The sequence below is a fragment of the Eupeodes corollae genome, chromosome 3 (genome assembly GCF_945859685.1).
Source record: "Eupeodes corollae chromosome 3, idEupCoro1.1, whole genome shotgun sequence".
Taxonomy (NCBI): Eukaryota; Metazoa; Arthropoda; class Insecta; order Diptera; family Syrphidae; genus Eupeodes; species Eupeodes corollae.
The window spans coordinates 118287874-118432052 of NC_079149.1; the positions used below are offsets into that span (position 1 = coordinate 118287874).

General features: G+C 30.2%; 2 protein-coding genes across 5 annotated transcripts in view; both read left to right on the top strand.

Moving 5' to 3' along the window:
- Positions 1–25318: 25318 nt before the first annotated feature.
- LOC129949073 (zinc finger protein chinmo) lies at positions 25319–118731 on the top strand. 4 transcript variants are annotated; one of them, XM_056060299.1, is made up of 7 exons: positions 25319–27535; positions 101908–102521; positions 114762–114979; positions 115049–115566; positions 115655–115862; positions 116187–116403; positions 117503–118731. In XM_056060299.1, the coding sequence occupies exons 2-7, from the start codon at positions 102404–102406 to the stop codon at positions 117760–117762; spliced, it is 1539 nt and encodes a 512-aa protein (XP_055916274.1). In that variant the 5' UTR covers positions 25319–27535; positions 101908–102403; the 3' UTR covers positions 117763–118731. The 4 variants fall into 4 exon arrangements, with proteins under 4 accessions (XP_055916274.1, XP_055916276.1, XP_055916275.1 ...); XM_056060301.1 differs by having other exon boundaries at positions 25322–27535; positions 115655–115811; XM_056060300.1 differs by having other exon boundaries at positions 25323–27535; positions 117548–118731.
- Positions 118732–132251: 13520 nt separating this feature from the next.
- Positions 132252–144179, top strand: part of LOC129949494 (abhydrolase domain-containing protein 2) — a 28543-nt gene continuing 16615 nt past the window's right edge. Inside the window, exon 1 of the mRNA XM_056060992.1 lies at positions 132252–133035. Within this exon, the coding sequence (XP_055916967.1) occupies positions 132749–133035 (287 nt within the window). The 5' untranslated portion in view covers positions 132252–132748. The remainder of the gene's footprint in view (positions 133036–144179) is intronic.

Consider the following 144179-nt stretch of genomic DNA (forward strand, 5'->3'; position numbering starts at 1 on the left):
TAATGTTTAGAATAGCAAGTCATTTAAAAAAAACGGTGGTATTATCAGGGGTGCTGTAATTCTTCCAAGTCTGATTGTACCTCTATACCTTCATACAAACATGAATTGTATGCGTATTTCGTATATACATTTTAAATGTGTATTCTCTAACATATTATAATGTTATATACGCAGCACCATAGGCATCAGACAAAAAATAAAACTAGGTCACGAATATAAAATCTAGGTCGCGACAAAATCAAATTTGTTAGGTTTTCCGTTTGTTGTGTACCTATGCACTTTTGGGCTATATTTCTGTGTTATTATCAGCTGAGTAGCATTTTAGACACAAGGGGACCATAGACTGACGAATTGAGGTCAACGCATTTGAGTATTCGTTTTATGATAGAATTGTGCGTTGTATGCGTATATAGCTTTTGTATAGGTATAGATAATACACAAATGTAGGTGGAATTTAAAATGCGTGAGATGCGTTTTACACATTAGGCTAAAGAGAAAAATAGTTCTAGTTATGCTCTAGAAAAATTAGTTATCTTCTGTTAATTAATTAAAGTATTAAAGGGTGTATTTTTGAAGTTATTATGTCTATCAATTGAATTGTCTTTTTTTGAATTGCAGATGTAAGGAATAGACATTCATCTTTTTGAAAACTTCTAGAAGCACAATAAATTAAGTCTGATGGGAAAGTACGACACAATAATCACTACAGCTAGTTATTAAAATGCACTATTTGTTGAAGGTGTAAGATCACCTTAGAATTTTTGAAAAATCAATTTCCTTTGTTATATAGTAAACAATTCTATATGACCCCAAAAATGATTTTCCGAAAGATGATAGCTGGAAAAACCTTAAAGTACACGGTTTTTCTATTTTTTTTAAATAAAAGTATTGACAAATTATTTGGTAATTTGCTACAGGACTTAAAATTTCAAACGAGTTTATCTTAATACTGCGTTCTTTAAGTTGGACTACTTATTTTTAACTGGATAGAAAAAAAATTTTGAAAATCCATTTAATTTGCCCATCAGCTTTTGAGTTGTACTGGTATCTTTTAACATTTATGGAAAATTGGTACAACCATCGTTTTTGTAAAAAATTAATAAGAAATACAAAATTTAGCACTTCTATATGCAAAGCAAACAAAAACCTCGTTCAAAGTCAATTGGCATTTTAGAAGAAAGGCTTTCTTCTTAATTTTTTTTTAAATACCAGCTTTTCTTTACGACTAATTTCTGCATACTGTACTGCCAAATTTAAGCTGAAGGAGCAGATGGCTTGAAGGCTGAGCTCTTCAAAGCAGCTGAAGATAATTTGGTTAGCATGCACCAACTTATCTGTAAAATATGCTCAGAAGAAAGCATTCCTGATGAATGGAATTGTATTGTTTGCCCAATTCTGCACCAACTATAGAGACATCAGTCTACTTAACATCGCTTGCCAGATCTTCACTCCCGCAATATGTGAACGTGTAAAGCCCATCGTCAATAACCTGATAGGTTCTTATCAGTGTGGTTTTAGACCAGGAAAGTCTACAATCGATCAAATATTCACATTACGGCAAATCCTGGAAAAACTCAAGAATCTCAGATAAACACCCACCGTCTTTTCTTCGATTTCAAGGTCGCATATGACAGCATTTACAGGGACGAGCTGTATAAAACCATGTCTAGTTTTGGGATCCCTACCAAGCCCGTGCGTTTGTGCAAGATGACCATGGAGAATTCAGGTTTTTCCAAAAAGGTTGAAAATAGCTTAACAGAACCTTTCGATGTCAAAAAAGGCTTCAGACAAGGTGATGCCGTGAGATTTGATTTCTTTAACATCGTACTTGAAAGAATAGTTTCAAAAATGGGATTAACGGTTAATTAGAACACAAAATACATGCTATCATCAAGAAAGGACCTATAACACCGACTGACGTCTCGGTCAAAACGTCACCATTGACAGACTTAACTTTGAGGTAGTTAAGGACTTCGTCTACCTAGGCTCCTGTAAACCGCTGTTTCTTTGGGCTAAGAGCTCAATTAAGACGCAAAACCATCTTTCGAGGGACCAAAGTATCGCTTTATTAGATCCTGAACATCACCATCCTATTATACGGTGCAGAAGCATGTACTATGACAAAAGCAAATGAAAGCATTTTGGATGTCGTTTCGAGAGAAAAGTTCCTCACGCGATCTACTGTCCCATATGCATTTAAGGGAAAAAGCGCATGAAAACCAATGCTCCGGCCCGGAAAGTCTTCACCCAACCACAGGACAGTGCAACAGAGGAAGACCGCGAATCAGGTGGCGCGCACAAGTGGAAAGTGACTAGAGACATCTAGCAAGGGACCGAGTAGGATATGTAGAAATTTGTTGGGTGATGCCCTATTTCACACAGGACTATAGCGCCACCTTAAGTAAGTAAGTAAGCTTTTCTTAACTCAAAAGTTGAACATTGATTTTTTTGTAAAGTTTCAAAATAACCAAGTTCTGTGATTTAATTACCAATTTTCAAAGATTAGGTGCAAAATATTTGTATTCCATAAATAAATTAAAAATGTATCACCAACAAATCTTGCTCAAACCAAAGCAACATGCTATCACGATTTCAAAATGGTTGACCCTCCCCTTCTATTAATTTAAATTGGTCATTCATTTTTTAATTGTGATCGACATCTGACGCAGCATTCAGGGCAGATCACTAGATCTTATCCCAAGGATTTATTTTAACTATGTTCATTGAATTGTTTTATAGAGTAGAATTATATGAATATTTAATCCGAAATAAAATCATCAAGTGGAGCAACCATTTTTTCGTTTTAAAATGCATTTCGATCTGCCCCACCTATGTTGTAGGTACGTTGTATCTACGTGTGTGGTTTGATTTCGCTTTGCTTTTCATTCGTCAGTTAAAAATAAGTTTGCAAAAAAATAAAAAATAAATCAAAAAAGAACAAAATGAACAGAACCAGCATATTGAGTTAAGATATGTATATTTTGTATGGATACCGCCTTCGGAGTGCACACTCAGTGAGCGGTGCAGTTGATAAAAAAAAACATATACACCATGCGCCATTTTCGCGGTAAAATTCACGTATGTTGGATGTTTGGTTTGGTTCAAATATTTATATTGACAGGTACATGTGTATATATTCTTAAGTTATGACGAATGCAGTCTGTGTTTTTAGACGCAAATTCATACATACGTTCAGGTAAATTTCGATAAGTTAGTAATGTAAAAATACGAAGTTTAAATTTAAAAGAATTTTGTGTTAAGGAATGGAGAGTTCCTAATTGGTTCTTCCATTTTTGACGTAAAGACGTAAAGTGAAATTTCTAACTTGAAATTTTGTTTCGGAACTTGTCAAGAACTCTTATACAATGAACATTTAAATACATTTTCTTTTTTCAATTTAAAGATTTTCTCGAAAACGGCTAAAACGAACAACAATTGTGGAAAATTCTTTTGAAACATTATAAAAATTCCGAGATATAAATATTTTTTGTATGTGTTCTTTATAATTTGGACATATAATTTTTGAGCTGGATACTTTTCAAAGCTAAAGAGTACTGTTTTAGTAAAATCTTTACTTATTAGAAGTTACCATAAATACCGATATTTCCTGTTCTATATTCCATATCATTTTTCTGATAATTTTTAAGGGTTGGGGTCGAAATACTCTATGAATCAAAAAACTGTGTTTAAAATACTGTATCTTGAAATTCTGTATTTCAAAATTCTGTATATCAAAATGCTGTAAATAAGGCTCAAAAATAAAAAATTGCGCACTTTTTTACATTGTCAAAACGATTTTTATTTTTTGAGCCTTATTTATTATTAATTAAGTACTTCAATTTCGACTTCTGGCAATGAAATCAAAAAATTAATATGAAAAGTGCGTATACGCCTGAGTGTATATCTCTTTGTTCTAAAATAAAACAAATGCAATTAAGTAGTTTTCTTATTATTTAATGTTATAATATCTGCGCTTAATTAATGTTAATGTTTTTTTAATTATGGTTCAAATATTTAACTTCCCATAGCAAGTTATTGTAATCGGTCCCATTTGTCGAATTACAAATTTCGCGAAGTTTTTTTCGTCGTCCATAGCTCAAGAACCAGTAGAGATATCGACTTCAAATAAATTTCTTCATAATGATAATAAAGCAGAAAAATGAAAAATTGAGTTCCTAGTTTTTTAAAATAGCATTTAAGAAAAGGGTAACCCAAGGTATGAATGAAATTTTATATTATATATTGTAACGTGATAAAAAACAAATATATTTTTGGAACAAAATCCATCGAAGGTTTTTTTCTTATAAATCAAAAAACTGAACAAAATTGTATCCCCAAAGTAATTTTATGCGACGAATAATAACGTTTTTGATATCTAGTAAAATTTTGAGAAAAATCGAATTGACAGTTTTGTTTTATACCAAATAAAAACCTGAAAATAACATTACCAAAAGTTGTAAAAATTGATTTTCGACTTAAATATCTTTTCAAAAATCTGAGATATTAGCTTCAAAGTAATTCTATCTTATAAGATATATTGTTCTTAACATTTGGTATAGTTTTGAAAAAAAAATCGAATAGACAGCTTTTTTTCAAAACATAAAAAAATAGTTACTCTTACTAAAAAATTACTTTCGATTCAAATATCCTTTCAAAAATTTAAAATAATGGCTTCACACAAATGTTAAAAATAAGCTGTTAACAATAAAACACAACATTCACTTTCAAGCGTCCAACACCAACTGGCATTTTCAGCATTTATCTTTATTTCTCTTTCCATTAGATATGGTCAACCCATTTCAGGGTTAACAGGATTAAAAGAAACAAATTTTATTTTACAGAAAAAATTATTTTTTTTAGATTCAGTATTTTTTCATAAATACCAACAATGGTGTACGACTAAAAATCTTATTAACAAACGACTAAAAACGGAAGCTCTAGTTCAAATTTGCTGAAAATTTGCTTTGTCTGACAGCTCAATAGCTTTAAAAAAATAAACAAAACAAAATACATTTGCTTTTGGAGAGACTCCCATTGGTTATTAGGAAAAGTTAAAAAGTAAGTTATTGTACATAGAATTACAATTTTTTCTTAAAACGTTTTATTTTTGTTGAACAGAAAATGAGTTTTCAAGAGCTCCTCACAGATTGAGCTCCCGGACCCATCAACTTCTCTCAGTCTGCGCTTCTTCTTGCTCCATGTGCTGAACATACCCATGATAGACTGTGTAAGCTACTTCCGCGATAAATTTATATTTTTCGATTATAAAATTCATATTTTCACTTCACCAAAAATTAAAACAAACTTTTGAGGAAAAGTTTTTAGAAATGTCATTCAAAGCAACCTCTAAGCAGGCCCATCGTAACGCAGACGAAGCCGAAGCTGAAGCGTGTAAGTGTTTAAGCCATTAGTTTCCAACTTCACCTTTGTACCAAATTTTTAAAAGAATGTGATTGTGATTTTCAAAACCTGATTCAACAGAAAGAAAGCTGCTGTACGGATACTTTTTTAACTATGTGTATATTTTGTTCAAAAATTATAAAATAACACCGATCGAAAAAATTAAAGCAGTCTTGTAAAGACTGTTGCGATGCAATCATAAAATGGGTTCTATGTGTGGCTTGGATAGTTTTAAACTAAACACCAAATTTTAAAACAATATTCAAGACTGGATTGGAATTGGAAAAACAAGAACTGTAACCTAAAAATAGTTTATAATCTACTGCCCAGGAATTATTTAAAGAAATAATTTTTACAACTATTTCAGGAAAAAAAATATGACCAAGTGTAAAAATGCCGAGTTTATCTGTGAAAACACAGTTTATTCATAACGATGTGATTAATTTAAAAGGATTAGTTGGTTTACCCGGCTTCACTCAGGAGTTATTTAACTATTTTATATAAAAAAAAAAATGAGAATGAAATAACTACTATTTTCTTATTTTGTACATTTTTTTTTATTAATTTATATATTATCTCTGTACATATTTCTATTACGGTTATAATACTTTTTTGCGAACAATATGTTTGGTCTTTGGTGAGGCGCATACACATATAGATTTTTTGCCGAGCTGACACGGGAGCAAGCAACATAAAATTGTGGGTGAATAAAACAGGGATTTGTGATGTCAAGGCCTGTAACTTTCAGTGCCTGTCCTTGTGCCTTATTGATAGACATAGCAAAACCAAGGTTTAATAGGAAATTGTTTAAATTCGAACGGGTATTCTCTCAAAAATAAACGATTTAAATAAACTAGTTCTAAAGTTGGCAAGTGATTTTGATTTAATGCAAGTTAATGTTGCAAAAAATGCACCATTGAAACAACCTAAGCAAAACAAAGGTAAAAACAATTCAAAAAGTGATGTCGAACAAAATTCCACTGGTTTAACCGTTGGTCATTTTACTGAGTCTGTTGAAGTTAATAACTCTGGCTGTAGTCATATAAAGTCATCTGTACAACAAATTGAACCCCTGTCATGCCCCCGAAACAATAAAAGGCAAAAGAGCAGAAAAGATCGTCATATAGTTGGCATTGATGGCTCCATACCAGCACTGGAGGTGATACCAGCTTTGAAATGGATACATTTGTCTCGCTTCTCACCAACAACAAAAAAGGAGGACATCATTGCATATGCATCAAAGAAGTTGAGTGTTCCTGTAAATAAACTTTCTTGTTTTCCATTGTGTAAACAAAATTCTGATATGAGCAAATTAACTCTTATAAACTTTCGTCTTGGCATACCATCAGAAGCTCTTGATAATGCATTAACAGAGGAGAGCTGGCCACAGAGCGTGCATGTTAAATTGTTCCGTTTTTTCCAAAAAAAGAGAATGCAGTGTTAGAGGACATGAACAAATAAATGAAATTTTGTCTAATCAAGTCATCAATCTACCTCAACATCAACATCTTAAATTTCCCTCTCACTCTCATTCTTCGCCTTCGTCTTCGTCATCATTTTCTTCATCATCATCATCATCATCGTCATCATCATCGTCATCATCAACTAATTCTAACTCGCTCTCTGTTTATTACCAAAATGTTGGTGGTATTAGAACGAAAACAAAAGATGTGTTTCTTGCTGCATCATTGCATGAATATGAAGTCATTGTTCTCACTGAAACATGGCTTCATGTGCACATACAATCAGCTGAACTTTTTGATGACTCTTACAACGTTTACCGTTCGGATCGGTATCAAAATTCAACTCAGCGTGGAGGAGGAGTGCTTATTGCTGTTCTTTCAAAGTTCTCAAGTCAGCGTTTTGAACTTCGAATAAAAAATGACAACATTTAACAGCTGTGTGTTATTGTAAGTTTATGTAAAGGTCTAGGCTTGCATGATGAAATTGTTTTTGTTGTTAGCTATATACCTCCTAAAAGTCCTACTTATATTTATGAAACGCATGCAATTAATATTGAATATTTAATAGAAAACCTTTTTGATTATCAAATACCTAGTATTCTTGGTGATTTTAATTTATGTGATATTCATTGGAATTATTCTGAAGAGGAAAAGTCTATGATTCCTTATAATGTTAAAAAAGAACATGAAATTATATTTGTTGATTCTTTGTTGTCACAAAATCTTATTCAGATAAATACTGTTTGTAATTCTATGCAAAGATTTCTTGATTTAATTTTAACTTATAATAATTTAGCTTATGAAGTAAGTGAAGTAATTTTCCCAATAGTGGCAAATTCTGTATTTCATAAAGCTATTTGTATTATGTTTAGAGTTTATAATAATCCTGTGTGCAATACAATTAATGTTTTTAATAACGAATTTAATTTTGCAAGAGGGAATTACATTGAACTAAATTACATAAACTAAATAAAATTAGACTGGTCATATATTCTTTCTGGAACACAAATTGATCTTATTTATGAAAACTTTTTACAATTCATGTACGATGGTTTTTTGAAATTCGTTCCACAATTTCGTAAGAAATCTGTTTTTAAATTACCTTGGGATAACCATAGACTAAGAAATCTCAAAAATGTAAAAAATAAATCTTTTAAAAAATTTAAAACAACGAAATCTGAAATTGATAGACATCGATACTGTCAGTTACGTCGTGAATATGATTTTCTTAATAGATTTCTGTATAAACAATATATGATTAATATTCAATCGCAAATTACAAGAAATCCAAAGGCATTTTGGGCTTTTATAAATTCAAAAAAACAAAATTCTGGAGTATTTACTAATATGGAATATAGTAACCAAATCTCTTCTAATTTAGCTTCTACATGTGACTTATTTGCTTCCTTTTTTGAGACTGTATATGAAGATCATTCTACAGTATTTATTCCGGATACTGAAGATGAAGAAATATCGTTTTCAAATATGAATTTGGGTAATCTGTTCTTGTCTTTTGAAGATATAATGGAAGGAATTTTAAAACTAAATCCAAGTTTGAATGCGGGTCCGGATGGTATTCCTTCTTTTGTAATCAAAAAATGTTTATCGTTAGCTAGGCCACTTCAAATAATTTTTAATATATCTCTTTCTCTTAGAATTTTTCTGGATGATTGGAAAATTTCATATATAACACCCATTTTTAAAGCTGGACAGAAACATAAAATTGAAAATTATCGTGCTATCTCTAAACTTTCTGCTATACCAAAACTTTTCGAGCTCATTGTTAAAAACAAAATTTATTTTTATATAAAAGAATCTATATCTCCTTGTCAGCATGGATTTGTAAGTGGTAGGTCAACAACTACAAATTTGTCGTTGTTTAACAAATATGTGTCCGATGCTTTAGAATCCGGTTCTCAGGTTGACGTTATCTTCATGGATTTTCAGAAAGCATTTGATAGCCTTTGTATCATGCAGCTTTTAAAAAAATTAAAATATTTTGGATTTCATTCAACCCTTCTGCAGTGGATCTCCAGTTACTTAGTCAATAGGAGACAAATAGTAAAAATTTCAGACTATTCATCGAGAATAATAAAGGTTTCATCGGGTGTTCCTCAAGGAAGCCATCTTGGACCTTTGTTGTTTTTAGTTTATGTGAATGATTTACCGTTATTGTTGCAATATGCAACAGGTTTGTTATTTGCTGATGATTTCAAACTTTTTTCTACAGTGAAATCCATAAATGATTGCCTTAATATCCAAAGCGATCTAAATAAAATCGTAGATTGGTGCAAACAAAATTTTCTTGTACTTAATACTAAAAAATGTACTATTTTTTTTATTTTCTAGGTTAAGAACATCTATTTTTTATGACTATGACATTTCAAACACTGCATTGGAAAGACGATCTGAAGTAAAAGATCTTGGTGTTGTTTTTGATGAAAAGCTTAATTTTTCCCTTCATGTAGATTTTATAGTGGCAAAGGCAAACTCAATGCTAGGTTTTCTAAAAAGAAATTGCTTAGAGTTTTCTAATCCTTACGCAATTAAAGCAGTATATACTTCTCTCGTCCGCCCACACTTGGAATACGCTTCAGTGGTATGGGATCCTTTTTACACAGTTTCAAAAGATCGAATTAAAAAAGTTCAAAAATCTTTCACTAGATTTATGGTTCGACAATTAAAATGGAATTTACCCGAAATGCCAACTTACTCCACCAGATGTGCGCTGATTAGTCTAACTACGCTGAGAAATCGGCGCCTTGTAAATTGTGTGATGTTTGTATATGATATATTGTCTTACCATATAAAATGCCCTATTTTGCTAAATCTCTTAAATATCTATGTTCCAGGAAGAAATATCCGATCAAGACATTTGTTTTATATCCCCTTGCATAGATATAATTACGGTTGTAATGAACCATTCACAAGATGTATGAAATTATTTAATGAACTTAAATTTAATTTAGATATAAGTCTTGAAAGAAATGTATTTAAATTGCAATTAAGTGAAAATGTAAATATGAATTAAGTTTATATTAGTTTTAAGCAATCTGTAAGATTGAGAATCGATAGATGAATGAATAAATAAATAAATATGTAAATATGTAATCATCGATATCCTGGAAATTAAAACGGCTTGGCTGAGCCAGAAAGAATTTTAGCTTCAATCACGTTCCTCGGCATAGTTATCTTATCCGTTATCCGTAATCTAGTACCCTTGCATAATTTCGGTGCATTTAAATTCCATATGAGTATTATTGGAGCCACAATTTTCAGGTCCAGTTTATGCGGAGGAAGTCCGGATGTATTCAAAGAATTCAATTGGAATATCAATAGCATTATCTTGATCAGTTAGATTATCAATAGAAAGATAAGTTTGTTGATGGGCCTGAAGCATTGAAAGATTTTTATTATTTGTGCTAAAATTTTTAGGTGCTAAAATCGCTCGTTAGCGTAACCAATCATCCGTTTTCTCTGATATTTGGGCGACTTGCGGGTAAAAATTAGCTATTAATTCGACTTGTCCAGTGCCGCTAGTTGCAAATGTTGGTTCTTTTAGTACTTCACCATCATCATTTAAAATATGTTCATTTCCTATATCCAAAAGAGTTCTTGAAAATTGTGCTGCATTATTATCACCACCCAAATGTACGCGCATATTTGTGGGTAATCTTAAAAGTTTGACAGAAGCCCACAGAAACGACGATTTTAGGCGAGCATTTATTTCATCTCTTTTTGTACCTCTTGACTCAACTGGCAATTTTTTTCCGAAAACCATCAGCGAACAGTATCACAACACCTCCCATCGGACGTTCATCAGCTCTAAAATCTCTAAGTGTACCATCCAGAGCTTCAGGCCTACCTTTATTTACCATAGGCGATTCGTCCCACACAATAAACGTCGTTTCTTTAAGCACTTTAGATAGTGAGCTTTGTTTCGAGATACTACAAAATGGATGCTCTTGGTTTTGACATAATTTTTCCCGATATTTTTAGAAGTTGATCTTCAATCAATATTAATGCCTCATTCAAAATTTGTGGCGTGATTGCTAATTCCCGGTTGTTCAAATTATGCCTGTGTTGTTGCAATTATGTCAGATGCCATATTATCTCCTGAACAGCAGAGACCTGGTGGTTTTTTAGGCTATTGGACTGCACACCAAAAATTGCACTTAGTATTCATATTTCCTATCGAAGCGTGAGATCAGTGAGTCAATGATATTTGAATTTTATATGTATAGATAACAAATTATTGACTAACATTATAGGATTTTATTTATGCCTAAGACCTGCTCCGTGATATCATCATTCAATTAATAAAATTGCATGACAATTGGATAAGACGTTTCGAAGCCAAACCGTAACAAAGATTTTCTCTTTTGCTTGATTTCAGTTTCATATACATATATAGATAACAAGATCAATTAAAATATGATCATCGAAAATCACAAACCCTAAAAAAAACTTTTTAAAACTTTTCTTTAACAAGAATAGCTTTCAAAAGGTTTATAAGTATCAAAACTAGCAAATGCCTTGAAAACAAGTTGATCACTTTATAACTAAGTGAAAAACATGATATTAAAATAATTCAGACTTTTCAATCGTATAAAGCTGAGATCTGTGTATATATCATTTTGTAATAAGTTATTTTTTTTAATATGCAACGAATTAGATAGGCCAAATGTTATATGCTTCCGAGCTTAATATGACTCATATTATCTCTAAGTTTGAGTTTAATTATTAGTTGCATCGCACAAAAAATTCCCATATCAACTCAAGATATTGAATTGAAAGTTGACAGGACGAATAGGTTTAAACTGAACTAAACTACATATATAGAACATCAAAACACTTTTCATTTTCTTATTCTTTTAAGAAGGTTCCTTTACCTAAACATTTGAACAATTTGCTTTTCTAAGAAGTCCTCTAAGTAGGGCATTGGGACGTATATTCCGGAAATAACCATCCAGAGAGATTAAAATCACTTTTTGTTTCTTTGGAAAGTTTATACACACATACATGCATATATAGAAACAAATCATAGAAAAACAGTCCTATGTTATAATAGGAAGAGGTAAGGTAGTTAAGTTATACACCTACTTATACCTATCTATAAATCTAGTAACTATAGCAAACAACACATTCAAAAATGTGTTCACATCAAAACATCCACTTGACATTCTGTGAAGGCTAACGAAGTATAGGTAGGTTCTAGGTACCTTATACTTATACTTACTAAAAAGGAACGAATAAACGAAAAAAATGAAGCAAAAAAACAATTCTTCTTTGATAGATATACGATCTAGCAAAAACTTCAACCCCTATCCTTTTTTACGTATATAGTGATGTTTTCTTTTTTTCTTTTTGGATACCTACTTTACTATCTATGTCAATAGATATAGATACATTCTATAGATACAGAGATAGACCTAGCTCCCTATAGCTCTGCTCGTGCACATGATGGTTGACTACCTATATCCCTTGTGTTGCTTTTGCTTTTGCTTATTTGTTGGAGCCTATCCTCAATTTTTTTTTGTAAGAAAAGAAATCGAAAATGCTGTTTAGCTGCAGGGTGAAATATGGAGAAGTAGGTATCTTTTGTGTATAAGAGAGGGGTTTAGGTGGGCAACAAAGAAGTGTGTACTTTTGGTATCTTTTTGTATGCGCCAAAATAAAATAAATCAGCCACCCTCGTTGTGTGTCACCAGCTCACCATCAGACCATCCCCCTTACCTCCCCCACGACTTCAACGACAGCAGTGACAAGAAACAAAACACAAGTGCAGCCTCATGCTAAATAAGCTGCCTTACTTTAATATACTTACAAATAAAAACAACAACAATACAAAAACACAATACCCCTCACCGTCATATAGTGCGTTTTTATTATTGTTGTTGTTTTTATTTCCTTCTTTTTTTGAGTATATTCTCATCAGTACTTTTATGTTTGTATGCATGCATGCGTATCTATGTACATATATAACAGAACAGATACACAATCCCCAAAAAATTAAATGGACTCTTTTCATGCACACAGTATGTTTCCTCTTTTCCCCTTGGACCTGAAGCTTACGTGTTTTGTCTATATACTTTGTTTGGAGGGGAAAGTGTAAAAAGTGCGTTTCATGATTAGCAAAACAAAAATATACCGTCCTATGAATTTGTTTTTTTTTGTTTTGCTTGGTTCTCATAATAATGAGAGCAGCAGCGACTTCCTTTTCTCGGATCCCAGGACCTTTAAAGCATGTTGTCAGGTTGACAAGGATCGAAGTGGCTTCGATTTCGATAAGTTTCTGTGCGGGAAGGTACATATGTATATACATATTATGTAGGTTGATGCATGTTTTTAATGATTTTATTAAAGAAAATTTATGGGGTTGGATTTTTAAGTAAGTAGGTTCAAACTTCAAATAATATCTACAATAGAAACCTTTGCCTTTAAGTAAAAAGTAGTTTACAATGTTTAATCATGAGCATTTGTAGGCGAAAATTCTTTATTTCTTACCGTTATTTGTTATCAAGTTTGAGTCTTGTCTAAGAATTCCGAATTTTATTTTTTGAACTATTTGGTTAGAAATGTGACTTTTTAGGAGTCCCTGAAATCTTTGGGTTTTGTAAAGATGGATGAAATGAGTGCCCCATTTGAGTTCAGTAAATGGAAAGACTTGTTGACAAATACCAGATCAAACAATCTAGACCTGAAGGTTGTGCCGGGGATGATGATGTTCAACGATGAGAACACGTCAATATCGTATGTCATTTTCTACTTTTATTCATCCTAGATCTGTCATTTGTCAAGTTAGTTCGTGGATTGTTAAGCCTTTTTCTACGCAAATGAAGGTAAATTTAGATCTCGGGAGACAGTTTTCTCCGAATAAATTATAGATCCGAAAGATATCATTCAAACTTCGTACTCTTTATTTGAAATGAGCATTATACACATAGTCAAAAAAGTCTCCGTACAGCAGCCTAATTTTAGTTTTTTTTTTTTTCAAAAAAACCACTAGGAATAAATGTAAAAACCAAAGTGGTAACATTGAAAAAAAGTTAGTTTCTACCTTCATATTTTTATCAAATTTAAAAAAATGTGATTGTGATTTTGAAAATATGTACTTGCTTTTAATATATTAATAAATATTTTATCTCAGAATCAACGAAAAGAAAGCTGCTGTGTGGAGACTTTTTGGACTAAGTTTATTAATAAGGAACATTGTTCAAACGTCAGTCCCGTCATTTGTTTTCTGTGTGCAACGCATCCGCAATGCTTAATTTCCAATGACTAACTAGATTTTGACGATGCCATGCCATGGGTTGTATTGCCTTTGTGCGTCGATCTGTATTGTGACTTTTTACAGATCTGAAATTTCAGAAAAACTGTGTAACACGAAGGACCATCACCACACAACCTTCCCGTTGAAACCTCAAGAATGATGATGAAGTCCAAAATTCACACCAAAAGCGACTATATCTCAGCAGATTTGTATTGTCAAAAATTGGACAATTTTTTTTTCTGACGTACCCTTTTATCAAAAAATAGGCCTCATCTAAGATGATTTTTTAATCATAATTAGGGTAAGTCTAATGCGTCAAACAAACGTCATTTAACTTCAGTTACAGGGTAGGCTGATCTTTTAACAACAACTGCGGTATATTGCGAAATGCCAAGTTGTCGGGGGTGACTTCCATTCGATTATATCAAATTTGTCTACACGTCTTTACCAAATGTAGAATCAACAATATGGTCACTATCAATTGCTACAATTAACTTTAATGTTCCTATTGGAATGAAAAATTCTTTAGGTATCTCCTGAAAAATTGGACTTAAGGGACCAGTTACAGCTATCATTGATTTTCACAATTGCAACTAATCAATGAAATTTTGTTGAAAATTTCTTTCGATTAAAAAATGCTCTGATAGAAATCAAGCATCTAAAGGTTACGGTTGATTATTTAAGGAAAAAGTAAAAGTTGGGTCACAGAAAGAAATTCGAATACTTCATTGAAACGATTTTGTTCCGAATTATATAATCAAAAAAAAAATCTTAATTTAAAAAGGATTTCATCATTAAAAAAGTAAAAATATAAGTAAGTACCAAACTCTTAAGCTGCAACTAAACATAAACAGTATTATTTAAAAACGCTGTGCAGAGCCTACATAAAGTTATGTTATCTCTTTAATGCCTCTAAACGCAAAAATGCTATTTATAAAACTAATTCAAGGTTGCATTAATTAGAATTATCCGTTCGGACCTCAGCAGTAACAGTAGATGACTTTTAGGAAAAGCAGAACTAACAAAAATTTGATGATGGGGAGTTCATTGGTCGCCTGCTTGGGGATGGTGTGTAACCTTGTATAAGATACAATATATCTCATATAGCTACACGGTGGAAAGATGCTATGGCGTCTGGAAGTAAACATTCTGCATTTTGTTATCAGGTATGAGGTGCTCCTTACAAAATACCAAAACAACTACTATAGCCTTAGCAGTTCTTCATAACTTGGTAATTGATTTCCAGGATGTTCTTCCACCAACAACACAAATTTTTATATTTTATTGGTAATGACAATCATGACAGGTAAATGGAATAGATTTCTCAATTTTGGTACTTTTGTTGACATAAGCATTGTAAAACTAAAATGTATAGCAGAATTACATAGAGCCTACATAAATCCCTATGCACTGTATATCATCTGTTTAGCGAATTTTATTAAATAAGACATAATCGTTTTTAAATCTTGAAAAAAAGAATGTTTTAAATAATGAAAACCAATGATAGCTATAGTAAGAACCCAAATGTAAATAGCATGTAATTTAATATGGTTCCATAACAACTATCCAAAGATGCTGTTAAAAATATCTCAAAAAGACCTAAAAACCTTTAAACATCTTAAACTGATAGTTTTGGTCCAAAGGACAACTGTTCAGCTATTTATTCAAACAGAGGTTGAAAAGGTACCTATATAATTAACAAAACTGTAAGTGCATATATTGTAAAGATTGTAGGCATTGTCGATATTGTATTTATGTAGGTATAGGTAGTTAATACATGATTCAAGCTCAATTTAGGATGGTAGGTAAATAAGGTAACGTATGATGATGTACCTGATTACCTATACTGCCTACTCCTCATTCTGGTAATAATTAGTTTTAAAGTTCACGTTTCCTTCTATGCATTACATAATTTTCACAAAAAATGTACCTATACATAGTATGGCATGTACCTAGCTACCTATAACTACTATTATGTTAGTTGGTGAGTAGGTACCTAAGTACTGATGTACATACATATACCTTACAACTACAATAATTTAAAATGAGGTAAGCACCTACAAAACTATAGCTAGAGGTATATACAGTGCAAACCTCCCTATTGTAGGTAGATATTAGTAAATTTTGTCGGTCCTAGCAAAATTTACAAAAGCCTATAGGAAAGGTAAATAAAATACCTACCTAACCTACCTATACTCCCCTATCAATCTATTCACAGGTCTATGTTGTATTGGTGCCTACATATAAATCTGTTTCTATGGCATAAACATGCTGTAGATAAATATGTATGTACATAAGTATATCTATGAACTTATCTATGTTTAAAACAATAACATTCAGATCTTCTACTCGATCAGAACAAGTTTTTATTCTATGCCTATTTCTTTGAAGGTAGGTTTTGTTTTATTTTTTTTAATTATTTTTCAATTTTTATTTTTGTTTCTAAGCACTAAGGTAAACTCAAAAATAACACACCAACAAAATTCATCTAAATTTTACATATATAACTACTATACTAACACTAACGCCAAAAAATTCCCACACAACAATATTTAATACATTCCCCATTTTACATAGTGCGTTGATAAAGTTGCTTTTTTGGTTCCTCTCTTTAAAAAAAATTTTGGCAGCAAACGAATTCTGCAATGGCGCTTGGGCTTTTCCAATAGGAAGCTACGCAATACACGCATCACGCAGCCATACAAAAACCTAACCGCATAGAGGAGTGAGCGAGATGACACATCGAATTCATATTCGAAATCCAAAAAAGAGTGAGCCCCAAAAATAGTGCGTGCCATTTTACACAAATCCACACATACACACATCTACATCCAAAAGTAGTATAGATGTGCGGTGCGTCGTGCGTGGGCTTTTTTTTACCACCAGAGCAGAGTAGGTATAAAATTCTTCATCCATCCGATATGAAGCTATAGAAATTCAAATCATGATAAAGTGTAAACAAATACACACACCACACATTCTCCAAAACAAAAGGAACAACATTTCAAAACCTTTTATGCTTCCATCTTCTCTTCATAACGCTATACAACGCACCCTCTAAACTCTATAAATGTAAAAAATGTTAAATTTTTAAGAGAAAACTTGCGTAAGTATTTCTCTGTGGGTTTGAGAGTTCAGTTTGAGATATTGTAGGCGGCGAAAAGCTTTCGTTACTCACCAAAAACCCAAAACGCAAAGAATGACCAAATGTACATACATTTCGAAAGTTTGGTGGTGTTGGTATGCAGGCTAGAGAATAAGTACCCGAAAAATTGCAAAAATAGTGGAAGTGTATTGGTGTCCAGGCCTGCCCTGCATGCTGATATCTCTACCGCGAGAACAAGCGACCGACCAACCGACCGACCAAACCGTACCGTTGAGCATAGGAGCTTATAAACTCAACAACTTTAAACGACAACGTATGAGTAGGTAAGGTATATGCCTACATTTTTAGTTAGATGGATGGATGTACATGATAGAGATGGAAACTTACTCGTTTATTGACTCTCTTGTATGGGGGATAGTTTCTATGAGTTCCGGTTGCAAGACGAAGATAGAAATATTTATATAGAAACATACATTGGCATGATTTGGTGCAAGGGCGTATTTAGGACGGTTATAGGATTTGACCGGCTAGGCTTAATAAAAGTTGCTTATTTTATTATCCTGCTTAGGGTATGCCAAGGTAGCTTTTTGAAAAATTCCAAATTCTAGGATGACTGAGGTGGGATTGACGTAAAATAACCACGAATAACGCAACGATGAGAAAAGAAAACAAATGAGTGGCTGATGGTACATAGTACAAATTTTCCCACGCTCTCTCGTTGCAAATTTCATACACATATTTCTACCTCTATGTACCTATACCTACCTTTGATATACTTATGCTTTTGTTTATGCTGTTTTTTTTAGTGAGTAGGCAATACCTAGACCTACTATAGATAAAAAGGGTACCTATACCTACATACAGACAAATTTCAAGAGCCCAATTTATATAAAGGACAAGGTCTAGGACAGGGATGCCATTGAATAATATAAATGACGTATAATTTTGTCAAACTTTAGCGTCCCAAGTTATAAGCTTTGCACTAAATTATAGAACTTGCTAGGGTTGCTAGTTGAGTACCCAGATGGGAAATAAGGTCTTTTTCAGATCTGAAAGTTTTTCAATGAGAGATTTCAATTTTGATATTTAAAAAAAAAGGATTGTCAAAATAAACTAAAATATCAATTAGTATTTCATTTTAAATAAGAAAATATGCCGTAAACAATGAAAATTTCAAACAATCGGCAACCACGGCAGCGGTTCTAGTGCCATATCCTTTTGATGAAATTTTCATAGCCCATTGGACCACTGTCATGCCAAAGGTCTTGGGTTATATACCCAACTATGCCATCTAAGGTTTTTTTTTCACTGGTATTGCCTATTGCCTGAAACTGTCAAAAATTGTCCAAGATGGATTCTTGTCATGGAAAGTGCTTTCTCAGATTAGCCGTTCGGATTCGGCTTAAAACTGTATGTCCCTTTCATTCCTGACAACATTACTCGCACGAAGGTTGTAAATCTCTAGGCCCTAGTTGTTAACGGACTGTTACATTACCATTTTTTCGTCTTTTTTAATTTACAAATTTGTGGCTGTTTGTCCTCGATAACTTTAAGAATTCTCTCTTTAAGAAATAACGCGATCAGAAAACATCTTTTGCAAAACTGCGAACTGTGCACTATGATTGCTAAATGTTTGTCATTTCTGAAGTGTATTTGAAAAAATTTAATGTGCTGTGCAATAGTGTATTGTTTATTTTTCAGTAATGGCATAATTCTTACTTGTGATCTTTAAAAAAGAGATATCTTCAGAAACTAAAGCAGACCATATAGGAGGCTATTCAATATGAAACCTCTTTTTGAAAAGAACCTTATAGTATTAGCAGTTCTGAGCAATTTGACCTATACATGAAACGCTACAAAAACACCATTCATTTTTCGAATGTTTTTCATAATTTCAAATAGAGTAATTTTTATGTAGGCCAAAAGTGACTTTAATTTTCAGCTTACGGCAACTCTTATCCGAATTCAGGATATAAAATAATATTTATGTAGTTGTAGGTGCCAACACACTCAATGTGCCTACAAATTTACTCTCTTCATTTCTTTTTTCCAAGCAATGCTTCTTTTCTTATGTCATCACAAAACTTCTACTCGAAAACAAATCATAAAAGAAAAACGCAATTGCCCCAGCACAGCAGCGCAATGCGCCCGGCCCAACCAAACCATGGCCTACACGCCGAAAAAGCAAAATACCTACTCACACATTCAAATTTAGGAGGCAAATTCTCTTCTGTACCAAAAAGTAGGTATTTTTATAAGAAGGGGTTTGTTATTCTTCATTTCACAGATTTCTCTCTTTCGCGTTCTTAAGCTCAAATCTTTTAAGACTAAAAAACAATCATGGATTACCCCTTTTTCAACTTCAACTATTTATTCATCTCTCAAATTATGCTCTCAATATTGCATTTTACTCACAGGAAATTGTTAGGTGTGTTTGAGTGTGTGTGTGTTAAGAGTAAGCTTGATATGCAAAACACTCAATAAAATGAACTCAGGATAGGAATTAAGGATAGGACGTTAACCACCAAAAGAATTTGTTTTTTAAATTAAATATTTTAATGTTTGCAGGTTTAAATGATTTTGTCACAAGAGAAAAAGTGGCAACGCCGGATGGCCTATCAAAAGAGAAGAGCGAAAAAATAAACTTTTCCATTCGAATGCCATGCTAAACATTCTAGGTACACCACTAACACATTTAAATGAATTGCAAACAAACATTTACCCGCACTACACACTTCTCAACCCACATTCGACAATTTGTTTCTGCACTTGCTTTGGAGAAAGCAAAAACAAAGAAGAGATGAAAAAATATGTTTAGGACAAAAACAAAACATAGAGTGAGCAAACGGTCGAAGGTTTATGGGTGTGTGTGTCTAATTTTTGAGAATAAAATATATAAGCTTCTCACTACTACTTAAATAGTTTATGCAAACAATACATGGATACGCATGCAGCTTTCTGTTCATTTTGTTTAGATGGATGGTTCGCGTTTGGTAGGTCTTTATTTTCTGTTGATAGTTTTTTTTTCATTCTTATGGGCATTTTGATTAAAGTCTATTCTGTTTTGTTTAGGGGGTTATTAAAGTACATTTCAGAGTTGCCTTTGTGTTGGCATTACATACCTTAGAAAATGGTAGTTTGTATTTATTTCGTTACTATTTTATTTATTTTATATATTTTACCTACATTATTGAATTGTGTTTTTAGGTTTTTTTAAATTTATTTTGTTTTATCATATTTTTCGCATTTTTATATGTAAATACATAGGAACCTATTCTATTTTGTTTTAAGGAATTATGTTTGGATGTTAGGATTTTATTTTATTGCACTTTTTGTACTTATATTATTTTTTTAACCTATCTATTTTTTTTAATGTTGGTTACCTATATTTTAATTTATATAAAGTTGTGGAGAGTTATTTAATACATTTATTTTGTATTTACAATATTTTATTGTTTACTCCATGGCATATGTATGTAACTGCTAATAACAAACATGTTTACCTAAAAATGTAGTTCTTATTTTTCTTTTGTAAAGCAGTTTTTTAGCATGAAGATGCATTTTGTAGTAGACACCTATGCATAGAAACAACATGCAAACTTGTATCTACTCCTAATAGCATTTAGTTTTTAGATATCATTACCTGAAAAAAGGTTCAGTATTTTGTTGGGAAATCTCTGTACTTAAAAATTTCTAGCCATTTTCACTCTTCGGATCCGAGAACATCAAAAGTAAAGCCTCAATAAAATCAAAGTTGGTAGTAATAGTAAAATTAAATAGTGCAACAGACCGTTTTGAAGTAGGGTATAGTGACATACTGCTTTCAACCATTCCTGTGTGCGAGTAATGTTGCCAGGAATGGAAGAGACTTACAGTTTTAAGCCGAATCCGAACGGCTTACTTCAGGAAGCACTTTCCATGACAAGAATTACTCTTGAAAAATTTGTCAATTCCTCACAAGAGGCAGTACGTGTAAAAAATAAACTTGAGAAAAATAAACTTGTCGTTCCCCTAGAATACATAGCTATTTTATAACTGTCAGCGCCTCCTTGACTTGAGGCACTATATGAGCTTAATGCAAACACAAACGATTAATAAATTACTAAACAAAGAAGTTCTAAAGGTAGAGTTCAAGGCCTTACAACCATATACGTATAAGTTTATAATTTATTTTTAAAGTCGTGTACGTTTACTTTTAAAAGTTATTTAATTAACTGTCACCAAAATATCGACTTAAATTAATTAATTAATACACATTGTGACTTCACACGCGTATTTTGGCAAAAAGTAATGCTTTATTAAATCAAAAAAATCAATATAAAATTTGCCCAATATTTTCTTGAAAACAAATTATTATTTTGTTATACCTATAACGAAAAATTTCATTTTCGAAATGTGTTTTTGTAATTAAAATTCAATCGATAGTTATTTTGTACAAAAAATAAAACCCCACACTTTAATTTATTCAACTTGTTGTTTGACTTTGATTGCATACATTTTGAAATTCCTCAGAATTAAAATTTTGTTTTTAAAAATATAGCATAATTATGTAAATATTTAATATCTATCACTATCGACCAATGTAGTATTCATCATAAATTTAGGTATGTGTCTATACTAATACATACTAATTCTTTATATGATCCTTAAATGTCAAAAAACTTACGCACATATGTACATAGTATATCAATCATTTAGCCTAATTTTTTTATTGATCTTAAAAGTGTCAATTTGTTTAAAATTTGTTTTTAAAAAATTGGACGGATGCTTTTCTTCTGCAATTGCATTGTTTTAGTAGTTAGCAGAACCTACTCAATGTAAATAATTATAAGTTCCTACCTTCCTCACATAATGAATTAATTTAGATATAACTCCTTTCTAATTTGCTACCTTCAAAAAAAAAATTGAATAATATCGACAACACTCTTTATATCAAAAGTTTCTTCTTTTCAATGCTTTTAACTTTCCAACCCTCCCCAAACCCTTTCAAATCAAACAGTTCACCATTATCAAACAACATCAATCTACAGAGATCTCTAACAAAACAGCAGCAGCAGCAGCAGAGCAAGAGCAGCAGCACTCATCTCAGCTCAAGTTCTAGGCATTAGGTAGTTTTAGTTTTGAATGCTACAAAACATTATAGGAACAGAAAACCGAAAACAAAATTCGAAAAATTACCTAACACATCTCACTACTTCTTTTGGGTTCGCATTCGCACTCAGTGTTCTTCTCATCTGTTCTCTGTTCTTCTTTCTTTTTCTTCTATGCCTCCTTTTTTTGGTTTATCGTATTTTTCTCTGGTTCTTCAAATCCACTCTCTATTCTACACACACTTCGTAAATCGCAACTCTTCCTTCTTCCCAAAAGCCAAATCCAAAGCCCAAAAACAACTCACATTCATTTCTATCGAAAATTCGCGGCAGCCTTAACAGCACAACTACAGAACACACTCAGAAGCAGAACTGAAAAGAAAAAAATGCACTCTTTCTGTGTGCGTGCGTAGAATGTACCGTGTGCTCGTGCAATTTCTCATTCATTTCTATTCATCACACATTACACACTCGTTGTTCATTCATTCTTTCGCACGCATTTCGCGCCATCGCCCCATCTTGGTCTATCGCATTTTTCGGCAATCTAAAATCTACAAAACCGAATTAGAAAAAAAAGAAGAAATCCAAAAATTGCCGGAGGCAGAGCACAGAGGGTTGATTAACGAACGAACGTAAAGGAACGTGTAGTGTAAAGAATAACGAACGACAACGAAAAAGAGCGAAGTGGCAGTAGCAGCAGTGGATGAAAATGAAAACCAGCACAACCCATACATTTGCAACATAATATTCGCTGCTGAGCGTAAAGCATAACCAAAAGCACAAAACAAAACACAACTCGCAACTCGCAATCGCACACCACCAAAAGAAAAATAAGCAGCAAGCAGCAGCAGCATTATTTTTCGTCGTTAGAAGCAAAACCAAAAGCAAAAGCAGCAGCGGCAATGGAAATAGGAATCGGAATCGGAGGAATACGAAAAGCAGAATAGCACCATAACCAAAATACCAAATACCAAACCAGCAGCAGCACCAGCACTCAAGACTCAAGAGAAGAGCATTCGTTCGACGCAGGCAAGGCAAGGCACACTCAGTGGTAACTCTGGTTAGTGGGCCCCCAAAAACGCAATTCACGGAATTCATGTTTGTCTATTCGGCCCTAGGTTTCGGAGGTGCTCGCAGCGCAGTAGTGTGCACTCGTCGTCGTCGTCAATAAAACGTTTTACTTCTTCCCAATTAAAAAATTAAATTAAAAAAAAAAAACAAAAATTGTTATATTCTAAAACACAAATAAAAAAGTTACAACAAAAAATTCACATGAATCATCGCTCGCGCAAAAATGATATCGAATAAACAAAAATTTAGTGTTTAAAAAATAAAAGATACAAATTGCATTTATTTGTTTTTTAATTCAAATTCAAAAAATAATCCTCTACCAAAAAATCCCCCAATGAATTTTATATTTTGTAATATGAGTGAAATTATATAAAAGAAAATATCAGTGGATTGTTGTTAGGTGTGGATGTGGATGCATTTTCACCCTTATTTTTATCATTATTATCAGTTCTCTTTATGGGGTACGTTTTTCGGTGGTTATTTTTTGTTGTTGTTGCTGCTGCTACCGCCGCAGTCGTGCTTACTGCAAGTGCGTGTGAATAAAATTACGCATAAAGAAAAAGAAAAAAATCGATAAATCTCGAAATAAGATATAAATTAACAACTCCTTTGCGTTTTGCACCACCACTGCATTTGCATACCTTCTATACCCAAGTGAATAACAAAAATAAAAGAAGAAAGAAAGAAACAAAAAATAAAAATAATTATGGTGAGAACGAGATTTTAATTAAAGTTTAAAAAATAATAATAATAAGAGACTGACAATATATGTAGTTGGTTTTTTTGGGACTCGGGGGAATTGTTTACCCCAAAGTGTTTGCAATTTTAACTTTTTTTTGTGTACAAAACCAGCAACAAACAAAAAACAATTTTAAAAAATATTATTAAGTGGATTTAAAGTGATTTTTGTGAAAAAAAAATAAATTAAACAAAATATTTGACAACCGACTTTGGTAGTGAATGTTTTAATTGGATTACGATTTTTGTTTGGATTACTCAATACGGTTTGTTTTAACTTAATTTTTGTTGTATGCAATCCAGGATATACCTATGATCAAAGGATAACTAGATAGAACTCAATAAAACTAGGTATAGATACATACTCCCATCGTAGTTCCATTATTTGTAGTATAGTTCATCTGCAATGAAGGTACTCTACGCTCTCTCTATTCTACTCTATTCTTTTCGTAAATTTTGCTATGTCTTTCCTATATATTCCCAAAAGAAGACCATGCCAAAGCTTAAGCACTTTTTATTCATGTACCTACCAAACTACAAATTTTCCATGACTATGATTACATAGTTGTGTAATTAAATTTGGAAGCTTTTGCCGTTTCGTTATTGTTGTTTAATTATTTATTTTTGCACATTCGTCATGTTCATGTGCAGCGCAATTAGCAGGTACATACATTTTATTGGAAGGGGGGGGGGGCGTCCTTTTTATTTTATAGTTTTTAGTTTTATAAAAAACGGAAGATAATCTATTTTCTAATACGGCAGTTAATTCTTATAAGAATCGAAAAGCTATGAATAATAATTGGCGGCATGTTGCTTAGCCTCTTAAATTTCAAATATTATTTATTTAATTATATTTAGCTATCAGAAAATTTGGTGGATTTTTTTAATTTTTAAAAATAAATTGAGGTTTTTAGTTATTTTCTAAAGATATTTAGTTTAAAATAAGAAAAATTATTATTCTACGTTGATCTATACAAATGTTTGTATACATTTGGGCAGTTATATGAATTAAGTAAAAGTTATTTATTCACTTTTATATATTTTAAGCCATTTTATAAATATTTAGATGTTATTTTTTTTAAATAATTGTTAAAAATACATTTAGAAAAAGTGTGTTTTTAATTTTTCACAGCAGCAGGTTTTCGAGCTTCTTTTACCAAGAATTTTAATAACTGCTTAAATGTTAAAGCTTTTCTAAAAAGTTAAAAAGACAAATTTTAAACGATTTTAACATGCTACTATCTTTTATCATTTTACTTAAAGGAAAATTATAAAATTTCCCAAATCCATATAAAACTTGAGTTTCTGACATTTCATATTAAAACCTACATAGATCCATTTTAAAGATTTAGGCTTGTTTGCTTTTGTTTAATTTTTTGTATGAACTGTCACTTTTTTGTCATTATTAACATTTTTGAATAGCTACAAAATTGATTAGTACCTATTAGGAAAATAATTAACCAGTAAAATGCAAAGCTTTAATAATGGATTAAAATGATGCATTATTTGTTCTAATTATTCGACGATACTAATAAAGAAATTTGACCAGTATTTCATTCCTCAATTATTTTATTCATGGAACACATTAATACTCATGAAAAGCATTGTTTTGACTTCAATCATTAGCTTATGTAGTAAGATCGAAGAAATTTAAGTGTTCTTGACAAAAAAACATATTATTACGCTGTATGCAGTTACTTCCTGATTTGGGTTTCGGATTTTAGGTCAATGCTATTTAGATCTTTTCACATTTATTTTGCACTTAAAATTGTCTGCTCGTGAATTTACAATATACTAATTTGACAACTACCTCTTGTTTTTAAATCACGGTTTAAAAAATGGATCCCTAATTATCGTTGAAATTCAAGAGCTTTTACTGATACCTTAACTGCAGAAAAGTTTTCAAATTGAAGTTTTTCGAAATATGTTCACTTCTACTGGTTTTTTGAAATATGCTTAACTCTGTATTATTTATTTTTATTTTCATAATACCGAAAAATGTTTATCAGTTTATCCTTCAGCTCTATTCCGGAAGCACAATAGATCATTTTTTTCAGCCGCACATCAAGAATTTGTTATGCTTTACTAAACTCTATTTTCCAATTTAATTCTAATATTAAAAACTTAAATCGTATCCTTTTCTTTTTAACACTTTAAACATGTTAAGGCTTTTAACTGCCTTTTGTGTTATAAACCTACAAAATTGAGAATATCTCATTTTAATAAGCTTTAATTGAATGTAGAGGATCAAACAAAAGTTAAACTCACAGTTTTTCCAAGACTTTAAAAACTAAAAAGGTTAAAACAATCACTCAAAGGTTATAAATAAAGATCAAACATTTTCACAAAAGTCACTTTAACTTCGTAAAATATGTGCTTTTAATAAAAAATATTCCTATTTCATTCTTACAGATTTCACAAAAATGATCGTATTAAAAAAAACAGAAACAAAATTTTTCGATATTGTGATGAGTTAATTTGTTTTCAAAATAAAAAAAGAAAAAGATAAATGCTCAAAAAAAGAACTCAAAATCTAACAAAAACAAAGGTTGTATAAATTTAATATTTTAACAAAAATAAATAAATTATAAACTTATTTAAATAAAAATTATGCAACAAATAAATAGTTCTACGAAACAAAGAAAATTATCTAAATATTTTATTTAACAACAAAACAAAAATTATGTAATTTAAATTAAATTAACAACAAAAATAAAAATTAAAATAATCAATTTCTTCTAGACTACTCTTATTCAAACTTAATTATATAACAAAATTTAAAACTTTGTAACTTATAAATTTAAAACTAAACAAGACAAACAAACAAACAAAAACAACAAAAAAAAAAACGAAGAAGAAAAATACAAAATAAAAATTTAATCCTTCAAAAAATAAAATTTTCAAAATTAATGGTTTGGAATCAAATATATAACACACCACACAAAAAATAAAAAATAAAATTTTTAATAAAATAAAAATAAAATTATTATAATAACTGTGTGTGGGTATATCAAAAATTACGTTTCGGTTTTATTTATTCGCAAAGTAAAGTGTATTATCGAAACCCTATAAATATAAATAAATATACATATATAATATATTTGACTAAAAAAGTGTATGTATATTCATAACAAAATTAAAAAATTAAAGTAGGCTTAGCTGAATGAATAAAAAAATTATTTAAAATAAATAAAAATTCAAATGAGTGAAAACAACATTGTAATCCTACAGAAAGTAACAAAAAAAGTTGTGACTGAGTGAAGTTTATTTAAGAAAAAATATAAACAAATAAAATTAACTAAATCGACATAAATGAATATTCAACTAAAATTTACATCAAAATTTAACTTATGGATCAAGGATTTGTCATACTTTTAAAAGTAGTAAATAAAAGGTAAGTGAACATTTCTGTTTTATTTTAAAGCTTAGCATTATTATAATTTTAACAGATTAAAATAAATATTATTTACAAATAAACTAAATTAAGTATTAAAGCCCAGTTTGTTAGTTCCACATGCAAACTCCTCTTTAAAAAATAATTCTCGTTTAACTCGCAGCTTGACTGGCTGTTTGGCGCTGATTAAATAAATTAAATACATTGTAGAATGTGGGCAAAAAACCGAGAAATTAGAATTTAATTTTGCAAGAAACTAGACCTACATATTATGTAATGGTTCTGTAACCACTGTATGACTTTTCACTTAACTTCGTAGACTTCTCCGTGAACACTTTAAATATTTTTTAAAGATACACAATACATAATAACAAGTTTTTCAGTCCTCAACTCAAAGTAAAATTAAAATTAGACTTGATTAATAGGAATCCAGAGAAAGGTAACTCAAGAAGGAGTTTTTCAGTTTCAGGATTAGCTTTATCATTATTATTAGTTTTTAAATTGGTACCACTGCAAAAAACCATCAAAATCGAAAATTATTGATAGATTGGTTATCAGTTTACTTTGATTTGTAATTTAAAACAAAAAAAAAAACTAAGAAAAAAACACGTTCCAATTTTTCTGCTCAAGGAAGTGAGCTTACTGGAACGTCAAATCATCTGAAAAAATATTAAACAATTCTTTGATACCCTTCATTTCACATTGTTTTTAAGACATTTATTCGTTCAGTCCCGAGTTAACTTACCTAACGTGAAAGGTTAGCTCCAAGACAAATTTACAAGTGAACTTCATTTAACTTACTAACGGTGATGATCTCACTCTGAAAAACTGTGCCTAAGCCTTTTAATATTTAATATTTTTAAAAAGTTTTAAAACACATTTTAAATTGTATGTCTTAAAACAACTCATAAAAGAGTTCAAACTTTTCCGATTAGCCAATGAATCTTCTTTACAAAGTTCCTAAACTTAAGATCGTATCTTACAAAATGTTGCGTATTTGTTCTCTTAAATCATTTTTTGCAACAACGTATGAACTTTTGTACAAAATTTTTAAGTTGGGAGCTTTTTTCGTTCACATCTACTTTAAGATAAAAAAAAAATCTATTTATTTTAAGATTTTTAAATGCAAACAAGTATCTTTCGATCTTAGAAAATTCTTAGTGAGAGTTCGATTCGAGATCATCTTTTTTAGTGGTCAAATCAGATTTTAAGTTTTAAGAATGGATTCAATGGTAGGTTATTTTTTTGGATTCTATGTTTTTCGAATTTTTATGTAGTTAAACAGAAATACAACTTCAAAAATGCTATGAGTTAATAATAATTCTGCTAAAAAGATTTTGTTGTGAGTTTATTAGAAAGTTCAACTTCAAAAAGTTGGATTCTTCAATATTTCCAGATTTAAGTTATTTTACAATTATTGATCGATAAATATGTACCTTCTTATTAGGTATTTGTAAACTTATACAGATATTTAGCAGGTTACCTATGTATATTATGTGCTTAAAAAGTGCTTAAATACCTTAAATATTATCTATCTAAAATAGATTAGGAATAAGTACCTATATCTTTATAAATTAATCGCAAAATTCATCCATTAAATTACATATAGGTACCTACATATTCCAAAATCAACTGCAATACAAAATAAAAAAAAACTGTTCATATTTTTGTCAATGTCTAACGCATTACATCATAGGCATATTTTTGTAGTATATATGTACCTATACCTAAAATGTACAAAAATAACTGGCACATAAAAATGATGATCAAACACATATACAATTGCATGCGGAAAAGCTTTTCATACGCACTCAGTAAACCAACCCAGCAGTCGGCACTCGGCACTGGCACTCACGCATCTATTGTGTAAAAACAAAAAATATAAAAAAAACCTTGAAACTCTTACGCACATAGCAATAGAAGCAGCATAGACGCACTATACGCACAACTCTATCAGCACTCAACCAGCCCCAACAGCAGAGCAGTGGTACAACCAAAAATTTAGAGAGACAGCCGGGCCGCATAGAGTACCGCGAGTCGCAACTATAGCTAGCAAGCTTCGCAAGTGATTGCAAAACAAGGTCTATAAAGCCATATAACAGTCTATATAGTCTATATGCTTAGACTTTACACAGATAACCAGTCTGCGTTTATGGCAGCAACAAAAAGCAGTTTACAACGCACACACCAATATAATCATAACCATAAGCATAAGCAAGTCCAAGTGCGTAAACGCACATTTCCTAATTTGTTAAACTTTTTTTTTTCATTGCTATTATGACTACCTATATCTTTTTTTTTGTTTAAACGCACATGTGTGACATGAGTGTGGACCCGCACACAAGTCATAGGAAGCTTATTTTTGAGGCCAATTTTTGACAAAACTTGGGTTATTTTAAAAATTGAATCGCTATACGCATTCGGCTGACGATTGTAGTTTGTGTGAAGTTTGCAGGCGCATAAATTGGTCCAAAGTTTTTGCTTTGTAGTTTCGATGGGTTTGGGCTTTATGTTGTGCGTTCGCGTAGGTAATATAGTGCGTGTGTGTCATTCGCATATACGCATCTACATATTTTTGTTGCTAAAGCTTTTACTTTTTTTGCGTTTCGTTAGTTTGTATGAAAATAGCTTGAGAGGCTAAGGAATTTGTGTCGATCAGACGATCGCCAAATAAACTTAATGTCAAAATGTGATTGTAAAATAAGTCTATGTGAATTTAAAAAAAAATATTTTTATTTAGTTTGGTTTTTTGAATATATAAACGACAATCAGGTTCCTTTCTTTCTAGCATAGGTATAGGTACGAGTACATAAGTATTTTATGTACTTTACTTTAGGTATAGGTACCTACCTCTTTTATTTTTTGCACGTGTTTGCACATCAGACAATCTCGCATGCGGATTCTTACATAGGCTATACACCTAACCTACATGAAATAACCAAATGCCTCTAGTGGTGCTGCTGCCAAAAAATGCGGACGTGTCTATAAATGAATCGTGCATTTTATTTTTTCTATCTATCTATCTATCTGTTGTGTATGGAAAGCATGTATAAAGATGGGTGTTCATATGTTTCATATGCCTAGATACTTTCGTCAATTCAATACCTATCTGTTGTTTTTTTTTTTTCTATTCAATTTTACACCCCATTTAGGGTTGCCGTTGAATAAGTTTAAATATGGCTTAAAATCGTATTTAAATATCCATTTAAATTTGGTTGTTTATTTCTTACTTAAAGAAAGTGTTAGTTGGATTTTTGCGAAAAATGCAAAATTAGCTGTTTTAAAATATTAAAAATAACAATCTTTCATTTAATTTTTTTTTAAAGACTTTATCTCGAAAATATTAATCAGGAAGTACATGCATAAGACATATATATATATAATTCGTACTTGTCTAGATGGTAAAAGTTAATTAAGGGCATTGATTTCTTTTAATTGTTTTTTTTTTTTTAATTCGTAAATTTCCTTTTTTAGTCTAATTTAGTAATCTTAAATAATTAACAGTGTTGAAAATTTCATCTAAACTCAATAAGTACACCAAGCTTTAAACATTTCTAGAAATAAAAGAATAGACTTATTTTCTCGCCAAAAGCAGCTGGTAATTAGTATGTTTCCGAACTATTAATTTCTTTCTTTATATTACAATACTACAACTTTTTTAAAGGTCTATATAACTGATTTTGTAAGTGTCTTTAGATATCACCTATTGACCTCGACTCTATCTTTAACTCATTTAAATAGTCCACATCACTTTGATTTATGGAATTCTAGCTTCATTAGTCCTATTTTAAACTTTTAGAAAAATAACTATTCAAAAATGTAAAAGAACTTATTTATATTGAAACATTAGTTCACTCATAAAGTAACGAACGTATATTGTGTTTAAAAATATCAATTACTGATCTCATACAACAAGTCATCCAAACTTAATTTTGAGTTAATTTAAAGATAGTAAATTTAAAATATACTTGCTTGGGTTCGATTCCATGCAAACATTTTTTTAGGGACAACTGCTACGAGTAAGTAACTAGTTTCTTGTGAAAAAAGACTTACAGCGCATGAATCCTTGAATTAAACACAGCAAATAAATCGAATGTAAATATCTCCTAACTAAGTAATCTGTCGAAATTGATATATCGGATGTTCTGAAAGGCTGTTAAAGTGTCCCCGAACTGACAACGGACCCAAAACCAAGTGCATATCAATTCACACAGATAAGCAGAATGCCGATGCCACAGAAATGTTCTTGACCACTCTGCTACGAAAAATTTCGAAGGGAAACGTTTCTTTTCATTACTTGTAATGTACATTTTTTTGGAAGAAAACAATGTTTAAGTTATTCACACCGATTACAGAATTCGATGAGTAGTTAGCGCACAATATGTCACTTTAAATATTATCTCTCCGATTACATTCCGTAACTCATTCCTCGTGGTCGGTGATCGGTGTTTTCGTTATTGGACGTTGTATGCTAAGGCATTGCTTATAAAGGGTGATTTTTCAAAAGCTATAAGAAAGTTTTTCAATAAAAGAAACACATACAATTCAGAAAATGCACGAAATCTTTATTTAACTCGATAGTATAGTCCATATAATTTAATTTTTGAAGATTATTTATTTCATGCAAATGTTGACCTTGACTGCGCCTCAAATGGTCCATCCGCTTAGTCCAATTTTGAAATACTCTTTCCAAAATTTCGGTTGGTATCTTACAATGCGTCAATTGAAGCGGGCTTGTCCGTATAGGCATGACTTTAACATAGACCCACAAAAAATAGTCTAAAGGCGTTAAATCGCACGATCTATAGGTGGCCATTCAAGCCAAGCTCTTGCATTTTGGTCAAAAAACAAAATTGAATATCATCTCACGGTAGCGCTCAACATTCACAGTTACGTTACGATTCGCATCATCTTTAAAGAAGGACGGTACAATTATGCCACCAGCCCATAAACCGCACCAAACTGTGACTTTTTCTGGATGCATTGGTAGCTCTTGCAATGCTTCTGGCTGATATTCACTCCAAAATCGACAATTCTGCTCATTTACGTAACCATTGCCAAAAATGAGCTAAAAATTCACCCTCTATTAGAAGTTAAAAAGATTTCTTGTCACATTCGGAATCTTGAAAACAACTATCAGCAGAAAAATCTTATCCAACTTTGCTTTACGAACGGTTTCAATGGTGTTTCTTGTCGTTATTCGTACAAAACTAAATATTGCCAAACATTTCGTAACAAAGGTGATTAATTATTGTTCCAAAAATTTAGGAAAATTCGACCGTTCCAGTTAAATTTATTTATAGCAAATAAAGAAGACTATTTTTTTATTTTTCGAAAAACAGCGCTTTGGCAACTTTAGATTCAGTCCTTTTATGTGCAAAGCTTGCGCTTTAACTTGCTAATATGTTGCATATACATAAAACGAAATCAGTTTCAGTCAATGTTGCCTCATAGATATACTATACATATACCGTACCGCATTTATACGGACTACGGAGGCAAGAGTAGCGTTGCTGTGCTAATGTTTTGTGCATAGGGGTCTTTTTATTTGATATTTTGTTGTTGTTTTTTGTTTGGGCAATGTTGCCGGTCCTCTCTCCAAAAAAATGAAATACTATGCGTGACATATTTTGTTGTTGTTGGTTGTTCATCCAAAGGCTTCCCCCTACCATGATGGTAATGCGTTTTAATTAATTAACGTACTCAACAGAGTAGTACAACCAACCGATGACGATGACGACGAATACGACGAGCGGAGCGGCAACGACGACGAAAATGATGATGATGGCGGCAACGAAATATTGTTAGAAAGTAGGTACGCAAATAGGTATATAGCGATATTATAAAGAGAGTATAAAAGCATAGCTTTCTGCACTGTTTGTTGGTCTTGATTTGATTCTTTTGAAGAAGAAGAAGCTTACAAAATACTTAAATTGCCTGGCAGCGGTAGGTAGGTACCTCCAAAAAAGTATACACATACGCATAGATACTTATATATATTTAGTGCAAGCATGCGTGTATGTTTTTGATGCATTAAAATGCGCTTAGGTTTTTAGGTTTGGAGTTTTCCGGGCAAAAAGAAAAATAAACACGCAGTGGTTTCGTATTACTTTTGTTGTATTAAATTTTGGGCAGGCAAAGTTATAGGCTTGCTGCGTAGTATACGATAGATACTGTACGTAAGTCGCAAATGTTTGTACAACCTACAAGCACTAAATTATGCGTTGCTTCAAAAAATCAAAAAAAAAAAAAACAAAATCTAGGTCACTAGATGTAATTGTTATTCATGCCGATGTGACCAGTCTTTGGAAAGAGTGTTTTTTCTAGTTTTTGATGCATGCGTGCAACATGTCGTTTGGTGGTGTGGTTAAATGAAAATACCAACATAATTGCATTAGATTGGACATGATGAGAGGAAGTTAGGTAGGTATGAAATTTTGGAGGTTTTTTTAATGATAGGAAATAATATCACGTTTTAAAAATAAACATAGCCACAAAGTTAGATATCTCATAGAAGAAAATAATAACTAAGTATCGGTGATATTTAGGGAAGCCCAACTTTAATGCCTATCAAAAAAAAACTAGTAACCAAAATTCGAAATTAGAATTAAGTACATGAAATTTATTTTATGCTTAGTTTTTGATCTACATACCTATATAATATTTTCAATCAATTATCAAATGAAAGCTCGATGTATGTTTTTTTATGTTTTACAAATCTACATAGGTAGATGTATTTTTAAAGAACAATAAAGTAAATTCAAATAAGAACTGATAATTTAGAAAACATTTCAATTTTCTTTAAATAATATCTTGTTGAATTGCATTGATAAGAGGTTGAAACCACCACTAGAAAAATTGAAAAATAGTAAGAAGTACCGTTATTTGAATGACATAACGATGGTAGAAAAGTAAAAAAAGAAGGTCCCGCAATTCCTTCTTGTCGGTAATCACTTCTACAACCTAAACTATTGGATCTCTTGATTGCAACCTTGATAATTTAAATATTTTTTTCTAGAACAACTTTTATATTGTATTAATAAAATTTAATGATTATTATTTTTTATATATTTTTATATACTTCAAAGAGTAACCTCTTTTAGACCTTCAGTGCTTTCGAAACAGAGTTTCATATTCTTTTCAAATTCCACCGATCACATCACTTTTACGTGAATTCTAATATTTAGCTCAATTGCTGACTTGCAGAGCTCAATATTTAGCAATTCGGCCACTGAATCTTAAGTGAAAGCCTTGACTTAACAATTCTCAGATTCAATCATTGATTTTGATGTACTTACATTTTGATTTGTCTTTGAGAAAAGAAAAAATGCGAATTAATAAAAGTGACCCACAAAGATCATAAGTAACAAATTTAGTCCGGACTTACATTTTTAGGAGAAGAAGGGGAGTAAATATAAAGCAAAAAAAAAGGAGAAAGCCTTGTTTGGATTTTATAATTCGAACATAAAAGTGATAAATGTTATTTAAAGGTATTAAATTCAACTTCGCCAAAAAATCCGTAAACAATCTACTGCAGGTTCACAATGACATTTCTGTTTTTAGAGATTAAACAATTCAAAACGGCAACTTATTGGTTTCATTAACCAATTTAGTTCAAAATTTTAAAAATGTTGCTATACTCAAAATTTCAAAGTTGGCCAAGTGGTGTGGTTTTCTGCCCTTGAATGTACACGGTGTGAGTAGAAAAACTAGGTTCTAGTAGTACTGTAATATAATAAAATAAAACATATTTTTGATGAAGGTATCTACTTTCGGACTTGCACTTATATTAGCGTGTACTTCTAAAAAATGTTTTAGAACTTACTCAGAACAAAAACTCGTTTTCCATCATAATTTCCCCAGAATTTCCAAGACTTTTCCTTCCAAAGTTATATAAACATACACATTTACATAGGTCATAATTAAACTTTTTAATTTGATCGCTTAAAGTCCATTGAAATGTATCAACATGACATTAATAGCGTTGTAAGTATCGTTCCAACCACCAAATAGAATCACTTTATTTCCTGTGATGTGTCTATTACCTTTTTCACCTCTTATACAATAATTACATTTCAGTACAAAAAGAAATATCTTCTTCTTTGCTAAACTGTTGTTTGTCTTTAGAATAAAATTCAAATTCAATTCGATGCTCTTTACTTAGACGTACATATGCAAGTAAGGTAAACAAATATCTTCAGCATTTTTAAGAGAATAAAAGAAAGGGTTTACTGTTCAAACAATATTGCAACTTTTGCTGTGTACCTAAACAGGTACGAGCAAAGTAATAATAGAGGCAACGCACAATCAGCACAAACAAAGCGCAGTTTTCCGGTGATACTACAAAGTATTTGTTTATATTTTTGTTTGCATGATGGGAAAGTTTTCGAAAGTTTTTGTTTTTTTTTTGTTTCATGATGATGATGATTGCAATGGGAAATAAACATAACCTTCTGACAACACGACGATTTTTGTCTATGAACACAAAAGATTGAATGTAACATATCTATCTTGTAGGTTTAGGTAGAGGTCTATTAAAAGGGACTGCCTTGTGTTAGCCCCCAAGGCAGCTAATGAGTTTGTATTTTTAAATCAATTTCTTAAAATCACAATGCAATTCTTCATTTGCCTTAAGGTCAGAAAAACTTATAATTGAAGACATCTTCCGCTTGGATGTTTATTTTATTATAACTTTTGGGATTTTTAAGAAGATAAATGTAAACATGCAAACACATATTGTGTAGTCATAATTAGTTCCTTATTTGAGAAAGGGAAAATTCAGGCTCAATAATGAAAAATTGAGTGTTTGTTTTTTTTTCACTATGGGAACGGGTGCAATTTTTCTGTAAGAACCTAAACATTGTCCCTTCTTCCGTAGGATGGTTTTAAACTTCAAAACATGTTTTTGAAGAGTATTTGTTCTGTCTCTATGTCTATGCAAAAACCATCTATCAGGAAAATGAGATTTAAAACAGGTACTATGGGAAATTGTAAGTGTTTTTTTTAAATGTTACTGCAAGATTTTTAAATTCTAGAATTTATCGAAATGTTGTAATTTTGAGTACAAAAAAAACAAGTTCGAAAATTGTTCAAGAATTTTAGAAAAAAATGTGTATCTTAATATACCAAATGCTTGGTGACTTAATAAGCCATTAATAGCTGTTATTGTTTTGCATCATTAAAATATCTTTTTCAGATTGTTTATAGATATCATTGAAAATTTCTGGTACTAAAAAATGTCCTGATTAAAAAATAAATCGGATATTTTCTTGTTAGAGAAATTTGTCTTTGGAATTGTATAAAATTTAAACACAAATCAGTAAAACGATTCGATTAATTTTTGTCAGGAATATAAAAATAAATAAATAAAAAAAAATATTCTTTGAATGATTTCCTATTGATTAGTATAAAATTTTTAATTTGTAATCATGATAAAATATCGAATCAAACAATATATAACTGACCCCTTAGAGCCTCAAAGTTGAAAACCGACATTCGGCATGTCAACGTTCGTTGGTGAAAAGCAATATTTATACATTTCTGGGTGTAAATAGACTATAAAATAGGCCGGATTTAGTTTTTCCGAAATTATTCCATTTCAGTTTGTTTTTAAATACGTGAGTAAACAAATTTTAAAATGTTCCCAATAAAGAAAATGCAGTAATATTATGAAATAATCACAAAAATCTTGACATAAAATATATATTCATCTGTTCTTTCCCAAAGCTTTCAAAGAATAAAAAATGCTAGATTTTCCGTTACGGATATTTTTGACTCAAAACTGCGCTAAGACATAATACGCCTGATATTTTTTTTTAGAGAAATAGAAATAGTTTGTGAATTTTTCATCTATCCCACAAAGTTTTCGGTTTTCTGACATTTTCTTCTCCAGATTCCAGAAATTGGGAAAAGTCATCCAATGTATTTGAACAATAGAAATCTTTCAAGAAAGTGCTCTCAAAAAAATTTGCGTGGGTGGTTTTTTTTACCATAGCATTTAAAAAAAAGGTGAATATTTTAGTTAACCCTTAAAATCTCACGAACCGATAACGCTAGAGATTTGGATTAAATTTAATATTATATATTGTAACGTGATACCAAACAAGTATATTTTTTGAAAAAAATCCAATAAACGGTTTTTATTTTAATAAATAAAAAAAAGAAACTGAAAGGACATTACTTGCCACCTCGAAAATTTTACGAATAAAAAATGTTTTTATTTCCAAAACAATTTTGTGCAACGAAAACTAATAACGTTTTTGATATCAGGTAAAATTTTGAGAACAATTGAGTTGAAAGTTTTTTTTATAAAAAAGTACGAACCTAAAAAAAACATCACTCAAAGCTGGTAAAAATTGAATTTCGACTCAAATATCTTTTCAAACATTTAAGATTATGTCTTCCAGCTTATTTTATCTTATAAGAAATATTTTCTTTGTTAAAATTTTGATAAAAATTGAATTGTCAATTTTTTAACAAAAAAATTAAAACGTAAAATTAAATTAATAAAAGTTAGTAAAAATTGATTTTGGACTCAAATAACTTTTCAAAAATTTAAGATATATACTTCAAATTAATTAAATTTTATAAAAAATACTGTTTTCAACATTCAGTAATTTTTTTTATAAAAATCTAACAGTCAGTCAAAAATTCAAAAGCAACATTCCATACATTTTTCATATCCTGGTATATAAATTGCAAGGCATAATACAAAATTACATTTTTTCTAAACTGCCTACAATTGTTGGACCTCTCTTAATGAACTTATTTCATTAAATTCAGCAAACATTTTCTAGATTAATGAAAAATGTTCTTAATCTACTTCTTCTTTATCAAAAAATGCAGTGTGGACTTGATAACTAAAAAATCTCTTAAACAAATTTCATAGATTCACAAAACTGTAAACTACAAAGCTTAAAATAAGTTTATTTTATGAAGGTTTATACTTTTTTTTGTCAAGCACATCTAACTAAAAAAAAGTATAGAATCAACCGACGTATACTTTTCCATTACGAAACCCCCAGAGTCACCATCATTATACCATCAGCTCCAACTCTAATGTTACTGATATATGCCGCCATATACTCTGCTATTCATCTGTGCAACGAAATTGAAGTGCACTTCAAAGTAAATTATAACAAAGCAAAAGTAAAAAAGAACCTTTATTACTCCTAATTAAAGCGCAGTACGTTTCTACTTCAAACAAAATACACTGCATATAATATATATTCTCGTAGGTATGTATATATACTTACTTTTTTCAGAGAGTGTATAAAATAAAAAATAATAAAATAAAATAAAATTCGTGGGGACATCACGTAGCAGCAGCAGCAGTACCTCCATATCTATATAGCTATTGCCTATACTATACACTTTCGCCACAATTTCATTTTAAACACGAAGACGACGAAAAAAAGGTTCTATTTTTTGTAATTCTAAAAAATGAGTTCAAAGTAACTTTCTGACAACAAAACGAAAAAAACAACAACAACAAAAAAGGCCCAAACCACAAAAATATATCTCACAAAAGTAAATTGCATCGCATATAATTTCATGCAACAGCGACTACAATGCTAATTCGTTAGATAGAAGAATAAACAAACAACTCCCTGAGAGTTAGAGACTGATGCGAGTTTGGGGAAAAGGAACATCAAGCCCTGGGTTAGAAACAAAACAAAAAAAATGTCGAGTGTATATTATACGCCGCCGAACGAAACGCACCTTACGTGTTTTTTTTTTAAATTTATATTATACTTCCCCCAAACCACCCACTCAATTTTTTTAACGTCGTATACTTCAATTAAAGCTGCCTTTTTGTTTGCACGAAAACAACAACAAAAATAAAACTCACACAAAATAAAAGAGCTTAAAGTACCTATACTCTCTTATTCTAGCGAAAAATGTTAATTAGCGGTGTGCTGCACTTTTTCGGCTGACGATGACGCTGAAAAGGGAGGCTTATAAAAATCTGCACTTACATTCTATTTTATATGCATGATGCATCAAAGGGGACCGAGAATTCGCATAAGCTCGGAGCTCGTACCTAACCTTAGAAAACCCAAAGACTCCCGCATCTTATGTGAAGAGGACTCTTTCAAAACCTAGTCGATTGTAACAAAATTTCAAGAGCAATTCCCTGGTAATTTTTGTTTTTCGCTGAGGCAGCCAAAAAATATTTCTTCCCTTCTTCGATTCGGCGAAAAAAACAACAACAAAAATGTACTGCAAAATGAAGGGTCGACCTTCGTGAATGCTGAATGCGCTCATTGTGCTGCAGCGCTCTCATAATTCAGGAAGGTATCCTGCAGTAGCATCCTTTTTGTTTTATATTGTTTTCCTTTCGCCATCGCAGTTCACCTGTGTGAATTTAATTAGCGTAAACTAGGATATGGTATGCATGCATATCATATGGAAGGATTATAGGGGCACACTTCTTTGGTGATTATGCGAAAAAAAACAAAACAAAAAAGAATATGAATGAAACAAAAACAACACTGATGCAGAACGAAGTAAAATAAAAGAAGAAAAGTAAATTGAAGATGATATATAAAATATTGTATACTCTATAATGGGGTGATATATATGTATTGTGAATATATCCTTCTGATGAGATGATGATTGAAGTTGCCTGAAATAATCTACGTTTTTATTTTCAAGGATAATTCAATGTGAAAAAAGCGAATGAATTATGTTTGGTAGGTAAAGTACAAGTATACAAAAATAAAAAGGCTAATCCTGGCTTAAGAGGCAGTTATTTTACACGAGTGAATTATTTGTATAAGAACATAAAAATGCGGACTTAAATGGGTATGAATTTTAAGAGCTTAATGTAATATTTTGGAATTAAACATTTTGGTAAAAAGGATTGAACTTGAAAACAAAAATTAATGAAGAGCCTTCCTACTGGACAGTGCAAGCTATTCTTAGTTAAGTTATATTTAGATACTTATCTTGTAATTGCATCTGGTCAAATCAAAAGATATGTAATCAATTCACAAACAAATGATGAGAAACACTGACGAATCGCGGTATGCCAAACATGAAACGAATGCAATCATTGAAAGAAGCATTTAATTTTCGCCACATTCTGAATCTAAATCGGTATAAGCAGACGATCTATAAGTAAAGAATGAAAGTATTAAACTCTTAATAAGATGTTTTTTTTATATCTGAATTAAGGAAGTGAGATAATGGCAACCCAAGTTGCTCTGTTCACAAAAGTTGTAGATAATAATATCATCATATGTACAAAAGAATGTTGAACAACATCTGGTAAGTCATTGATGAACATTGAGAACAACAGAGGTCCATGAACTGAACCCTGAGGAACTCCGCTGTACATATTATAGGGATTGGATGTTCCGATGTCAGTTTTTATTGATTGACTTCTAGTTGTAGTTAACGGACTAACTTTTCCTTATTAATAAGAAAAAGAGAGATAGCAACACAAAGTTGCTTCCTTTTTGACTAACAAAAAATTGTATTAACTGTCCTACTTATGTCATGTATTTAAATGGACCGTTATGAAAACTATATTCTCTTGTGGTCTATGTAGAAGTACATACATAATGTATTAAATTTTGACGAAAAATTAACATGATTTGTTTCAGTTATTAATTTTTAAATGAAATAAAAATGGAGGTAGTTTTAGTTGCTATAATGTTTTGGCCAACACTGTATGTTTTGCGATGTCTACGATGCTTGAATACTGTCGATTAAAAAGTTTAGTGAAAAAAGTACGGTATCAAAATATACTGTACACATTTTATTATCACCGCAAAATAATTCCATTTTTATTTGATAAAACAATAAATACAAATATACATATATTATTCGATTTGTGTATGACCTTCATAATTGTTATGCTAAAATTTTATCTCATTCTGTCTATGCAAACAAAAAATCAAAACATTTTTTTTTCCTTTTTTGTTGCAAAATTTATTTACCCATATGGCACGATGCAGAAAAGTGTCCTAAATAAAACATTGGTGAATAAAAAGAATGACTAAACGTCTAAAGAACAATAACACACAAAAATATTATTAATAATGATAACGATATAATATTATACGATTGCTGTGCAAATAAAAAAATTAGCTTCCGACAACGCGTATGTTTTTTTTTTGCAATATTCGTTTTATTTCAGTTTATTTTTATTTTTTGGATAATTTTAGTATTTTTTTTTTTGGGTAGAATATTGAATAGTTCTAATGAATGTTAAGGTTGTATTTTTCGCTGTTGTTCGTGTTTTGTTATGCATCATACATATTATTATGATTCTTAAATTTATAACATTAAGTAAATAAAGAAAATTTGTTAAATTGCTTACTTGTAAAATACATCTTTAAATATAAATAAACGTTGTTTAACACTTTCAAAAAAAAAAAAAAAATTAGAAGAGACTTGCACGTTGTATTTTCTTTGCTAACTTAATTTCAATTCCAAAAACAACGAAAATTTTTTTGAAAATGGAATAAAGTTAAAAAGAATTTTGGTTTTAAGAAAAAGTTTAGAAATTAGAAAACATGTTTTATCATTTTAACTTTATAATACAACTTCACGCAGAGTATGCCGCATGGCGCAAAGCCTCCAGACAGGTTTCTATAAATACTTTCTTGTACAAAAATACCTTTGCCTGTCCCACTATGCAGGGTCTTAGGCCTAAAAACTTTTTCGCTCAGGTTTTTGACGCATTTTGATGTTTTGTTTTGCCATCTTTAAAAAAAAAATAATTGTCACCTCGAATATTTTACGAACAAAAAATGATTTTATCTCCAAAAAAATTTTATGCAACGGAAAATAACGTTTTGTCACACTTGGTCAAGTTTTGAGAAAATCGAATTGACAGTTTTTTACATACAAGTAAAAACCTAAAACTAGTTGGTAAAAATTGGTTTTTGACTTAAGTATCTTTTTATAAATTAAAGTTTTTTTCATAAAAATTACGATCTACAAAAAAAGAACGCAGAATTGGTAAAAAATTGATGTTTGATTCTCGACATGTTGTGAATTACTGAAGGTATTGACCTCAATAAGATTCCATTCTGTGCTAAATTTGCTTAGAAATTCAATCTTCATTTGTTTACATAAGAAATTAAAATTTTCAAAAAATGCTACTAAAATTGGTAAAAATAGATATTGAAATAACTTTTCATCATATGCAAATATTGTTGATAATTTTTAGTTAATTTAAAAAAAAAAATAACTGACAACTTTCTTAACAATTGTGTCTTGTTTAAAATGTTGTTAAAAAGGTTGCCAAAAAGAAAAAAACGATAAGATATGGTTTTTGAGAGAACTAATACAAAATATTGTTAACGTTTTAAGCACGATAAATCGATAGAGGGTATGTTATTAGTGTGGGTCGCATTGCAGCCTCTTTTTATTCGTAGTTTAAAATCATTTTGAAGTCCCATAAAAAAAGAAGTCATACACAAATTGATGACAATATTTTTAAATACAAAAAATTATCTGCTGTTTTTTTTCAATTCATACTAATTTTGTCAGGGATGGAGGGCTCCTACAATTTTAAGCCGTATCCTAACGGTTAATTGGAGAAAGTACTTTTTCTGACAAGAGTTACTCTTGGAGTATTTTTCAATTCCTCGCAAGAGGCAGTACCCGTGAAAAGAAAAACTTAAGATGGCACAGGCAGGGATTGAACTCAAGACCTCTAGCATAACAGTCCAACGCACAACTCATCATGCCAGGGGTATTTAATATTTTCAATTCGAGAAATTGTACCGACTTCAATAGTTTCCGTAATAAGAACTACAAATTGTACGTACACGCCTAGGTGTGTCATTTTGCTCTTTTATGATGGAAAAAGTTACTCTTTTACAAACAAAATTTCAATAGCTGACAGGTATTTACAAAAATTATGCTAAGAGGTAGATAATACATAAGATTTTAAACAGACAATAGAATATAAATGCAGTCAAAATTGGGTATCGGTATTGGCCATCATTGTTTTAGTTTTTAAAAAACAAAAACAAAGCATTTTTCAACTAACTATTGCCTCTGTAAATTTCATAAAAATGTATTATCTGTCAAATATGCACCGATTTTGATCGATAGTTCAAAAACGGTTAAGCTTAATTTTTAATGACATTTTGACGGGAAATAATCCTTCATTCAGTATTTGATTTCTGAGTGATTGGTGTTGGTTTGCAAACCACTTGTCAGTTGTCAAATTCTAAAAAGACCAAAAGAACCCCATTTATTATCTTGACACACCACATAATTTGTATTACTTTTAATTTTTATAACTTCCTTGAATGCATAAATGCATCAATTCTTTTAACGTACTATTGATATATTTCTTGTTCCTCACTAATTGTTAATATATTTTTTATATTTCAGGTAAGCCTCAACAATACTCTCAACTCTCTATATCAATAAGGTATTTTTTAATTTCTATTTAACTTATTTTTACTCACTTATGCTTTTATTTTCAATATTTAAAATTTAGTCACATCATCGCCGTTTTGAAATATTTGCTATCGGAACTGTTTTCAATTTGACAATGTTGTGACCAACCATTTCTTTAATGTTTCCGTAAGCAAGTATGTTGTAAAACTCAAGTTTTTGGACAGAAATGGCTTTTTTCTTTCTTTGATGACGAAGCTTTTCTAAACTGACGTTCAAAACACTTTTTTTGCAGGGTATAAATACATAAGTGTAGATACGTTTAGAATTGCTAAAGTCAATTTGGTAGACACCAATAAGTTGATATAAAACGCATTATTAAAAGTATCTGCTACATATAGGCATATTATCCTCGGATATAAGAACTTACAAAACATATCTTCAATAAAATTCTTTAACCATGTTGTTAGCAGACCTAGACTATTGAAGAAAAAAAAAAAACAGAACCGGAAGACGACTTTTAGCAGGAAATAAAAATAACGAGGTATCTCGAGAAATAAGACTCTAAACCAGTTTTAAAAGTATGAATAACTAGGTATACCCAAACGTTTGAACAAACAACCCGCGCAATGACAGTACCTGGATAGATAGGTATATCCAACGATTAATATAGTATTATAGGGTGGATCCAAAAAGCAATAAATGACGCTAAAAGTCATCATCAGCAACACATAGTACACCAAAGAACATCACAGCACATTCAAAGTCTATATCTGCAATACAACTTCCTATATAGAACTAAACCTACCTGCTATAGTATATATAGTGCCAGACTTTAAGGAGGCAAATGCAAACCCCTACATCCTAATAACACAACTCTAGGTCTAGATGATGGTAGACAGTTTTCAAAACGACAACAACGACGACGAAGACTACGAGGACGAGTGTCTATAGTATTCTATCCTATAGTAGGTATAGTGCTGCAGCTGGATTTCCGAGTAAAAGACTCCCGCCAATATTGCCACCCTATAAAACATTACTCTTTTCTTTTTTTAGTTCATGTGAAAAGCTTCTGCATTGGCTCCCTCTTTTGCTGCTGCTGCTGCACATCTACCTACAACAGCCCCATCGCATCATCATCATACTCGTAGAGCTGGGGTTGTAAAGTTTTGCCTGCAAGCTACAACTAAAGCATTTTTGCGATAGGGATGGTGATAAGCAAAAATGGTGAGCAATACGTTCTATGTGCTTCCTTTGGGTATCACCCAGACCCAAAACCAACGACTCGACTCGACGACTGAAGTAGAGTAGTATCGTATAGTCATCACTGCAGCAGATTTTCCATTCCAACCCTTAGAAGATTCAAGCGGCAGCAGTGGTGGCGATGGCGAGTAAAGTTTTGCTTTCTCTTTCTCTTCGTCTACTATGTGCAATTTCAAAAAGATGACGAGGACAACGAAGAGCATAGAAAAGCAGCAAAGCAACGTCAACAACGGGCGACGGACGAGGACTATGGAGAGGACGAAAGACGACGACGATGCCGATGACGCGACGTAGAAAAAGCATACTAACAGGGTACGGACGGGGGACTAGGCGGGGCGGCGCCGCGCAGAGCGGCCGTAAGCATTGAAGAGGGCTAAAATAGCATTGGAAGTTTTTCAGCGTGCCAACTTGGTAGAAGGGTGGGGGTTGAGCAGCGTTTGGTTGGGGTGAAGAATGACTCTGTGGCGCATGTAGACACGATGACGTTACCTTCTTTTTTTTGTGTTGCTCTTGTGTATTTTCTAAATTTAGCTTGCAACAAACGACAAACGACGACGACGGCGCGGGGTCCGTCGAGAAAACGATGAAAAGTGAAAGTTTTTCCTCTCTCTACCCTATATATGTACATATATATATAATCTAGCATTAGATAGGTAGGTATACATTTATTTATATTTGCGTGATTGTATATATCTAGTTGCTGCATAAGAGGCGCCGCCTGGCAAACATTGATTTTTTACTCACACAAACAAAAATGCATTTTCAACCAAAAAACTAATATAGTATAGAAATGTACGTTTGGTGCAAGAGGGTTCAAGGGAAATCCCTGGAAAATGAAAAGCCAAGGGTTTGTGGAAAATTAGATAGGTACGGTATAGATACTAGGTATATGTATGTCTAAAGGAAATTGTACAGTTGAAATAAAATTAAAAACTGAAAATATAAAATATATTAAACTGTTTTGAACAGAGTTAAGCGATTTTTTTTAAAGTTAACATGCAAAGCAAAGTATACTTTTTTTTTTAATTTATTTGTACATATCTACCTAAAAATATCCTTGATATGATTACACCAAGTAATACCTTCATACATATAAAATGAAATAAAAGAATACCTTGTGCATGCAAATTAAAAAATAAAATAAAAGCGAGAGTGTATACATCAGGTACCTTATGTCTACCTATTTTATAGGCAGTGGGTGGAACCTTTATTATGTACGTATAGTCTCAAATTGCTTTGGAAATAAACGAAAGTTATTTAATGCAATTATTTTATCTATCAGGGATTTTTATTTCATACACGAAAAATGGTTAAAAAAAAGTTTTAATATTGGACCTCGATAATTGAGTTATTGTTTAAAAAAATATGAAATGTCTATACTTTAATTATTTTAAGAAAATTATTTAATTTTTTGCATTTCAAATGAAAATAAGTAAACAATCAAATTGAGCTTAAATCAGTTTTGTTAAGTGAAACTTCATTGTTCTTAAGTTTGGTCAGTTTTTCAACTTATTTCATGCCATTCCGTCATAAATAAATGATAAAAATTTCGAAAGTAAATGATAAACATTTAATTAATATCATGACAGCGGAGTTTGATAGCTTCCAACTTAGAATGAAACCTGAAATGAATGACCTTATGCAACGAACAGACAAATTGTTGTTGAGTAAAGCAATATGAAACCTAACATTGAGCTGCCTTTCGCAACTAAAAAACCTATATGCTTTACAAAGCCAAGTTTTTTGTCAAAAATCGCACCAAGAGCTTTTTTAAATGTTATAACGGACAATATGATTGATTTTATAAATAAAATTAATTGGACAACGGTTTCGAGAAAACGTTAAGTTTTGATATTTGGATCTACCAGCTACAAAACCATGTTAGTATGGTGAAGAGATGGAGTTAATTTGTCACAGACTAACTTTTCTTTTAGAAAATTTGGGAATCGTAGCAATTTTACAAATTGGACGATAGCTTGAAACATCTTGCCTACCACCTGATTTGTAAGTAAATGTGATTGTTGAACTTTTCCAAGTATTTAGAAACTCGCAATTTGCAAGTGAACGATTACAAATAATTTTTAAAGGAACATTCGCACACATTCGTAAAATGATTGGTAAAATTCCATCAATATCACGTCGCTTATCACCCTTAGGCTTAGACAAAGCTAACTCAATCTCAGAAGTGAAAAAAACTTTAACTGTCTATATGAATAAGAGTGTTTGAAGAGTTTATGTTTGTATCATTAGGTATATAAGGGCAACTGTCTAAGTAAACCGACTGAAAATGTTTAGCAAACAAGTTACATACAACAGAGATGATGTAATGCCGTCATGGCGCATACGGATGGGAATGCCATTGGATTGTTTTTTATTATTTATAAACCCCCAAAAACTTCTACTGTTTTTTTAAGACAAAAATATCGAATTTTTAATCAAATGTTGTTTTTATTTCAATTAAAACCCTTAAGCCTACTGTGCATCGTAATCTTTTAACAAAATAGGGTTTTAAGGCACAGCGGAAAATGTATTGCGACGAAAATTCAAATTCTAGAAAGTTTATTACTGCTCCAACTCTCCAGAGTAAAAAATAACATAAATCCATGAACTATGTAATATCTCGTTAGAATTGCTTAAATTATTTAATATGCTGAATACTTTGAAATGTTTTAATTTTCTATTCAAAAACAATCACATTTCTAAAACCGTCAACTTAAAAATTTAAGGCATTACGTAACAAGCGGAATTCATTGTCAAAATATTAGTTTGTAACAGGAAACTTAAAAACACTTATCACTTCACATTTGTACAGCAAGAACTTTTATTTTATTGCATTTTTCTCATGATTCAAGAATGCAAAAATAAGCATTAAATTAAATACAACATTTCCATCATCATCATCATCGTTATCGTTATATCGTCATCATACTTTAACTCTCCTGTGTAAACAAAAACCAAAACAAAACACAATAAAAATATGTATAAAATATCCAAAAATCTCAAACCATATGATGTGTATAGATATACCGCTTTGCATTCACCAAGTTCAAGTTCAAGAGAATTTAATTAACATTTAGCGCATTATGAACTTTGTTTTTTAACAGAAGAAAAATGAAAAAACAAAATAAAATAATGGGATTTTCATTTTTGTCTCTTTTATACTGAATCTTGTATATTTTGTATCAAAGAAGGTGTATATGGAAATTTCTTTTGAATCACATAAACGTAGAAACCGAAAACAAAACTACCATAGTTATACTCAAAAGCTTAAGAGAGCATCAAAAATGTTGCAACCCAAAATAACTATATGCAAGAAAGGTTAGATTTATTTATGGTATGCATTGTGTATACATATTTTTTGGTTATGGTATTTTTCTCGAAAATTCAAATTTTTTGTTATTGTATGTGTGTAGGATGATAAAACATATATTAATGATTCATATGTTTGCTATTTCGTATGACGCATCACAATATGCAACTCAAAAAATGGCATAGCATAAGGAAATGGAAGCTTTCTAACGCAGGTAATACTTATTCGTTTGTTTTTGACATCGTTCTTACGAATTTTTCAACTACAGTTGTATCCAATATAAAGTGGATGGGAAATAATTGAATTAAATCGAATATTTGTTTTCATCCGGAAAATAACAACTTGGAATAGAACAAGTATTTCCATAGGATTCTATGAAGTTAAAACAAAAAATATTAAGGATCTCAAAGTTTTTTTTTTAAAAGCCCAAAGAAGTGTTGGTTATTTTGAAAATTCGTATAATGTCAATCCAAAATACCAACGAGATGAACCTTTAGAAGTAACTGAACTGCTTATTGTATAAGCATTAAAGTTAAGCACTTAAAACATAATTTAATAAAAGAAAGGGTTCAATTTTCAGTATTTTTTTAAGAGCTGTATCTTTTTGTCAAAAACGTTGATTCTGAAAAAAAAACCCAAATGTCCAAGTGTTTGTGCACTAAAAACACAATTTGAAAAAAGAAAGGGTTTAATTTTCAGTATTTTTTCAGGAGCTGTATATTTTTGTCAAAAACTTTAAACCTGAAATAAACCCAAAAACGTTATAGAAACCATCTCAATTCTTTTATTTTGTTTATGATTCTGCTACTGCCTAACTAAAAATTATTTTGAAAATTCGAAATTTCTTCAAAGTTATTGTTTAATGTTTTGAAATATTGTCGTTAGATAACTTATTGATTTGGTTCCAATTACAAAAAAAAAACTGTTGTTGTCCTACGCATATTTTTGGTTAGTCGATTTTTAACTCTAATTACGGCAAATTAATTTGTATTTAAAGAACTTACAAAAATTTAATCTTAATCTGTTTTCGGTCAAGATTTTCGAGACGTTAAGTTAATATTTTTGGAGAGCTTTAATTTTTATAAATAAAAATTTGTTAATTGTCTTTCTTAGAGCATCTTCACCAAATGGAACAATATTATGTTTTGTTTTCATTTTTTTTTAAATTATTTTAGTCAAAAATACATTTTTAGTAGGTACTTTGTAATATTTATTGTAAACATTTTATTAGATGCCAAAAACGTTCTTGGTTGAATAAAATTATTCTGGAGGTAATATAATTTGTATATAGAACTCTAAATTTTGCTGAATTTATAGACTTTCTCACACGAGATGTTTTTGTACATTGTTAATGGTCTATTGTCTTAATATTTGGTGCCTTTTAGCTTTGAACTATATGAGCGGCTTGGTGTATCTCATCCTACGTGGGTCCTCATTTTTTTTTCAAAGCAGCTTACATTTTTTTTTCCGCTTTTAAAAGACACTTAGATTGTTTTTTTTTTTTCAAATTTTATTTCTATATGGGAGGGAAGCGAAATTGCATTCAATTAAAAAATTAGTGAACATTTTGTATAAGAAAATAGGCGCCCGTTTAAAGTATTTTTTACAGAATTAGGCATCAACGTTTTCAAGCTGGGTGGGTGCCTGTTTGCCTATAGAGAAAAGTCATTCCTTCAAATTCGTGGACTTCAAAAAATAATGAAGAAAAGAATCTACAAAAATTGAGTAGACATTTTGGCTAACTCAAAATATCTCACGAACCAATAACACTAGCTATTTGAATTAGATTTTATATAATATATTTTAACGTGATTCCAAGCAAGTATATTTTTTGAAAAATATCCAATTAAAGGTTTTTTCTATAAATAAAAAAAAAACTGGAAAAAATAATTACTGCCACCTCGAATATTTTACGAGCATAAAACCGACTTTATCTCTAAAATAATTGTATTCAAGGAAAAGTAAGGTTTTCCGACATCTGTTAAAATTTTGAAAAAAATCCAATTGATAGTTTTTTTTACAAAAAATAAAAACCTTAAAGAAAACCTTACTAAAAATTGGTAAAAATGTATGTTCAATTCTCGTATCTCGAGAATAATTGAAGGTAAAAATTTCAAATTGTTTATCTAACACAAAATATTGTTATGAATATTTTGTTAAATTTTAAAGTGCAAGAAGGCGGGATGGGAAGTTATCAGTGTGGGTCGCTTCCCACGCCCTTCTCACTCAGTCAGTTGAGTGCCTTTTTTGGCATAGCCGATCCTAGATAAAGCCCTTATAACTACACCTCATACTATAATGCAGTTATGTTCGTTTTATTATTAAATTGATTTTTGTCGATTGTTTCTATTCGTTTATTGTTGAATAAGGCATAGCATTTATATATTCGACTATGGCCCATATATTAATTTCTTTAACTCTTAAACGAAATGTCACTGTTACCAAAGCAATTATTATTAATATTCTTGTTTTAAATGCAAATAAAATATATTCAGCAAAATAAATATAATTGCAAATGATCTCAAAAAGTCCTAAATCCAAACTCGAATGCAAATAATAATAAAAAAAAAAAATAAGACGAACACTCAACAGAAAAAGAAAAAATCAAATGAGAGAATTGCTAAAATTATTCAATGATTGCATATTTGAATGGGGTTGAGACTGCTGCGAATTGCGAATACGAATATACAAAGTTGACGCAGAAAATTTTGGAAGTGGGACACTTGTGTGCATGCTATAAGTCAGGGTCATAAGAAAAAGAACAAAAAAACAGAAAACAACACAAAATACACTTAAAAAAAGATCACAAAAGCACATCACGCGAATTTATACGATCCGATCTTGCATACAAAAAGATAAACACAAGTTTCAATGTCATCCACGCACACACTCAAGGAAAGTTTGTTAGGAAGGTAAGGTATACAATATACATATACCTACCCGACACTTCGCCATCCTCTTCATCAGAATCACCAATCAATGGGGCAGCAGAAAAAAAAGCAGTTAGAACCAGGATTGCCATGTTTACTTACCTAGTTTCATAGCCCAATTTAAAAACATTTGTAGCCCGAAATGGCAGTTCAAAAAGTTGCTGAAATAATAGCCCAAAATCATTAAAGACGCCCATGTTCCGAATTTCAAACGAAAGTGAATTGAAATCACTTTTCAATTTCACGCGAAATAAAATTGCATGTTCTTCAATTCGATCGATTTCGAAAAACAAAATTGCTTCGAACTGTCAGAAGTGAAGGATCATCCATGTTTATTTTGTTTTCGAAGTAAAATGTTTGCTGTTTTGAAGATGGATGCAATATTATTGTCAATTTTAAGTGAATAAAAGGAAGAAGAATTCACGAGAAAAAATAAGACGACGGAATTTTGCGAGACAAATCAAATATATTGGATTTACCTGACACAGTGTAAGTGTGTGCAAATTGTATGTAGATAATTCTGATAAATAAAGTAAATTCTTGATTTCCTCTTTTAAGCTTTCATTGTAATTTTAGATTGAGCAGAATTAAGGAAAATAGAACCTTTTATAATACCTTCATCGATTCCTTCAATTCAAAAACTTGCTGCAACCATCCGATTCCTTACAGAAGGAAGATATCAAAGATTAATTCACAGAAATAAAAAATGTGATTTAAATGCGTTCAAAAAATGGAACAAACCCAAATACAGAACGTCAATTTGCTTGTTCGAAAATACAATTCACAATAACGAATTGTGGAACATCCAAATTTAATTTCGAAAAGTGTATTCACAATAAGTGAAATGAAAGAACATGGACAAGAATCTTGAAATTATTATTTACTTTTATACAAACATATATTGGTGGCGCAAAATAGGAGTTAAAAAAGTATCCCAGTTTCTTCAGCCTTGTAGCTTGAATACAAATCTCTTTTTTTATTTAAAATTTAAAGCAACGAAAAACTAAAATAACTATAGATACCTACATATTTTGTTTTTATAAATTATTAGATTAGCAATTTTTGAAAAAAAGATAATTCAATTTCCGATAAATAACCCAATCTGGCAAGCCTCGGCTTAGAACAAGCTCTGGCACAGCGGAAGAGAAGCGCAATATTTTGTCGCAAATTTCATTCGAAAATACGCAAGAAAAAAAAAACAAGAATGGGGTATAAATATAGGGGTACCCACCAAATTCATCATCATATGTGCAATGTGAGCAAAAATTCCAATGCCCCTGCCGGCCTTTGTGTCGATGTATAGGTTATTTGCCAAATTTTGTTTTTTTAACACAAATACAAATACATTATGCCGGTAAAAAGAGAAAACAGAGAGAAGAAAAAAGAATAAAACCAAAAATAAAATAATAATGCAAAAAAGCAAGGCCATTCCATATCAAATGAATGAGCAGCAAGAAGCGCCCCCACAGCCAAAAACGATCGTTAGTTAGTTTCAGTATTCTGTTATCTTTATAAGGGGTAACGTGTGCAGCGCTTACGGCGGCGGGGCGAGGTGCATTTGGACTTGGGTGTTTCTTTTTCTGTATTTGTTTTGTTTTCTATTTTTGCAAATTGCACATATGCCGTGTGTGTGATTCGCGCGCCATACAAAATGAAGAAGCAAACAAAATAATAATAAATATTGCATTCAAGGTCATTTGGTTGGATGAGATTGGAATGGGACTCCCCGCCAATAGCAAGCTCAGGCAATGGGAATAGCAGTACCTATATTATAGTCGACCGGATAGACTGGCGCAGCAAAATTGGCATTGTACGACGCGGCGCTGCGCAATTCCACTGCCGTTGTCGTCGCCACCACCGAACGCCGCCCGGCCCTCTGCCGGACGCAGCAGTAGAAGTCATCAATATGTGCAAGCGTTAGTTTAGTAAATTTTCCATTTGGCTGAATTGTTGTGTTAACAACATCGCGATCGCATCATCATCATCGTCGCACTACGACTGCGCTGTGCACAAAACGAGCCAATAAAAATGATTCAAGTATATTTTTGCAATCGACACTATTAAAATATTTTACTCTATGTGGTTGGTTGCATTTTTGTTTGTATATATGTATGTATATTTTATTTCTAATACTATATTGATATGGAAATGGCTACAATACAATTTTTATTCGTTGTTTATTTGTTGGCAGCAGTCGGTTATTTGTTGTTCTAGACGGTGATAGTGTGGTTGGCTAGAGATAGTGATAGTTTATTTTCTTTTTTAATGCTATAATATGAGTGCAATTTTACATTGATATCAGTTTTTGAAATTGACCAATCAAATTGATCATGTAATGAATTTCAACACTGAGTATTGTGTGTAAATGTGTTACATACTAAAGTAATTTAACTATGAAGTGATATGTGATTATTCTACAATGTTTACCCTTTCTATTTAAGATTTCTATGCAAAATAAAAATTTTATAAAAAGCCAGATGACGATAAGTGGTAAATAAATTATTAAAACCTTGAATTAAATAAGTCGATCATATGATTTATCAATTGAAAAATCACAAGTTTTACAGACTGAGAAGGAATCTTACAATTTAGACTGATTCATTGTACTCAATAGGTGTACAAGTTCTGTAATAAATGTATTATAAGTGATTATACAAAAGTTGAGGATATTTTGTTTACGATAGTTATTAAATCAAACTTCTACAGATTCGGGTGTATGTGATAGCTAATCTTATTAATCGGGCCAATCTTTTTTTTTGAGTACATTGTAAGATATTTAAAAATTTCAGAATTTGACTGACGAGGTAACATAATACTGATACATGTTATACACAGTTTTGAAAGTATTATAATTAAATGATGAATTTTATAATGATCACTTAAAATCACAAATTAACAATTAAAAATAATTATTAATATGTAATACTGCAAGAGAATACTACATTTAACGTATCGCTATTCACTTATCTTTTACTACTTTCACATAGTTTTACTAAATATTTCTAAGTAATCAACCAAAAATATAAACAAAATCTAAAAATTTCCATCTTAAAAGTGCTAATGATCATGAAATGAAGAACAATAACAATATACCTGACATAGGACTGACGAAAAAGACGAAATTTGAGATTATAATCAGGACTAATGTTTTTTTTTTTGTAATTTCGAATATCAACAAACTACATTTTAACAAATCAAAGTTTAATATGCACAAATAAAAATAAACTTTAGAGCAACAAAAAAATACTTAATGCAAAATAAAACTGGCTTAGCATGTGTATAGACAACAAACTTAACCTAAACTCCTCTGGTACAGTTATGGCGGCGGCCATCAAATTGTGCGACCTGCAACTTACTTTATTACCAAAATTTAAAATCAAAGTGGGATTTGAAGTTGGCGATATTTCGCTCGAATTTTAAATTTAAATAATACACTAGGACTGACGAATGAAACTGAACACAAAATTTCATATTTTTTTAAAAATAAAGTGAAGAACAGTACATTATGAAAATTGTCACTTAATTGTTGGTTTTCGGGGTTGTGACATGCCAACATACTGAAGTTTTATGAACTAATTGTGTTTTTTAATAACTTGTATTAAAAATGAAGAACTGAAATTGGGTGACTAAATAAAGGTATTTCCATTGTTTTAAAATAAATTGTAATCTCAATAAAATATAATAAGACTATATATATATATTGGTTGATGACATCCAGTTACCCAACTTTTGTATAATCATCCTTATTTAAAAAGAACTGATGTAAGATATGTATATCTGGTATTGTCAGATACTGAAAGCAAAATTTGCCAAAATCGATTTTTAAAGTCTACTTTTTTTCCTCTGACATTTTACATGTATTCCCCATAAGATTTTTTAAAGTTGTAACTAGTTCTTTTAACTTAAAACAAAAAATATTAGCTAATTTATACAATATGTGTAAGATTAAGAGAGAGGGACAGAAGCATTGAGGTGTAGAACATTTTTTTTTTCTTAATTTTATGATAGGAACAAATATTTTCTACAAAAACATTATAGAAAAATGCCACCATTCTAGAATAAAATTATATGGTAAGTTTGCAGTCAAAACCAAAATTCCGACCCAAGATTTTAATCAAGCTTAACATTGAGGTGATAGGAAGTCGAAAAAGTCGATGCCTCCCGACTGTTCTAGCCCTTTTAACTATTGGTTGAGTCATTTCGAACTTGGAAAATAATTTTTTAACCAGATTCGCGTTAGGAGTTCTTTTTCAACTTTTTTTTGAACCAAAATTTTGTTTTTTTTTTTTTTTTTGAAAATCGACCGAATGAATTTTAATTCAATTTTCTATAATTTTTTTTTCAACTCGACTTCTTTTCATAATTTCCTTTGTATTGCTTCAAAAGGCTCCTTTTCATAGAACCATTATTTTGTTTTAAAATTTTAACAGTTTAGATACAAAATTTCAAATTTCTTCGCGTTGGGCGCCAATTAACTGTAATTTCTTAATTTTTACCTTCATACCAAAGATGCAATGTGAATTAAATTGTTTAAAACAATCATCTCTTTAGAAACAATTGAGGTTTTCAAAAAAATAAACATTCATTAACGATGGATCCTTTTTCATAATTTAGTTTGTATTGCATCAGAAGGGTACCCTTCGTAGAACCATGTTATTTTAAATTTTTAGCAGTCTAGATAAAAAATGTCACATTTCTTCTCGTTGGGCTCCATTTAATTGCATAAATAATTTCTTTATTCTCACCTTCATACCAAAATTGCTTTGTAAATAAAATTGTTTGAAACAATAATTTCTTTACAAAACATTGAAGTTTTATCATCGTCAAATCCCCTAAAAACCTATTTTTTTGTCAATAGAAATACAAAACTAAAAAAAACTTTTTCTTTCATGTTCAAGGTACATGTTTTTTCATTTTTTATGAAATTGTGTAAAAATAAAACTTCCTTATTATCGCTTTAAATAGTTCAAAGGTTGTAAGTTCTACCTTTCAAACTAAAAAATAAAAATAAAACCTTAAAGCCAAAAACCCCGCAGTGAAGGAACATATTATATATGTACAGTATACATTATGTAGGTATATGTAGAGTATAACTTTTATGTAACGCGTTGTAAGTAACGTGTCGCTGATGTTTGACTATATGCATATAATGTATAGCTGGTACATATGTAGGTATTACCTTTTATAAGAGTGCATTCAACTAGAAATTAATTTCGGTTTTTATTTTTATGGTTAAGTAACTTGTTTTACTTGATCAAACCATACAAAAGGGATATTGGTAAACAAAAAATACAAAAAAAGGAGAAAGAACAAAATTTAAGACAACAACGTTTCAAATACCCACCTATCTTAAAAAAAAATATTCAAATAATGTCAATAATTAGCACTTTGTAAGAATGGATTAATGATGGTTAAACATGTAAATGCACATTCATAATTATGTCATTTTAAAGAAATGTAGAGCTGGGAAAAAGTATCTTCACTATTCTAATGCTCTGTGACATTATTTGTTTAAATGCATGAATGTATGTGTATGACCTGCATCTTCTTTCTCTTCATCACAATCTTCATCTTTAACAAATTGGAATCCCATGTATTTCACAACCCTTATATTTTAAAGAAATCAAAAAAAATACATACATGTAAATCCTTCATAAAGCATTGGCGCCTAAATAAGTAGGTAATCCCTTAAACTACCAAAAAATAAAAATAAAAATCATGATCATATTTCACAATAGCCCATTATTATCAACCAAAAGAAAAAAGAAAAAACATCAACTCAGCAACACCGATCATACCTACATACATATATGTAGATTCTTGTGCAACAAAAACGCTCCAACATAAAATAAAACATCAAAAAATTCACTTCTCACGATATTGCATAATAATAACAAAAATAAAATGCATCTGTGTGATGTTCCTTTCTGTGAAATTTCTACATACAAATCTCTTCACACTGACATCACTATTCTCGTACTCGATTCGATTTGATACGATGATGATGATACCCCTACCATAATCTGGTTCTTGTTGTTCTCTTTAATCTAAGCTTCACTACATTTTATTCCTCATACACCTCCCCCGAGCTCTTCACCCTTAAACCAAACAAAAACCCCAAAACACCCTCCACAACCTTGCATTTTTATAATGTGCATATAAATACTTAGTATGCGGATGAATACCTACGCTAAGGCTACACGCTAGTATCTCCGGCATTCATTGTTTATTCGTTTTGTTTTGCTTTATTTCTTTTTCGTTTTGTACATTTTGATTTTGGTTTAGTCAAATTCAAATAAAAATAAATGTACCTACTTAATGGAATTTATGAAATAAATTATTCTGTCGGCACCGCGCGCAATCAAAATCAAGCAACATCGTTGTCGTCGTATTCGACGTTAAGTTGATGCTTCTGCTTCGGCTGCTGGTGAAGTAACAACAAAACAAGACACAAGCACTTGTTGTTTTTGTGTTTATTTTTTTTTAATTTATTACTTGCTACATATTTTTGTGTGCATATGTACAAGTATGAATTGTGTATATGTATGTAGAAACGTCAAAAACAAGGTCAAATGCAATTTTGTGTCTTCCCGTTCTTCTTTTTCTTAGCCTGTTTTATTAGATATTCGTTTTTTTTAATTTTTTGAGATATATTTCTGGAATACAAGATACAACGGAATATTTGAGAAAGAAAAAGCTTAATGTTCGGAAGTTTTTTTTGAGTGTGAAGGTACCTCACATGTATCTATGTCCACTGTGCATGAGAGTGTATTCTTCTCAAAAAAAGGATCTTCTTTTACATTTGTGTGGCGTTTTTTTTGTTTTTTGATTTTTCGTTTCTTATTCATTTCGCGATCATTTTTGTGTGTATTTTCCAGTTCTTCTTTAACCTGCGATTCATAATTTTTATTTTGTTTTGTTTTGCTTATTTTTTAGGTAGATATGGAGTTTTATTTTTGTTCTTTTTCTTTAGAAATTGACAAAATTCTCGGAATTTTGTTATAGTGTGAGTTTGTTTGGGAATTTTTGTTAAAAACAACACAAAACTTGGTTCTGGAAAGAAAATAATACAAAAACTAAACTTTTGAGTTTTTTCCTTATACCTACCTAATCTTCTTTACTATTGAATTTATTAGTTTCTCTATAGGATGGACTTTCTTTGAGTATTTTTTTTTGTTTTTTTTTTTCTTTGAGGAAGTGTGGTGTTTTGAGTGCTAATTCTTTGGAGCAAGTTTGAACATTTAGAAGATTTTAATTTTAAATTCCTGTTCCCAGAGGAGAGTCAAAGCGGAAACGTTTATCTTTTTAGAAATGATTTCTGTACAGGGCTATCTATTTTGTAGTTTCAAAAGTAAACGTAAATAAAATACTTTTCTTCATGATATTTATTTTGTATTGTAAAGTTTGAGCGTTGACATTATGTGTAAAACACTACATCATTTAAATGACTACCACGCGAATTGTTGCAAGCATCAAGAGTTAAAAATGTATACTAAAAGTAAATAAAGTACCTAAATATTAAAAATGTACAAAAAGGGTTTAATTTAATTATTTATTTTGAAATTAAAAACATGAAACATAGGAAGAGTCCACTCCAAACACTCTTGTGTTTTGAAGCATCTTTCCGAATGTAAGATTTATATGCTTGCTAAGACCTTTACCGCAAATTGTCGTTAGCTATAACCAATCAAAATTTTACTTTTGACCTACGAAACCATAAAACTAGCTTTGATCTACGTATAGATTGTTATTTAAACAAAGCAATTACAAAATTATTTAAGGATATTATATATTACTCAATCTTTTGGTCACAAAAAGCTCGTACTTATTTTATTATAATGACTTCTTATGGGTAGTTATTAATTTATTATTTTATTTAAGTGCTAGTACCTAGCCAGTTAACGGCATATATTTAAATGGTCACCTTTTAATGTTAACGAAAAAACTGTTAATGTTGTTTACTTTTATTTATTAATCACTAATACTTAAGTTTTTACTTTGCTCTTTTAAATAACTTAACTTGGAATAAAGTTTTTTACAATTTTTTGAATCTTAAAAGTTTCTAGTTTTTCTATTAAAAAAACTTCTTGGCTTAAAATAAATCGAATCAGTGTTTCCAATTCGAATTATTTTAAATATTTGATTTGTAATACCAGATACAACTGATTGGCTTGGTTCTGGTATACCTACACTGTGTACCAATAACTTATTATTTGGGGAAAACTTTATTGCATCCAAGCTCCTTTAATTTTGTTGGTTTTTCTTTTTAGGAAGTATCTTTATAAATCTTCAGGAGTTTGAAAACAAATTTCGGAATTAATATTTAATTTTTATGAACTTGTTACTATTTTCACCTCTCAAGTGTTTTTATTTAGCTTTGAACTCTGACCAGTGATTTTATTTTAAATTAATCATTATATCCAAAGTTCTTAATACCCTGAGCTATCAGATAGCATAGTTTATGTATTGCTGCTGAACTCCGTGTACGAAAAACCTTTTATGTGTGTTAGATCATACCAATATTAAACCAATATTAATATTGTAAAAATTACCAGTCACAAGTTTGAGCAATCGCGCTGATAGAGAATAAAAGAAGTAGGGTTTTATGAGGCAATTTATTAGTTTGTATTACAATCCTTAGTTTGATTTCAACCGACTGTAAATGGAAGCATTCATTCAAAATTCACTGATTACCTATAGTTTTGTATTGAAAACTCAAATTATAGTTTTATTAAAAATATGTTAGTATGCAACCGAATTCGACGATTTTTTAATTTTTGAAATGCACTAATGAACAAATTGGTCTAAAATGATGTCAAACATATAATGACAGTTCCAAGAATTTTGTCCGCTCTGTCGTCCGTATACTAAAACCACTGATGCGATCGCAAGGATTCTCAACCAACTAAACTAACAAATCACAGGTTATCTAAAATTCCACCAAAATAGATTCTCTAGAAACTTGAAAAAGAATCATGAAAGAAAAAATACCAAAAATGAGATCGGGCATCATATATACGAGTATAAATGATCACCATTCTCACCACTCTGACCAATGTATAAAGTAAATGGGAGTGGTATGCCTTCATAATTTGCTAAAACAACTTGCAAAATGGTCCCAGAGAAAAAATGGACAATGTCTTGTACCCACGTCGCGTCATTTTTTTTCCATTCGACTTGCAATTCTTTTAAGACTTCTCATATTACATACTTCATCTTTATAAGCGAAATACTGCTTACGAGTTGGTTGGTAGTTGAAGCCTACAAGTGGGGATGATTCAAGATCTTACACATTTGCAATTGTGCACTGGTTTGTAAATAAAAACAGACTTGGGGTATTTTTTGTTTTTATTGCTGTTGCGTTTAAAGTGGTTTCTCCCCATAATATGAGTGCAAAAATGTACATACACAAATTAAGTATTATTACATATACTAAGAACTTAAATATGATTTGCTTGAATTTCATTCGTTGCGGCGAATTGAACATTTAAAAAAAAGTAAATTGCACTGTGTTTGTTTTATTCACTAGAGAAATATGCATTTGTGTAGGTGGCCAATAAAAATTCAATTTTTAATGTCTTTTATTTGTAAAGAATACATCCATACAGAAGATCATTTGTGTTTTTTTCTACTGTTAACTAGGATTTCTATATTCTCCGATTTCAAACCCTTCCTTTTAGAAAATTAGGATCTAGGCTAAAAATATGTATAATTAATCATATTTATAATTGCTATCACTCAAATTAATTAATTCACATAACGTTAATGACTGAAACACAAACACGCTTCAGCTTCGCCTGCGTTACATAGGGCCTGCTTCAAGGTTGCTTTAAATGACACTTCCATATGACATTTCTAAAATGGCACTTCTGTCATAGCAGCTATTATTTTTCTCAAAATAAAAAAATATCAGTTTTGAAATCGAAAAAATTAAATTTATCGCGGAAATAGCTTACACAGCCTTATAATAACCAATGGGAATCCCTCCAAAATCAAATTTTTTTTGTTGACTTTTGCTACAGCTGTTGAGCTGTCATACAGTGCAAATGTTCAGCAAATTTAAACTAGAGCTTCCGTTTGGAGTCACATTTATTAACATTACGTTCTTTTCTTTACCATTGTCAAATGAAACGTCGGGTCGAAGCTTCATTGTCCTATGAACTCGTAATACTTTCGATTCTTCTTATCGATAAAAAATATTCATGATTGGCCAAATTGTAGGGCGGTTGGGCCAGTTGACTTGACTAAAATATTTTCTCAGGTTCCTTTTTATTAAACTTTCCTCAAAAAAATAGCCCCTACAGATGCCCTCATATCCCTTGACTGAACGAAAAGCCAATAAATGGAATTCATGGGAAGCTTTACATCTGTGAAAAAGATTGAATCCTCAATACTATAGAAATGCCAGGCATTTCAAGAATTTATGTTATTTATAGGGTTTAGTTTAATTTTATTCATAATTTCTGCAATACCAAAATTTTCAAAACAGTTTAATTAGGAAGAGAAAATTAGAATTTTGTAAAATCACTTTTTAATGATTTCCGTGATTAGATTGAAGCCTTCAAACAGCTAATACGACCAATCAAGAATTTTAAGAACAACGTCTTTTTGACAGGATGAAAAAACTAGAAGTGTTGTATAATCTAACTTATGACATCCAAAAATTTAAAAAATAGTTCTCCTATTCATCTTTTTCCAACATAAGGTCCAAGAAAACAATCCGTGCTTAAGACCTGTTAAAGCTTTTCAAATTCATAATTTTCTAACTGATATTAAGGATATCAGTCCATCATCAGTCTATTTTTAGGAAAATTTGTTTTTATTTATGTTTTTATTTTGTTTATCTAAAGGTATAAACATAGAAAATTATAGGTAGGTATAGGTACTTTATAGATATACATACATACGTACATTTTTACTTAATAAGCATAAAACGATTTTCTTCTTTTATCGCTTTGTCACAAGAAATTCATCCATCCATGATGATTATCCTAAACCACTTACTTTACTTTTCACAATTTAATTTTCAGCCTCCTCCTTCCCTCTCTTGTTGCTGTGTAGGTATACATACCTATAACCTAAAGTCGACTTAAGCCTTTTTATCATTCTACCTATTAAACCATTCGGTTGCTTTCATCCATTTAATTTATTTCAACTTGAAAAATAAAACAGAACAACAACAACAAAAACGAAAACAAAAAAAAAATAATAAAGAGGAAAAACAACACGGTCAGAAATCAGGCTAATTAGACTCGGGAAGCCTGTGAAAGTTTTTACTCTCCCAGGAGATGTACATATATACATAGTAGGTAGGTATAAGCCTTTCTAAATCGTTTATACTCGTTCCTCTAGGTTAGAATTGAAATTCATAGTCCTTTTCTTGTTTTTTTTGATTTTATGCAAAATCCTGCCATCTTTTATTGGATGCTGATGTACCCATATAAGAAAGGAAGTGTGGCAACCTTACTCTGCCTTTATTTCAATTCAATTCTCCTCATTCCAATTTCAAATTTAAAGATTTGATTATGTTGGGCTGCTTCAAATTCTTTGACAGCTTACATCAAACATATTTTTTCATTTCCTATACAGGGAGGACGAAAATGCAACTCAATGTCCTGTTTGCTCTATACCCATACCCATCACTTAGAAGGATATGAAAAAAGAAGAAGGTGGTTTGAATCGTAAAAACAACAAAAGATTTTTCCAAAAATGTGCGGTTCACGTTCAATATATTTCAATCGTATTCCTATCCCATATATGTATGTATGTTTGTACTTTAAAAAAAGGGATGATGACAGGGTTATACCTACCAACTTCCTACTTACATATTGTTATTAAAAAAAAGAATCGGCAGCAAAAACTAAGTCGCACGTGCTGCAACGAAACTGATTATTGTAGCATGTTTTTAACAATCTGAAACGCAATTATTATTCGTCGATTCATCAACATCCCCTTTATGCATTTTACTGCATCAAAAACTTATTATTTTGTTTTGTTGCTCAAAAACAGGATAAGTATAGGTAAGGCATCAGCAGGATAAAGAAGGTTTCAACGTGCAACCCCTGGTGCTTAAAACACAAAATATAAATCACACCCTATGGCGTTCTATCGAATATACGAAATGCACATTTTTACTATAGTTTTTTTTCCGTTGTTCACCATCGCATTCGCATTATGCACCGTTGCACTCTGTTCTTTTATTTTGCTGTCCAAATTCATATGTGGTCCTTGTTTCATTATATACGCTTCTATAGGTTTTAGTCTTAATCTAAAGGGTGCATTTGTAGTGTTGTTTAATTTATTCTTTTTCAAAATCGTGTAAGGGATGGACCATGAAAAATCGATAAATACGGTGCTCCCCTTAAATAAGAACAACAACAAAAAAAAAACTAGTTTTTTCATAGGTACACATTTACAATCATGAGTATGCAACACCACCAATACATCACCAAACACACCCCCATCATATTGTGCGTGTGCATTCTATGCGAGTCCTCTCGCAGCATACGCAGTCGCCCTTGCTGCCATCGCATGCAAATATCCTTTTTAATATTATTTTACTTACTCAACAGCAGAGTACAGCAGAGCACTACTATACCTTTAAAAACATACACACATATAGACCCATCGAGGTAGGTACACCGACACATTCATTTCTCAAAACTAAACTCAACCCTTACGCTAAAAGAATCCTTTTGTTTTTTATGAGCAGGCTCGTTGCATTGACATGCGTTCATCGTACAATTAAAACTACGAATTAATAATACCATCAGAACCTGAAAAACTTGCACAAAACAAAACCGACAACAGAATTGGGATATGTTGTCCTTGTTCCATGTACCTATCCCTAGATTCTGTATAGTATACATCCCAGGCAATAAGGATAACGATTATATTACACGGATGTTGTTGTTTAATACATAAATAAGGGGGTGAACTACCTTTATCCCAATCGAATAGAATCTGAAAAACTTATTTTAATACAAAACAATTTGTTATCATTTTTTTTTGTTGCTTTCTCTCGAAGGATAAGAGAAAAAGCAGTAAAACGCACTCCATAAGTAGGCAGAGGAAAAGTATAGAGTGAAAAGATGAAAAGGACCTACGCATGTCGACTGTATGTGTGTCAAGTGTATACAAAAAGAACTAGGTACATATCGAAAAGATAGATATACCTAAATATAGTAGGAGTTAGGTTGTATGTTGTAAGGTATGGGCTGTTTTAGTGGGTTGCTGTCACCAAGGACAGTTATTGAAATGATAAATTGCTTTCAATATTTTCTTTATGTCAGGACATAACCTCTTCATATATACAACACAAAAAAAACAACAAAAATGAGGAAAAATAAAACAAATGTTTTGTATTGGAGTAAGAGTGCGAACAATTCTGGTGTGAAAATAATATTTTATGGCTTAACAGACGTTCGATGGTATTTTTGTTGTTGTTTTTGCTTTTTTTGATTTAAATGGGATTTTTATTGGTTAAGTTTAGTGTCAAAAAAATTGATTTTAAAACACGCCATTAAATTAGATTTTTTTGTCAAGCAATTCAACTAAAGGTGCAGGATTAAGATTTTATTTTTCCTGGTTTTGATTTGTATCGTTTTTAAATCTTAAATAGAAAATTGAAAACTTAAAGAAACACGTGCTTTTAAAAATAACATTTTTTGTGCAATGAATAGTATGATTCCATTCATTTAAAAACCAGGTTTTAATAGAATTTTCAAGCCTCTGAATAATTTCAATTAAAATCTAGCATACCTTCATGATTTTGGAATTACAAATATTTTTCCAAGGCAGAATATTTTAGAGTTTTGGATTTGACATGTTGTTGCAATAAGCTGCCCATATATTTTATAATTTCTCAAAATTAAGATTTAAAAATTTCAAAGGTGAGTTTTTTGTTGTATTTCAAGCTTCAAGCTCGCTTCAACACCACATCTTAATGTAGCAGTCTAAGAACAAACACCCTTCTTAAACTTTTTATTTTACGTCAAATTGTTTGGTTAAAACTCGGAAATCGATTATCACCTTACACAGACGTAATTTCTTGATTTTTATAGTCAACTCAGTTTACGCGATTTCACCCCTGGTCTGAATTTCGCAATTTTTTTTTTGGAATGTTTTGATAAATTATTCTGGCAAATATTCAATTGTATCAACTTTCAAATTAAAAAAACTGGACTACTAAGATGGTTTTTTTGGCTTATAAGTCGAGATGAATGACAATATTTGTTTGTAACAGAAAAAACATGCTCGAAAGACACCTTTTTTATTCAACATTGTCTGCTAAAAGTAAGTAAAAGTCCAATAGTGGTATCGAATATCATCTCAACAATTTTATATTTTCCTTAAATACCTTCAAATTTTAATAACCTTTTAAGTTTAATGGAATAATTAAGAGTTTACGTCAGCGTTGTCACTAAGACAAAATTTTACGTATGAAATTTTTAAAATTATGACGAGAAAAGGCGTAATTTTTTTAATACATTTTCGTTGCAATTATGCTTAACTTCTCAATTAAAACATCTTAAGTTTAGATTAAGGTATACCTTATAGTCCTTATAGTGTAGTATAGTATTGTTACATGTCATAGTAATTAAAAACCACAATATTGACATTATAAATGAGCCTAATTTTTTGTAAAAGACATTTTGTGGAATCTTTTTCATGACACATAAATATAAATATTGAATTTATTGTTGCAGACTTTCAGTGAAATGATTATTCTCGCCATTAAATTTACTTTGAACGCTTACAATATTGACAGATGATGTCAATGAGCTGTCCATAGCCAAACATATTTCAAATGTAAGTTAACATGGTTGCCAGGTTTTTCTACAAAGTCTTGCAATTTGACTGTCAGATAGTTTGCTAAGATTTTTGTATATGATTATAAAACAATTTTAATCATTTTTTAGATGCCTTAAACAACGGCATCTGACAATTTAAAACGTTGCTTGGCATGGTCTGACAATGGCTTACAATGACGTTTCTTACAATTTGTTTACCCGAAATTGTATAAGTTCAGACTTGTTGCCTTGGTAACTATATTCTTATTGAAAAAGACAAAATTCTGTTGAGCATTAGAAAATACATTCTTAAAAATAGATAATATAAGTTTATTTTTTAATTTGAATGTGTATGATTCACCATTATTTGCGAACTATTATCAGGATAACACCGAATTTCGCTTAAAGATATTAAATAAAAACAAATGTTGGTCGTAGTACACTTCCTTAGAGTACACCAGATATTGTATATAAAGTTTTCAGAAGTGGCTGAATTAAATTAACTTATAACTAAAGTTCTTTTAAAAATTTTATCTGCTAAAGCTATTTGCTATTTTAGATGAATTAAACAAGTTTGCATCGATTTAAATTGATAATTTGGTCCAATTCATAAGTTTAAGCGCCATGTATTTTTTTAAATAATATTATGTTATTGTTTAGCTATATTTTTAAAGTCAAATCTATTTCCTTAAGGCAATAAAAAAAAAAAAAAACAAATCCACTCAGTCCGCAAGCTGGTTAAATATTTTTTATTTAAACTAAATTTTAATTTGTAGATATTTGTTCACCTCGAAAAATGTCAATTCAAATCGTAAACACAAACTACATAAATATTGTTGTTGTTTTTGTTATTTTTTTCACATAATCTTTTTATATACTTTAACTTCTGAAATTATTTATCATTTCCTTGACTATTCTTAAAATGTTAAACCTTATTATGATTTTTTTCGAAATTTTGTTTCACCTGAAAACATTTTTGTTCACCTTTCCCTTCCTCTAAATTTCACCTGATAGATGGTTGGTATTCCATAAATTCCCTTTGAGCTATAATTTCTTACGAAATTTAAATCTGTTCAAGACTGAAGTTTTCTTTTGTTTTTGTAATCTGCTGAAAATCCTTTTTCTAATGCGAAGTGATATTTCATTGAGGTAAAACTCAAAATAAGTTTTAAAGTTCCAGTTGAATGATTCCGGAAATTGATAATGTTGTTAAAATGTTGCTTAAAATGTGCATTTAATATATTCCGAAGAATCCAATAATAACATTTCGTTCATTCCTGAAAAAAAAAATTCTTAAAAATTATTGTCTTAAGTTATTGCAACATTCGTTTTTCTTCGATTCTTCAATTATTTCCTTGTTTCCAAACTCTGACAACAAGATACTAAAAACTACATATTTTATGTGTACATAATTTTACTGCATTATAAATTCAACTAATATTTAAGTCCGAATAAAACAATGTCTAAAATACTTACTCCTTTCTAGGACACAAATTTTGATTAATTGAAAATAATTTTCTAGCAATAAATTAAGCAGCTGAAATATCATAAAAAGTTGTTTATGCCTTTGTTGTTGATATAGTGTCAAAAAAAAAAACAGACAAAAATATTTAAATTTCTCAACTGTGAAACGGGTCACTAAATTATCCCCTCAACTATATAACAACTTTAAGATCAAAATCCTTTAGATTCAAAAATAACAAAAGAGTGTTGATGTTGATATCTTAAAGATATACCAACAAAAATATCCTTGATAATATGATTGCAGGATATAAACGAATATACAAACATGCATACATATATACATATATGAACAAAATGTATGTTGAATCTACTTATGTTTATGGATTTATGTGTATACGCGGATTATGCAACGTTGGCGGTTTTATTTCATCCAAAGCTTAAATCCCTCCGGGGAGAAATATAGTATTATGTATGTTGTATGTATATATGTAGGTAGGTAGGTATGCCCGTCATTCTTAAATTGCACAAGCAACCAAAGAACAAGATGAAATTCCCTTGTGTGACACTATGACAGCAAAAATGTCCCAGAATATAAGTGGAAGGCATATATACGAACATACATAATCCTCCGGAAAGGATATAGCTTTATATTGTATGTATATGTAGGTATAGTTTGTATAACGCATATATAGTATGTTGTGTTTTACATTTTTAGGCATTCAAACGTTTGCGTTGCATGAAAATTGCGATACCAACTGTTTTTCTTTTCCAGCCTTAATGCGGTCGTGCAGGGTGAGTCAAACAAAAGTGACTTTTCAATTTAAAGTGATAATAACTTTTATAGATTTTAGATTTATTTTTTTCTAGTTATGAAGTAAACAATGTCCCTTACATGACCATTACCTTACGCCCACATAGACTCTATCCAAATAACATCACCGAAAAACCTGGTGCAATAAAACAAAGAAAGCGTCGCTCGAGTCCAATTACATATATGTTTTTTTTGGAACTGTGTAAGTAACACATTTTTGGTGAGTAGAATTTTGTAAGGAAATAGCTGCAATTTGGTTCTTAGAACTTTTCGTAGCAGTGGGACCTCCACAACATTTTTAAGAATGCATTCCATTTTTGCTTCGGTTCAGGCAATGTGAGATCCTCGAGATCAGCTCGAGGAAGAGATCCTTGTTGGCGAAATCGTACCGAAATTGTGGTTGTCATGTGCAGAGAGGGTTAATTTCTAACATTCTAATGATGACTCTTAAGCTCTTTAGTACATTTATTTCCTTAAAAAAGAAAAAAAAAACAAACATTTTAACCAAAGAGTTATGATTGTTTTCAAATTAGGAATAAACATTTGATCCACCCTGTATATAAAGTATGACTAAAGGATGGCTGGTTTTAGATGGAGATTCTCTCTACACCAATGACGTAAGCAAACATGAAAATTATCAGCAAATTTTAGTTGTTATGCCTTTGCTATTGCCATTGCCATTGCATGCAATCTCATACCACCCATCAAAACCATAATCATAGAACACCAAGCCGTTTTTCCCAGTTTCCTGCAATGTGTGTGTATGCATCCCTTTCTCTGATGATATTTTCTATAACATACAGATACGATATACCAACCTATACATTCAGTTCAGTCGCTTCGTTCGAGCCTTGAAAAGCACTTGCCCTGGACTATACGGTGGTCGTTTGGGGAAATAATTCATTGGAACCGACCGACAACGACACAATATTAAGGGACGAGTTTTTCATTCGGTATATGCTTTTCCTGCAGGGTATTTTTCTTCTCTATTTTTTGTTGTTGTTGGTGCTTTTTTTTATTTGAACGACAACCCTTAGAGGGCCTGTCGTTGTGGCCCATAGCCCGTTAAAACAACGATAACATCGCCACTCTAGAATATTTCTTTTTGTATTTTGAGAACTTGACGGTGGTGTTGTGCTGTGTGCTAAAATATCATTTGAAAGTTCTCTGATAGGTAAAGTTGTTATAGTAGGTGGTTTATATGAACAGGTTTCATTGGAACGCCCGTCATCCGCTGTAGCATGAGAAATTGCATGGATGGAAGAAAAAGCCCATGGTTTGATTATATTAAACCCTAGCATGCACTAGGTATACCTACACCTTTCTATACCCAACCAACCTATATGTGGCATGTTTTCAACTATAGAAATGAAAAATCAAGGAGTAAATGTGCTCGTAGAAATTTATTTTGTTTGTAACGAGACGACCTGCAGTTTGTTCACGAATATGCCTGGAAGCTCTGGACGTGTCCAACAGCTGGTGTTTCAATAATTTGGTGATCGTCACAGCTGCTTTTAAAGACTCCCTGCCAACGATACTTGAGTAAAAAATACAGATTTAGGAACAAAATATTGAAAGCACATCATCATCAACAAAAATGTGCTTCATACAGTCTGGTAAACCCACTCTCACTTTTTTTTTCAAAATGAAAATAATACTCAAATAAATTAATAATTGGAATCCCATAAAATGAAAGAGAACACTTTGAAACGCTTTACTTTCACTTGAAAAGAAAAAGTGAAGAAAAAGACGAACAAAAAAATACTTGCACCTGACAAAACTCTTAACACCCAATCACCACCCTGTCCTTTTTTCATCCCCCCAAACAAAAAAGAAGAGGAAAACTCAAAGAAATATGTTTTAATAACTTCCCCTTTTTTTGTGTCGAATACGAATAACCTTGCAACCACAAAGAAAGAAGAAAGTAAAAAAGAAAAGAAAATAATAACAATAAAATACTAACAAAAAATACAGACACATATTTTCCTTACCTCTGTTTACCTAGTCATTGAAAAATTGAAACCATGCACAAGATTTTCATTCCATAGTGTCGTTGCTATTTCGCATAGTTAACGGTATTGTTACATGCACGTAGGGTTGTTCTATATAGCAAGGTATACACTACCGTAGTGTAGTTATTTACATCCGTTACTAGGATTTTTACTTTCACTTGAAGTCTTCGTGAACTCGTCATTCTCATCGTCCTTGTTCGTACTAAATCTTTTGTTTCCTTTTTCGTTTTGGGAAAATCTTTTTAGTTGTCGCCTCGTCGTAGCTAGGTGGGAAGGGGGGATGGTTTAAGGGTGGTTGTTGGAGTTTATACTGTTACTGTACTGTACATATTTTGTTTTATGTTCTTTTTTCACACTTTCTTATGTTGTTTTTGTTACAAGAAGGATTGATGTTGACACCACGTGGGTAACCCAAACCAAAACCGCATTGAAATAAAGAAGAAAAAATAAAATAGAGCGGAAAAATTGAGAGAAAGAGAGTATACTACACGATACCTTATTCTTCGTATAGAAGAAAAAAAGAATATAAGACGAAGAAAATATAAATAAACCGTAATCTTTATTAGCTTCACTCACGCAGATTGCATGAGGGGGGTCATGGTGGTAAAAAAATAAAAAAAAAACAGAATGCGAATGAACACACAAAAGCCCAGATAACATCATAACAATAACAAAAGTGTTTGAAGTAAAATTAAAAAAAAAATATGTAGAAAGAAGGACTTAAATTGGAACTGACTCTTTGTCGTTATTGTCGACATTCGTCGACGTCGTTATCGTCGTCGTCAATTCCTGGTTGAGAAAATGGAAAAGGAGGATTCGTTAACTGAAGCAAAACAAAACAACTGAAAGTGAAAGTGCAAATGGTTTTTTGTATTTTCACCTTCAATTGAAATATTAACCTTTTGATTTGTTTTGAAATGAAATACAAACATACATATGTAAGAATGTGGGTAGGGATAAGATACAAAAATACTAGGGAATGTCAAGAACATCTCTGATGATCAATTTGACAGGTTATATGATGTTAAGTGAAGGTTGATATACCCAAGAAGAATTGCAAGAATTAGATATGACAGACAGTCTATATTATTTCCTTTCTCTTGAAAATTTCTTCATCATCAATTTCAAGGACAAATATTTTTTTCCCCTCGTGGAGTCTGAAGAATTTCCATTTTGCATTAAAGTGAAAAAATGCTTGTGTCATGAATTTCTAAAAAATACATTGACATATGTAACACGAATGGAACCATAGATTTCCAATCTGTTGTTCATGAAAAATGTAAAATGCCCTAACTCACGACCTAATGAAGAAAAAAAAAGTGTTCGATTTCTTACTTTTTGGCGAAACATCTTCGACAGGATAATTGATCCTGAAAACTTAACTTTCTTAAAGTCTTTTGGAGTCAGTTGATTTCGTGCATTGTAAAAATTGATTGATTGTAAAAATTGTATCTGTAACAGCCACAAGACATTTCGATTAAAATGTTTTTATTTTAAATTAACGTGTACGGGCGCATGAGTAATATTTTGTCCATAAACTGAAAATTTACTTCAAAACTTGGTATGAGAGATAAATCCAAGAACCTGGGAAAATTGTTGTTTTTTTGTATTTCTTTGGACACATTGTCCTTGTAAAAGCCGAACACAATTCAATTAAAATTGTTGTATTTAAGAAAAGATTGTATGGCGTATGAGTAATATTTTTCTATGAAAGCAAAAGTTTACTTTAAGACTTAGGATGAAAGATAGAAGCAATGTTTTAAAATAAAATAAATACAATTTATACGATCCTTAATTCAAATTGAACAAACAAAAAATGTAAAAATTCCGAAATCCTTTGAAACAATCACTAAGTGCGTCGTTTATTGCTCTTCAAAATTAGTATCAACTACAACCAGGTACAGGGTTGAATCATGGCAGGCATACAAATTCAAAATTTCAGCTTTTCATTTCGGAATCATATTTAGAGGACGGTAATCACATTTTTGTCTATTTTTCATAAGAATTTTGGAGGATCTTTTTGCTTTCAAGGTTTAATATTTTCTAAAACAGAAATGAAATTTATCTTTCAAAATGGCTTAAATTACTTTTTTAATGAGTGCGCTTCGATTAGAGTTATTTAATGTTAAAGAGAATCTTCTGGTTGTTAAATATCAAAATATTTAATCCATTTAAAGTTGTGACCGCTCTCACACTCTTAACATTGTTTTATCTTTTTTCCATAGTACTCCGACACTGTTAGAAAGTTGTCAGGATGTGGACAATCTTTAAACTGACCGAACACGACAAAAAATAAAAGAGTCCACTAAATCGCCTTTAAATCTCTCTTGCATACCCTAGTAGTAAGAGGGAGTGGCTTCGTCCAGACAACTTCCAACTTTATCTTTTTCAAGAAAATAATGTTAGTCATGTCAAGCTAAAATTAAGGAAAGTGGGATCGAACTTTGTCAGAGACACGTTTCTTGTGCACGTATTTTTGGTACACTGAATTGCATTTATCAACTTAAAAATTTCATTTCGCATGACATTTCTTCCGCGGGGATTGAAAGTTAAATGTGTCAAGAAGGAAAACTTCATCTAAACAATTGAGTGGACAAGTATGTGAAAAAAGGCCTGCAAACGAAAAAAAGCGTCTGAAATTTGGTACAGACCATTTCGATCAAATTTTTGAATTTTTTAATATTTTTCAAAAATTCACTCAACGAATTAAGACATTTATCCTAATTTGTCTTCGATGTAAACCAGAAATCAAATTGTTTCTAAGATTTTAACGAAAACAGTAAAGCAGTTCGTTTTTAAACATTTGTTTTTACTTAAAAAGACCAAATTCATTAAAGTTGCTTTAGTGTTACAGACATTTGATACAATCATCCTCTTCCCTTCTAAAAAGTGAAAGCTTGTTAGAAAAAAGATACATATGTTATTTATGCTGACATTTTATTCCTTTTGACATTTATTTTTGTCTGTCCATTTTGATATACCTAAACTATGGAGAATAGATGTATATATTTTTTTATTTAAAGCTAAATCTAATTCTTGATTTAATGATTCAATCCAGACAGATATACGAATCAAATTAAAGAGGGTTGAATTGTATGTAGTTGATATGAGAAATGAGAATAAAACAAAACACTTTACAGGACAACACAAAACAAAAAAAAAAAAACAATGTCTGTAAAAATTTTCTAGGAAAAGACAACTTTCATTTTCATGCAAAGTATTTGTTATTCGTATCTCACTGTCGGAATCTTAAATACCAAACAAAATACCTTCTTCTATAAGTTTAAGGGAACATCCCCTAACACATTCTTTTGATTGCACATACAAGTTCCAAAGAAACAACAATTTGCGCTTTAACCGCATCAACATTTTCCCATCATACGAACAAAAAACTGTTGCAAAAAGGAGTTGTATTTAATTGGATTTAATATACAAACTCCTATCTTATGGTCCTTTTTTGGTGCAGAGGTTAATTCGATTTCTTTTTTTTAACAGTAAAGTAAGTACCCATAGTTGCCGACAAAATTCCACCGCCCAAAAAACTTAATTAGCACATGCATCGCTTTTCTTTCTATTAAAAAACCACAAAAATCCTATTAACAACTTTTTTTCAGTTTTATTTTTGCAACAAAAAATAAAAGAAGAAACACAAATAAAATAAACGCTAATCCACCCTAATATACTTAAGGCATATCACTCTATAAAAGAGAGAGAGTTATAAGCAGAGGCTACATATATATAAATATATATTGCCTTTGATTAAGTATACCTCGTTAGCATGCAATTCGATCGTTAAGTGTTGCGCCTAAGATTTTTTCACTGATTAAACAAGGGGTTGGAAATTGGGAATTGCGGAATTGGAATGTGATATATATAAATAAAAATCTTTCTCTATACCTAACCAATAACAAAAAATGAAAAGCAAAAGTGAAATATCGCAAAATTAACAAAACAATACTTTGCTTTTTTTCAAATCCTTCCTTTCAAACCTATAGATATATTTTTTCAAGATATAGATATTAAAAATTGGAAAGGGATTGTTTGATATTTGCTGTTATGTGATTTGTTTGCCATTTTTATTTTTTCTGTCTTCTATTTTGTATTCGAATGAAAATTTTCAATATGGGCATATTCATATGTATGGAAATGACGTCTCCATCTCTTTCGCCCAACCACCCATCACCCACCCAGAACCCACCACTTTCCCCATCCCTCTTTAGAATCAGGTAAAAACCAATCAAGAACGTCAATAAAAAGGACGAACGTCCATCAACATTCGTTTGACCATCATCATTGAGGAGTCCTGCGTGTTGGATATATGTATACATAAGTCGAGTATATGTTACTGCTTTCTGTGATGGCGATATCGACGGCGACGGCTGCTGTCACTCAACGATAAATGAATGGGCACACAAAAGTCTCGACGAAAAAAAGAAACGAGAGTGAATATAGAGAAGAAGTAGGTAGGTATAGAATTTAACAAACAAAAAAAATGGAAGAAAATTTTGAGTATTGGAAATCATAACTCTATGTCGCCCCAAAAATTATTCAAAAGCCATAAAGGACTTATGTGTATTCTCTGTTGTTTTTTTTTTTTTATTTTTCAACTTCGGCACAAGCCGCCACTGAAATATGAAATTTGGTACCACCATTATTTTCACACTCCTAAGCTTTTATACCCCTTACCCCCTGCCTTTTACATTTACTTCTATAGCATCTCTCTCCTGCATATCAAACAAAAATAGATATCTCCAAACAAAAGGCTAACATCGACATGAGAAATTGAAAACGCGTCCTAACCAACAATTGTTTTCCTCTAGCTGAGGCTGTGCGTACCTCCCTCAACTTTTCGATCTACTCTCAGCAAGAAAAGGGTTAACAAAAAATATAATAATTGCGTTAAAACATTAAATTTTCTATACCTTTATTTTGAATCTTCATGAGCTATTCCTTATAGTCAAACATAAAAAAAGCAGGAAAAACAAAGCATCCTTTACGACCATCATCACCGCAGCGCCACCATCCACTCAAAATATCCGCCACCCCATCACCTTAACAGAACAAAACTTATTGAATAAAAAATCTCATAAAAATATGCGTATGTATTTAACACACAAAAAAAAAGTGCGTAAACACGCATTCTGGATATGAGTATATAAATAACCCATCATATATGCAAGATTTGAAGCCATAATCTAGATGTGATACTTGCGTTAGATAACTTGCAAGGCTTGAAAGTATTTTAAAAAAATTTTTTTATCTCAAACTGAAATTAATATATTTTTATTTTTAAATTAAATTTCGATCCCATTCTCGTGGACATGATGGTGGTCAGGTCTTGAGACCAGACCTACAACAAGCCGCGTATAGAAAAAGAAAAAAAAATACCGGACTTCAATTCGAAATGCTATCGCATTTGGCGGGGTATAGTTACGTTATAACGTCCCTGATTGCTGGCCAACGCAATAAACGGGGCTACCCCAAACTTTGAAATTCCAAAAAAAAAACATACCCATCTATACTATATACCTCAGTTTTAGATATGGAAATATAGCTTAGTTGGAAAAAAAAATTCATAATTTTAACACAAACACTGACTGTCTCATCCTAGAGCAGCCCTTAGCCTTCCTCTTTGCAGCAACAAAAAAAGGATTCGCAGAATTTTACATTTATAAGCGGGTAAATGTGAATGACGACGACGATGGCGATGTGAGTGCTGGGTATGCCGACTACGTAGACAAAAAAATTGTTTATTACTTACTCGCATCCTGCATCCTAGGTAGCTTTCAGTTTTTTGCTCCTTCAACCCCTTTTAAGGCCTGGCCTTCGCAATATACCATCCAGGCAGGCATAGAGCCAGTCCCACTCTTAATTCTCATATTACATTTTTTTCGTGGGTCCTGTCCACGTCCATTCAATATATGTATGTACTTTGGTATAGTAGAAAGGACTTTTTTTGTCCATCATTTCGATTTTCTACATATCTACATTTTGTGAGGCCGACCCATATCGCCAGTTTGCATGCATGATGATGGTAGCCAGGATCCATTTATGGGTAGAAAAAATAAATCCTCCAACTGCAGAAAGCAATAGAGAGAATCCTTTTTTGCCTCATCATTTCTTTTTTTCAGCTTTTCCTTTCCTTTTTTGTTCTAGCCTTTCAAACAATAAAAAGTATAGAGGGAAGAATATACCACTCTTACATACCTTTGAACAACAACAAAAAATATGTATTGGGAAGCACCGTAAAACCTGTACCAAATGCTTTAACTATAGGTCTGTGTATTTGTTTGACCAGCTTGGAGTCGTTATTAACATTCACATCCTGGATGATGGGGCAGCTTGCTGATTTTTCCGCCTACTCTATAAGTAAAGTACAAAAACAAAAAAACACGACCAACAAGAAAAATTGTCAAATAAAGTGCAAAGCCTAAAAGAAAAATTAAAAAAAAAATATCTGGCGATGATATTAAAGCAAACAAACTCGTTTTGCCATATCGACTATATAAGACGGTCTTTTACGAGATCTGCTCTATGTAAGTCACTTTTTCACTTTGTAAAAATTCTAACTTTTCAAGATTACATCAAGACTAAAAGCAAGTCCTCTTTGAGCCTTTTTTTATTTGCTCTGCCAATTTTTCTTTCTGAATTAAACTTTTGCAATCATTCATATTTTATCGAATGGAAAGACGCTAGTATTTTAGGCTAGGAGGTTTTTCTTAGATGCGGAAAACTTTAAAAAAGGCAACAATGATATTTTTTACAGATGATTTGACAGGTTTTTCTTGTTTTGAAGTTAGTTTGTTTCCTCGATCCATTGCCGTTTACGGTATATTTAACGCTTTACGTTTATTTTTAAAATAAAATGATGAACAAAATTTTAGTTAAATGTCCAAACGTTCGTGAGTTAGCAGAATTATTGTCAAGAGATATGGATTCGTGGAGCTCTTAAAACTTTATGAAATATTAAGACAAATTAATAATCATATCGCGATAATCAGGTGGCGAATGTTGTCGTCCAAGTAGTTGTTTTGGACTTATCGGTGTAGACTTACAGCTTCGGCTTTAAACGGCTTTAAATCGCACGATCTTTGTCAGGTCACGGGTCCGTATTGTGAAACAAAACAAACAAAAAATAACTTGACAGCTGGAAAACGGCTGCCAGTTAAAATAGTATTGCCAACTTTAAGTTAATTGCAAAGTTAAAACACTTAAAAGTCGAAAACTCGTCTGCATATTTCGTCATATTTTCCTTCAACAATGGTGCTGAAATGAAAAGCTTATAAATGATTATAAAATACAAAAAACAGCTTCTTTTCAACTTTCTCTAGCTGTATGCAATCTAAATTGTGTTTTCACTAAATACACGTGTTTGAAATCGAAGTACGTCAATCACTGTATCGTAGGTTTCTGCTCATACCCTCGAAATAGGATTTAAAAACAAATTTCGATGCACGTCGAATAACTCTAAACTGCATTGTATGAGTAATACAGCATTCCACATTCATGGACATACTTGAACTAATTGTGTTTCATTAAAGTACGAGTATTACGGTTGATTTTTTTTAAAGAACTTCTCTAAAATCTCTTACTTTTCAACATTCTTTTCTAGTTACAGTTAATAATTTGAATGTTTTATATAGAATTTTGAATTTTCGAAATCTACATCCAAATAGGAAAAGCAAACTTATATATTTTGTTGCCCAAAAGCTTGTAAGAAACTAGTGACATAAAGCCTACTTATAGTCAGTTAAAAATTATTAATGTTTGAACTCAGATTTCTGCTATGTCACTCCTACGCACTAACCATAACCCCACAGATGACAAATCTAATATTTGTTCCAAGAAGACCGATATTTACCCACTCTCTTCAAGTAGAGCTAACTGAAAGTATTAATGACATTTTGAATTAATCCTCGAGTTGAAAAAGATAAAACTCGTTGCTAACTCGCGAACAAAAAATATTGAAACCAGACGTAATTCTTCTTTTATTATAATGGTTTAACCAGTAAGCTAACCGCCATATTTTTCCAAATATCTAAATAGGAATATCCTTAGCCCTCTTCCAACCCACCCACACTACTTTTAACCACATTTTAAAACGATAACGTAATCTCCTTTCCACCATATTCATATAGGCTTCTGAAGTCGATAGATATCTCCATCCTCCCTAACATCGCTTACACAAAATATAGAACCTCGATAACAAATCTCAATCAAATGTCAAAAAGCAAGGTGTAGGTAGACAAGGATTTTATACATACATTATTCTAGTATGTACTTGGTTAACGTTATTTCGTCTATAACAGAGTGAAAACTCAAAAGTACATAGGTAGGCATATAAAAAACAATATAAATTTCCGTCATAAATGAAGAGCTATAACATCTCGCGTCACCTTATCAGGGTATAGCTTCAGAGTATAGCAGCTAGCTAATGCTTTGAGGGATAGCAAACTGAAATGTCACGGGTAGTTGAAGTTAGCACAGGATCGAAAATTATCGAAATTCAGCAAAGAGATACCAGCAACAAAAAATGCTCCAAAAAATTGATGGCTATCGAATGTGAAATCCTTGAACTGCTGCCATCAATGGAAGCTGGCCAACAAACGAGAACCCCCCTTCTTAAAAAGGGAAAATGAACGCAACAAAACAAAAAATAACCATCAGCAGGTTGTGTATGGTAATAAACGATTGCCTACTAAAATTAAAAACAAAACGAATAAACGAACAAAAAGAAGAAGAATTTAAGCTATCTATATATTTAGAATAGGTTGATAGGTATAGGTACAAAAAAAAACTACCCTTCGTTGAGGCGGTGTATAGCTTAGCCTAGCTGTAGTGTATTGTTTTGATGGAATGAAAAAATATTTATGCGCCAAGTCATAACACACAGACCTTCTCGAAGTTCGAAATAATATGAAAACAGAATGATGAATGCAAAACAAAATAAACGAACAAGAGAAAAAAAGGAAAAAATAAGAAAACAACAACAATAACGAGGAAAAAGCAGTTTTACCTCCCCCAACTAACTACATATATGAAAAGAGAAGGGTTGAATGTGTAGATCTGTCAAAATCCGTCCAAGCGGACATCATTGGATTTCCTCGAGATAAAGAGTAAGGGAGCGAAAGAGAGAGTAAGAGGAAGAGAGTTTAAAAAAGGAATCATATTGTATATGTTTCCCAGAGGATAGAGAATAAGGCTGCAAAAGCTGGGGGGTATATCGTCAAATGTCGCATGGGGCTGCTGATTGTGAATATACCCTCAACCTTCAACTAACCAAAACGGTATTAGCGGAAGAGGCAGAGCAGCGAGCAGCATCAGAGGCAGAGTGGTTTTTGGTGTTCGATTAAGCCAGCGGAATCGATTCCAGGATCAGGATAGGCATTCAAGTTTTTTCTATACGTCGTCGTTGTCGTCCGTCGAGTTGTAGGTATGATTTTGTTCTTACTACAGTCGGCATACCAGCCTATACTGTCGCTACCATCACTGCCATTGCCGCTGCCACTGTCGCATTGATGGCAGAACATAGAACCTCACTCGTTCTACAATGAATCATTTTCATTTGCCCCTGAATCCAGCCGCTACGCTACTGCTACTCCTGCTCTTCCTTCTGCTGCTATATTCCTTTGGTGGAATGAAACAAATGAATTTAACCCTATTCGTCGAGCAATAATACACAAATGGATCCAACCTTCTGCCGTAGTCGTCGTCGTCGTCATCGTCCTCGTACTAATATAAATATATATGTCCATGTGTATGAATGTATGTAGATATGTCCAGCACTTGATTAGTAAATCAAGTTTGAATTTTTATTGAATTTTCAAATTTTCCCATTTGCTGTATCGTTATGATCGTTATCACGAACTGTTGGGGGTTTGCCGATTGTCTGTCTCCTGCTTTAGGGCAGTACAAAAATATATAAACGTAGCTATAAAGTCCTATACCTCTAGTATTTCATTCCGAACAAAAAAGATTTCCCATTTTTTTTCGTAAAGGAATGAATAAAATTTAAATGCATGAACGGTTCAATGGAGAACATGGCTGAAAAATTTAATGCAACGTTGCACAACTTTTCTCTTATTTGGGTACTAATAGGAGGGATATAAGTTATAATAAAAAAAGGATGAACAATTTGTGTATACAATGAATATTTTTTATGATAAACATACACAAGTGTTTTTAAGTACCCAACTAACTTGTTTTTGGATTGAACAAAAATTGAGATAAAAACAGGATAAGAAAAGGACATAAAGAAGAAAATGATTAAATTTTGTATTTCTTTATTAATAAGCCTTTTTTATCTTCAAAAATAATTTATTTCATTGATTTTTACTTGTAATCATTGAAGAATTCGTTATAGATAGAAATTCTTAAGAAAAAAGGACCATAAGTCTTTAATATGAAATATGATAACGTATACTAAAGAATCTTCCATTAAGCGGTTTCATTTCATATTTATATTTTATATAAATCAATAAATATTTACTTAATTGCTTAGAAAAAAATATGCTTTAAACAATAAATAATATCAACCAAAGTAACAATATACTTTTCTGAAAATTTCCTATGACCAATAGCACCTCGATTACATCACGAATTCCATCCTTAGGACCTTAAATCAATTTCGAAGCATTTGGATAGACCTAATCTTTGTCATGACTGTAATAAGATGACAAGATCTCGGTTGCCTATTTTTTCTTCGAAAAATCCCAGCTGTCACTGTAAAATGTTGACCATTATTGTAGTGATTTTTAACAGTTTAAACTTTGGCAATGGTCAATATATATCAGCTCAAATATCACTCTATTCAACATTAAACTGCTTGAAGTGTCATTAAAGAGGTTTGCCTTCTCACCTTCGTACTTACTTAAGGTGGCGCTACAGGCCGGGGTGGACCTGGGCCTCAACCGACATGTGTCTCCAGCCAGCTCGGTCCCTATCTAGCTGTCTCTAGTTTCGCACTCCAAGTTTGTTGAGGTCTTCACCCACCTGAGTGCGCCACCTGAGTCGCGGTCTTCCTCTGCTGCGCAGCCGTCCCTCAGGATTGAATTCGAAGACATTCCAGGCTGGAGCGTTGATGTACATTCGCTCTAAATGACCTAGCCATCTAAGCCGTTGAACTTTAATTCTGTTAACTAGGCCAGTGTTGCTGTACAGCCCATACAGTTCGTCGTTATATTTTCTCCTCCATTCTCCATCTACTTATGCATAAGGGACCAAAAAATCACCCGAAGAATTTTTCTCTCGAAGCATCCTAAGACGCTCTCATCTTTCTCTCATCTTTCAGCGTCATAATTGAGAACCGGGACGATGAGTGTCTTATAGATGCTGATTTTAGCTGCCCGAGAGAGGACTTTACTACTCAATTGTATTCTAAGTATAAAGAAGCACCGATTTGCAAGAATTATTCTTCGTTTGATTTCAGTTCTGGTGTCGTTGTCTGTGTTTATAGCGGTAGACAAAGCCTAGGTAGAAAAAGTCCTTAACTATCTCGAAGTTATAGCTGTCCATGACGACGTTTTGTCGAAGACGTCGTTTTTCAATATTCTTTTTGGATGACAGCATATACTTGGTCTTGCCCTCATTGACCACTAAACCCATCTTCTTCGTTTCCGTCGCAATGCTCAAAAACGATCCACTGACATCACGCTTTGATCTCCCAATTACATATGTCAATATCATCTGCGTATCCGAGTAATTGAATGGACCTTTTGAAAATTGCGCCTCTAGTGTTGACGGTTGAGTTTTGTAAAATTCTTTCCAGAACGATACAATTCCTTAATTACGTAAGACTGACATTTCAATTCCTGGGCTTAAACACTTCCTGACCACCTAGTTTTCTCTATACAGAAACTGCTTTTTTAGTAAAAACTAGGTGGTGCCATTATTCAGTAATATCAGGAATATAAAAAAGTGGTAGAAAAATCAGTCAAGTTTATAGTCAATCATATTAAGAAAAGTCATTGAGGTCAAATTTTTGAATGTGCTTTAGATGAACTTCCAATGCATATGCCTATGCATAGGCATACCCATAGCTAACTCCCTCCGAAGTAAGAGAATTCACCTTTACGTACTTAAAAGTGTATCTCAGGCCCCTTGGACTTTCTAGTTTCCGTGTGTCTCTATTTATACATACTCGTTACAACAGTCACTGTTAAATGTGGTAGCCTAAATTAAATAAAAATATCTAAACAAATATCCAAAGAAAAAAGAATATCCCCTTGCTGTTAAATGCAGCGGCAGTATTCTTATGATAATGATCACTAAGAAAAAGAAGAGAACCATTCAAATATAAATTATACTATAAGGGGAGAGCCCCATCCATCCATGGCTCGTTTGATCATCGTCATCATCATCATCATCATCATCATCATCATCATCATCATCATGGTCAAGTCATATTTATACCTACTTACGAAAAAATGATTTCGGTTATTTTGTTTTTATTTCTTCTTTTTTATATCTTCTTTTACACCAATTTTCAGTTAATCAGAACAGGTAGATAATGACATACCAAAATACCGACATCAGAGTACATGTACAAAACTGCTGAATGAAACACCAAACACAACATCAAACCACTTGAGGATGATTCGGTAGTTTTTCGCTTATTCACTTGTAACAGTTAGAAGTTTTTATAAGGCATCCAGTAGATACAGTTTTAAGGTAATTTAACATGCATAAGATGTGATTGTGATCACAGCTTATTATGGATATAGTTTGAAATGCATACACTCGTATATACTCTATGCGCAACACGCGCGATAATTTATTTGTATATTTTCTTTCTTTGTTTAAAAAATGACACTTTTGGGTAATTTTTTTTTACATTTTCTATTTAAATTTCATGAAGTGAAAGAACAGAGTAATTGCGGGTTGAGGATAATGCAGTGTGTGTGAAAAATGGTATTTGCTCTTGATGAATGAGGTGGAGGTAAACATAATGTTTTTCTTAAGTTCTTTGATCGTCATGCATTCTGGGTTTTCATTGTTTGGGTGAAGTTAGATTATGCATAGAATATTTTGTAATTTTTAATAGAGGTATGCACAATCACCGAGCATATCGTCTATTGCTTAAAATTTATTTTCTTGTATCTTTATGTACTTGAAGGTGAAAACATAAATATTCATCTTAAAGAATCATTTGCCAACTCTGAATATACATATTTAACACTTCAAAAATGTTTTGATTTGATTTATTTAAGTCGTTTTAAACAAACCACTTATTTATTCAAGCTGCACAACAACTTGTTTTTTAAACGGAACCATCTTTGAAATTATGTAATCTATAATAAATTAGACTGCTTTAAAAACCACAAGTTATTTATAATGAACAATTTTAATTTTTTTAAAACTACTTAAACAAAGTGGAAAATAAGTAACTCAACTAACCTATTCTAAGTGCCAAGAGAATCTTTAAATGAATCTTTGCTAAGAGAATCTTTGAATTCCAGTTGAATCCATAGAATTTGTTTCGAGAACTAATATTAAATAAAGATGATTTTCTAAACTGCAAATTTGAGTCCAATATTTCTTTTAGAAAAGTTTCATACAATCGTTCTTTGTACTCATAAAAAAGTGTACTCATTAACAAATTGCTTTGCTTTTAATACAAACAAAAATTTGCTCAAAGCAAGTAATTAGTTTGTTGCACAAACTCAAGAATTTAAATGAAAATTTAGTCACGGAAAAGCCTTAAAAAGTAATAATTAGTGTGTTTTCCGTTTCCGTTTTTTTTATTTGAACTTTAAACCCATTAAAAAATATAAATGTATGTGAAATTTGGTTAAGTATTTGTATTTTTTTTAATAAAAATTAGTGAACACTAAAAGGGGTAAACTGATGGGCATTCCCAGAAGCGCGGGTATTACGGTTAAATTGTTTGAGGGGAGGAATGCAACTGGCTATTTCACTAGAGCATAGTTCATTAAAATAACGGTAAAAAAAGGTGAGACAAGAAACTTTTCGTCGATGTTCAAGTGACGTAAACGAGTTGATGATGTAAATCATCAATCATTTTAAATGCTCTTCTTTGAATACTGTCCAAGAGGCCTAAACAAGTTACTGGAACCCCAGCCTAGAGAAGAGAGTTATATTCAAGTTTCGGACGTATTTATATAGGTTTTGTATATTGTATCCAGATCAGACGGGGACAAAAAATTCTTGCATCTTTTTAAAAAACCTAGACATCTTGCGGCATTTTTGGCGACATCGTGTATGTGATCGCTCCACAAAAGGTGGTTGCTGATGCACATTCCAAAGATGTCTAGATTTCCAGTTTCGTTGATGCAAGTGCCATCAATGGATAATGTTAAAGGGGGTATATCTTGCTTTAACGATACAACACAGCATTGGGTTTTCAAAGCATTAAATTCCACAAGTTTTTTTTATTCCCCATTGTATAATGCTGCGTAGCTCGGAATTTAATGAGCTTATTATATTTTGCCGTTGCAGTTCCGCATCCGAAGAGGAGGGTTGTGAGTCTGGAAACGAATATGATTAGTTCAATACGTTTTACTATTTGCTCAGATGATCTCTTAAATGCGTTGCAAATGACCTTATACACTTTAAGATCCTTATACGAAGGACTATAGACTGCTGAAAGTTTCAATAAATATTTGTAAACAAATTTCGTCTCATATCTTTTGGATATTCAAACTTTTTTTAGTCTAGTAGCCACTTTTTGTAATCTCTTAAGGGTTCGGCTTTGTATATTCCAATTTTTTTGTTCAATTTTAAGAATCATCATCACTTAAAACCTAAACCTTCTCTTTTGTTTTTGCTTTTATGTCTTCTTCCGCTTGTGATACGTATTTTTAACCTTTCCTCTTTTAAATGAGATAATCGTCCTTATCTTTATATCTAAAACTGTTTTTCCAATTCTCAAACCCTAAGACCCTTAAAAAGTTTTCGATCGCAACTGTTTATGTATTGATGAAGTCTTATATATTAATATGTACTTTTACACAAACACATTAATGCTTTTAAGGACATAATTTCTGATCTAAATTAAGACTCGTTATATAAACTCAAAAACCTCCTACTTACATAGTGTACAGGCATACAAAAGCATTTCAACATTAGAATCGATAAGGATTTTACTTTTCAGAGAGACATTCCAAAGAAACCTCTTCAATCATTTATCAAAAAGTAGATTTCCAGGAAAACCAAACATTTTCCTCAATTCTTTGTTTTTTCTGCTGCTTTTCTGAAAAACAAAAACATTTTCTTTTTTATTTTTGTTTTCTAATGAATTTAATTTAGAATAGCTAAATAGCTCTTACCTAGAGGTAATCCTGTTTTTAATTTTTTAAAAATAAATCATAGAAAACCCCAAACACTTTCCACCTTACTATGATATCCTAACTTAAACTAATTTTGCTTTTCGGTTATCAGAAATTAAAGGCATTTTTTGGAAAAAAAACACAAGAGGAAAAACTATCTACACTCTTACAGGATATAATTCACATTATATACATATTTAAACTTTATATATATCTGCAAATATATATTTTGTGGTTTATCCATCTATGTATGTATGTATGTAGTAAGGCAGGCAGGTATTGTGGGATAAAGGATGAACATTACCTCCTGAAAAGCATTAAGGTAACCGTGTAACCTAGTAAAAGTTATTTTTGTATAAATAAATACAAGTACATGTGTCCCAAAGAGACATCAAAGGACACACATTATATATATAAATATATATATAAAGTGAAAAGGACACCACAAATGTATCTTTGATGAATTTATCGTATCCTAGGTGGTATAGGTATAAATGTAGATATATGGCTATACCGACACACTAACTACACGTTCCGACAAAGCATAACATTTTTTTTCTTTTTACTTCCGATTTAGTTCAAAAAACATTCTTTAAAATTATGCCCACTATAAAGAATACCCTCTCATCCTTTTTTCGTTTTTCATTTTTTGTGTCCTTGTATCTATAACCAACTGCCACTGCTGCTGCTACTTTAAGTGAGTACGAATATATACGACAAGGACGAGTGATGAGTTGAGTAGGTGGTGTACACTTGTCCAGGACATGCTACATAAGTATATTGTGTTGTTTTTGGCATTCTAACAACAACAAAAAATAAAAGAAGGAAAATGTCACTATTATACCTTTTGCGTCTTGGAAATTGTAGTTCTTCTTCTTCATCATTTTCGTCACAAGTAGGATAAAAAGCACTTTAGTTGTTCACTTTCATCCTTTTTTTAAGTTTCCTATCGTTTTTTTTTCGGTTTTTTGCTGATGATGTTTAAGTTAGTTGCTTCGATGATTTTTCACTAAAAATATACACCAAAGAAATACGAAAGGATCTTTGAGTTTAACAACAACGAGCGACAACGACAACGCACGGTTCTTCTTTTATATCTCTACACAAGCAGAAATATTTATAAAAGCAGCAATATCATAGCACAGCAGTAGGTCTTCGGTTTGGTCTTCTTGATTTTCCATCTATTTTCACAGAAGTAGCATCAGCAGTTGAGTCTCAGTGCCAGTGGTGCCATGCCAAAGCCAATGCCATCCGCACCATCATTACGAGTATACTCGTAAGTATTATGTGGACGGGCGGTGCGACGCGACGGCGGAATGAGGATTTTCTTTTTTTAGCAGCAATAAGAAGAAGTAGAAGAAATTGTGTGCGTTGTGCGTGTACCATTCAATGCACACCCAATAGCGATTCGTCAGCTGAATCTATACACCATTCCACCGACTACCACCGTAGTACAAGGGATGAGGGATGAAAGAAAATATACGCCAAAGGATATGGGGTAGGTATGGTTGGCATGGGATTCGCGTGCTGATGCTTCTGCTGCTGCTGCTGCTTCCTTTCTATCTGTATACTATTTTCATCCTTGAAGATGTTGTATACGCAATATATAAGTATACAAGAAAACGAATATAGAAAGTGAGAGTCCTGGTGAAACTTTAATAAGCAAACATACCAAACTTGGAACGGAACGAACTGTGCTGCAGGGAGGTGGTGTTATACAACTTTTGACACACTCTAGAATTACAAACATACATACCTATCACAACACAACAGCTCCAGCTCCATCTCTACCGTGTCCCCTGTATATACCTACCCTCCTCTTCTCCCCTTTCCTCTTTCCACTATACTCCGGTCTCTCATGCTCCGATTGCGTGGAAAATTCGTTGAATTGCAAACGTAGCTGAAGAAAGAAAACTTTCAAGTTGTTTTTCCTTTACGCATTTTCCTTCTCTCGCATTTCCCAAAGTCTTGTCGTTCTTCGTCTTTAAATTCGATAATACATTTTGAACTGTGCTGTGGTATGATGGGTGGTGGGGTCGTGAGTGTTCAGGGGGGTTTCTAGGAGCTCCTTTTATAGAACAACATCTAAAGCAGCAGCAGCTAAAAAGAAAAGAAGAAGAAGAATAAAAAAAAAATGACACCAGGAGAGAAATTGCTTTTATTGTGCGCACCAGTGTGTTGCAACAGCATTGTATTTTTTAGGGGTTGGGTGAATGATAGGGTGGTTGGGTTGTTGGTTGGTGTGGTGAGGAAACTTTCTTGGTTACTGTATAATTCAGCAGGACGAAGAAAGGCGAAGACGTGGCACGGAATATAATATCTATACAGCAGAAGGGAAAGTGAAAGTTTTCTCTTGTTCGTTCTTATGTAACAAGAAACGAGGATAGGAAGTATTTTTTTTTTACTTTTTATTTTTGTTGTTGTTTTGTTGCCGTTGTACGGTATTTTCTTCGTTTTTTTGTTGTTGTTCGTTTTATTTTTAGTGAAACTGAAAGTGAATTCAAGCGAAAGTATACGGAAAAGGAGTCGGGGCAGGTTGGTTGGTTTTTCTTGTTCAGCTGTAACATGACAGCCTTCCAAAGAGGTTTGGGTTGGGTTTGAAGTGATGGCAATATAGGGATGGGGATGAGAGGGTGTATTGATGTGGTGCGTTTTCTCTACCTTCGCATTTCTTGCTTTTCGTTTCCCTATCCGAATTAATTTTCCAAGAAGACGAAGATTATAAAAAAAAGAAAACAGAAAAAAAAACAAAATTTTCCCAAGAGGGATGGTTTTTCAGATGTTGCAAGTGATGGTGGCAGGCTATTCAGAAATTGGGACAAATACATTTATTTCGTCATCATCCTCGTTTCCGTTTTTTTTTTTTATTTTGTATTTTTGTCTTGTAAAAGAAAGTGAATTTTGTTCTTGAAAAGCAAAGAGATGCATATAAATGTGTATCTGTGTGAAGGATATTCCATAAAGTGTATGTGTGTTGTTTGTGTATAGAACATTGTAGGTATAGGTACCATGTAATGACTTATATGTAGACCAAGAAAACTTAGAAGAAAACTTTTGTCTTGCACTCTAAGGGAATATAGCTCGGTTGGTATTTAGATATGTAGCTAAGCTCATAGCTACTCTTGTATAAGATAGGTAGGTATGTACACTCCGTAGGTACATTATTTTCTTGTCCGGGGAAAATTGATGTTAAGAGGGTTGAAAGTTTAGAATTTTAGAATGGACAACTGATGGATGATGGGTTGTGTGAGATGGTGGGTGATGTGCTGATGCTGGGCTAGCTATATCCGATGGGGGTGGTTATAAAAGAGAGTTGGGCTTTTGGGTAGTTGACATCTCAGTCTAAAACTTCAAAGAATGCCAAGCCAAGCAAAACCAAACCACGCCATCACGAAAAGCAACGCTACGTTACACTAACTTTTTCAATGGTTATGGGTAGTAGTAATAGGCTTGTAGGTATACCTAAAAAGAAAAAAACTGTCTTAAAAGCAGCACGATGATGTTGAAATTGAAAATTGTAGGAGCACTTGGCACTTTAAGGAAAGTTTTTGACGGCTCCAAATGTTCTTTAGTTTTTAGGTACAAATACATATATATGTACGTTTCCTTACTTCTGGTTGTGAAAACAAAAAGTTTTCGCCTTTCTATAAAAATTTATAATTTCCTGCTGGCAATGGCGATGACTGATGAAATAAATGCTGCTATACGTACCTAAATAAGAAAAGAAAACTTTTTTCCTAAGCTATATTTTAAGCAATTTCACAATTTTATGGAGTATAGGGTAGGGTTTTAAGGATTTTTAAAGTACGGTACACAATACATATTCTTATAACTAAATAAGAAATGTTTTTCCAAGGATTCGGTATTAAGTGGGTCTGTTAGTTAGATTTAACTTCTCCTTGGTTTTCTTTTTATTCCTGATATTATTCTACTCTTATAATCTTTCAAACGGATGGCGTTGTCATTTAAGAGACACAAAAAGGTTAAAAGGAGTTAATTGATCAGTAGGTACCCACCTTTTCGTATATATATAGATGTATATATAACAGGTAATGAATTATGTGGCCATTGAAGCATAGAACATTTGCATGTGCTTTAAACTCAGCAAAGCAAAAGAGTCGATTATATCTATATGTAGGTAGGCTATATATACAAACCACAAGGTTCTTAAATATAATACTTTGGCATTTATATAAAATTGCCAACATTCTAATTGTGCTGTTAAATGATTAAGTTTGCTTCAACGCGATGATTTAAGTGATTTAGGCCAAAATAAGAGGGTTTTAAGTTTTGCGAATCTTGTATAAGGGAAATTTAAGAATATGTAAGGTACCTTGAAGTTATTTTTGAATTTTAGATATAGTCTATTGTGTGTGTTTAATTATAAGAAAAATTATTGTTCTTTTGAACTAAATATAGCCTTTTTGCTTAGACCCTTCCTACATGCAACATTTTACTAATTCACTTTAAATGTGATGAACTGTAATTTTTATAATTCCATAAAGAAATCAATCGAACTTTCGTTAGACCTCATTTAAAAATGGTAGCTCGTTGATATTTTGTTTCATAAAAAAACACGACTTTAACGTTTTGATACGACTTTTTACCTGCGAATTGGAAACAAAGATTGGAAAGTGTATTTCGTTCTATTTAAAAAATACAAAGAAGCTGCAAGTAGAATAATTTTAATTTAAAAAATTTTATTCAAAATTCCAATTCTAATTATTTTTCTTTCATGATTCTTATAACAACTGTCATCAGTATAAAGATAATCAGTGTATAGACATTTTTGGCCATAAATATTTAAAGATTTAGTAAGTTATAAAATTTAAAAGGTGACCCTTAGCGTCTTTAAATTGCTTAACATTTACCTAAAGTTTAAATCACAAAATAGGTGTTTATGTATTTTTGTTGTTAGCAAATGATTCAAATTTTGGAATAGCTTAAATTGCTTAAAGAATGTTTAAATTGTTCAGAATTTTCCACTAATGATTTAATTTTTTAAACATTTTTTCGACCTAATTACCGACTAAGTGTAATTATGACAATATAAAACCTAAACTTGATAATAACTTTACTTAAGCCTGTTATAAAGCTTAGATGTAATGTCAAATACCATTCTGATTTTAAGTTTGCAAATTATGAAATTTGTGTTTAAAAATCTTCCAAAAAAAACATACATCCCAACAAAAAACAGTCGAAAAGTCCTTAAAATTCAAGTATATCATAGTCATCATCCATTCCATTCATTTCTTATTCTTTAAATGGCGGTTACCATAGTTTTTCAGATAAGTTGGTCAAACAAATTAAAAACAATATTTTGCCAAAATGACAAATTTTTGATTTAGGTGCAATATGACACTTTTTAAACGATATATAACATTTTGTTGGGTGGTTTTATGTTTTTAACTTGGAAGAATAATGAATTTAACCTCAAGTCGTGTCTAATAATTTCATTTAGTTTAATTCAAGGTTAAGGATTTTTTGTCTTTTTGAGAGTTCAACGAGCCTTGCTGTGATAACCTTACCGTCTCCATTAGTTGTAATATGCTTATTCGAGTGAATGATAAGCATTTACAATTCTAAACAAGGCTAAGAGGTATTATTGCATTTTAAGAAATAGGCTATGCGTTACACTTCAAAAACTTAATGCAATATAAATATAAAAAAAACTAAATTTTTTTAAAAAATTTTGTATTATACGTACGTTGTAGTTATATCTAACGAGCATGTCAGCTTTTCTATATCTTATCATACAATTTCTGCATAAATTTATATCTACGCAGTTTCTTAAGTTTATTATTCAGGAAATATTTTTGGAACCTAGTACATGCGTATATGTATGAAGTGTGCAATATACATATAATAAAGCAGCAATATAATAAAACTATTATATACAAAATTAAATAACAGCACACACATTCACAACCGAAAAACTAACGACAACGCATCGATTGCGTAAGTGTATAGAGAAACCACTATACTCAGTTGTACTGTGTATAATTTTTTTTGTTTTAATTAGTTTCATAGAGTGCGTAATAAAAATGCAAAATTTTGCCACTATCAGTTAGGAATACATAAGTAATTCTTTTTTGTTCATTTCATTCTCATAAAAAATAATTATGTAGTATACTTATAATACCCGAAAAATATACGTACGCACAAAAATGAAGGTATATGTAGTGATGTATATAGCTACGAAAACTTTGTTGGGCAGAATTAAATTAAAAATAAAATATATATAATATGTATAAAGAAAAAAAAAGGCAAAACTACACTTAAATTCAAGGTTAACTTTCAAGGCAATCTACTCTACGCATTCTTTACTCATATAGAAACTCAGCACCACCAACAACAACAACAAGAAAAACATCTAACAAAATAGAGAGAGATAAATTACTGCATATCACCTTCCTATGTGTGTTTTTTTGTTTAACTTCAAACTTATTTTTAGTGAGTTAAGTTTTTTTTTTTGTGTTTCAAAAGCTCATTTTTATAACGCATTCGTAGTTAGCTTTTTTATGTCAAATTATAACGAACAGTTTCGTTAAATATCGCACATTGGAAATTTAGTCAACTGTCATGTTCTCAGAACAGGCATAGCTTTTAAAAAATGTTTGTTTGAACCAATTAAGCCTTCTCTGAAGGGCATTATGATTATATATATGCGTAGAGCTTACTATCGCTCGCACTCACATACAGAAACGCATTTTGTGTGTATAGTAATACATACGCACAGTCTTACGCATTTCTAAGTGGTTTTAGATCAGAGTATAGATCGTTAACTAAAATAGCTTTGAATTTATTACTGCCCCCCCCCCCCCCCGAGTTCCCTCCCCACCGCCATTTTTAGCCCTCCTCATGGTCTTTAAAATGGCGTTAGAGGTACCTACTCTCTAAAACACATCAAGTGACAAAACAACGAAGACTAAATTTTTGTTTGTGTGGTTTTTGTGTATGCCCATTGTCATTGCGTTTATTTTAATAGAGGCAGTAGATAGTGAAGCTTGGTTGTATGTATATATTTTCAAACGCACTATTTTGTTTAGACTTGACCTAATTAATGGGCTTACCACTGCCACCACCGCCGTTGCCGCCATGCTGTTGCCTTATATCGCGGTCGAAGGTTTATTACAAACAAAAAAAAAACATGCTTACAGACACAAGTGTTATATACATTGCATTTTATGTGCGTCCGTCACTGATGTTTTATTGTGCGTTATATGTCAATGTGTTACGTTTAAGTATCACATTTTTTATTGTGCGTAATTTCAGATGGCCCCTAATTTGATAAGTATGTCTTTTTTTTTATTGTATGCGTTATGTGCTTTGTAAATTTATTAACTAGAGTTTGCATTATTTGCGTTTGGAATATAAGTTTTTTCGAAACTTGGATTCTATGTGAAATAAATTTAATGTTTTGGAGTGTTTCTTATTCTTAACCTTCAAATTAAGAGCAGTTTAAAAATCGATTTTATGTACAAATACAGTTACGAGTATACATTTGTAGATAGGTAAGGTTCGTACTAATATTCTGTGGGAAAGAAATTTAATAGTGGTTTAAACACGATTCACAAAAGTTTCCATGTCATTATTTCTTCTGAAGTATAAACTGTCTTTCAAAATTCCTTCGACTTCGTAGGTGTCAAATATTTTTTAATTTTTTGATTTTACCTCTTATTCCTTACATTAAGTAAAGAAGTACAATTTATTATTAGTAGAACTTAAAGTGGAAAACATATAAATTGTCATAAAAAGTAGAGTCAAGTCATCTTTACCGTGAGCGAAATCATGAGGAACGAAAAATCTGCCCAATATATCTTTTTACCAAATCTATGTGATCTTATTTTTTATCAAGTTTTTTTTTTTATAAAATCTTGAATTTTCTCTTAGAAAAATAATAATGGTGTACTTAGGCGTATACGTACTTTTTTAATTGTATTGAATATTTAACAAAGCATCTTCAATATTTTTCTGTACAATTCATGCATTTCATCATAATCATAGTCGGTAAAGATTGAAGTTCAGCCTTAGCCTTCCCCTTCCCCCCTATAAATGTATAACATTACTTACAGTAGTACAAAATCTAAGTCTTTTGAGCCAAGTCAAGTGTTTAGGAACTGTAATATTTTTCAAAACAGATGAGTTTTTTCAGGTTTTGGTAGTCATCTTTTGTTATTTTGATTTTTTTTTTAATAAAGTGTAACTGGAAGCGTGTACACCAATTGTTGATGGTTTGATCCTTTTAGACTTATTTTTTTTTTCTAAAATCATCGGTCAATATCCCCAATGATAATATAATTAATTCCATGTAGAAAACCTTTTCATAATGTGATCTCTCTTTTGTCTTTTTTTTCGGAAGTAAAAACCTAGCTTTTAGAATTCACTTCTCTACGACGAAAACGTAAGCGTATTAATTTTAGATCTCATAGTGACTTTAAAAGATTATTAAACAAATTTTAACTTCATATGGTAACCTCAAAATTTTATTTAAGCACCAATTATCCGCATAGCTATCATTGAACTCATCTTTGAACATTTGTATTGTTTATTTTGAGAAATTTAAAATATAGTTATGATTTTGGTGGCAGCTCCTGCAAACGAAAATTCATTTCAAATTTAAATTTCATAATATTATAATCTTTATACCTTAAAACTGTTTTTAAAATTAAAACACTACCACCAAAACATGGGAATGAGGAATTCTAATAAGAAAAAAACTTGGTGTATTTAAGTCATTTCAATCAACACGTTTATGAATCCAAAATCATAAATAAAAACGAACCCTTTCCCAACCTCTAATGCTCTTCACAGTTTTCACTCGATATCTTAAAAAAAATTAGAACGCGCAATAAATATCACTTTTCTTCATTGTTCTTCCCTTATACCATCATCTTTCTCTCTTTCTATCCATCCTATTATTATAATTCTAAAGGATTCCTAAGAAAAGTGCAAAATAAAAAAAACAATCTATAATACAATTCCTTTCTCTATTTAACTTTTTAAATGTCCTACATTCAATATCCGCATTAAAAAGAAAAGAAAATTGAAAAAAAATGAAAATAAAGAACAAGGAAAAGATCTACAAACCAAAAACACAAAACAATGCCTCAATAATTTTAACGAGTTAAATACCCATTTAACTTTACACGAAAACCAAAGAAAACTGAAAAAAAGAAAAGAAAAAAAAAGAACGAAATTGAATAATTCGTTCTCACCAAGTTTTTTTTTATTATTATTCTACTTCAGAAAATGCCCATCTTGGAGTATAGTCTTGTTCAAGTAAATGGATCTCTAATTATCTTCAATTTCGTTTTTTTTTTCAATCTCTGTTCTATGTGCGTACATGTAGGTACCTTGAGTCCTTATAAATCAGGTTGTTAAATAAATGAAGTGGTTGGAAGTGAATCCTTTTAATGCAAATTAATATCGTTGACATTCTTTGTGTGTTATAAAAGATGTTCAGGATAATTTGCATTGAAGGTAATGTAAAACCATGTCGATGGGAAAGACATCCTTGTTCTTCTTCGTTCGTTCTTCATTTCTATTTGGGTCGAAGTAAACAAAATGCTAAAAGGTACATTTGTGTGTACATGAGGCCATATATCCATATCGCAAAAAATCAAAACGCATTAAAGTCATCTTCTCATTTAGTTGAGTTTCTACAGGCAATAGGTAAAATACTCAATTTTTTATTTCAATTATTTTATTTACGTTTAACCCTATATGAATATATATATACAAATATTTTTTAGAATGTTAATACGCATTTAAACTGCAATGCGTATGCTTGTTTATAAACCATCATCATCATAATGAACATTAGAACTTAATCAAACAGAAGCGAAATTCATTTGACTCTCCCTAAACGGAAATCAAGTTTTATTTGTGTATTTCCTCTTGATGTCAGCAACAATATTCCTTCCTTAAATGTTTTGTATTGCATTCAAGTATGATAAACATTAAATAAAACGTGTGCAAAGTAATATAGAAATACGTAAAAATTTGCATTGCGTAATACTTGAGTTGAAATCCTGTTTACATGCATCAGGACCCCTTATTATTTTTAGATATACGTACAATGTACATCCATACATCCTTTGTCCCTTAACTGAACTCAAAGTTAACTTTTATATATTTCGGTACCTTTAAACAGTGGTACGTCGTCGCGGCGGCGAGGAGCGGTACGTGGTGTCCTTTGGTGGTTTCGGTTTCAGCTTATTTTTGTTGTTTTATTATTTTATTCTTGTTCCAAATTTCTTGAAATTGCACAATGATAAACATGATCTAGCTTATGCGTCCTATTTTGTTTTTGTTGGTTTGTAAGATATACATATGTACGCACGTAATTTACATATGTATAACGCTATCAGTGTCGTGTCATATATTAAATTGTGCGTTTTAATTTTTTTTTGCGATTATCTAATAAATAAATTAAACGGTAAAATTCAATGCTTGCATTGTCTATGAGGATTATTTATGCGTAATTTTAATATGCTCACATTTTTTTAATTAAATTTTAAGATCCTTTTTTGTTGAAGAATAAATATTTCAATAAATTGAAGTATTTTCATGTCTTAATGAGTTTTTGTTAAGTCCTTAAAAAAAGGACAAAGCAAAAAAAAGGATTTTTTTTAAATTGAAATGCCGAGTGCACATGTAGACTTACTACATGTGCACTCGGCTTTTATAAGATAATTAGGTCTTTTCGTTTTACATTAAGTTCTTTTGTTTTGTGTGCATTTGTATGACTTTTAGCTTGATCTCGTTATTGTACATATATAGAGACTAAAAAATACTAAAAAGTAAAAAATTCAACAAGCTGGCAAATAATAGAAACCAACAGAATAAATGATAGCTCTCTTAAGTCACTTTCCTATATTGTATTTCTATTCTTTTTCTTTGCTTTACTATTTTGTGATGAATTTCATCCTTACAGTTCAGAATTTTATAAATAATAAGTTTTGTTTGTTTACATGTGTACGTCAAAATTGTCGCATTGACATTTGGCGGTGCTCACGTTTATGGTGATGATCACATTAGGCTCATTTGTAGCTTCTCATTCTGACGTCTGATTTATTTATTTCGCGCCCACTTGACGGCAAAAGAGAGACTAAAGTAAAATTGTCTAAAGTAATGGTAGATTGTCAATTTGTTTCTTCAACTTTTTGGTTTTAATAAATGTTGAGTAATACAAATTTAATTGACAAATTAAATTTAAAAGTCAAAATCGTAACTTTGGGGAGTTAATATTTAGCCATTTGTTATTTCTTATGGTACATTTGATTCCTTTGAGTTGGTTCATTTTGACATGTCAATATTTTATCTCTCTCTCCAACTCTCACTTCACTAATAACAATGTAAAATAAATAAACGTCTAAATGATTTTCCTTAAAAGAATACCACGTAAAATCCTCTTTGTTATTGATTTAAATAAATTAATTTAATTATAATTTTTTTTATAAAATCTCATCGTATCTGTCATTTATCTACAACTTTTCCTGCCAATTTTGACATTATTTATTCTGTTTCAATCTCGCTCATGTAAAAAAAATAAAAAATTACTTTTTTATTATTAAATTACTGAAGTAAATAAAAGATGTAAAATTTTAAAATGGTCTGGAGGCTGGTGAAGTTTTGTATAACACATTACTTTTTTTACGTTTTCAAGCACTCAATAAAAGTGGAAATGAATTTTACCTCAATAGTAGACGAAATTGTAACGTCTTTCACATTTTTCCAATCTACCATCAATTCATTACTTGAATGAAACAACGTGAACTCTTACCAACAAAAAAAAGTCCAAACACATGTATCCTTCTGATTTAGAGAATTAGTTTTGTATATCTTATGCTATTAAGCTACCGCTTTCCATCACTATTAATTATAAATTAAATTTAAATATTTAACATTAAACCAATTTGACAGCTCGCGCGCATCAAAGCGCATAATGATGATGACGACGACGACGATGTATGGATGTTGATGATGCCATAATCCTTTCCTGAGAATTTTGTCCCAAAAAACTGCAACTTTTAGAGTTCTCTTTTGAAAACACTAGAATGTAGGTATCTTATGACTTAAATTTCGCATGAATTAAATACTAGAAGCAGCAATACAAACATCCATATACATAGGTAGATATATCGGCAAAACCTCTAAGACCAAAAAGCACTGAGAGATACAAAAATGCACACTCAATATACCTTTGTATAGCGAAAATACAACGAACATGAAGGGAAAAATAAAAATAAAAGACAAAACAAAATTCAATTCTTCTCTTGATTAGACAAATTCGCGGAAAACGCATCATGGATGATGATGATGATGGAATCTTTTTTTTTAACCTATAGTTTAGATACACTGGACACAGTAAAGGAAGGTCCATCTGGTCTTTTGTTTCTTTTGTACCTCTATAATGCTGCTGCTGCGCCTTGAAGATCGATCGCATTTTTATTTTTTTATTTTTGGTTGACTTCTTAAGATACAATAGCAACTATACAAAAAAACATAATCGCTCAAAAAGTAAAGTCTTTGAAGTTGAACCCACGCATATTAAGCTTGAAAATAGCACTCGAAGTATTGCCGGTAAAATTCAACAGGTAGTGAAAATAATTATTTATAACTGTAGGAAAAAAAACACCACAACAACTTATTTAAGTTTAATACAATATGGAACATGAACTCTTTAAAAAAGGTAAGACAGCTACGACTTTTATTTTATAAAGAGTGCTACAAGCCTTTCAAAATTAATTTAATACTGGTCTCAATAATAAAGCGGAGTGAAGATCACATGAATGAAACATAACATTAAATTATATTTTTTGTATACTTTCTTGTAACTGCCAGTTTAATTAAATTAAATGAAATCTTTATGGGATAAAAATGTTAGATGGGTGCATCATTTATCAAAAGTTCCATTTTTCCATTTTTAGGATTAAAATTCGGTGAAAGTGACTTTTTAAATAACTCTTTGCGTTTGATTTAATAATATTAAAACCCACCTTTAACAAATATACTCAATTGAAGTATCACTATTTAAACATCCTGATTTCTCAAACATTTATATTTAGTACAACTTTTAATCTTAATACTTAGTTGACCTGAAGTACTTTTTAATATGAGACTATCTATATTCAAAAGTTATTATGAAAAGATGGTGGTTGAGATTCTGAATTATTGATATCGTGTCGATGGTTGATTTGTCAATGATTTCATTTCTTCCTTCTGCCGTAATATATAGCATTGCCAGGAATGTCCATCAGCTTATATTTGATGTCTAGGTTTCTGACTTATTGTCAAGTATAGAGTCCTTTCTTCAGCCGTACTTCAAGAATTTGGAATGGTAAATAACTCTGAATGTGCGTCTCATTTTTATATTAAACAATTTTAGGCCAAAATGTACCGGTGTTTCCTCCTAAATCTTTCCTCTTTTTAACTAACGTTTGCGCTACGTGTAGTTAAAACACCTATAGTATGTGCCAATGATGAAAAAGAACTTTTCGTACACCCTTTGCACTACAAAAGAAATCATTTATATCTAAAAAACCGAAAGAATTTGTTGTTGGTGCTTTGCAATATATTTCAATCAAACAGAGCCAAGCGTCGTTAAACTGTCAAATGGAAAAGTGTTGCCAATTTAAAATTACTACATTATGAGTTATCTGTAAAACAAATATGAAAATCAATTTAAAAAAACAATTTATTCTAAAAGCTATTAGACGTCACTACTTATATTTCTAAGAAATCGAAAAAGATCTTTTGTCGAAAATGCCGCATTAACTATATATTTAATGTTTTCTATAATTCTTTTGTTCATAGAGAGCAAAAGTGGGGAATATATTTTTGAAACTACAATTTAAGGATTAGATGTACCTTCGTTGATGTTTAAAGTTCCCAAATTCTAGAACTAGTTTAAATAAGTGAAAAACAAGTTAAGTACAGACGATTGCCAAATTTTACAATATTCACGGATCATCTAGTGATCTGACAAAGGCTATACTAATATGACATTACAGCATTTTTTACAATTTCATTATGACAAGGAAAAAAGTGATTCATTTTTGCCTCCGCGTAGAAGATTTATCATGTGAATAAATTGTCAGCAATTGTCAAATGTCTAAAACAACGACATCTGACAGCTTGAAACGTCACTTGTCTGATGATATTAGCTAATAATCAAGTTTCTGGCCTTAATGGCACACAAAGTTTTAAATTCACATGGCTGTAAGACAATTTTTTTTTCTAATAGATCCAAAAACATTGCAGTGTGTACATAGCTTTATTTTTGTTGATACGTTATGTCCGATTAGTATTTGATTATACCAAAACCAAAGCTTTATTTTTCAAGTACAAACTTCAAAAAATTAGATCAGATTGTGACCGGAAATAGGTTATCTATACATAGGCACGGCTGGCATGACACATAACAAAAAGTATATGTTTTTTAGTCAAAAATTAAGAAGCAATAAACATCAAGCTGTAAGAGTACAATCCTGTGTAATCATATTTTTTAATAAATAAAAAAAAAAAATATTGAAACATACATAAGGTACGAGTATACTGGACTAGAAGAATTAAAAATAAAAAATTGAACAAAATTTGAAACTGTGCACAACGAAAGATCAAGTTTCACATTAGCGAGAGATTTCCTGGAAATTAACGATTTGTTGAACTTATTTTTTTCGTTCGTTGATTCGTTGCGTTCGTTGGTAGGTTAGGTCGGTATAACAGTTTCTTTGTATTTTATTTTATATTTTGTTTTGTGCATTCTTATCGGTTATATTTTTTTTTTGCCTAACATAAATATCCTTTGAGTTAGGTTGATGGTAGTATGCACACACGCGTTTGTATAGAGTTAGAGGTATATTTTTGAAAAATATGCATTGTTTGTTTATGTTTTGCCGACCGAAATCCCTGAATCGAATTTGTGGAATTTTACTTCTTCTTTTTTTTTCTTGTATTTGGTTGAATTTTTATTTCGTTATTTTTTTTCCACGTTTAAACTAACGTATCTACCTTTAACGTGAAATGCATAAATGCAAAGAAAAGTTACATCCATCAAATTCAGATATAGAGTAGAGTGTAGGTATATTTTGTCGAAAGTCCAGTCCAAGCTTCTTATTATTCCGTTTGTTTTCAAGTTCATTTTTCTATCTTCTTTTTTTTAAGCCATATGTTTTTTAAGAATGCGGTTTTAGGTGTGTGGTAGGTAGGTACTTAGTTATACCTTGAGTTCCGTTAAAATGACTCATTTAGCTTAGTGTTTTGTTTTGGAACTTTGGCAATTAATATGGATGGCGGACAGAATGATTTACTTTAAAGAAAAGGAATATTAAATTGCATTTTAATGTTATGGTTTTTGTATTCATTTGACGCAATGCACCGGTAGAAGCTTTTTAAGATTAAAATTAAAAATCTTCTGGTAAAAATATGGCATGAACACTCACAACAAGTCCATTCTTCGAAAGTGTGTTCACATTCAACTCTTTGAAGGAGAGTATTTTTATGTCTCTGAATTGTATTTCCTTCCCACTCGACAGAAATTTAAAACAAAAAGGCAGAACATGAATCGAAGTAAGGTAAAATGATAAGGAATCAAAATGAGTTGCTTCAGAAGAGTCCAATGGGAACACTGCGTTCCTCCAAAGATCTGTAACTTCCCGAAATTTTATTCTATAGTTAGAATGTGACAGGAAAGTTATACAAACATAGAATAAAATATGGATGGAAAAGAGATAGTAAGAGTGAACACCTTGCTCTGAATGTCTGTAACTTTCTGAGATTTTACTTGATAGTCAAATTTGGACACGAAAATGAAGTAGGGAAAAGGTTAAATAATGAAATGTCAAAATGAATCCAATGTGAACATTGCCTTGCACTGAATTTCTATAATTTTCTGATATATTTAGTCCAAGTTTATATAAATTTGTTTCTTATTTTACTCTTGACATTACTTTGGACAAAATATGGTCGAAATTATAAAAATAACTTACACTTTACAAGATTTTTAAAAAGATGCACTTTGAACCTACTTAGATTTGCTTTTATATTACTAAATATATGACGTTAATATTTTTATTGTAGCTTTGAAATATAATTCACTTATTGTTTTTTTCTCTTTGTTTCATTGCAGAAGTTTCCTTGCAAGCGTTTAGTTAATTATTTAAACAAAAGAACGAAAGGAAACATCAATCCAAACAAAGACAAATTCAAACAAAACAAATTTATTTAAATGCTAATAAAGCTGGAAACGAAAAAGGGAAGAAAAAAAGGAAAATTCCGTTTGGCAAATAAGAAATTTAAAAAAAATAATAATAAAAAATTACATTTGGTCAAGAAAAATTATAGATTGGAAAAAATAATATAAATTATAATAATAAAAGAAAAGAGAACATCTGGAATAAAAATCGCGCTCTTAAGAAAACAAAACAAACACACAAAATAGAACCCACCAACAACAAAAAAAGGAGTTTTTTTTGTTAAATTTATTTAAAGTTAAGTTTATTATAGTTCCCAAATAATTTGGCAAGAGATTTTGGGATTAACACATAAATTCAAAAAAGAAAAAGAAAATAGAAGAATATTTTCGTTGGACAACACTGGAAAATTAAAAATAAAACTCAGTCAAAATGGATCCACAACAACAGTTTTGTTTGAAATGGAACAGTTACTCGTCGAATTTGGCAATGACATTTTCAAATTTGTTCAAATCAGATTTGCTGGCTGACGTGACGTTATCGTGTAATGGTAAGTGAATTTTTTGAATTATTTTAATATGCATTTTTCTAGCCATTATTGTGTTTTTAAGAGTTTTGAAAAAATACTTTAATTTGTTCTATTGTTCATAAGATTTGTAAATGTCATCAATACCATAAGTTTAATTGAATTGTCTCTTTTGATTACCTGCTTTATTTTTATAAAATTCACGTTTGTGTTTAAGTACACCCAGTATTTAAACTTGGGGTATAGTTTTGACTCTAAAAGCTTACTACAAGATCTTGTTTAGTAAAAAACCATAACCATTTTGAGTTTTAGTTCCTTCCATTGTGATATAAAAACGTAATGCTAAAGTTAGCTTGGTTTGTTTGGTACCGAGGATATAAGTGGTTGTTTTGTGAAATAGAGACTTCTATCTTTACATGTAATTTATAGTACTACAGATCAAAAATTCGTTTCGGCCTTTAGACTGGTCGTCAAATGATATTTTGTACAAAATTTTTAAAGTAGTCTTCATAGAAAGAGGACTGATTAGCCTCTGTTAATATTTTTAAATGTACGAGTAGTTAGTACCTTAATGAGATTAATAAATTTTTAATCAGAGCTTTCTACGACCTTTATTGTATTTCCTACATAAGTCATCAAAACGGTGTGAAAAAGGATTGGTGTTGCAATTTTTGAGACCTAAAACTGAAAATAAAAATAACTTAAGGCAGAAATTAAGTTTCTAGTATTTTTCTGAACTCTAACTTTAACTTCATCAGAAGTTGTACTTTCATTCGCATTAAAAAAACACCAAAACCAGCCCGAAAACGTATTCTTTGCTTTGATATGCCATTGGTTAAATATTAAATATTTGTATTTTTTTCGTTCAGACTTTAACGTTTTTCTTTTCAGCATTTTTCGAGTAAAATTAAGATTTTAGTTATTTAGAATTTAAGATAGTTTTGATGAATGTTCAATAGTTTGAAATTGTACCTGGCAATCAAATTGAACTTTTTATAAGCTTTCACGGCTTCAAAATCATTTAATTAGGTTATGTGTTTTGAGATATCACATTTTTAAGTTCGATGAAAAACTATCATATTGCTTTATTTTAGTTCAAAATGTAAAATTTTCCAAACCCAAAATCCCTATTTTTAAAATTTATATATTAAAACATTTTTAATATCTCATGTAATTTTCGAAAATCCCTGATAAAAATTTTAATTTTTATATTGAAACGAAAACAATGAGTTAGAAGAACATTTTTAATCTAACAACGAATACTTCTTCCAAAGGAGGAAAAATATTAAAATAATGTGTCAAGTGTTTTTTTTCTTAATTTGATAGCTTTTTTTTTTAATAAGATCAACAAATATTAACTCTTAAATCAATATTTTTTTTAAACTAAAATGAAGTCTTAAACTATGTTATGAGATTTTTGTAAATTAAGTGAGCAAAATGTTGGTACGAACAATTTTTTCCTGTTCCTTAACCTTTGAAAACAATCTATTATGCATTTTTTAAATATTTTTTAAGAGGTAGGTATATTTCGCAAACATGTCCTGATAGAAAAATTATAAGGTCAAATAAAAGTTCAGGGAATTAAAATCCTTCACTATTTGCATAATAAAATCTTTTAATTTTGATATCCAGTAACAAACCTATGACAATCGGTTTGAATGGAAAAAGTATTTATAAACTGCGACTTTTATGACTTCTGTTTCTTCCAATTGATCATCAATTTTGTCGAGTAGGTCATGTATGTATATCATATGGAAAACTTTAGAAAAAACAATCAATCTCCTAAATCTTTTCGGTCAAACACCTTACTGACAGAACTTTTACTATATACAACGCGACACTGCTATTCGTTTTTTGCTATTATTTCTATACAATAAATATGTATATTTAATTTTTCCATGCTTCTTCCATAAGTATGTATAAGGAATAACAGGCATAACCTACATTAACAATAAAAATACAATACTCTACATATGAATATATACCTACAACAGACCCCCAAGTAAACAAGGAATTATTTAAAAGACAGACTAACAGCCACAAAACAACCCAAAACAACAACAAAAAATCAATTCATAAAATACTCAGACACACCAACAACAACCTATATACTAAAACCAAACCAACGAAAAGTCTAAGGACGCGAAAAAATATTGATTGAACAAAACGGCACATAAAACCATATGTTTACTAAGTACCGACATATAATAATATTAGGTATAAATATTATACACAATATTATGTTCCTTTTTTTCTAGGGCATCTCACGTCCTTTAAAAAAACGGAAAAAAAAACGAAAACGAAGCAGAAGAATAAGTGGAAGAAAAAAAATAATAAAGAAACCCTCATAACGTTAGCAATAAAAACAAATCCACCTTCTTTGAATAAATTCCATGAATGAAAGCGTAACAGATAAACTTGATTCGGTAGAGACTCATCAACAGACATAACATAAAGTAAATATATATTTGTATAATAAAATAAAACAACAGTCGTAAACCAACCCCCCAATACCCCAACACAAAAAAAGCTGGAAAAATAACCAATCTCCATTTCATTCCCATTCAAAGATATCAAAAGTTCTCTCCTTTTCGAGTGAGTGATAAGGCGAACACACAACAGACACAACTTTCCAAAAAATGTTCAAGGCATGTGAATTTTATAGAAGGTGTCGGTCGGTATCATGGTAAGGTGCTAGGAAGAAAAAAAAAACTCAAAGGGCAGGATAACAAAACATAAACATACATAAATTATCTAGCAAGGACATTGAACTTTTCCAAGATCCAAATTTAACCCACTATATACAACTCACACCCACACCGTAGCCATTTCGTCCCGGCTATCACAAAACGGTGCGCCGCCACTGCTCTTTCCATTTCATCAAAATAAAAAGAGTAAGGTATCAGAATCAGAACGATAATGAGAACCAGAACCAAAACCAGGAGCCAACAACCAAACAAAAAATCAACAATCCTCTCAGCCTCAAAAGTGCGCCCAATAACCTAGAGAACCAAAAGCATTATCATCGTCATCAACATCATCATTTTTTTTAATGATATATTAAATGTTATGGCGCGTATACGTAACGTAGTGTTAGTAGTACTTTCCTTGGCTACGGCTCTAAGGCTATATACAACGATGGGGGGGACTACGCCGGGGCCATGAGAAGAACCCTAATTTTTTTCTTCTTTACCGGCTTCATTTTTATTTTATACGACATGTAGTTGGAATTTTCTTTCGTTTTTATTTATTTATTTTTTTTTTCCTATTCTTTTGGTGTCTTCGCCGCCTTTTTCTACGACGACGACGACGTTTACCGTCGCCGTAAATACTATGCTATGGGTCCTTCTATGTGTAAACGTATAGTCCTTGTGTCGATATGTTTGCTTCTTCATTTTGATTATGAAATCGAAATAAAAAAAAAAGTGAGCTAGGTCGTCGTCTCCTTGAATGAAACCTAAATGTATACAAAAACTTATCAACACAAAATACTCCAAAAAACACCTTCTCTCTTTTAATCTCGAATTCGGTTTGGAAACATTCTTTGACTGTGTTTCGTCCTTGGAATAACTCTATTTTGAATATAAATTACAGTTCCTCAAAGTTTATTCTTAAATATTATGAATAACAGGGAAATGTCTGTCTTATTTCAATAAAGTATATCTCCAATTATGTTTTATGTCATTTTTGAAGCTTCAGTCCTGTTCTTCAGTTCTTTTTCTTTATACAAATATAGGTTTCTGGACACATCCATATTAAGTTCAAATTTGACATTTCGCATTTATTTTAATAATACAATTGTTCTAGGTCAAATTTGACATCATCACCATGACATCTAAGCACGTGAAACAAAATCTTTCAACAACTATTTTCCACGATTTTAGTTCATTAGGAAAGTATTGTGATACAAATTTCTCACTAAACATTTTGTCAGAAAATTTTAAACATAAATAATTTCTAGGCTTGGGATCTCAAATTTATAGAAGAAGTTAAAGTTTTTCCAAAATTTGTTAGTATCATTAGCAAAAACCATGTTTAAAAATAATGACGATTTTTATATTAGCCTAAAAACATTTAAAATAAATAAAATTAGCTTCGTAACTGGGATTTTAAGAAAATCACAATGTGATAAGAAATGTTTTGATTAATTTCCGCAAGATGTTTTTTTTTTAGCAAATTGTCAATGTAAATAGAAAATATAAATAACAAATGTTATTACGAATCGAACATTATGTTGTTTTTAATAATTTTGATAATTATGTCTACGAGTGACTAAATTGTTGTTTTGTCAATTTTTTGGTAGTTTAGTTTTCTGATAAGATAATATTCAATGCAATTTGTTATTTAAACTTTACATACAAACAAAACAAAAACAATTCTTGGTATTGAGTTTTTATCAGTCCTTAAATTATTCTGTTTGATAAAAAAAAACTGCAATAGTTCTCAGGAATTATGTCAAGGAAAATTATCTGAAGTCTTAAGTATTATAGATGTTACTCGTTCTTAATTTAATTTCTTCTGACAACCTTAAAAATGTTGATTAAAATAATCGTATAGCCAAAAAGTAGTTCAAAATCATTTCTTTTAATACATTGTTTAGCTCATAGTGTTATGCCAATCCAATAAAATAAAATCATATAACAAACAAATTGTATAAAAATAGGCTTACTTTCAAAAATATTCCAAAAAAAGTCGTACTTGGGCGGCAAGCTGCACAGTTACTAAAGAGCCTTTTTACACCAAAGTGGAACACACAATGTTACGTAGGATAAAGCACAAAAAAAATAGTTAATGTAACTCAACACCAAAAACATTTTTAAACGTTTTTTGAAACATCATATAAAAACGTTAAATTTATAATATTAATATTGAATTTCAATAAACCTTTAAAAAGTCTAAATTATTTCAGATACTTAAAAGAGCAAAAAAAAGAATCTTTACTTATATTTATTTTCTTATCTAAACACGTTTTTGTTTTTTAAATTTTAAGCCTCATGAACAAAAAGTATATGGTGTGTTTAGACCAACGAAAACAGTAGCATGCAAACCTCTAATAAAGACCGTGACAAGTTTGGACAAAGTGCTGCCAAAAGTATTATTTTTAAAATGTTAATCATTCCAAAAATTTATTATAAATGACTCATAAAGTAATCAGTTTGAATATTTGTTTTATTCCAATACAAATATCTCCACAAGAGTATGACCTTATGTCTTTGAATTATCAGACAGACAGTATTAGCTTTAAGTCTTTTTATTATTAAATAAGTTAGATAATAAAAATGGAACAAATATGACAACTGCAATTTAAAAATAATTATTCAAAAAATGACGTATGGAGTATGATTAAATGTTTTTCAAACCAATTTTTTTTTTTTTTAAATTGGATATCACGATTTGTTGAAAATGATCTGCTACTTTTTATGATATTGAAGTTTTTATTAGGTCACATGTTTTTGAAAATATTAAAAAAAAATGTAATTCCATTTTTTAAATCAAAAACATGGTGCCTCAGATATCGTAATAAAATAATTCTTCTCTCAGAAATGTTTCAACAAAATCCTTGAAATTGTTTTCAGAAATTTTGTATTTCTTTAATAAAATTTGAAGGATGTCGTTTCTTTTAAATTGTCACTTTAATTTTTAAAGTTTGAACAACTTTCTGACTGAATTGTGGACCCAAATTTTTAATTTTCTGGAATTTTGAATTCAATTTTTCACAAATCAAAAACTTGATATATAGCCTTTGTAACGGTACCTTAACAATTTTCGAAATTAAAATTAAAAATGCTTAATCTAGTCTCATAGAATATGGAAATCGTATTCAATTTTATTCTGCTTCCTTGCACAAGAAAAAATTCTTCATTTTAATATGTTAAGCTTTGATGTTTATCTAAAAAAAAATCTAAAAAACGTCCTTACATGTTGAAATGTAGATACAAAAATATAATAAAATACAAAAAAAATGAATATAAACATTTAATTAAAAATATGTTAAAAAAAAACTGTACCTAGATATTTGTATATTTTTATAATTATTTCAACAACAACTTAAAAAAAAGAAAGTGAACAAACAAAAATATTCGGTAAAAGATTAAAAATTACAACCCTTAGGGGTGTGTATGAATATTAAAAATATAACCTCTTACCAAATATGATAATATGCACACAAAAAAAGTGTCCCCAAGAATTTTGATTTGAAAAGAATATTCATACATATTAACACTTGTTTGTTTTTTTTTTCAGTTTTGTTTTCAATGTTAAAGAAACAAACCCTTTTTAATAAAATTTTCCAAAGTATTGTAGGTAAATTCTGTGTGCTGTGTGTATTATATTCATTGTTTTAATATTGAACCAAAAATATGTAGCCAACATTGTGTAACATTTGACGACACATAGCTAGTGAGGTTGCAAAAATAACAACAAAAATTCCCCATCAGTAACAAAAACAATATAAGAAGAAATAAAACAGACAAAAAAACAAAAAACAAAAATTATTATAAACAAATCTCTTGTAGAAGCATCACCTCCTCATACCAATTTTAATCAAGAAACATTTTTTGATTGATTTTACCAGAAATCGCCAAAGGACTAAAATAGTCCTTTTTTGATAAATGTATGGTATAATGTTGGCACACAAGCGAGCGGACCAAAAAAACACACGAATCAGAAACAACACCAAAAAAAGGACTTGAATCCATTTCGGCTACCAGTCAGTCGAGTAGAGCCGAGCCTTCGTCCTTTGAATGTGATACTGTGCTGGTTGTTGTTGTTTTTTTTTGTATGCCGCGTTTTGTTGCAAGAGTTATGTTGAACCGTCGAAGTCTGCTTCCGTCAAAAGGGCTGATACTGGCTTTTGTTATGTCAACTCATACGTTTCTGGTTTTGTGCGATTGGACGACATCAACTCTCTTTGCGGAAACAAGTATGAAATGCAAAATGCTTCTCTATAGTGTCGCTGTACCAGAGTGTACACGCATCACTCACTCACCGCCACCACCGACCGATAGCGAAGGCGGTATGAGTGGTGGTGGTGTTGGCAGTGACGGCAGCAGCGGTGGCCGCGACGGTGATATGATGACGGTGGCAGTGGCAGAGTAGCAACACGAGCAGCAGCAGCAGCAGCGAATGAAAAAAGCTAAAAATACAAACAAAATGGTAGATATACTCTAAACATCCACCCACCGCCATCGCCATTGCCACCATCATCATCATCATCACAGCAAAAGCAGACAGGACACTTTTAACTCAACCCTTTCAATACACTCGTATATTCCTATAGCGATTTTTTGTGTTTCAAAATACAAAAATAAACAGAGAAAAAATTCTATACCCAGAAATACCGAATATCTCGCGATAGCCCTCCCAGGCATGTTTTTTTAGACATATACAACGTGGGTTGTCCATAACGATTGTTTTTGAATTTCTTTGCCAAAGAATCTAGAATGTGCATAGATGAGGGGGGGGATGTATGAGCTCGAAGGTAGTTATGTGGAGAGATGTAATCAAGGGAGGCTGGTCTGGCTGGCTGGATCGGCTGGCTGATGGTTGGATAGACGAAGCCTATGAAGCGCGTAATGAAAATGGCTAGATGTCTGGGCATTAGAGTTATGTGGTTATATAGGCAGGATGCGAAAAAGGATTGAGCGTATATGGGAGGTATAAAAGTGTCTTCCTCTCCCCCATCCATCTCATCAGAAATGGGGGATCAATCAGAAGTGAAAGATTAATTTTACCTTTAAAAATGCTTTGAACATACATACCAAATGGAAATAATGTGTACAAAAGAGAAAATTTAAGTATTTTTAAATTAAAATTTAAACCATGATCATATCGTTAGAATTTTAGTCTACGCACAAAACTCAAAAAAAAAAAAACAAAATCGGATTGCAATAAACTTTGTCTATTAAAAAACAAGCTCTTGAAAAAAGCTGACAATGAGTTGATATTTTCGAAACGTGAATTATTGTTTTATTAAATACAGAGCTTACTCGCAGAAATTAAGTTCTGAGCAAATGCTTAATTTTCTTCATATATAAAATTGAATTGAAAAAGATATAACAGATTTGTTGTGAATTTTGAAAAAATAATGAGTCCTTTTAACTGGGTAAATAAATTTGTCCCACCTTTATCAAATCTACTATCCCTCTAAAGGACGCCATTTTTGGTATATTTCAATATGGTTATGTTAGTATTGCGGTTGACTTTCTTATAACAAATCATAAATACTAATCAAAATATAAAATGTTTTTTGTAACTACATATAATCAAAATTAAACTTGAAGATTTATAATATTTTAAATGAAGCCTTAATCAAATCTTCTATAATGCATATTCACCAATCTAAGCAAATCCTAATACAGAATCTTATACTAGCAACTTGTCGGCCCTTTCTCCCATAACTTAAACCATTGCATTGGTTTGATTAAGTATAAATTTGGAAATGCTGGTTAGAAGCAGATTTATGTAACGCGTTTTTTTATTTTTAAGACCAAACAACATGTTTTCTGGTCAAAAACCGTCAATTCGGATTTTCTCAAAAACAGCACGATAGACTTTTATACAATTTCCTTTACAAAATGTTTTCTATATTTTGGCTTCCTTCAACTTGCAAAATATATTTTTTGATTACTTTAGAAGAGTTCCTATAATAAAACCGTGTTTTTTCTCTGAATAAGTTCTTATATTTTCTTAATACATGCAATGCATAATATTATTTTTAAAATCTATTTTTTTTGTTCAATATCTCAAAAACGTCGTTGTGTAAATGTGACCTGCTTTTAAAGTTCGAAGTTTGTCATGGCTTGTGGATTAATCAGGCTGAATTTAACCGATGGTAAGGATTGGCTTTCAGGACCGTTTATGGTCTATGCATGACCATCGAATTAAAAACAAAATGTTAGAGTGGTTTAAACCACACATCATTCCTTTGAATCGCTTTTGCAAGTCTGTCGATTTGTTATAAAAAAAATTACTTAATATCTAAAACAATATTTTCTGTGAAATAAAATAAGTTTGAAGCCAATATTTTTAATTTTTGAAAAGCTATTTGAGTCGAAAATAATTTTTTACCAAGTTTAAGTTTTTTTTTTAGGTTTTATTTTTTGTAAAAAAAACTGTCAATTCGATTTTTTCTCAAAATTTAAATGAATGTTGAAAACAATATTTCTTATAATTTAAAATTAGTTTAAAGCTATAATCTCAAATTGTATAAAAGATATTTTAGTCAAAAATCAATTTTTTACAAATTTCTATTCATTTTCTGTATAAAAACCGGTCAATTCGATTTTTCTCAAATATTAACGAATGTTGACTACAATATAATTTAAAAGATAAAACTAGTTTAAAGCCAATATCTCAAATTTTTGAAAATGATATTTGAGTCGAAATTTAATTTTTGCCAACTTTGAGTAATGCTTTTTTTAGGTTTTTATTTTGTAAACAAAAAATATCAATTTTATTTTTCTTAAAACTTTACCTGATATCAAAAATGTTATTCTACGTTGCACAAAATTGTTTTGGAAATAAAACCATTTTTTATTCGTAAAATTTTTGAGGTGACAAATTTGTTTTCAGTTTTTTTTTTATTTATAATAAAAACAGACAATCCAAAAATATACTTGTTAAGTATCACGTTGCAATATATAATATAAAATTTAATTTAGGATTGACCAAAACTTTCACCTTTTTTTAAACTGCTATGGTTAAAAAACCACCCACGCAATTTTCTTGACAGCCCTTTTTGCTTCTTTCTGGGCTATTATCTGCATAACAAAATTTATATGAAGTGGATATCTCTTCTGGTTCTTGAGCATTTAACGACGAAAAAAACATCGCGAATGTACGGACGTACGAACGTTCGTACACACCCACGTACAGACATCTTTCTACAAATCTTTTATTTCGACTTTTGGGACCTTGAAACGTTGAGAAAAATCGTACTCATTACAATAACTTCTTATGGGAAGTTAATAAGGGTAACTTTTTAAATGCTTCGAAACTCAGGCAGCAGTTAGTGGTCGTTAATTAATTTCAACTCCAGTGCAGATACAAGTCACGGTTTAAAATTTACCAAGTTGGGGTCTGTAAATTGATAAGTCCATTTCGTCAACAAGACAATACAGACCAAGTAATTTAGAGCAACTTATTAAAAATTCAGAAAAAAAACAAAACGATTTATTGTTTTTTCAAACCCATTCAAATTTGATCATAATATTTTACGATTGCATAACTGTGTTTTTAAAATTCAAAATTTATTTTTAATTTTCATTTATCGAATTTTGTCAGAAATATTAAAATTTCATGTTGAAATTTTTCGAAAAAATTTGTAAATTACATTTTAACTTTAAGTTCTCAAAATTTTCTGTGTCATAAATTCACCCTGCAAAACACAGTAATCTTTCCTTAACGACAAATAAAAAAAAACTTCGAAATCATCATTTTTGTCGGCGTCACAGAAAACATAAACTGATTGGATAAGCTTCTCTGAGTATCTTTATTTATTATTTAATACAACTAATGGGAGTACCTTATCGTTTGTATATTTCCTTCTATTGATGATGAATCAAATGCAAAATTAATCAAACACGAATTTAAATAAAAAAATACATGCACTTATAGTCTGGCTGATTTTTGTTTTGATGTGTGAGTTAGATTATTTAACCAAAAAAATGTTTAAATAAAAGTAACCAAGCAGCCAGCCAGCGACGACATAGAGAAATAAATTAGATTGAGCTATGGGTGGTGTTTGTGAGTTGTTTTTTTATTTTTTATTATTTTTTGATTTTATTTTTGATTAATTATTGTGCAAAGTGTATGATGCGGAAATAGCTGGTATATGCGCTGTGTCATTTTTATTTTGCACATAGTAAAAAGTACGTATGTAGGTAGCGTAGGTATATTTGCTTTTAAGCTTAATGTCGCATTTCATTCGTTAGGAGTATACTTTCTTCATAATAATTGTTTTTTTTAATTTCTATTTGAATGTTTAGAGTTTGTTTTCGTTTTACCAAGAATTTTGTGTTTTTTTTTTGTACGCCTCCGCCCAACCGCCGCGTCGGCCGCTTCGTTCCATTACTTTGATTGTTTATCATTTAATTTGGGTTCTTTTGTGCAGTTTTTGTTTTCTTTTTGTTTCTTTTGCAATATTTCATTGTATGGGTTACGAATTTTTCTACTTCTTATATGATTTGTTCAATTATAATGCATATATACATATGCAAACAAATTTGTATACATCATACTTTTTTTATTTATTAGATAGAAGAAGTAGGTCACAAAAATAAACTAAAACGAAAGAAAAAAAGTGCGCGTTATAAAGGAAAAAAGAAACAACGCACTGTGGTGGTGGTGTTACTTATTGCAATTTATGTTTGATAAAATGTTTCTAAGAAATTTTATAATTTTTTTTTTCATACATTAGGGATTTTTTGAATAATCATATTTGAATTATGAAAAAACAATGTGTTTTGAAATGATGCTTTTTTTATTTTGGATATACTTGGGCGTATACTTGTTTTTTTTGCATCCTTTTTTTTTGTGCATGCCTACAAAATATTCTTGTAAACGTTTTTGTCTTTTATGATTATATGTAGTTTATCTTTAGCACATATGTTTAAATTTATTTTTTTTTTTAACTTTTGTACCTACATATATACAATTGTGTCCAGGAATTTGTTTATGAGGTTCAAAAAGGGAAAGATTGATGTTGAGGTTCTGAATTTGTTAAAATTATGTTTTTCAAAACTCGGTTCTAATTATTTTTAGAATTTTGAAAGTTTCTCGAACTAAAATTTTAGTATTTTGAAAAGCTGGATCTATAAACATTATTTATAGAAATATCAGAACTTTGAAAAAGAAATAAATACCTAAAATTGATTTACTAATTTTAAAAACAAATTGTGATGATTTCTAAATCTCTTAGTATCTTATTTGACTTTCAAAAAATCATTATTAATTTTGATTTCCTCTGATTTTGATGAACAACAAATTTGAACATCTGTACTACACGGTCTCAGAAAGACACGTTTTAAAAAAGTCTTAAATTTGTATGGTGTGGTGTTGTTACATCAATATAAAAACAATTTTCCAAAAGCTTAAAAAAAGGCTAATTTTTCCGAATAAAAAAAATACCAATATTTTTAATTAATTTAATTTAATAGACGTTAACAGAGAAAAAATTGCGATGCAAATTCTCAGAAACAACTTTACTTAATCTCTAAATATAAAAAATGAATATCTAACAATGTTTTCTTTTAAATATTACAGGAACAGTATTTAAGGCACACAAATTGATTTTGGCAGCATGTTCGAAAAAATTTGCAGAACTTTTCGAAACAACACCAACAAATGGACAATGCGTTGTTATATTGGAAGCAACATCTCCAGATAATATGGCTGCATTATTAGAATTTATGTACAAAGGTGAAGTGCATGTATCACAAGAGGCTCTAAATAGTTTTCTAAAATCTGCGGAAAATTTACAAGTAAGTACTTCTATTTAACTATAGTTTGATTCATAAAATACTCAATTTTGGTATTTTTTATTATTTTAGGTAAAAGGTCTATCAACAGAACATGGTAGATTAGCTGCAGCTCAAGCACAACAACATGAAACCCCACCACCAGAATCTCCATCAGGACGGCGAAATAATCGCAATAGTATAAGCGGGAATGGCGGTGGTAATGGTGGTGGAGTTGGTGGCAATGGAGGCGGAGGTGGAGGAGGAAATGCGGGTGGAAATAATAACAGCTCAGGCGGGCCCTTGGGCTTGGGAATTTTAAAACAAGAATGTGACTCCCTTATGCACCCGAGCAATTCAACTTTAGGAATTCCACCCTATATGCCACAAATGTACAGACCGATATCTTTTGAACCACCACGAAAACGTGCCCTCCGCAGTCCATATGCCGAACAAGAAATCCGCGGCAGTGTGTTACGAGATGGTTCAAAAAATAGTTCAGATAGTGCAAGTCCAAATAGCAAACCCTACAGACCTCTAAGCAGTGCATCATCAACCGCACCAACGGAAGCGGACACAATGCAATCAGAAAGAGCTTCACCTGAGTCAAGGTAAACGTTGATTAATTTTAATTCTTATGAACAAAAATACAAAATTTCTTTTGTTTTTTTTCCAATTTTCTTTTTCAAATTTTTCTAGTCGATATGAAAATCACAGTCCAAGTACAACAGCCGGCAATGGTAATGCGCCCAGCGGTGCTGGAGCCTGCTTAGACCGGCCGGTAAAAACTGAACGCAATAATGGCAGTACAAATGAGGCTAAGGAAGAGGAAAAGGATGATCGTGAATCAAATGATGTAAGGATAGATTGCGAAAGTACTACAAATACGAGTTGTTTTGCGTTGAAGGTATCTTAATTTTTTTGTTTTTAAACCAATTTTCTGTTATTTTAAACATAAAATAAAATATTGATATATAATTTCAATTCTTTGGTATAATATTTTCGGCATACTCTATTAAGGTTTTGTGTTTTTGTGAATGTGTTAAATTTTAACATAAAAATCTATAAACAATATTTCGAACATTTAAAGAGACATCTTTAACGCAAAACTTTTCAAAATCACAACTGAACAAAATTCAGGTTTATTGTTTTCTTTAAAAAAAAAATTAAAATTTGTTGAAAAAAAATATTAAAATATTTTGAATATAAATCATTAACAAAAAAAAAACAGAACGGTGCAGAGGACTTACGTGTTAAAATGGAAAATACAAGCTATTCGCCGCCACCACCGCCAACCTCGAATACAACGCCAACAACACCCTCGGCAATACCTGATAGTGCATTGGCTGGTGGACTTGCAGCATCAATAGCTCCTGCTGATATGTTGAATGTTTGGAATGCTACAAAACTGAATAACAAAAATAGTGGAATGGTTAATACAGCCGATGGTGAGTTTTGTTATTCGATACAAAATAATCAAAAATCTGAAAAATATAAGTGTCAAAAAGTTGAATACAACCCTGAACTTTAAATTCACATTAAGTATATTTGAAGATTCTACGTATTCATAAAATGTTCCTTACGGAAAATCCTTAAAATTATTTATAGGTTATCTTAAAAACTATAAACGTACCTATAGGAAAGTTCGGCGAAAGCTTATTTTCCTTGCCTTAAAATATTGGAGGATGTAGCGAATATGACCTAGGAAGTTTCTCATTCAAATTTCCAAGTTTGTCCCAATATTAGTAAGGGTTTTGGAAAATTTATTTTCAATAGTTGCTCACGTTACTTGGAAATGCAATATCGTCACGAAATAAATTTCCTTTCAACAAATTTCCAGAAACAGTCTCCCATACTAAAAAAATCAAAGGAAATGCCGAAAGAAAATCTTACGTAAACCTTCAGGCAAATTCAAATTTCCGGAATCCTAATTTTTAATCTTTCTGAAATGAAATATTCCGGGGGGGAATAGTATCCATTAAAATCCCAATTATATGTCCTTTTAAATTAGTGTGATTTCGCGATTCGTGAATCACTTCAGGACTTTCTTTCAATTGCAAAAATGATCAAATTTCCCAGGAATTTTTAATTTCGTATATCAAAAAATCCTAAAAAACTTAATTTTAGTTCCCAGCTTCTAAACAAAAGGAATGTTTTTATATTTAATTCAAATTCGATATCCATCTTTTTTGGTGCCCACATGACACCTATTACATTTTCTGGTAAATAAGTGTAGTTTCGTGATTCATGGCAAAATAAATTTCACTCACAAAATAAAATTTTCCCAGGAAATATTTTAACACTGCCAAAAACTTTCTTGTGAAACTTTCTTCAACGTATATGAGAATGTAAAAATTCCGAGTTCTTTAATTTAAATCAACTTTTTCACACATTATTCTCCTTAAGTTGTCATTTATACCCTTAAGGATAAAATAACTAAACTTTGAATCTTTAATTTTTGTATCAAGCTTTTAAAATACCTATAGTCTTTATATTAATTTAAATTTTTTCTTAAATACCTCAACCTCAAATTGGCAATTAATTAAGTTATTATTTCTAAAACAACAAAATCCCCCCTCCATCCACCAACAGGAAAAAAACTAAAGTGCCTGTACTGTGATCGTTTATATGGATATGAAACAAATTTACGCGCACACATCCGGCAACGTCATCAAGGTATACGAGTTCCATGTCCATTTTGTTCGAGAACATTTACCCGCAACAATACAGTAAGGCGACACATTGCACGTGAACATAAACAGGAAATCGGTATTGATCATGTACCACAACCGAATCATACGCAATAGGCAACGGCTCCATCTGTGAGCTCAAGTAAAAAGGCTCAACGTAAAATCCTCAAAGGACGCAGTTAAATAAATAAATATAAACAATATTTTTCTGTGACATCCACAACATGTTTCTAACAAAAACAACAAGATAAATATGCAATAGAAACAAAAGATAAATTATCATCATCATCAAGATACGCCGCCGTTGCCGTTGCCGAAGCTGACACTGCTGTTTCCGCCGCCTACTGAAGCTGCTATTGTTGAAAACTTAAACAACAACAACAACACAACTTGTAAATTTAGAAAAGAAGAAAAAAAAAGAAAATTTTGTTACCATTTTCCTTCAAATCAAGCCTTCTAATATAAAAATCTGCTTATGCATTTCATCGTTTCTTTACACTTACAAAACTTATATGCCTAGTAAAATATTTCTTTTATTATCATATATGACTGATAAAAAATAATTAATGAAATGTCAAAAAAAACAAATATTATTATTACAACAAAATAACATTCAAGCAATAGAAAATATTTTTATTTAAAAAAAAATAATAGTTATTGTTACAAAATATTATAATTTTTTTTGTTAAAAAAATAAGAATGCAACGCAACCTCTATTGATTTGTTTCCTGTTATTTAAATAAATTATTACTAAACAAGTTAATTCAATTTAAAAAAGAAAATAATATCCGACTGAAAAAAGTTTTCAGGGTGCTATATGATAAACAATATATTTAACAAAAAATAAATAAAAAAGAAGAAAAATGAAAATTAAAATCAATTAAAACTAATTATCATACTGTTTTAATTCTTTTTTTTAATATATTCATTGTGTAGACAAAATATTTAAGAAACAACAATAATATACAAATAACAAACAAAATAGTTGCAATAAAAACAAAATAAACAATAAAATAAGAACAATTTACAACAACAAGAACTAAAAGTCTGAACGTTTTTGATTGGTCTCAAATCAATCAAACAATATACAATAACAGTAGAAGAAAGAAAAACTGGTTTATTTTATTAGTAAACAGTTTTTTTTTAATTTTAAAACCAATGCAATAGTAAAATAATGAAACAAATAAAAATAGTACCTAAAACTTTATTTTCCTCTCTACAAAACAAACATACATTAAAATATTTAAAGAAATAAAACTATACAATGATATTTATACATATTTACATGAAATCAAAATGAAAAAAACATACCTACATATATACAACATTATATTATATACATATATTTTTGTCCTGTTATTTTTTTAATAAAATTTTTATTTACAATAGTAGAAAATAGAACAGATTTTACAAACAAACTAAACTAAACTAAACTAAAAAAAACAATAGCATTAAAAGAAATATATAAACAAAACAAAACAAATCAAGCCAAGCCAAATATAATATACTTGTTATATGTTATGTATTGTTTCTGTACCCCCTTACCTCCCTACCGTTTCCATACACCCCCATAGATAGCCCAAGATAAATTATACAAAATTGTTCATTTTCATAATTTTTTGTTTAAATACTTTTAAAAAAAAGTCTATTGACATTAACGTATATTTGATTATATATTTGTATATAAATAAAAATAAACATATGAATTACGAATTTGTACGTATGATTACTCACCATAAGTGTCATTAAAGAAAATATAAATATATAAAAATATATAAAGAAAAAAAAACTAAAAAATATTTATATATCATCCTTAATATAGAAAACATAGAATTAATTCTTTTGGCAGTCAAGCCAAAGTCCTTTTTTACATTACGTTGTTCTTAGAATTCAAAAAAAATAACAAAAATTTAAAAACCTGGAACACAAATCAGAATTCGGTTAACTATCTAGAGCCGTTGTTCCACGTTGTTACTCCATGCAATGTAATTTATGTGCGAAGGCATTGTTCATTTCCATTGAATAAATACATTTTCTAATATTTTATTTAAAATAGAATTTTACAAACCTTGAAGCCCAAAGTTACAAAAACAATTTTTTTTAAAACAAAATTTCTATCTCCATCCAAATTTTCCCAACCAACCCGACTCAAGACTCTCTAAAAAAAAAACTTTTTCAAAAATTTGGCCCTTTTTAAATTCTTTATCATTCCTAAGCACACACACATACTCAAAAACCAATAAAACCATTGAAATAATACAAATACATATTATTATCATTAAACAAAAATAAATAAATAGTGAAAACAGTACCTGCAATATAATATTTAAATATTTATCTCTTAACATACAAAATAAAAATGTAAAAATTAAATAAAATATATTTTTTTATTTATCTATAGAAAATAGAAAATCACTTAAACTTAAACAAATAGGTTTGATTTTTTTTGTGTACAAAAACAATACATTTTTAAAATTACATTAATCAACGCACAATCAATATTTTTTTTTTTTTAATTTTTCATAAACTAACATGGTTTTTCTTTTTCAACCACAAATCTCACATTTAGTTTTTATTGTTCGTATTTTTTTCTCTTTTTCATTAATTATTTATTATGCCTTCTTTAGTTGTGACTAAAATTAAGAAATATAAAAATACAGAAACGGGTGCCTCAAAATATATATTTACATTAAAAAAATAAGAAGAAAGGAAATAAAAATAAGAGAACAAAATAGACAAATATAAAAAAAAAAACAGGATAAAAACATAAAAAAAGTATTTTTCCTAAATACACACTATTCAACAACAATAAACCCTCGCCAAACCAACAAACCAAACAATAGTTCAACCTTTCAAAAACGTTCCGAATCTTCAATTAAAATAGCCATTTTTTTTGTTCATATAGAAAATAAATAAATAAATATCAAAATTACACCTTTGAAACAATTTTTCAGGACAAACAATTCAAAATTAAAAACAAAAAATATAAATTCAAAATTTCACATTTGGTTACTTATTTCAATTTTTCAATTCTTTATTTTAAATTGGAATTTTCTTATAAAAATGGTTGCAAACAAATCACACAAAGAAACAAAAACAAACAAGTGTAAAAAAACTGCAATAGTGAATGTTGTAAAAATAAAAATAATAATTAAATAATTTAATGAAAGAAGAAAATAGTTAAAAATATACGCAAATAGTTGATATTTTTTTAAGTTTCTGAAACCATAAGCCTTTTATATAAAAAATAAAATTAAAATAAATGTAAACAAAAATACTGAAACAACCGAATACAATAGAAAAGTTGATTTAATAATGGATGTTTCTCAATTAAATAAATAAATAAAAAATAATAACATTATACAGGGTGATACAAAACAAAACTATAGAAAAAAAAACAATAGATACAGTGTTATTATTTTTTTAGACAAAATATTAATTTAATTTTGTTCAAATACCATTTACTTACAGTTGAATTTAAAACAAAAAAAAGAAAATAAATCAGTAAACAAAAGAAAAAACGTTTTAAAGTGTTAAAAATACAGTTAAAACATTTAAAATTAAATAAAATAACAAAAAAAAACACACACATAACCAACCCCAGTTTATTTCTGTGATCAGCTCGTCAAGGAACGACTTTTCAATGAAAACCAACTTCCTTGCGAGCAAACCATACCATAATTATATACTAACTTAAAGATTTATATAAATATATATATGAATAATTATTAAACTTATTAAACAAAAATTAAAAAAAACTAAATTGATTTCAGAATCAAAAAATATAATTATTATAACTATTTTATTTTTAAACAAAAACAACAAAAAAGGGAATAAAACTAAGAAATAAAAGTTAATTTGAGCATGTAATTGGTTAGAATTTTGTAATTATAAATATTGGAGAAATTAAGGACTAAATAGTCCTTATTTTTGTGCCTGAATTGAGTTTTTGGATTTCTTTTATTTTTACTTTCACAATTTCGTAGCATGGAGTCTGAATTACATTTTTATTTATTTGCGATTTGTGAATGTAAAAATAAGGATAACGATAAATGTTGGCTTTATTTCCCTTTCATGTTTTGTTTTTCTGTATTTTTTTTTTCAATTAATTTTATGATTATTATTACTACTACCGATTACTGCAAGAAAGATCATACAATAGGAACTCATATACCTCAGCTTTATAATACTTTCTTTATGTTGTTAATAATAATTCGAACAGTTATTTAATTTTTTGAAATAATAAATCAAATCATTTCAATTTAACTGACAAAAAAGACAGAACTGCAATAGTAACTAAACTACCTCAATAGCCAATAGGAATTCTGTTTTTTATTATTATTTTTTTTTTAATAATAATTCAATATATTCATATAACTATTTATTTTTATTAATTTAAACAAAACTTAAAAATTAAGTTTTGTCAAATGAATAAAAAAAAAAACAAACAAATATTATTTTGCATAAGATTAATCAATTAATTAATTAAAACAAAAATTACTTTTGGATTTAAAATCCAATTAAAATCAATCAATAAAACAATGACAGCATAACTACTCAACTATAAGTAAAATGGTGACAAAAAGAAAACAAGAAAGGAAAATATTTCAACAAAACAAAAAGAATGTATTGTAAATAAGAAAACAAAATGTGAACCAAAACAAAAATAAATTTTACATTTAGGCTACTCTTTCCCATTTTTTTAAGTTTTAAATAAAAGAGAAATAAAAATAACCGATGGTATAAAGTTCCATCAATAAGATTTCCCATTTTGTTTTTACAAATTAAAATAAAAAATTATATACATATATGTAAACATTTAATAAAAAGAAAAAAAGTAAATAACAATTTTCGTAGAATTCACTTACATTATTATTAAACATTTAGGCTACAAACAAACAAAAAATATTTACAAAACTTATGTAAAAGTAAAATGAATTAAAAACAAAAAAAAAACTATGTTTGGATATACGATTAAAATCTAAAAAATAAAAACAAGAAAAATTATCTTCAAAAGAAATTTAAACATACGAAATTTAATAATCTAAAAAATGTAACCCTTTTAAAAATTTAACTTTAGACTAAATCATAAAACTTTGGGTAAATTGTAAAAAAAATACATTCATTAAACAATTTTTAGATAGGTTTTTGTAAATATTCGCAAAATTAATTTAAACTATATTAAAGAAAAAAATGTAAAATTAATATTAAATTCAAAATTTCTGATGGGAAAATATTATTCGTAAATTAAATTAAAAAAAAAGAAAAGAAAAACAAAAATTTTGTAGTTTGGTAAATGTATACAGATGATTTATCATGTTGGGATTCATGTATATACACAAAATCCCAAAAAAAATCCACATGATTTCATCGCTGTATATAATACAAAGAAATTATTTAAAATAAAAAATATTAACATCCCTAAAAAATATTATACGACTCACATTTTCAATACGTTATGAATATAAGCATACCTTAAAAATTCACAAGGAGCTAATAAAAAAACAAATAATAGACAAACCGTCAACAAATTACTTCAAATCAATTTGATAGACAAATTTTATAATTTTTGGATTTTATGTAAAAAAATTAAAACTATTCAAAATTTAATAAAAAATATAGCCCAGAAATGCAAAACTTAAGGTTACAAAAAAATATAATAACCAAAATTTTAAATTTAGGCATAAAATGTATAGAACACAAAATTGTAACTGAAATTATAAATATAAATATTAAAAAAAAGTAAAAATTAAAAAAAAATAAATGTGAAAATTTAGGCAAAATTTAATGCAAACAAAAAGATTATTTAAAATGTAAGTCACTTACGTATACCTTTAAACATAAAAACAAAACAAAAAATAATTTCTTTGTAAAAACAAAATTTAAGTAATTGTTTACAAACAATGAAAGATGTCGCCATTTTGCATTTATATATAAGGAAAAATTAATAAAAAAAAGAAAAAGAAAACGAAAACGAAAAGAACAGGAAAAATATTAAAAATATTAACATGATACATTATTAAAATATGTATATTAATAATTTGTATTGTTTTTCTTATTTTCGTAGGTACGTATCCTTGTTTCCTGTAAAATAAAAATAATTGTTTTTTCTTTTAGTTTTTTAATCAATAAATATTATGGAAATATTTTTTTTTTATTTTTCACATGCACAGACGCTTTATAAAATCTAAGTTATTAAGAGATATATATTTTCCTGTGAATTAAGAATATACGAAGTGTAAACATAAAATTGAGAACGCAATTATACAAGGTTCTGTATAAATTTTTAATTGTTTATTTTATATGTTTAGATTACTTTACAAATTATATAAAATTAACAAAAAAAAAGAGTAAAATTAAAGGAATGTACTTATTTTCTTATAATTTTGTCATTATATTTTTTGTTTGTAATAAATTCATTAATGTATATTTAAAACAAAAAAAAAACAGAAACGAATTGCCCCTTTAACTATTAAACATAACTAAAAAAAAACCAACTAGTCAGATGTGCAACACACTCAGGTACAATAGAAAGTAAAGTTTAAAAAAAAAATACTTCTGAAAACAAAAAAGGAAAAAACCTTAAAAAAACTATAAATAGATGCTGTCCAATTTTATTTTGTTTTAAGTTTAAAAAAAAGTTATTAAAACTAATACGAGTTGTTATGCAACAAAAACACAAATTTTAAAAAAACGTTTTCTAATCTTTGTAAAAAAAAATGTAAACATGTTTTTTGTTTGATCTTATTTTCTAAATCTGTTTTTTTTCTTACTATTTTTTGTTTCTAACAGTTTCCGTTTATTTTCTTACAATAATATTAATACTAATTAATTCTAAGTTTAAAATATAGTTTTGTAAATTTTTATTTTGTTTAAAGTGAAAATGCGTTCTCACTCAAAACTACACACAAATATTTGTATGTGTATATATAAAAATAAAGAATAATAATAAATTGATTGTACATTTTTTTTATGTAAAATTTTACGAAAGTGTTCAAAACAATTTCGTTATTATTATTATTTTTTTGTTTTTAAGTTTTATATTTTTATGTTTCTAAATGCGATTTTAATTTAAGCTTTAGAAGTTTTTTTTTATTTGTTGTAGTTATTATTACATATGGAAAAAAATCTATATTTTGTTCAGTTATAAACTGTTTTATTTTTATTATTATAATTGATTTATATAGATTATGAATAATATATATTTAAAAAATATATATTGTGAATATTGTGGATGAAAAATAAAATGTTTTCGATTTGAATATAGTATTTCGATTTTGTTTTTGTTTTATTTTATTTTTTAATTTATATAGTTTGGGATTATTTAATTTTTAAACAAAAATTATATTTTTAAAAGTATCTTCATGTGGTTACTTGATGATTTTGGAGATATCTTGATTAAAATTTCCCTTATTAAAGATTTTATTTCTAAGTTTCATTCCGATAAGTAAAATTAGTGCCCAAGAAGAAAACAATGAAAATGATTGGCATTTCCAAATTTTAATGAACAATGAACAATTTCTAAGGACAATTTTAATTATGATAGCCCCTTGTACCAAAAGCTGAGAACTTAAGTTCAGTAAAAACGATTGTCAGATCAGTCAGTGTTCTGAAAATAGCTGGAAATGAGCAGACAATAAGTAACAAATTTGTGTCCAATCGGAAAATCTATAGTATATGACAATGAATAAATTGTCAATGACAGACAAATATAGTTAAACACGTCATTTAACAATGACATTTCTGGGAATATTATCAAAAACAAATTTTAAGTTCCTAATAGTGTGAGACAGCATGAGATATTTTGTTGACTTACAGTTCTGACAATCATCTGTTTACTTTTGAAAATAAATTAAAATCTACTCTGATATGGATTAACAATACTTTAATTGATTTTTTAAAAAAAATCTACTAAAAAATCATAAAAATGAAATTTACCTAAAACTTTTAATTTCAGGCCAAAAGAATCGATCCCAATATCACTGAGCAAATAAGTTGTCGGCAACTTTAAGTTATTCGGAGGTAGTCACCGATAACCCAAAGAAATGTTTTGGAATTCTTTATTTTTATGTTTCGAATTTGAGAATTCTAACAACCAATATTCTCTTTACTGCTTGACGTGAATTGTTAATCAACAAATCAATAGATTATTTAATTTGATGCTTTTTAATTTGAAGAATCAAATTTCTATTAATAAAAAAGGAAATGAAAACACATAATTAGGAGAAAAGGCCATTTGGACATGTTCCATGTCTTCATATAAACTTTGAAAGATAAAGAAGCCAAAGTTGACTTCAACAATGCTCCCTGAACAACTCTAAGAAATTTGATTTTGTCAGTTAGCTGGTGGCCTCCCCACCAGCAGCAGGCCTTAATGATATAAGAACTTTAATTGCATAGATGTCAGTGAATAAATTGTCATTTGGAAATGTCATAATATTCCAATACTGGGAATGCTAAAAGTTGTACTTTTTCCTCAATATTTTTTTTGGAAATACATATACCTATATATCTATAAGTCTTTGCTTTCAATTTACATATGAATATGTCAAATCCAAGGTTAACAAAGACATGGAAAAGCATTGTCCTCTTCAAAGGATTACAAATTTTCAAGGGACATCGATATAAAAATACAATGATGTTATTATTTTATCAGTGGCCAACAAATTTAAATAAATGTTAAAACTCTTAAATGTTCCCTTGAAAGAAAGGCACGAACGCTATTGTGAAGTGGATTGCCCTCAAAAATTCAGATCGTGAATAATGTCAATTTTGGAAAAAAGATTCTAAGATACTTTTTCATTTCAATAAGTAAAGTGACATAAAAGTGTTCTTAATTTTTACATACAACTTTCAATTTATCTGATAGAAATATATTTTCTGTCATCTAAATTTTTTTTCACGATTTATTTTTGCATGTAATTTTTATTGTATTCAAATTTTTATTTTGAATATAAATCACGTGAATTTAAAACAATCGTATGTTCTATATCACAAGGAAAATATAAAACAAAACTATATGTATATCTTTTCATTTTGCCATTTTTATTTTATTTCCATAGAAAAACAAAAATCAACTTAAATACGTATACTAGAATTTTAAACACAATAAATGTATATAAAGGTTAAAAATACAACAAAAAAAATTAAAATTTAGGCTTAAACAGTTCAACAGTTCAGAACAATATTAAATTATTACCAATTAACAAAATATTTTATTTAATATTATTTGAGTTTTTATTTCAAATATATTTTTTGATAAATGCTTCTTTAACAAATATATTGGAAAAAAATAAATCCTTAGTCAAAATAATCTAACAATGGAATTGTTTGTAAATTGATGTTGCATAAGACATTAAAAAAATTAACATTAAATTTAAAAAAAAAACAAATTTTAAGTAAAAAAATAAATGTTTGTAATATATGCAAAAAACCATAATTCAATGGACAAAACAAAAAACACAAGTAAAAAACAATTAAGTACAAATTAAATTAAAAGAAAAGCAAATTTTTCGGAGTACAAAATTTTCAGGGATACCTTAAACTTTCGGAACAAAATTTCGTTTAAAATAATAAAAAATTATATAAAATTTATTGAGAAAAAAAAAACAAAAAGAGCCAACTGCATTTTAATAAGAAAATGACAAACAAAATTATATCGAAATCGATATTGATGTACAAATTTATTTCGGTATACTGATGATATGGATTGGGATTGCATGTATTTGAAAAACAAACAAAAAATTTACAAAATTTTAAAATAATTAGAAAGTAAGCAAAAAGAAAAAAAAAAACACAATTAAAAATTATACATTTGACAGACTTAAGAAATTTTGCAAAAAAAGGATATACGTAAAATTTATTAATATCTGCATGAGTTTTTGTTTTATTTTTTTAATCTATGAATTATTTATTATTTTTAACACTTAAATGATTTAGTGCAATATTTTAGTTATGTTCTTTTTAGCTAAGAAAAAAAATAGTTCGAATTTTTTGTTTTTTCTAAGAATAAAACTATTTTAAGGAAATGAAACAAAAATATAGAAGAGAAAAGTGAACTGTTCTGAACTGAGAAATAAAATTATATAAAAGCATTTTTGTATGATGGATAGAGGATTTTTATTATTTTACCAATTTGTATTATTGTTTTATCATTTTTTGCTTTTATCATAGTTAGAATCTTTGATTTTTTCAAGTTTTAACATTTTTTTTTCATTTATTTTAAAGAACAAATAATAACTAAGAAATCGACGAAAAAAGGACTTACAACTTCCATTCATTGCATTTTGTGTAAATCTATCTCAGGGACTCTAAGACTCAAACTAAAATAGTTTTAAGATTTTAATTAAGATTTTGTAAAGAAAAACCAAATAAAGAAAACAAAGAACATCGCAATAAAATCTCAGGTAAAAATTAAATTAAGAGCAAACCAACAAAAATTACCAGCTAGATTTTTAAAATCTATTAAGTAAAACGTCATGCATTTTCCCCGAGTCTTAAACCTGACATACATATTATTCGTAACGTCTTTGAAAAATTATACCTAATGCAAACCTAAAAGAACAATCTTGATAACCTTCTTCTATTGTACATTTCTTTTTTATTTATTTTCATAATTAACGCAAAGTAAAAAAAAAGTTTAAAAAAGAATTAAATTTAAACAAAAAAATAAAACAAATAGTAAAAATATATAATTATATCTGTGATTTTACCTTATTATAAAATGTATTTTAAATATACATTATTTATTATCGCAAAGAAGAAATGAAATGAGGAGAGTATATAAGTATACAAATTATGCAAAAATAAAAATAAATAAAATTAGGTTTACTACAATCAAGAGAAGAAAGAAAACAAATTAAACCTAATAAATGAAATAAACAAATATTTGAAAAATAGCAACATAATATGCAATATTTGAGAATAGTTTTTTGTAATATTTTTTATTTTTTAATTATTATTTTACTTTCTTAAAAATATTTATATATTATAATATGTTGAATCGTTTTGTGTTCGAAAAATAAAGTCTGACGATTTAATTAATTTTGTTATTATTACCGTCTTAATACTTAAAAAATAACATACAAATATACAAACAAAAATAAATTGACTGTTTTTCGTTTATTCTTTAAGCATAAAGTGAAGATAATGAACAATATGACTTTTTCACTAACTTTTATTATCAATTTATTAAAAATGTATGATTATAAAAATTACCGACAAAAGTAAAAGAAATATTAAAAAAAAAAAACATTTTATGGATAATTAAATTTGGAAAAATAATGGAAAGATAAAAGAAAATAATTAACAAAAAATAAAAAAAACATTTTGACATTAAGGAAGTGTAAGAAAAAAAAAATTAAAATTAATGATTAAGGTAAGAAATTATTGATAATTATTATTATTATTAATTATTATTATTATTATGTAAAACCGTAATTTGATGGACAAAAAATAACTGAACAAAATTCACTGAAATAAAAATAAATTTAATTTGTTGCTAAATAACTGTTGTATTCATTATTATATTTTAATAATTGTAATTAAATAATAATAATGTATTTATTATTATTATTTAATTTTGGTACTTTGTAGCTTGGTGCAGGTAAAGTAAAATATTTAATTTTTTCAGAGGGAGGTGTCCGTCGGTAAGCTGGATGATTTTCAATCAACATACTTCTGTCACGATGAATTTCCTTTTTTTATGTTTTTCATCAAAATAAATTCAATTTTTCTGATGAACATTAAATTTGAGGTTTTTTAGTATTCAAAAGACTTGCCTATCCTCTCCTTGTCCCAACACTATTAAATGTATATCTGTCAATTTGACTTTTCTGTAATTTCGTTAAATTTGAAACTAGTTCCTCCAACTAGAAACAAACAAATTATTTTAAATTATGTTCAAACTGCCACGAAAAAGTTAATTTTGAAATGGAATTTAATTTAAAAACAACGTCTATTTAAATCGTCAAATTACTATCTTATCTTGTTTTTTTAATTGATTTGACGGTTTTCATATTGAATTTATAAGGCTACACATTTTGACATTTTATGTCGGTTTCACTCATGTCTGCTTCGCTTTTCTGTCTCTTTTTAACTGTCAAGTAAATGGGGTTTTCAATGGGTAAAATAAATCAATTTATTCTTTATCTAGATCTATCAAAACACACATTTCTCCTATTTTTCTGTTTTGTATTAAATCAATAAATTGATTTATTTTTAATTTAATATCAATTTTAGCTGGGAATTTAACAGCTCTACCGGACTCGTTGGCATTTACATTGTATATAAAGTTATACTAATAAAATGAAAGAAATTTAAAACAATTCCAATCACATTCCATGCGCCACCACAAAAGCAAAACAATCTTTGAAGAAAATCGGAATTTACCAATGGAAACCCCCATGAGTGTAGGTACTCTAGTTCTGAATATTCTGCTCTATCATTGATTTAGAGTAGATTGGTGAAAACTGTACAAATCAAAAAAAGTTTAGGCAATTTTCTTCCGTGATTTGCTAAATTTAAGTAGAGATAAAAGGAATCTTCGGTGATTTAGTGTTTTTCTAACACCAAATTAAATTAAAGTACAAAAACAAAATTTTAATCTCATAATTCAACTAATCATTATTCCTTCAATTTTTCTTCCTCATCCTTCTTTTCTTCTTTTTAAAATTTAACGTACATTGTGAGATTTTTGCTTGAATTAGCTCTGACAGTTCTCATGAACTTGCACTACACTATTCTAAAATGGCGTTTTTCTAGTTGAACAAACCTCTTTATACAATCCAACTTAAACGTCAACATAAGTTGTAGATTTACAGAAATTAAAGAAAATCATTTCTGCTTATCTATTTGTAGTTTTAGGTTTTCAATTTGTTGTAAGGTTGTCAATTTTCTATTGAGGTTTCGCATAAAGGTTTGTCCCTAAAAGCAATATAATTTTGACATTTGTGAGGATAATAACAATCAACAACCTCTTAAAATAAAAGTTCATTAGAAACAATCTTAATACTGCATCGGTAAATATCCTATTTAATGCCTGGCTAGTTTTGTTGCATATAATAAATATCTACGTTTGTTTGTTTCCTTGAAATTAAAAAGAATTAATTAATATTAATCAATTAATTGATAATCTTATAGCCTTTTCACACTAAACCCAAGCCTGAGTTTTTAAGCAAAATATTTTTAATAACTCGAAAATCATTAACATTGAACATTTATGTAAACATTTTCCTTTGACATTTCAACTTTTGCAGTGAAATATTTTATTTAAAAGGATCCAGCTGTTATGTTTTTATTTTATTGAGCCTGAATGTTTCGAAAGGCTTGTTTGTTTGGTTCGTCTTTGAATTTCTACTAATTTTCGGACAGATTTTATATAAACTTATGATTTACGAAAACTTGTGGCTTTCGAATAATGAATGAGAAAACTTAAGTTTTCGATATAGGTTTTCAGAAAAAATTTCTATTTCTATCATTGACATAAATCAAACGCACCAACAACAGATTATAAACGAACCTTTTGTGCCGCTTATGGGTGTCAAAGTGACCATTTTGTGATAAAAACTTAGGTACAATCTTTATAGAAGTAGAGTCTCTTTAATAACGTGTTACACTATAATAAGTTTTGTACATTAAAAAATAGATTTAAATTTACCAGATTTTTAGCGACTGCGCCAAATTCTCTCTTTATATACCTACATAAAATGCATGTAAATGAGTTGCGTTAGATTTTGTTCAAATTTATTGTGTGGTAGAAATTTCAAAATTGAGATTTGATTTCCTCCACAGCCTGCTTACTTGATTCTGTAATCTATGTCATTATATTAGATTTGATTTCTCTGAAACCCTAATGACATTTCTATGGAAACGTATTGAGGATAATGCCAGATGCATTATTTTTATAACTCATACGTTTGGCCAGTTTATATTTTAAGATTTCAATATTCTCAAAATTTCTAATACAAATGTTTCAATTTTGCTGTCACAAATCCAAGAATAGAATCGTTATGATATGAATTCTCAAAAATTTGCTATCTCACAATTGAAAAAGGATGAAGGGAAATGGAAAGCTAATTTAACTGCTAGGTGAGAATGAATAGTGAATTGAATTTCGATTCGTCAGATAATATTCTCAGGATTCCCAGTAATAACAACTGGCCAATTCTCATGATAAGGTTTATTTATTTGTTTGAATTTAATTCTTCCACAGGGTCTACGGAGTCAACAGAAAACAAGTCAATACATTCATGATTAATATGAATTTCAATTTTCTGCATTTTTAATTACCAAACATGGACTAGAACACCCTTTTTCACTACTGCCCCAAGCGGATTATAGCTTCACCAAGTAACAACCATAGACACAAACCACTCCACTAAAAAAACAAGGTTCAAACTTCCCTTCCAGTTTCATAGTAAAATTACCGACTGGAATATATTTTGTTTTGTTTTCTCTCCTCCAACCTTGGTTATCTGTCAATCTGCCTTCAAATGCAGCCATATTTTGCCACCAACTACGAATATAACAATAAAGAAAAGAGCAAAAAAAAAACAAGTGACTCCATTTCTAATTTCACGGCTTTCCCATAGAATTCCATTCTTTCCGCTGTCAAACGCTTGAGTACTTTCAATTCGTCTACACGCTGAATAAAACCACAAATCGGACGCGAATTACTGCCATAATAGACAAATAAAACATAAAAAAAAAACATTTTTCTATCAATTTGCAATTTTTTCTTTTTTGAATTTCTATTTTACCGAAGCAAAATCGCGCTGTTTTATTTTTACTTAAAACGCGAAGTTTTCTTTTCTAATCTAATCGCAAGCAAATTCTAATTGAATTTTATTCTAGTGTTTCGGGTTGTGGGAGTTTTGCATTTTTGTAGTGTCGATTGTGTTTTATTTTTCTTCCCTCATCCCAATTTTTCACTCCGCGAGTGCCCAACCCTAATCTACGTTGAGAATTTTTGATCTTCTGATTGTGAATAAAAAGAACATAGAAAAGAACAGGGTTTTCGGGAGGAAGTGTGTTATTTTGTGATACTTTCTGTGGGATCTGTGGGAAGGTTGTGATTTTTTGTTTCCGAGTTGCACCTTCACGTATGATCACACCGCATTTGGTACAGTGCTCCTTTTTCTATGACAATTACATTCAAAGTCAGCAAAGTTTCAATCAGCTACTCGGCGAGTTCCCTTTCTTTGATCGAGTTCATTTCTATCGGACACTTACAACAATGTCGACGGCGTTTCTCACCGCAATCGCAGTTATTCTGTGCATTCTCTTTAGGATATTAAATGTGAACAGCCAGCCTTTGAAGCCGAGTGTCTGGTGCTTGGATGAGACTTTCCTCGATTGTCTCTACAAAATTGCACCAGGTCTACGAGAACCGTAAGTACATTTCTATATATATCTACCTATCTAGTCATAACATTTATACCCACTCATATCAACTGCGGTGGCATGAGTAACAAACGAATGATGTTCCAATTAATATTTGTTTTCTTTTTTTTTCTTTTTGGGATTGACTCTGAAAAGAAGCCGGATACATGCTTTGTTGTGGTTAGGTTTCTTTCTACTTCATCGAAACGAAATCGAATTGGATATCGTAAGGTTAGGCTATTCAACTTGGTTTTCTAACTAGTCCATACTTTATGAAGACCTGATTGATAAATCAATTAAATTGCTAACAATACCAACTAGGAGGTAGGTTGGTAGTTGGGTAGGTACCAACATGATAGGAACAAAATTATGTACACCTACTAGCTGCTATACCTAGCTACCTTTTAGGGAATGACATAGAACTCTTGACACAGAGGGTATTCATTTTTGTTTCTAGGTTGTTGTTGGAAAATGATGATTTTCTGTAATCCTGCGCAAAAATGGCTAACAACCTGCATTGTATTGGGATAAAAAATGTAAAACAGAACCTTTTAAGGAACTATGTTTCGTTTCAACAAGGATTACCTAGGTCCTAGATGTTTTGAAAAATGGAATAAATTGAAAAAAAAGCAATCAAGGTTTATTTTTCTTTGTTTATTTGTAATTGGTAGTGCCAGTTGTTCCCTTGCTTTGCTCCGAATGCAGTTTTCTTTCAGAAATGAGGAAATTGGTTTTCTTTAGAGAGTCGTCTTTTTACTACTTTCATTTTCACTTGATTATATTTGTTGGAAGAAAGAAAAACAAAAGATAACTTGATAAATCATTGTAGAGATTAGATCGAGAAGGGGATCTCTCAGACCTAGGTAACTAACTTTGTGTTGCGAAGTTTTGGGAAATATGTTAACACATTAATAAGTACAAAACTATTGATTACACTTTGGAGCTCAAAGAAAATTTAATAGGAAGGACGGAGTGAGGAAAATTGTGTGTCAACTTTCTTTCAGCAAATTTTCACACGCGGATTATATTTTGTTTGGTAATAATTATTTAATCGGAATTTTAGGGCAAGGAAACATTTAGAAGTTCTATTTCCAAAAAACACGTAGGTACATAAATCATTTATTTTGACATATCTTACTGTTTTTTTTTGTTTTAATGACCCGCATGTTTTTTCAAAGGATTTATTAAAAAAAAATGTTTTTAGAAGAATTTATTTAGTAGTATTGGGTAATTTTTCATCGGGGTTAGTTAATATTATATAAATAGGTTACAGCAAACTAAATAGGTTGTTGAAGAATTTCATTGATATTGGCACCTAGCTTGAATTAAGTTCCTGAAAACGCGAGAAAAGTAAATGCAGTGTAATTTAACTCATTTCGACTCAAAAACTTCCAATGGAATTTTTCATTTCATACATTTGTATAATTTTTGGTTTTGAATTACAGAATATTGCATTTCACATTCTTAGTAACTACGGCTACAGAATAATTCTCTAAAGCATTGGCAAGATCTGATATTTCATGTGGCCTCCAAAAAAAAATAAAGGTTCCCTAAATCCAAGATATCTACGGCCAATTGTGAAACTTTTAGTAAACTATTTTTCTAAATCTGCGAACTGTAATTGCGGAATGTTTACCATTATTGTCTTGAAATTTAACAATTTTTTATAAAATTATATAGGTACATATGTACAAACAAAATAATAAAATACATTTTGTGGCGCAACAGTCCGTTGTGAACCAGGGCCTAGTGACTTACAACTCTCAACCATTCGTGTGTGCGAGTACTGTTGTCAGGAATAGAATGGAACATACAAAAGCAATACAATTATTCAAAGCTTTCAGGTCCAATGTTAAAAATGAATCGCTTCGTCTTTACTCTGAAACTCAATAAATAGGCAATATTGAAGTTATCAATTTATGAGCAAATAAACTGCTTCTTATGATAATACAATGTTTTTTTTTACACAAAGATGCCATGATTGCTTTCCAATTTAGGAGAATCTTAAGAACAATCAAGTTAAATCTGGGTACTTGTATACATATGTCAAAATGACAGCTGATCATGTTTTTTGATTCAACTAAAAGCTGAACTTTATAAATCTATAATTTATTTATTTTTACAATTCATATTTCTAACAACTCGGAAATTTGCGTATTCTCAGAAATATGTACAGTTGATAAAAAAAGAATCCAAACACGTATCAAGGTGCAAACCTTGAATCACGAAATAGATTTGATGAAGGTTTGAAAATGACGTATTTGGGCATCAAACCACAGTTTTTATTATTTACTGTGAATATTTAGCAAAAATTACATTTTTTGTTAATAATTGGCCGTGTCGAAATGCAATTAAAAAATCGGACATCCTGTCGTATGCTCATCTTTTTTTTGTTTTTAACGGAATAAAGATATCACTTTTAGGTTAATAAAATGCGTTATTATAAGATCGGTCAAAATGGAAGCATAACGTGGTTCTACAACGATAGAATTGCGAAAATTAGTAATAAAACATTTTAAAGAAGGTAAATATGTTCGTGCTATTGCAGAAATTGTTAAAAGAAGTAAGTAAGTACGAGATATTAAAAGGTCAAAACAACAAAATCCGTTGAAAATCTACAAAAATCTGGAAGACCTATGAAGTTTACTGCATGCGATGAGCATTGGATAGTAAAACAAGCTTAAAAAATCCCCAAATGAGTGCACCAAAGCTGACGGCGGAGGTAAAGAAATACTTGCAAAAAGATGTTAGCGCTGAAACCGTGAAAATATTGCTTCGAAAAAGTAATTTTCATGGAAGAGTGGCAAGAAAAAAACCATTCATCAAGAAGAAAAAACGAATCAAGAGAAAAGAGTTTGTAAGGCGCTATCAAAAAAAGGATTTGTCATTTTGGAATCGAGTTTTGTTCTCTGGCGAGAGTAAATTTAATTTATTTCGATCAGATGGACAAACATATGTGTGTAGAAAGCCGAATAAAGATCTCAACGAAAAAAACTTGAAACCTACTGTAAAACATGGAGGTGGCTCCCTTATGGTATGGGGATGCATGTTGGCGGTTGGTCCAGGAAATATTGTTATTGTGGATGGAATTATGGATCAATACAAAAATATATTCAAATTTTGAAGGAAAATTTACAATAAAGCTCACGAAATAGGAATTAGCGAAGAATATTACTTCTACCAAGACAACGAACCAAAACACAAGGCTTTAAATAGTCGGTTTTGGCTCTTGTATAACTGCAAACATTTGATTAAACCTCCCTCACAATCACCAGACCTGAGTTGAACATTTTTTGAGTTACTTAGACAATCAACTTAAAAACTACAATTGCACCAAAAAGTAAGACTTGAAAAATGCATTAAGAATCGAATGGGAGAAAATTCCTACTTCTTTCTAGTTCAATCAAAGATTTGATGCGATAAGAGAGAGTAAAGGATTACCAACGAAGTACTAGTTTCTCATTTTCCGCTTTTGATAATACTCCCGTTGTTTTTATGTTGTCCAACATTTATTGTCCGATTTCTTTTTTGACTTTAAAATTGTTATTACTTTCTTAAAAAAATAATTCAAGAGAAAACTAATAATTTAATTTTGGTTATAAAAAAAGAGTTAATAATAAATATAATCTAAAACTATACGAATTCATATTTTCAAAACATTCGTTGCTCATTTTAGATGGCTTATTGAAAAAGAATGCTTATGACCGATTTCTTTTTTGATTCACTGTATAAACCAAAATTTCTCATACAAATTTTTCACTTTTGATGTCAGAAATCAAATCAAAATCAAAATTTCTCTATACCACAATTTAAAAAAAAAAACTAAAATAAATGCAAAGTCAATTTGATTGCTAAGAGAAGATGAATAGTGTTTATATTTCATTCTTCTGCCAATCCCACTAACAAATTCTCTTTAACATTTTATTTAAAGTTTAGTGTAAATGGTTTCTATTTATGTTGGAACAACAATAAATACTATTTCTTTACAATACAAAATGACATACATATAAAAGCGTAAATTGCTCGCTTTATTTTTATTTAGCATTCGAAGAATGTAGCTGATTGCAAATGAAGTACTTATTGTTGTCTGATCCTGCACATTGGCCAATATGCGTTGCAAGAATCTAATGTCCTCTGAAGCTAACCAATTTTCCCAAATAAAGGTTAACGTTCTTTAATGAAAATAACTACGATTATCGCCTTTTTATTTTCTTAAAAGGAATGTTGATACTAATCTAAAATTATTCCTTTATAAATTGATACCCACATAGGATTATTTTTATTAATATTGATTTATTAACATGTGGTTATTAAATGAATCACTAAACAAATTTTCAATGAACACAAAACCATATGTTGTGTTCAATTTATTTGTTCATAGATAAATAAATTGATTTTATTCTGACAATTTGTATAAACATTCGTGTCTATTAATGTTGATATTATTATAAGTGGGATATTTGTCATCAAAGTTAAATGGAATATTTTTGGTTGATATTGCTATTTGTTACTTATAAGTTAATAAAATCGCATTTGGTCATATTAAAAACAAAATATGTTTTATTTTAACATTTCTTTTATGACTCATTTAAAACGACCAATGTCTGACTTGCTCATACGAAGCTATAATATATGTGACAGTTTTAACTGTGAAAAAATTAGAACATACGCGAATTTAAATAAAAAAATGTTATCAAGAAAGGGGCACATTTCAAAATTAAGTTGAATTCTCTCGTCAAAAAGTTTTGATTATGAGTTTTTCAATACAAATAAAAACCTTGAACTTATTAAAGCTTGTCGAACATTTGATGATGTAACGTTTGAAGTAAAAACGAACTATATTTTATTTTTAAATATATGCATAGCTAGAATAGTTGCTTACTGAACTTCAGGTCTTATCTTATCACTAAATTATCTATTTTAACGATTTAAGTTTTGATTGCTACTTGATTGTCAATAATAATAATTTTGTACATACGCTCAGAAGTGGTATTAATGAATTAATCGATTTTATTTCTTTGTTTCCACATGAAAATATGTAATTTAAATGATTTATATAGTTTAAGTTTGGGTATATCTTCACCTGTAGTTTAAAAATCAGAATGTTGGTAGAACTGAATCTATTATATTCGAAATAAGAACTAGAATTTATATTATACACAATATTATGCATGTTGTAATGTTTACAAAGAAATTTAGTTTCAAAATAAATATAATATTATTTCACATCAATATCAACAATTAATCACTTTTTGAAATGAAAAAGTTACTTGTTATAAAATTACATACAATTTTTATCGAAATGTCCTTCAGATTTTCTTAGTAGATAATGAATTTAAATGTGTTTCAGTATTTGCAATAAAACGTCCAATTTTATTGCGAAACAGTAATTTATTTGTATCTAAGTATGATGAATTTAGGTAATAAATGAATCATTATTTATTTCTTATATTTTTACAATTGGTTTGTTTTATTTTTTAATAAGATGTTATTTATAAAATTTGCAGTCAGACTTCAAATGTGCGGTGTTAATGAAAATAACTCAGGAAGATGATTGCATAGACCGAAACAATCGAAATCAATTTAAAATAAAGTGTTAAAAAGTCATAGTAAAATGCTTAGATTAAATCGCAACCTAACTGCAGATAATTAAGGCTATAAAAGGTTACTTAAAAAACAGCATGCCATGCAAATATTTCGAAGGAAACAAATTAGGTTGGTTCTTATTTTAGAAATTACTCTTTTCAATTTGTTTTCAAAGCTTTATAATGAAGTGACTTTGTCTAGGCATAAGAAAATACTAATGATCTAAGTTAGAGCAAAGTTAGGATGTATTAATTTTCTCTACCTACATAGGTGCCTATTGTTGAAATAAATACATAAACTCTCGATGAACATGAAATAAATATTAAAAATAAATGTATTTCATCAAATTATACCGATTATGAATCTTCGGAAGCATGTTTCAAAAGAATAAGAAATCAAAACAAACCAAAAGCAAAGTAAACATTTTTTTAGCTTTTTAGCACGAAAAACATCATCAGGATTACGTAATAAGTTTGCCGGTTGTTTATTTGTGTCATTTGTTTTTTTTTTGTTGTTTTGTTTTTATTCTTATAAGCAGGAGTGTCAACATGCAAATATAGGTACAGTGAGTCATTTAAACTTGTTAGCATTTTCATTACATGTGTCGTCTTGTATTCTCTATTGTACTTTCCAACCTACCTACATAGTAGCGCAACTTATTGATGTTGTTTACCTTTGTCTCTCTAGTCATTTGTTAATTTAAATTTTGTTTGCATCTAATTAAGTTATTATTTATGATTACTTTAACATCATCAACAGAAAACAAGTAAACAATTTACAAAAATTATATTTTTCTGTAGAGCTGCAGACGAATTTTGTCAAGGTTTAACTTCGGTGAATCAAATAGTGTGACCAAGATTTTAGAAGCTATTTTTAATTTTGTATTTTTTTGCAAAAATGTTCACAAACAAAAGTGGTTTCAGAGTTATAATTAAGTTGATTTTAATGAAAGTTTCGTTAAGGTATTTCACAGCATTTAATGTTTATTAATATTATTACTATATTGGATCAGAAAATAAGGAGAGATTTAAGAGAAGATACCGCTGGACATTGGGTAAAGCAGTCTTACAGTACAGTTGGAAAAATAATCTATACTTGACTGTACGTCTAAAACTGACGAGCATTGCTGGAAGTGTGCGTATTTGGGCATAATTGTTCGAGGCAGACATTTGACAGAACAATGTTTGTAAAAATGTCGTTGCTTTATCAGCATAAACCAGAGATTAAGCGTCCGCCATTTAGAAGGCGTCAAGTCACACGAACAAAAATAGATCAGTTTCTTGGGATAATTTGTATCGTGTTCCAGGCGCAAATTTTGGCGATAAAAGAAGTCTTGTCCTGGCTTAAAAACAACGTGATATCAACATTTGATATCCGTATTTTCTCAGATAGTCAGGCCACTATAAAATCTCTGGACTCTGTCTCTACAAACTCTATAACAGTCCATAACTGTCGATCATCTCTAATGAAAATGGCACTACAGTTTAATATTCACCTTTGCTGGGTGCCGGGCCATAGATACATTCCTGGTAACTGTAAGGCAGATGAACTCGCAATTAACGGTACAGTGCAGCCAATTCTGCCACGTTTGGCATATACTGGCATACCAATCGCTACTTGTAATGCTAATGCAAGACGCTATGAAGAAGGTAAACACCATAAGGAACAAAATCACCACGTGTCTGGTCACAAAAAGCATCTGACCAGCACTAGATTTAAAGCGTTCAAGATGCTTGCTATCTCTAAGCATATCGCATATAAGCTCGATAAAAGGTGACATATCCGGACACTGTTTAATAGAAAAGCATTCCACGCGGCTAAGCGTATTGTCAAATAACGTTACAGAAGCTGTATGGACAAGGAAGAGGAGGAAACAGTTCTTCACCTTCTCTGTACATTCACTGCTCTAACTCAAAAACGTTTCTTTAGCGATCTAAATCATAATTATGAGCATAATCAGCCTCTCACGTTTCGTAAGGTATTCAAAATGGTTCCATTGAGCTTAGGAGGAAGCCTCAAGATTCATTTGGTATCACAATGGGCCATTAGACAGCCATTTTAACCTAACCTAATCTGGGATAATTTGCTAAAAAATTTGATGGTTGTTCGCGCTGTCAACCATTATTCCTTACAAATAATTTGCAATAACATGAGTTAAAACTTTTGAGTTAAATGCATTCTTAAGAGTGGCGTAAGGATTTATCTCATTCCAAAAACTAAAATTCTGCTTGTTAAGCTGGAAATGAAACTCATCGCTGAAAATTATTTGACTATAGATTTAAAACTACACTTGTTTCTTATACCATTCACCGCTGCGCTGGTTTTAAATTTTACATCAATTGAATACATATATGGATGTACTCATTGGTGGGTATGGGCCCAAATCTAGTTTCTGAAAACAACGTAGGATTCACAAATTCTGGTTCATCGTCTATAATATTGTATATTAGTCGTTCAGATAGAAGATAATGTGTATAGAAATTCACAATATTTCACTCTATAAGTTCACGACATTATTTATGTAAACTATCAATTGTTAATTGATAAATATCAAAGCTTTACATTGTTAAAAGAAATTTAATAATTCAAACTGTTTCGAATATAAAGATGAGAAATATTAATTATCAGTTAAAAGTAACATAATTTTTTGATTATTTGAGTTTTAAAATCTAAAATCTAATATTTACATATTACCAATTGTAACTTGACACTAGTACAAGAGATGTATGTCTTTTCAGCATAGTTTGGTGTAATTTATATGCAATGATCTCAATAGATCCCTACCTGATAAGATAAACAAAATGCTTCATGTTTTAACTGTTCATAACTAAAAAGAAAAAAACAAAAGAAAAATAAAGGCACATTTATCAATAAACCAGAGCTTTGAAACTTACACTCTGATTCATGCAATGCTCGTGTGCAAGTTCTGGTGAATAAAAATGCAGACGACCTTCAATTTCTTAGAGTTCTAGGTTAATAATCCTACGTCATATCCAAAATAACTTGAATTAATAAATATATTTTGATTTCAAACATGTTATCTATGAATGATTCATATCAAAATCAATTTGGTAAAAATTGTGTGTATAGGTGATTCCCCACTTATACAATTTTATTGCAGATAGCTAGCCTTTTTTTATTCTCAATCTGGTGATATTTTAAACTTAACGGTATCTTTATGACACTTTACTTGATTATAGACTTTAAATATAACTTCATCAGAATTAAATGAGTTATAAAACTGAATTTAAAGTAAACAATAATGTCTGAGTGGAATAGTAAAAAATTGTTTAAATAAACATGAAGCTATGTACTGATTTATTTCAAATAAACAGGTTTCGGATTTATACATTATTCCAGTATATATATATTGATTCTGCTCTACATTTTACCTAAACAATCTTCTCAATCTTAAAATTAAAAAAAAAGTCTTTTCAAAATAAACATCTTCTTTATTCATCTTTGCTTGTGTTTTCGTACCACTAACTGTTTTTCAGTCTCTTCTGTGCAACTTTTTTAAAATTAATTTAAACGTCCATTCAACTCTTAATTGCTATTGATTTTGAATAAAATTGCTTTACTCTTATTAAAATTTAATTGAGATGAATCACAAACTAACCTTTGTATGCAAACAATTTATTTAAAAAAAAAGCAAACTCAATTTGTGAGAGTAATTAATTGTTTATACTTTCCATATTATGATTTTTAAATTAAATTTTAAACGACCAAATTTCTAAATTGGTTTGTTTACAAATCTAATTTGGATGGACACATATAAAACTATATCTACATAAATATACAATAAAAATATAGGTTTTCCTCGTCTTAGCACGTGAATTTGTATTTTATTGTTTTAATTAATAAACTCATTTATAAACAAACAAAAAGTGTTTTTGGTTTTTTGTTGATTATAATATTCAAATGTTTATACTTTTGTATAGATACAGAAAGTATTTAGGTAGATAAGACGTATGAAGAAATTAGAGTGGTTTTGTGCCGGCCGGCCGGCTTTTGTCATCAGCCGGTCATTTAAAAACAAACCAAATGTTTGTGGTATTTTTGTAAATTTGTGAAAGGAATTAAAATACAAGTTTTATATACTTTTACATTTCTGCACACATTGGGGGTCAATTGATTTGGCCATTTCTTTATCATTTAAATATATTAATTTAAAATGATTGAATTTATTTTTATTTATAAAAAGACAATATTCAAAAATACAGATCGGTTAATTGTGTTTTTGGATTTTAGAAGTTATAATTTGACGGACTGAAAAAAAAATGGGAATTTTAAATTTCCATATATTATATCAATCATCAATTTTGTAGGATAGGTTTCTTACAAATTTCAAATAAAACTTTACCAGTTTGTGTCGTTTTATACTTTTAAAGTGTAGGAATTTATGTACCTATTTTTTTTCTTTAATTCTTGTTTCAACATTTTAATTTTTGATGAGTTGGCTGTTACAGAACATGTTAAACTTTATTTAATTTATGTTTCCCTATTTAATAATAAATTGACCCTTTTTAACATTTAACAATCTTTCGTTGGGTGGAAAATTTTTATTTTAATTATGAAAACATATAAACTAATTACTTTAATTACTGCTCCACTCTTTTATCTTTTTTCTTCCATTAAGATTTGATTAAATGTCTTTTTAGATAGGTACACAAATAATGTTAACGTGTCAAAGTGCTGTTATTTCGTGTTGTTTTAATATAAAATGAGTTTTATTATTTTAACATAAAATGAGTTTTTTAAGCGTAGGTATAAAGTAAACAAAAATAAAACTACAAATTGCTTTTCTATTATAACAGCAAAGTAATGAAAATAATGGGTTATAAGTTTTTTTTTTTATAGGAATATAAACAAATTGTATGTGTATAATGGGTTTTCCATTGGCAAATTTAGATTTTAATTAAAAAAGAAAATATGTACTTTGTTTGCGGTGAATTGAGTATGGCTGTAAACTGATTTTTATTTGTCTTTTCTTATCTATGGTAAATAGTGATTGCTATTTGTTAAAAAAATGAGAGAAAGAAGTTTGATGTATATTAAATTAGGATTTTACAAATTTTTCCATAAATGCACAAGAATATTTTCATTTTTTTAACGCAATATTTTTCATACCGTGTACGGTATGTTTGTTTTTAAAAGGGTGATTTTGTATCTATTATCTTTTTGGCAAGACTGATTTAAATAGCTGAAGCACGTTTTGTTTTTTGTTTCACTGTCAAACATCTTGAGCTTGGTCTATAATTTAATCATGAATCGTCTTACAAACGAACAACGTTTGCAAATTATTGAATTTCATTATCAAAATGCGTGTTAAAATAGGTTATCACGCGCTTCATCTGTTTTATTGTGCTTAGCGACGAAGTTAATTTTTAGCTCAGTGAGTACGTAAATAAGCAGAATTTTCGAATTGGGAGTGAATATCAGCTAGAAGCATTGCAAGAGCTACCAATCCATCCAGAAAAAGTCACAATTTGGTGCGGTTTACGGGCCGGTGGCATCATTGGACTGTACTTCCTCAAAGATGATGTGAATCGTAACGTAACTGTGAA

Excerpts from the sequence above, each read along its gene's own strand:
- LOC129949073 (XM_056060299.1), top strand. The coding sequence starts at position 102,404 with ATGGATCCACAACAACAGTTTTGTTTGAAATGGAACAGTTACTCGTCG. Across the intron at positions 114,980-115,048 it reads AATCTGCGGAAAATTTACAA|GTAAAAGGTCTATCAACAGA; the intron begins GTAAGTACTTCT and ends TTATTATTTTAG. Across the intron at positions 115,567-115,654 it reads AGAGCTTCACCTGAGTCAAG|TCGATATGAAAATCACAGTC; the intron begins GTAAACGTTGAT and ends AAATTTTTCTAG.